The sequence below is a fragment of the Phoenix dactylifera genome, unplaced genomic scaffold, assembly GCF_009389715.1.
Source record: "Phoenix dactylifera cultivar Barhee BC4 unplaced genomic scaffold, palm_55x_up_171113_PBpolish2nd_filt_p 000405F, whole genome shotgun sequence".
NCBI lineage: Eukaryota > Viridiplantae > Streptophyta > Magnoliopsida > Arecales > Arecaceae > Phoenix > Phoenix dactylifera.
Window position 1 is genome coordinate 149646 of NW_024067847.1, and position 144179 is coordinate 293824.

The 144179-nt window shown below is 41.5% G+C and overlaps 5 protein-coding genes, 5 long non-coding RNA genes and 1 pseudogene across 10 annotated transcripts; 8 read left to right on the plus strand and 3 right to left on the minus strand.

The window, feature by feature from the left end:
* Nucleotides 1-7640: 7640 nt before the first annotated feature.
* On the plus strand, nt 7641-9640 carry LOC120105950. Its single transcript, XR_005508199.1, has 3 exons — nt 7641-7818; nt 7999-8203; nt 9600-9640. It is a non-coding gene; the product is annotated as an uncharacterized LOC120105950 (long non-coding RNA).
* A 1607-nt stretch (nt 9641-11247) lies between these two features.
* Nucleotides 11248-13339, plus strand: LOC120105955. Its single transcript, XR_005508209.1, has 3 exons — nt 11248-11288; nt 11395-11476; nt 12316-13339. It is a non-coding gene; the product is annotated as an uncharacterized LOC120105955 (long non-coding RNA).
* Nucleotides 13340-19884: 6545 nt separating this feature from the next.
* LOC120105956 (cytokinin dehydrogenase 4-like) lies at nt 19885-22875 on the plus strand. The gene is made up of 5 exons (XM_039118751.1): nt 19885-20896; nt 20981-21108; nt 21209-21469; nt 21579-21841; nt 22131-22875. The coding sequence occupies exons 1-5, from the start codon at nt 20284-20286 to the stop codon at nt 22471-22473; spliced, it is 1608 nt and encodes a 535-aa protein (XP_038974679.1). The 5' UTR covers nt 19885-20283; the 3' UTR covers nt 22474-22875.
* Nucleotides 22876-57867: 34992 nt separating this feature from the next.
* On the minus strand, nt 57868-60034 carry LOC120105957. The gene is made up of 3 exons (XR_005508210.1): nt 59759-60034; nt 58781-58830; nt 57868-58021 (listed from the first exon to the last, which is right to left on the minus strand). It is a non-coding gene; the product is annotated as an uncharacterized LOC120105957 (long non-coding RNA).
* LOC120105958 lies at nt 59188-61281 on the plus strand. Its single transcript, XR_005508211.1, has 4 exons — nt 59188-59500; nt 60503-60802; nt 60891-60960; nt 61074-61281. It is a non-coding gene; the product is annotated as an uncharacterized LOC120105958 (long non-coding RNA).
* A 63-nt stretch (nt 61282-61344) lies between these two features.
* On the plus strand, nt 61345-62086 carry LOC120105959. Its single transcript, XR_005508212.1, has 3 exons — nt 61345-61679; nt 61797-61973; nt 62051-62086. It is a non-coding gene; the product is annotated as an uncharacterized LOC120105959 (long non-coding RNA).
* Nucleotides 62087-70092: 8006 nt separating this feature from the next.
* On the plus strand, nt 70093-86343 carry LOC103722835 (chromatin-remodeling ATPase INO80-like). The gene is made up of 22 exons (XM_008813529.4): nt 70093-70570; nt 71192-71279; nt 71520-72388; nt 72484-72684; nt 72827-72937; nt 76077-76507; nt 76685-76793; nt 76932-77012; nt 77189-77361; nt 77475-77600; nt 77697-77858; nt 77946-78003; nt 78517-78747; nt 78950-79096; nt 79213-79773; nt 79999-80253; nt 80499-80606; nt 81835-81929; nt 82064-82220; nt 84433-84630; nt 84792-84917; nt 85380-86343. The coding sequence occupies exons 1-22, from the start codon at nt 70502-70504 to the stop codon at nt 85698-85700; spliced, it is 4677 nt and encodes a 1558-aa protein (XP_008811751.2). The 5' UTR covers nt 70093-70501; the 3' UTR covers nt 85701-86343.
* On the minus strand, nt 86139-93667 carry LOC103722844 (putative glucan endo-1,3-beta-glucosidase GVI). Its single transcript, XM_039118757.1, has 3 exons — nt 93646-93667; nt 87676-88712; nt 86139-86207 (listed from the first exon to the last, which is right to left on the minus strand). Exons 1-3 carry the CDS (start codon nt 93665-93667, stop codon nt 86139-86141), a joined length of 1128 nt encoding a protein of 375 aa, XP_038974685.1.
* A 19701-nt stretch (nt 93668-113368) lies between these two features.
* Nucleotides 113369-115292, plus strand: LOC103722836 (glucan endo-1,3-beta-glucosidase-like). Its single transcript, XM_008813531.4, has 2 exons — nt 113369-113499; nt 114168-115292. The coding sequence occupies exons 1-2, from the start codon at nt 113427-113429 to the stop codon at nt 115109-115111; spliced, it is 1017 nt and encodes a 338-aa protein (XP_008811753.2). The 5' UTR covers nt 113369-113426; the 3' UTR covers nt 115112-115292.
* Nucleotides 115293-116072: 780 nt separating this feature from the next.
* LOC120105960 (glucan endo-1,3-beta-glucosidase-like) lies at nt 116073-117492 on the plus strand. The gene is made up of 2 exons (XM_039118752.1): nt 116073-116246; nt 116357-117492. The coding sequence occupies exons 1-2, from the start codon at nt 116174-116176 to the stop codon at nt 117304-117306; spliced, it is 1023 nt and encodes a 340-aa protein (XP_038974680.1). The 5' UTR covers nt 116073-116173; the 3' UTR covers nt 117307-117492.
* A 15049-nt stretch (nt 117493-132541) lies between these two features.
* Nucleotides 132542-133290, minus strand: LOC120105951 (annotated as a pseudogene).
* Nucleotides 133291-144179: the final 10889 nt, after the last annotated feature.

The window sequence follows — 144179 nt, forward strand, 5'->3', positions numbered from 1 at the left end:
GAGAAAAAGTTAGACTCTATTACAGCCAAAACAAAAGACAATAATATGATTAAAGTATTTATCCTAAGGATCAACCGGGCTTAGACTAATATTGATTAGAGTCTACTTGGATAACAAATCTTGCAAGGGGTAAATTGGACCCAACAAGAGTATCGAGCAACCTTTAATCCTCATCTAATAATCCTAGAATCCGATTCAATGATCTCCAAGGTTCCCCCCAAAAGGTGTTGAAACACTATGGCTACTCAGAGATGAAGAAAAATCTTCTCTTCTACCCATGAACAGAGGAAGAGGTTTCTCAGATTTACCGATAGCCTTTCTGAGAAGAAAAATACCACCAATTCCTCTCTCAAAGATTCCTCTTTAGAGTGAAGTACGCTTGAAAGAGGGTAACAGTGGGAAGACGTCAAGGAGGAGGAAAAGAATAAAAAAACCAATGATGACCTACCAGGAATTAGGGACTAGATAGGTCGGGACCAAGTACTAGTACATTATCAACTAGATGATGAAAAAATGAAGTGAAAGCCTCAACCCGACCTTAAGAGTTTCCTCATATAGGTTGTGTCGAGAAGGAGGAGAAGAAGTAGCTTGGTCTTCAGGACCTGATAGCTCAAGTTTAAGGAGGGATAAAATATTAAATTCGAAGTTTGTTTAGATCTTCTTGGATGATGATGGAATCTTTGTTCTTAAGTCCAAAGAAAGCTTCGAACCCGACCTTCAGACTACCAATAGGAGAACGATGAACCCGAGAAGGAGGAGGGTCAATCGATCAACTCCCAGTAGATATCTCACTCTCATTCATGGAGGAAAGGAAGGAAAAATAAGAAAAAGGAAAGAAGAAAAATAGTACCTAATCTAAAAGATTTGAAGAGAAATGAGGAAAAAAAAATACTTCAAGCAACAGTAGACGATGCCACAACCGAAAATGGAGTCACCGGAGGCACTAGAGATGGTGGCACAATTGGAAACGAAAAGATTTTTTGCAATAGTCTACTGGAAATGTCGGAGAGGAAAATGCCGCCCACATCGAAAAAGATAAAGAAGAATATGACTAGCAATGGAGATGGAATCCACTATTACAAACTACTCACAAAGTTTTAAAGATTGCAACGGACACCTTTTATAGTTGGGCGGACGACTCAAATCATCACGCCCCTACAGCTACTCGAGCTAATTGTGCCATGTGTCAACTCAGGATATGCTACTAATGACTCACTCGAATCACCAATTTAAATCTTGCTAAAGAGTCCAATTGCCGCTCTAAAAATTGTGTCAAAATTACGATGCTTCGAAGAACTCAATCGACACCACACTGCATTAAATGTTGCTTCTAGAACCTTCTATATAGACCCAGAGGCATCAAATCTTGACCTTGATTAGTTCAGTAGTGCTACTTCCTTCATCCAAGCTAAAATAATCTCGGTCTTGAAAGTGGAGGATAAGTTATATGGTGTGTATTCATTGACTTGACCTTAATCTTTGCCAAGGTACATGACCTTGGTTGTTATCGAGGTACCTGACCTTGGTCTTGGCCAAAAGTATTTGACCTTGGGATTAGCCGAAGCACCATTCTAGTTGAATTGATTAGAAGAGGAGTCACATGTCCACAACCCAAGCCTAATCGATGACAGTTAATGCACAGTAAAGATGTGAGCACGATCTAGCTCATTTAGGTGTACTTACAACCCATTATGGCTATTCAGCCATTACTACATGATCAGGGCAGTTAATTCTTACCCGCGTGTGTAATCTGGTGACCATTATTGAGTACTTAAGACATGTTTTGCTAATCTCAATAATAGACACCGACCCTTTTCCATATTAGGGGGCCAATAGGGGACGTTGAGGTATGTTTTTTTCTCTACTTTCTTCCCAAAAACTCTGCCTCTCGCTCAAACTCTATATCTTTGATCCAGAAGAATCTCTAGACCTGATGTAGACCACTTTAGCCACTATGAGTAGGGCTAGATAGGGTCTAGAAATAAAATCCACCATATCAAAAAGTTGAATTGTAGGCCAAACTTCTAGATGTCATAACTTGGTCATACAATACTCAATTAAGTTGATTTTCTTTTTTAAAATTAGGTAGCTTTTCAATATTTACAACTTTGGGCCAATCCTTTAGGAGGTTGAATTGGTATGAAATTCTATTATTTGGGCCCTAAAAAGAGTTGATCAAACCAAAACTTTTTTTTCAGGAAAGACTTTGATCGGGCGATATCTCACAATCCATGAAGATTAGATGGAGTGACAAAGCCAAAAGTTAATATAAAAGTTGAGATCTACATCATGTAGAATTTTATTTTTTTATTTATTTTTATTAGTCATATTTATTTTTGGAGGTGTGGAGTGATTGATTATAATCCTATTTGATTTTGATGAGCTCAAAGCATTTGAGTATATCTTATGTTATACTAATAAATTAAATCTAATGTTTCAGCCAAATATTTGTGAATTTATATTTAATTGTCTCTAGCCTTGGTTCAATACATTTTGGCTAAGTATGGAACTCAGTTTGAACCAAAGTCTGGAACGCGAGTCGACTCCGGAAGATTTCGAGTCGACTCCGGAAGATTTCGAGTCGACTCCAAGTGTTTCAGACGTTCTGACACAGACTCGAGTCGACTCTGGCACATTACAAGTCGACTCCGACTGAGAACAAACAGCAGGACAGAAAGATGAATCTCAGACCCTGTCACCAAGTCGACTCCTGAAGAATTCGAGTCGACTCCGATGCTTGCCGAGTCGACCCCCGATAGTTCCGAGTCGACTCCAAGGAGTAACAGACAGTAAGACAGAGAAGTTGTTTTGGACTCTGAGAACCGAGTCGACTCTAGAAGAACTCGAGTCGACTCCAACGGTTGGCGAGTCGACTCCAAAGAAAGCAAGAATCGACTCTCAGAGGAATGCAAGACTAAAAGTCAGAGAGCCAACTTCAGTCTCTGAGAGCCGAGTCGACTCCCGCAAAGTCCGAGTCGACTCCGAGGCAGTTCAACTTCAACAACAGAAGAGCAGTTTTTCGGTCTCTGAGAGCCGAGTCGACTCCCGCAAAGTCCGAGTCGACTCCAAGGCAGTTCAACTCAAAACACAGAGAAACAGTTTTCGGATCCTGAGAGCCGAGCCGACTCCAAGTACTCCCGAGTCGACTCCCAAGTCAGCCGAGTCGACCCCAACAAAATCCGAGTCGACTCAGAGGCAGTTCAACTCCAAACACAGAGGATCAGTTTTCGGGCTCTGAGAGCCGAGTCGACTCCAAAATGATCCGAGTCGACTCGAGAAAGAAATACAGAAAAACAGATCTCTGGAACCCTGAGAACGAGTCGTCTCCGGAGGGCCGAGTCATCTCCAGACATTGGCGAGTCGACTCCAGGGTTGGCCGAGTCGACTCCAGAACGGGACAGGACTTTAATTCAAATCCTGAACAGTGGGCGAGTCGTCTCCAGTAAAGCATGAGTCGACTCCAGCAACAGCCGAGTCGACTCCAGATCGAGCGAGTCGACTCCGATCCCAACGGACACTGTGTCAGGAGTTGCAGATTGTGCAGAACGGCCCTAAAAGTGAGTCTAACGGCTAGTTTTCTATGGGGATTGCTTAAATAGCCAGATTGAACAGTAATAGACACCAAGTAAGAGACTCCATTCAAAGAAAAAGGGATTTCCACCTACCAAAGCCTCTCTAGAGTAAATACAAGAGAAAGAAGGAAGAAGTGCATTGAAGTCCATCCTCCAAACGTCTTCCTCGCATTCAAGGCTCCTCTTCTGACAGCAAATCTTCAGCACATTCAAGAGGAGTTGCAGAGTTTGAGAAGCCCCTTTCTCCACATCCAAAAATCTGTTTGAGGGCTTCTAACTCTTCTTTGTTCATATTGTTTATATACGCTTTTCAAGAAGCTATCCTTGTACTCTTTTCAAACTGTTTTTCTTACTTGATTCAATTAGGAAATTGAATCAAGGGTGTTAAGGTTGGTTGGTGAGCCGAGGGTAAAACCAACGTGTAAGGGTTCGATTGTGATCCCGGAAAAACAATCGGGTGGTTCTAGTCGGTGAGCCTGTGAAAACCGACCGAGTTCGTTGTGATCTCGTAAAACAACAAGTTGGATTGTGAGCTTGTAAAACAACCGGCTGTAATCCGAGAAATTATAGTGAACTCCCAAGTGAAGCTTGGGGAGTGGACGTAGGAGCAAGGGTTAGCTCCGAACCACTATAAAATCTCTTGTGTTTGTGATTGTTTCATTGTCTCTTCCATTTCCCTCATTCATTGCATATAGAAAACTAATTAATCCACTTGCAATAAGTTTTAATTAGTTACTCACAAAGTTTTTTAATTGCAATAATTACTTAAAACCCAATTCACCCCCCCCCCCTCTTGGGTTGTCTTTTTGGGCAACAGGAGGTCTAGTCCAATTAAAAATAGGAGACAAATTCAATCCAAATTGTGAAAAAAAGATCTCACTAGTATTATAAATAGGCACTATGTACCTTAGTTTAGGAGGTTCAAATCATCAATAAAAAAAAGGACTTAAGCTCTACTTCCGTAATTCTTCTATCTTCTTCTAATTTTCTTTTGAGAGATTCGAGTTGAGTGGGTTGAAGAAAATCTTTCTTCTCTCTAATCGGATCAAAATGGTATAAGAGCATTGACCCTTTGCATCTATGGGGGCCTTAGTTTATAGTCTAGATGTGTGAGCAATATAAGAAATTAAGAGAAGGATATGTACATCAAAAGACAGGTGAGTATGGTTGCTAGTTCTTCCTCAATGAATGAAAAGATAAAAGAACGTCTCACACAACTAGAAAAAAAGATTATCCAACTCACTGAGATTATCTCTTGATTAGAGTTACCTTTAGTACAAGCACCAACAACTCTTGTTACAAAACTCTCCTATGTCGAGAGATAAAGATCCACCATCCAACGAAAAGGATGAGAAACCACAATTACACAAAATATCTCTCTTCAACCTTTTAAAGTTAAAGCTCGAGTTGGGATCCTAATATATGACGGGACTGTCAATGCAAAAAAACTAGATAACTGGCTAGATTAGTTAGAGACCTATTTTATCATCTATGGATACTCCAGTATCCAGAAGAGATCTTTTGCTCAAGCTTTCTATTCATGCTTTTACTTGGTGGAATTCGTACATGAGGAACAACGATGTTTCCAATCTGATATGGAGCAAATTCAAAAGCCTGATCAAGAAGTAGTTCTACCCAATCAGCACAAGAGGGATTGGTGGATCAAATGGCAGTACTTATGCTAAAAATATGATCAGTCTGTCCAAGATAGCACCACTAAGTTCTGTAGCAAGTAATCTCACTTGGAATCTCCATAATGAGCATGTAGTTTTCATAAAATACATCAGAGGTCTCCAAAGAGGTCATCCAAAAAGAACTGAAACTCTTCAAAGTTGAAGATGTTAGTGAAGCTAGTGTGAAGGCCATGGACATTAAGGAGAAGAATATCGTCCAAGGGCAGGCAAAAAGGATGACAAGTTCAAGAAAAAATGTAGAAATCTAGGTCAGGAGAGGAAGAAGTGCAAGAAGCATGCTAATACGACTCAAAAAATACTGCAACCACTATAACCTTTGTGGACACACTAAGGAGAAGCATTAGAAATTTCACCCCAAGTTGCATCCAAAGATGAAGAATCAGAAGGATGATGATTCCAAGAAGAGAGAAAAGGTGGTTCTTGATGCTGTAAAGGTTGATGAGCTGCCCAAGCTTGAGCAAGCAGACTCCAAATTAAGCTTGATGGCAAGAATACTCAAGACAACAACTAAGGCAAATCTAAAGATGCAAGAGGAACTCTTCTACTTGAATATCCAAGTGAAGTAGAGCATCAATGAGGCTATTATAGATCCTAAAAATTAGAAAAACATCATCTCTAAAAAATTGGTTCAAAAGCTAGGGTTGCAAACCTAGCCTTATCCACATCTTTACCTTCTTGGTTGGATTTGGAAAGACATTGAGTTGAAGATTAACAAGCAGTGTACCTTCAAATTCGCTATAATTAGGAGGTATATTAATGAGATAACTTGTAAAGTAGTTCTTTTGGATTTTTGCTAGGTTATCCTTGGGAGCCTATACCTTTGGGATTGAGATGCAGCCTTCTGCAAGATAGTGAAAGTATTCTAGTAAAGAATGGAAAGGAATTCATGATCAATGCCTTTATAACACAAAGTAACATTGACCTTACAGCTACTACCCAGCTGAAGCAACGTGTTAATGCCTACAACAAGTTTGTGACGATAGTATGAGAACTCAATACCACTTATGAGAGACCAAGCTCTTATCCATTGGTTTTACCGACCGATCTACCGAGATTGAGATTGAGGAGGAATTGTTGTAGTCATCATCGACAAGGATGGCATGGAGCATCCCTGCCATGAGTCCAGATGTGGCAGCAAAGAAAGCAGTTCATTAAGGCCTGAAAGCAAAGAAGAGTAAGGTTAGAAACCATCTCCGAGCAAAGCTAGGTGGTCCAACCGTGAGACGGAAAAACAAGCATTTCTCCACCTTCAATTCTGATTTTGCGAGAGTAATAATCTAGGAGAATCCTCAGACTTAATGTATACCACTTTAACTACTACGAGTAAGGCTGGATAGAGTCTAGAAGTGAGATCGGCTACATTGAAAAGCCAAGTCATAGGCCAAACTTTTAGAGGCTATAACTTAGTTAATGATGTCCGATTGAGATAATCTTTTTTTAAAAAAATTGAATAGTTTTTCGAGATCTATAACTTTGGGCCAACCCCTTAGGAAGTTAAGTTAGGATGAAATTCCACGGTTTGGGTCCTAAAACAGATTGGTCAAACTGAAATTTTTTTTTCCGAAAGAGATTTTAACTGATGTTATCTTTCAATTTGTGAAGAAATAGGTGAAGCAATAAAAGCTAAAGTTCTTATAGAAGTCGAGATCTACCTCCTATAAAATTTTATTTTTATAATTATTTCTATTAATTGTATTTATTTTTGGAGATCTAGTCTTATTCAAAGTAGAAGAGGAATCCAATCCAAATTGCGAAAAGGATAACCTTACTAGTATTTAAAAGTGAGGCTATGCACTTCAATTTAGAAGATGTGGATTATCAATGAAAGAAAAGGAGAGTTAAGTCCTACTTCTGCTATACTTCTATCTTCTTTTAATTTTCTTCTGAAAGATTCTAGTTAAGCAAGCAGATTGAAGAAAATTATCCTTTTTCCCCAATCGGATTAGTTTTCTAAGAATTTGGCTAACTTAAGCATCGAAGGGTCCCTCAACAGACAAACTCTAGCAAGAAGACTTCCTTCTCCTATTTTCAAGTCGGCCAGGTGCATGTCATGGTGTAGTTTGCTCATGGATAACTATAGTAAGAGCTTGCAGAAAAAGTGAAGTCAAAAGTGCGTACGCGTGGAAGGATAAACACCTAGTACACTACAACAAATATGAGCTTTGCCGACTCTTTTATCCCAACGCTAGGGGAAAGCGTCGGAAAAGGGTGGCTCAGCTCCAGCCTTTGCCGACGCTTTGTTCTAGCGTCGGGAAAGGTTTACATACAACGACGCTTTAAAGCGTCGGGAAAAGATTAAAAGACGACGACGCATAAAAGCGTCGTTAGAAAACATCAAACCCTCCAACCCTTCGCCCAGCCCCCTCGCCTCCATCGAGAGCCGACTTCCCACCTCCATCGAGAGCCGGTGCTTCCCCGCTGCTGTCTTCCTCCTTCCGTTCGCCTAGCCCCCTCTAAAATTCGGTCGATGCCCTACTTGTGCGCGCGCCGACTTCCCACCTCCATCGCGAGCCGGTGCTTCCCCGCTGCCGTCTTCCTCCTTCTCCTCTGAGGTAAGCCTCCTCCTCCTCCTCCTCCTCCTCCTGCTGCTGCTCGTCCTCCTCCTCCTCCTCCTGCTGCTGCTGCTCGTCCTCCTCCTCCTGCTGCTGCTCGTCCTCCTCCTCCTCCTCCTCCTGCTGCCCATCCTCTCTCGGTCGATGCCCTAGCTGCGCGCCGTTTTGTTTTCCGAACAGTGGAACAGGGGGCGAATCCCGTGTTCGTCCCGATCGGACGCCGCGTCCCAGCGTCTCGCCCCACAAGCACACAATCCTCTCTTGTGGACTCCCCCAAGCCCTTGTTCCTTTGGATAAACAGAGCAGCGCCCTGTTTCTCTCGATCCTGACTGCGCGACCGCGGCCCCAGCTGCCCTCGCCGCCGCCGGTACTCGTCCGAGATAGGGTCGGTTCCCGGGTGGGCTTCTCCTTGGTTATTTTATTTGCATTTTCTTATATATATATATATATATATATAAAATTCATTGTTTTCTTGTGTAGCTGAGTAGTTTTAATGCTTCATTTAAGCTCTGCATTCGATCTTTAGCCCTTGATTCGCTAGATTTGGGCCATCATCGGTTGCTCGAGTCGCTTGGATTGGAGCGCTTGAGGGTTTCTTGATGTTTCTTGGCTAATTTGTTGGATTTTGAGTTATCGTCAGTTGATACAGAGTAATGTTGGATTCTTGACGAATTCGTCAATTGTTTACCTTCTACAAGGATTTCTGTTCAACCTTTGGTGGTTGATTCGTTGGATTTTGGTTAATTTTTGGCTGGTGCAGTTGACTTGAAGTCATTGGGATTTCTTGATGAATTTGTTCTTCACTTTTCAGAATCTGGGAATTATTTGGTCTTCTTTGAGGGTTTCCATTCGATCTTTTGTAGTTAATTCGCTGGATCTGGGTTATCTTCGGTTGATTCACTTGATTTGGAGGGAATATGATTTGTGAATAATCACCTCACGCTTCTTAAAATTTGAAATTAATTTTACTTTCCTTTAGTTGGAAAACATCTCATGGCATGCAAGAAGACAGAGACCACATGAAAAGCTTCACGTTGTTTAAGTTCACTTCAGTAGTATTTTTTAAGGACTTCGTAGATGGAAATTGCATGCTTCGAGCAGCCATGTAACTCTAGGCTTCCTCAGAAGTACTAAATGTTTAAATAATTTATTTGTTCACGAGTCATCAGATCATAAATATGAGATATGATTGTCTCACCTTTTTGGCCTTGGCACGCACTTCACCTGCAAAGTTTGAAGGGGGATAAAAAGATCAGAATGGAGTCAACATTAGGTAATTATAATAAAGCAGTGCTGGGCATATTAATCATGAAAGAACCTTTTTCGTTCCATATGTCATGGACTGTGGTAGCTGAATCCTCGCCCTGAAGATATCAAGAACAGATAATAAATATAAAAGATAATTTCCAGACCTAAAACTTCTCTAACAGATTGCATACCTTTGAAGCATTTTGTGTTTCAGTGTTTTCTTTCAGAATTTCTTTCTTTTTCTTTTTTGACTTTTTCAATGTTGAAGATGGTACAGGTTGCACAAAGGGATTGCTCTGAAGCAAGCTCATAGAAACGAGTTAGGTGCAATGAAGCTTCTAGGATCGCTTCTACAATAGAAACTAGCAGTGTACCATTAGGCATCTCTCATCTACAATAGATATTACATCAAGCACGACTCATAATCCTGTACAAACACAGAGAATGCATGTGCCAAACAAGTTGGCAATGGAACTTTATTTAGTATAAATTTATCATTTAACCAAATATTGATTCTTTTTTGTGCATACCAGGTAACAATATGCCCCGAGGGAGACGATTTAGAGATGTGGAGTTCCAGCATTCTCAGGTGGGATCTACTTCTGATCAGTCCCAGCAGCCATGTGAGCATCAGCAGCACGAGTCAGGATCTCAGCGCGAGCCTCCTGCTGATTGCCCGGAGGATGAGCTCCGGATCCAGGGTAATTCAATAAAATATTTCATATTTTATGTTCATATTTGTCTTCAACTTTTTAAGACATATTTTATTTAATTTTAATAGATGGACAAGGGACGGTGAGGACGAGACGGGGACCCACTCAAGTAAAGGATGTGTGGAAGCTTCCTCCGGGTGAGAAGATCATCATCCGATGCAACGAATTGGGGCAGCCCATCAATAGAGCTGGAAGTCTACTATCAAGCTTTTTAGGATCGGTTGCACGCAAGGGTCAGCTGTGTCCGCTCAACTATACGAAGTGGAATGACATGCTTCCTTCGTATAAGGTTGAGCTTCTTAAACTTATAGAGGTAATGAATTGAATTTATTCTTTTTAATTCGACACCTTCTGTATGTTAATTTGCTTTGTACCATAATTTTATTTTAGAGGTTTAATATTATTATAACATTCTGTACCTTGTTGTAGGGTAAGTTTGTACTCCCTCCAGAGAGCCATGATTGGGTGCTAAAGTCCCTCAACCGCAAATGGAAAGAATATAAAGCAAAATTGAAGACGGACTTCAAGCGCGAGGGTATGACAGAGGAGGAGGTTGCTCGTGTGACTCCTCCTGATGTATACCCTCAGCAGTGGAGGGAGCTTGTTCACTACTGGTTTTCTGAAAGAGGACAGGTCATGTATATTGTTTCAATATCTTCTATTATCTTTATTACTAATATAGATTGCAAATATATACATTGAATCATATTATACTGTGTGCTTTTATTTTGGCAGACATATTCTAATATTAGTAGAGCTGCCCGAGCATCTCAAGCAGTTCCTCATACTTCAGGCTCGAAGAGTTATGCGAGACGTAGAAATGAATTCGTAAGTTCTTTTGAAACTATTTGAAACTCTACTAACATATAGCACGTATCATGATATATAGTTTTGCCCATATACTTTCCGTATGTGTAGATAGTAGAGCATGGAAGGGAGCCTGGTGAGGTAGAGTTTTATAAGATGACCCACACTCACCGAGATGGCACCTTTGTCCGGGACGAGTCGAGAGATATAGTTGTATGTATTCATTTTTTATTTGATCATAATTATTTTATTAATTTTACTTCCTTTAAATTATTAATGTGACTGTTTATTTTTTTGAGAGAGATATAGGAAAGAGCTACAAATCTCATTTCAGAGCGCGTCGGGGAGTCATCATCATCCGACGCGGCCAGTCGCGTCGAGGCTCAGGTCTATGCAGAATTGATGGGCCCAGAACGTTATGGTCGCGTGAGGGGTTACGGTATCGGAGTTACCCCCACTCAGCTGTCTGCAGTGAGCCGATATACCCAAGATGCCAGACAAGGTACTAGCACTGCAGAGGTTTGTAGTTTGAAGACAGAGATGGCACAGATAAAGCAGTCATATGAGACAAGGATAGAGGAGATGAGGCAGAGTCATATGACTGATATGGCGGAGTTGAAGCAAAGCCAAGAGTTGAAGATACAATCTTTGCAGGACCAGCTTGACCATATTTCATCCTTTTTGCAGAGATTTGCTCCTCCGGTACATAACTAAATCTATTTGAATATTTTATGTAATTATAATGTATTCTTGTATGAGCGTGATGACTTTCGTATTTTTAGTTTCTAAAATATTTTTTTTCTTGTAGGTTGATGATACTTCATCTACTCGTAGAGATGATGATGCCGACCCTTGATACATATCTTGCCGAAACTTCCTTTTGTAAAGATGTCAGTCATTATAAACTTCCTTGCTTCTCTAGTATGTTGGTAATCTTTGTTTTAGCAATTCTCTTGTTGATTCACTATAGTTTGTTTTATATTCCAAGTCAGAGAGTTGATAATAGTCGGAGTAAGTTGTAGGTTTCGATATAAAGATTCATATTTAAGTTATTGTTAACTGCTTGTGCTCCTGTAACACAACATTCATCTGAAACCATCTGACTTTGTCCTTGCTTTTCCGAAGTCATCACCATGAAGACAAACCTTTTCAAAAGTGAAATGTCTGTCAGATGTCTGTTGGTATGGTGATAGCATAGACATTTTTCACTCGTATTAATCCCTGCTTGTCCTATCTTGGATATGTTCTATTGCTACTTTCAAGGTCAACATTATTTCAATCATATACTTTTGTTATTGTTGCTTAGCATCTACTTTATTTTATGGTTCTGTGAAGTTTACATTGGAGAAGAGGACGGTCACTCTTATGTGGATCTTTTCTAACTAAGATGTTGTGCACGCTAGATGACTTCTTTCCTTGTTTCTTTCACTCTTTAAACATTAAGGGTTCTGCTTCACTACAACTGCACTTGCTCTCAGTTCAGGCTAGTTAGCTTTCAAGGCATTTTGTATTTTGAGCTACAAGTTTATCATGGTTCCAACTGAAGGCTTAATTTTAAAGGGTAGCCATTGGTTGGTCCTTAAATCATGTGTCTTCTTTAAAGTGCGCAACACAAGTTTGTTTCATGTTTGACTGTTTATATATATGAGCTCAGGGGAGATCATGCACCTGGATATCTGATATCTGGTCATTACGCTATTGATTAACTTCAAATCAATTTTTCCTGCAGGTACTAGGGCCTAACATCTTTTGTTGGTTATGCCCTGTATCAAAGTTCAAAGGCTCTGGTCTCCGATTTCCCACTGCATTTGACCTTCCAATATCTACAACACTAACTTGACGTATCAGGTGGCAAAGATAAGAGTAATTTGTCTATAGAAGATGGAAACCATGTAAATTTTTGTGGTTGAGCCTCGCTTGGGAGTGGCTGATTGTAACAATCTTTTCCCATTGCAAAGACTGCAACGCTGATGAGCGTTATTAATAGGAACTGGCAATTGACAGGTTACTGGTTTGACCGGGGGAAAATACATGGTAGATTGTGTACTTAGGAATTTGACTTGTATGTTTTTAGAATGTTTTTGAAGTACAATGTAATCAAATATTATAATATGAATGTAATCAAAGTTCTTGTTTGTGACGTGTATTTTGTTATATATGTGATTTAGTGTATTTGTTTTGTTAGAATTTAATGTGTACAGGGTATTAAAAATTACTTTTATATATTTTTTTTAAAAAAAAATTCATTTGCCGACGCTTTTAAGCGTCGGCAAAAGCAAGTTTGCCGACGCTTATAAGCGTCGGCTAACGCCAAACCTTAGCCGACGCTTTTAAGCGTCGCAAAAAGCGCGGCACAACACTTGGAAAACTGGGAAGTTGGCACGCCTTTGAAGTTTGCCGACGCTTATAAGCGTCGGCTTACGGCAAACCTACGCCGACGCTTTTAAGCGTCGGAAAAAGCGCGGCACAACACTGGGAAAACTGGCACGCCTTTGAAGTTTGCCGACGCTTGGAAGCGTCGTCTAACGCCATAGCTAACGACGCTTAAACGCGTCGGCATAGGCCACCTTCGCCGACGCTTAAAAGCGTCGGAATAGACCGCCGACGCTTTCTTCACGCGTCGGCCTAAACCGGCCCCACGCCCACCTGCCCGACGTCGGAGCCACGCTTTGGGGAGGGTGGGTGAGAACTTCGCCGACGCTTAAAAGCGTCGGTATAGACCAAATATAGCGTCGGGAGATATCAGTTATTTTGTAGTGGTAACTTGGTGGTAATGAAAGGTCTGGTAGGACTGTCAACCATGTGCATGGTGAGAAATGAACAGGCTGTGGGAAGTGGTTTAACAGATTTTTTAACGGACAAATAAAAAGAAGGCTAGGATAAACCGATCGAATAGCCTGCAAATAAGCTAGATAATTAAGAATTCAAGTAGTATTAATAGAGGGACGTTTAAGGGTTTCATCTCTCTAAGAAGATAAGAAAAAGAATGAGGAGAAGAAATCCTCGTAATCAATTCAAGCTCTGGAATGCACTAAACTTTGGTCACTCGCATGTATATCACTTACCACTATACCGGCTCCCATAAGAAATAAGTTTCATATATATATCTTCAGACTTACACAAAAAAATTTAAAAGCATAGGGGGATCAAATACTTATCATGTGCATCAAACATGTCAGACATATTAAGACATATTCAAACTCATTACAAATTCCTCTAAATATGAAATGTTCACATGCTAATTTAGACCGGAAATAGTTAATTCTAATCGATGCTAATTAACCACAAGAATTTTGTTTCTTTAGAGGAGCACGTGTGAGATAAATAATAACGTAGCAAGATTCATGAAAAGAACAAAAAGAAATTTGTTACTGGTTAAAATGATACAAGTTGAGCCTAGATTTCCTTTTATTAGCCATCCATATGCAACAATTGGGGACTTGGATGTAGTTGGATTGGACCAGCTTAATATAATCTTTAGGTAATAAAAGTAATCAAGACATGTCAAACATATTCTTTAAACAACATATTTAGACTGCCTGGATCTTAATTGTACAAATGCTAGTCCAATCCAGCCGGTTTGCATCCTTGGCAGTGACAAAAGAAGCCGTGAAGTGAGAATAATGTCCTCATCTCTAAATCTCTTTTCTTTTAAGATGGGGTCATAAGACCCAATGCTATCATCGATGTTGTTTTTGGTGGGAAAAGGTGACCTCAGGCTGGTCCTTGCCGACATGCTGTCTCCACGTGGTGGACATTAGGGCCACTCAACCACCATTTTAGATTCTACCGGCCAAGCCGTAGCAATCCAACGTGGCACCACGTCATTAGCCATGCATCCAATAAAGTGGGTCCCGGTTCCAATGCAACTAGCTGAGGAGAAGCCAAGCTCTCATCAATGACCGGCCACAACTTTATTATGATGAGAGGCACTCCAAAATCAGTGTCACCACAACGCATTGAGCTTTGTAGTGACCTACAGTAGTATTTGTCCAAAAAGAGTTGCTTTATGGACCACTCCATGAGATAAGTTTAATTTACGGGACAGGTCATGTGACATAACTTTCGTATGATTATATTTATTTATTAGTTTTAAACTTCTGATGATGATAATAAAAGGATAATGTCATGTTAGTTGTCCTGTAAAGATGCTACATAGTATGGACCATATGAAAGAGCTTCTCACCAAGGAGAATGAGGAGACTTTTGATGAAGGATGAGGTTTTGGATCTGCTATGAAGTGGAAGTTCAATTCTGACCAACCTCATAATTATTTATTGGTGCACAATTTGAATAAATGATGGTGGTTGTGAAGATTTAAGCTTGTTATGCAGTGCAAGCAAATTCGAAGGAAAAACCGAAATATGTATTTCATAGCAGATCTGGATCTTATTCTTCGACAATAAATATTTTTTATTGGATGCATTGAATCTAGCCATGGATTTCTCTATTTTAAACGTTCCATTATATTGCTTACCCTTCTTTGGGTATGGCATAAATGCGACCTCTAAGGCTGGAGATGACTTTTTATAATATGTTTGTTGGTTGGTCTATGTAAGGTGATAGCTCGGTGGTTGTAACCTTCCATTTTATTAGAGGAGGTTCTAGGTTTGAATCTTAGTGGTGTTGTTTTTTTAGTATTTGACTCATAGAATGCTAACTCTAATTGTTATTTTCTATAGTCATATGAGATTTGATTACAAACTTTTGGCAACATGGTATATCTCATATAGCCTGAAGGACATATGTATTAAGTTAACTAGGTTTAACTTGTCAATTCATAAAACTAAATGAAAGAAAGCAACAAAATTGCTTCCCATGAGAGAAAAAAAATGTCATATGCATGTATATAAGGAAACAAATTTTACTCTTAAATAATATACCTCAAAAATAATGATTCATGAAATCCAAAAATAAGGCTATTTGCATATGTATATTATCTAATCAAGCACTTTATTGTAGAAGACGAAAAATTATAGGTTGTGCATTTGATTGATATGTATTGGATAAATCTTTCATACATCTCTAGATTTGTATACAATACAGGCAAGCAAGCTAGGTAGATTGAAATGAAGAAGGGTATAGAGTATTATTTTTAGTCTGTTGTTAATTAGAATCTTCAATGCCAACAAACAACAAATAGATTGTTTGAGGAGGTTATGTTGTCATTAAAGTTGACACCTGCAGAGAACTATTTGTAAGTGCATCCTAGTTAGGATATTATTCAAGAGGACGAGACATCAACGAAAATCTCATCTATTTCTGACATAGTCCCTTGATCCAAACCATTCTTATCCCTAGTATAAGGGGGAAACTTTATCTCCTATTTAAAGACAAATGCCAGAACTTATCAAGGGATTTATTCATTCTTTTCCAAATATCATACTTCTTATGTCTTTGCATGCATGCACATACATGCAAACTTGCGTGCACATGATCAAGCACCAAAGTTTGGATCCACTAAGAAGTAGAAACCTTATTTTTATTTCTTGAGTGATTGTTAGCTTATTTTAAAGGATGAGAATAAAAATAGAATGGCGATTGAAATCAAGGACAGGAATAAAATTTTTATACAACAAAGTCTAAAAATAAAATAGTGGTCAATGATCTTAACTTCTCCAAATACTTGAAGGGGTCAGCTAATTCCTATTCAAATTTCATATCTTGTATGGATTTATTTTTGTTAAATGGTCTTTTTTAGTGGAATGGCTTTCAGATAGCACTATATCATATAGCAAAGTTTATTTTTTATTATTTAGATTTTCGTATTCGAAGCATAATGCTAGTGCAGCAGCCCTCATATCATTGGTCAAGCATAAGATAGCGTGCATCCATGTATCCATTCTTTTTTTCCTTTCAGATGCAAAGCCTCTTAGAATGTTTATTTTTATATTCTGTACTAAATTAGATAGTGAAGTCAACCTTATGTCACAAAGAAATTTATGTTTAGAGCTCGATGCTAGTAAGATTCGCTCAAATAGTCAAATCATTGATTAAATGAACTAGGACGTGCATCCATCGCTTTGTTTGATTTTTTTTTCTTTTTCTTGGTTGAAGAGTCTATTACTGACCTTGGATTGAGTTATCTAATAAAATAAAGGAAACACAATATTTTTCTTGGTGCAAAGGTCAACCATTTAAGATTGTGATGCACATTATGTAGAATGATACGAAAAATCGGTCTATATTTTAAATTTGGTATGCTATTTCAAATAATTTATATTTGCACTAGTTATTGCATGATCACTTGTAAAGAATTCATCATTACAAGGTGTGCCAACATTGTTGAGAAATGTCTTTCATATTTATCAATTATATCACCCAAGAAAGTTGTGAAGGGCAGGGAGAATATGCAACCACAATGAATAGATGGTAGGGGTTATAGGAGATGACTTGGCAATGACAAAGAGGCAGGATGAATAGGGTGGGTTGTTTTGCTGAGAAAAGGCTGGAGAGAGAGGCAAGGAGACAAGATGTCAATTGAATGTGGTGAGTTGGAGGAGACATGAAATGATCCTCAAGTTTATTATCCCCTTACCCCATTGATCCTAGGTGGCCCTCCTGGTTTCTTAAACCACTCCGCAGAATGGATTATTTAGTCTCACATGGCATGATATTGTTAATGGTGGTGGAGTCGATGATTATGATGAGGCTGATGATGTGGCAATAGTAATGAGTAGTACATATAGGTTGCCATATCTTGCTGGACTTCTAAAAGATGTAGGACAAATAATACTCTACACCGCATGCACCAATATGATTTGTGCACCACACCAGAATCATCTCGTTTCTTTGCCATAAGCCAATCATGAAGACGAGCCCATAGAAAGAAGATGAGATGATTAGCATGGTGCACGGTTATATGATATGCAAGGAATAGGGTATAATTTCTCAAGATATAGTACCACATCTTAAGCCAATGGAGCAAAATAGAAGCACATAAAGGAAACACGTTTTTTTCTAACAAAAAGGTAGAGAAACACGGTTTTCTTTTCCTTTTATGCGGCTATCATCTCCTCTGGAATTGCTTCCTTCAAACACCTAAGACACGGCCTGCCAACCCTTCACCCAACCTGTTGAAAGCCCCACATTTTTTTATTTCTTGGTTGTGATAGCTCCGTAGGCAAGATGGGTGTCAGCCATGATCAAAGCATCGTTTTTTTTTTTTTTTTATGTCATGTTTCACATTTCTGTCAACGTGCTAAATGAGTTAGATTGGGTTAATTTAGCCTTGGACAAATTAAGCTTGGTCTTCATATTTTGCCATAATCTTTTATAATCACTAGTTATTTGTTTAGCTCAACTAGTTCTTATTCAATTGGATCAAGCATTTAAGTTTTCTTGATATGAATCGGAATTGATGTCTGCATGTGGGATTCCAAGCCCACCCCTAGCTACGCCAGATTCTAATTCTGGCTTCAAACATGATCAGACTTTATTCTTTCATCCCTTGGTGGATTGAAAGGTGCCAAAGGTTCGAACTAGTCTAATCAAATTGTCCTTCAGAATTTTCTTCTTGTAGGTACGCTGGAGCATCATGCATAAGTGGTCCAAAGTGGTTCACAAAGCAGAAGTTGGACTTATATCACATTATTTATTCCATGGAATTTGGGTTAGTTTATAATACTAAATCTAGCTTGATTAGAACTGATTTTTTATATCACTTAAACTTTTGCTTCAAAGAAAAGAAAACGCTAATATTTTTGTAGACATTTATCATGATTCGATATGCACAAGATATTTGCCAAAGGCAACATGTGCCTATGTGTTGCACAAGGATGGCCAATGTTGCATTAAGGCCTAACCCAACCCTAATTTTTGAACCACTACAAATCATATGCAATATTGGGGTTTGGTTACTCCATTTTTTCTCCATTTTCGCTCAAAAAAAGTCCACTTTTCCTCCATAAAGATGGGGACTAGGGTAGATCCATGGATCCAAATTGCGAGCGTAGGCCCGGTCAAAATTTGGTCGAGACAAGATCGCCTGCAATCTCCCCAACCCACTTTCAGCTTTGCCATTGACCTTTCATGAACTCAAGCTTGATGACTGCCAAAAGGAAACGCAAGTTTTTTTTAAATAGAGATGACTTCAAGTTTCTCTTTCTGCCCCACAAAAAAGGCTTAATAGCCCCATCGAGCTAGCATGAGAAAAATGTGACACATCTTTTTTGACCTTTCTGCAATCTGTGGGCTTCTTCCCTCTATCATTGGTGCAAAAAAAGAGACCCGGATACCGTATCCCACTATAAAATCCTCGTACGCTTGTTGTTAAGGAAGCATACACGAAGAAAGAGGCTGAAAAACTAATCAAAGGGAGGTTCTAAGCTTTGTTACTTGCACACAACTGGATGTTAGGCCACGGTTGGCTAAAACTAGTGTACAGGCATCAACTACTCCCTGATAAAGGATTGCCATTTGCATAGCTACATGATGGTATCATCGCATTGCTAAATAAAAAAAACAAAGCTTTAGCACTGCTTATACTTCATACTGAAGTAGAGCTAGTTAGCTAGGGTGCGAGTGGGTCAGCCGCCCGGCACCGATACCTAATTTTGACCTGAGCCAGCTTATCGGTCTATCCTAGGGTCCTATAGCTGGTCTCCAACGCAATTTAGCTTTAGTTTTAAAGCAGATGGGATAATTTGGTTGGACCTAATTAAATCTGAACGGAAATAGTTCAAAGAGAAAAAGATATATAGACCCATGTCTTTGCATTCAAATAAACAGGTCGAGTCCAGGTCAAGATTTAACAGCTCAAGAATGATGATTATGGTCCCATATGTCCCCGCATTAGGGTTAACAGCTAGTGGTTTAACCTTTGACTACTGTTGCATGCACACCCCACCACAACATGTCACACCATGGATGCATTGGAGTCGCTTGGCCCAATCATGAGACCTTCTTCAATGTGTTCCTATTGACTCCGGGGGAAGATGGTTTTGTTTATTGAGTCTTGTCCCTAGGCCGGGAAGTAAGGACCACAAGTTTCAGAAGAGCAACCATTTTTAATTCAACTGACCTCTCTCTTTTGAAAGGTATATCATCCCTGTGCCTCCACCCCCACCACCAGGATCTCGGAATCCCCCACTAGCTCCTGGTGGGGCCGATAAGGCCATGGTAAAAATTCTAGAACCTCTGGACCCTTGGGTGATTGCACTTGGACTTGAGAACGTGTGGGAGAAGCCCTTCTGTTTCCTTCTCTCTTTCTCTTTCTCTTCACACGCATACACACATACATATAAAAAATTATATCTTACACCACGGTATAACATATCCATCATAGATATTTTATTTCTTTGACTGCATCAAGATGAGCACTTGATAAATAAGATCCATAAAACTAGCACCATCATCTGGTATAGGATATAATTTCTCCTCGCACAAGCATCACTATCTCCTTTGCTTTAGCTAACATCTCTCTTCCTGAAAACAGAACACAAAAAGCGGAAAGCGGAGGTTTCAAAAAGAGATCTTCAACACTCCCCCATCCAAGTAGCCGGTCCTCTTACGGATTCTATCACACGCACAAGAAGAAGATTGGTTGACCATACCACTACCCAATAACCCAACCCCGCAAACACCCCTCCCCCCTTACCTCTCCCTTTAAAATACACCTTTCCCTTCGTTTCCTCTGCTCTTCCCACACCCCTCCCCCCATCCTCTTCCGACCCAATTGCCACCATCATTAGTAGTCATGAGACCATCACCCATGCATTGCCATAGACAACAGAACGTCGGCTTCCTTAAACTCTTCATGGTCTTAGTACTCAGCGGTATCGCCATGCATGTTTCTGACCCTGACGTGCCTTCCTCCCTCAGAACACTAGCTCTCGAGGGCCATCTCAGCTTCCATAATATCTCCCATGCCGCCAAAGACTTCGGCAACCGCTTCCAATTCTTACCATCAGCAGTCCTTTATCCTCGATCAGTTGCCGATATCTCAGCCACGGTAAAGCATGTCTTTCAAATGGGCCCGCGCTCCAAGCTCGCGGTTGCAGCTCGAGGCCATGGGCATTCGCTGCAAGGCCAGGCTCAAGCGCCTGGGGGTGTTGTCGTCCACATGAAGTATCTTCGAGCAACCGAGACCCAGGTGCATGCCGGAGATTTCCCATATGTCGATGCCTCCGGAGGTGAACTGTGGATCCATGTTCTACTGGAGAGCCTTAAGCATGGCCTCGCACCGAAATCCTGGACTGACTACCTCCACCTTACCGTCGGGGGCACGCTGTCGAATGCTGGGATCAGTGGGCAGGCCTTCCGGCATGGGCCGCAGATCAGCAACGTCCACCAGCTGCAAGTTGTAACAGGTTTCATCTCATGAGCAGTAGTACAAGTTGTTCAATGTAACAGCATTAGATCTTTCCATTTGATTCTCTTAGTATTGAGTGCAGGAACAGGAGAAATAACGAACTGCTCTACCAAGGAGAATGCTGACCTCTTCTTTGGTGTTCTTGGAGGTTTAGGTCAGTTTGGAATCATCACCAGGGCCAGAATTGCACTTGAACCAGCCCCAAAGATGGTAATATAAAGGATATATTTCCAGTTTCGATAGTATAATGATAGCAGCAACCAGAGCAATGGCAACCATTCCTAACGAGGCTACCATGAATTTCTCACAGGTGAAGTGGATAAGAGTTTTATACTCGGATTTCACCAGCTTTACTGAGGACCAGGAAATGCTAATATCAGAAGAGAAGACTTTCGACTACATCGAAGGCTTTGTAATAATAAACAGGACAGGACTTCTGAACAATTGGAGATCTTCGTTCAACCCGAAGGACCCTGTTCAAGCCGGCCAATTCAACTCCGACGGGAGGATCCTGTTCTGCCTTGAGATGACTAAAAACTTCAATCCCGACGAAACTGAGATGATGAACCAGGTGACCCTCTCCAACCAACATCATCTCCATGATTGCTGAAGCATGAGAGTGCAGAAGAAAAAAAATGAAAGAATGGTTTCTAAGATCAAATTGTCCTCTTTGATTGCAGGAAGTTGAAACACTTCTGTCTAAACTTCGGTACATACCATCCACCTTGTTCCAGTCAGAGGTGTCGTACATGGAGTTCTTGGACAGAGTACATGTCTCTGAAGTGAAGTTGAGGTCCCAAGGCTTGTGGGAAGTTCCACACCCATGGTTAAATCTTCTCATACCAAGAACCAGAATCCATGACTTCGCTAAAGAAGTCCTAGGCAAAATTCTTACTGATAGCAGCAATGGTCCCATACTCCTGTATCCACTTAACAGATCCAAGTAATTTAATTTGCCTGCCCACTGTCATCCCCTAACATGTTATAATCACCGCTTATCCCAAAAGCTTAAGCTGATAGGATGAGATAGATTTATTTATATATTTTATATTTTCTTATACTTCCCCTCACATGTGGGCCGGACTTCTCTTTAATGGGTGAGCCCAACATGTGAAATTTTTAATAATGGGGTTAAAGAGTGCAGAGACAGGGTTCGAACTCAAGACCTCTGTTGTCATACCATGTTAAAATCACCAGTTGCCAATGGTTTAAACTGTATGTTTTGGCTGCAGGTGGGACAATAGAACATCAGCGGTCATTCCAGATGAGGAAGTCTTCTACCTGGTGGCATTCCTTTCCTCGGCACCGTCTTTATCAGATCATGACAGTTTAGAGCATGCACTGAAACAGAACGATAAGATTTTAGACTTCTGTAAGAAAGCAGGTATCAGAATGAAGCAATACTTGCCGCACTACACCACGAAGGAAGAGTGGAAAGCCCACTTTGGGGCCAGCTGGGAGATATTTGCCCGAAGGAAAGCTATTTATGATCCCCTGTCCATTCTAGCTCCAGGACACAGAATTTTTCAGAAGAAAGCAGTAACTTTCACAGAGAATTCACAGCAGATGATGTAAAAAGCCATCGTAAATATAGTAGTTTATGCATACAAGGCCTTCACAGATTGAGAAAGCAAGAATAGTTAATGCTACAAAAAGACTAGGAGGGAGGATTACAAATCCCTTTTAGAGCAAATGACAACACTAGCAATAACAAAAGATCTATAAAAAGAATCTGGCCGCTTGAAATCATTTTCAATATGATGTTAGACAACCACATATGTTACAAGAGATCAGCACCAGATCAGATAGAAAATAAGTTGGCATGTATATAACTACATTTAGCCATATCTCAGATAATTTATAATTTATACGTTTCTTGCTTCTTCTTCTTTTTTTGAGTAATGGTGGAGGAAGTAAAGGACTTCTAGTCAATTGTATTACAACTCATAATTATGCACAATCTCACTTATTACAGTATATAGGATATTGGATATCATAACTGCCACATATTGTATGCACAATCTTGATATATCAGCTTAGATCAATCTCCAAAAATCATAGGATCTAATTGTTATATTCAAATTTAGTATTTATATCAAATTATAGAATTTTGCTATTGTATTATATTGTATCTAGTCCCTAGTATCTTTTTCATAATTATAAAATTTTGTTGTTGTATTCTACTATCTGAGAGCTCAACTTGTATATAAAGCACATCAGTACTATGAACAACATAAACAATTCAAATCATATTTCTAATATAAATTTCTCAAATTGCAGTGCCCCGGAGCTCTGAACCCTCTGTTAAAAATAAAATAAGATTCTTGTTTGAACATTAAGGCAATGAAATAGGAGAAATTGAGAACAAGTAATTGATCAACATTAAATTGCAAAACGTAACTTCTAAAGAATAAAATAACTCTACAAAACCTGAGAGTTTATACAAGACGCCATCAAGGAGATTTTTTTTTAAGGATTTGAAGGAGATTCAGCGAACATACCCTACATTCAAGCAGGAGTGGAAACATTAATTTCAAATAACCTAGTCCGCAGAAGTCATGTTTGGAGATACAACAGTAATATCCCAAATCAGCCAGTTTTATGAAATGACAGTATTAGACACCCATAGGTCCACTTCAGACAGGACCCAGCTAAATACTTTTTTGCCGAAGGTCCTTCAAAACTCCCTCGCGTCCCAAAGCGAAGAGGAAAAATAGCAACAGCAAGAAAGCTGCTTATATCATCCGTTGCTGCAAAACTTCCAACTGTGCAATGTTTGTTCACTATTTTGACAGCTAACATACTCACTTGCAGCATCCTCCATTCCTTAAAAGATGCAATTAATATTTGATAGCGCCATGTTAAAGTATGTAACCTTTAGGCAACTTGAACCATGGCTTAGGAGGCCTATCTCCATCTCTTGCTACTTTGTTTTCATTGTTTGAAGCCATTCTAACACTAAGCAGACACAAGGTGTAACGGCCTGAAATAGAGGAGGGCTGGCTTTCCTCCCCTGAATCCATTCCCTTTTCTCTCCCAACCAGCTTGCCATCTTATGCAGCCAGCTTGCCTTTTTTTTCCGTTCTTGTTTGGCCTAACAGGGAAGGGCTTTGGCAACAGAGGCAAAGCCGGAAGCTCTGATACGAGACATACGTAGATTGGTGCGGGAGTTCATCTCCTTCTAGATAGCTCATATGTATCAGAAGGCGAACAGTGCAGCAGACTAAGTCACCTCCTATATAGTCTGGCACTCCAAAAAGATTATTTGGACGAGCTTGGCATGCATTCCACACTCTTTGTATTATTTACTTTCACTTGATCCGGCAGATTATACTCACGCTAGAATTATTTGAAATGAAATGCCATTTGACCAAAAAAAAAAAAGGAGATTTCTTCCTTTCCTTATTTGCTGGAGCCAGCCAAGGAGGGGCAGATCGCGCCCTTCTCCTTACTTTCTTCTCCTCAACATGCGGGCGAGATTGACATCCATGATAACCTTAAAATAAAGCCCTTTTGCCTCTGTTTTTCAACCCAATGTATCACCCCTGTTCTTTTTGTTCTTCCTTGAAGCAGAGGTAAGAACATTGTCTCTGTGCACACCGAGGAAGCCATGCATACCGCTGAGCCCTCCATCACCCTCTCTTTTCTTCCCAGATCGAGTCCCTATCCTTCTATTTTCAGTTGACTTGAGACCCTTCCCCCCTTCTTATCTTCCCTTATTTTGTCCATCTCTGCCGGCCGCCACTATCGCCGGCTGCTGCCTGTCGAGCGCCGCTCCACGCCTCTGGCAAGCCTTCCGTCATTGCCACAACCAGGTCGCCAGCATCCCTTGCCTCACGTCCTCTCTCTTTCTCTCTCATTATCTATCTCTCATTATTATCTTTCTTTCTCTCTTTCCTCCACTTTTTTATTTTTCTCTTTCTAAATAGGATTACAGATCCAGCAGAGCGTAGACACCAGATCTTGAAAGCATATCGAGTTCTGAAGACCGATCCCACCATCCAGGTCTATTCCCACTAGGTTAGTGTCACGCCCCCGCCTCTGCGAGGCACGTGAGGCACCTAGTGCCCACGTGGGGGCCATATGAGGGGGGAACACGGGGCTCCCTTGCTAGATATTGTCCGGTTCTAAGGCTTCACGCAAGCATCCTTCACCTCTCTCCGATTTTGTTTTTCACCCAAAACGCGTCTGCAGGATTAGGAGACACCCGCCTCATATGTCCAGGCTCTAGAACGAGTCTTTCCGATGTGGGACTATTAGGCCTCACACCGATACTATATGTGAGGACCCGTGCAGGCGTGTATTTAGTCCCACATCGGTTATTCACTGGGTAGATCTTGAGTATTTATACAGGATAAGGAACCCAAATAGTAACTTCCGGCTAGCCATTTTGGGTGAGATCCCGGGTTGTTATAAATGGTATCAGAGCGGACCTGGCCCATAACCTATGTGGACTAGGGGACACTGCGGCACGGATCCATTGGGGCTAACCATGAGCCGATCATGGTGTTTGTGATTATATTTGAATGGATTTGAACCGTTAGACTGACGAAGACGTCAGGGCTTGAACGGGGAAAGTATGTGAGGACTCGTGCGGGCGTGTGTTGTCACGCCCCGAATTCGGATCATGACACGACCGTGCTATTGCAAACCTTTGCCCGCAATAACACGCAGCCACTTTAAAACTTCAAATGTTTCATCAATAAAAGATTGATTACAAAGCATCTAAAAATAGCAACATTTAATGTGTCATTTTCTTTTCCCCATAACCCTGAAGCATGTCACGCTCCTCGTTCCTAGCATCTCCTATTCATCTGTAAGAACATAAATAAATGGGTATGAGCTATAAAGCTCAGTAAGTAACAATGCATAATCTTATCGGATCAAGCATAATATTTTTCATACTAGTGCATTATTTTAAGAAACTAACGGTTGTAATAAAGAAAGCATTTTTTATAATCAAACCAGATGTAAACCTTTTGTCTTTATTCACTGCTTTGAAATCCGTACTTATCATTATTCTTGCTTTGAAATCCGTACTCATCATTAATCATGCTTTGAAATCTGTGTTTTTAATAAAGTAAATATTTCAAATAATCCAACCAGTCATAAAACTATGCATGTCCATTTATGCAACTTCATAAATATGATTATGCATCATAAAACTTTTGCATTTATGCATCATAAAACTTTTGCCATTTATGCATCATAAAACTTTTGCCATTATTCCATACTTTAAAATTCATACTCTCAGATGATAGTGTAGCTATGGCCGCTCTTATTCCCACGGCAAGGCCTTTAACACTGCAGGGTCATCTTTCAGTTACTATTACCCACTGGCGGGGGTCGTAAAGCCAAGTTACTTTTACCCACTGGCGGGGGTCATATGCCTAGTTACTGTTACCCACTGGCGGGGGTCGTGCATAGCGATCTGAGAGTCTTTAAAACATATCATGTTTTTCATAAATATTTTCTCATAGATACATTGGAAAGTGAATAATGGCATCATGCTAAATCAAACTCATGATCATGCTGAAAACTTTATTTTTCTATGCATCTTTCTACATCATCATAATCATGTGTACATAATATAATAATAATAATAATGATGGATGCTATGTATCCATGTAATCATTTGCTAACACATGCTTGATCCTAATTTTGTGAAAACATAAATAATCATATACAATTTCATAATCGAGTAATCACAAGTATTTGATAAAACATAAGATTATATCAGGTACTTTTTCCATAATTCTTATACATAATTCTAATTGCATAAATAATATTTTTTCATCTTATAAAACGTGATACATGATCCATAATAAGATTAAGACAGGTTACTTACTTTAATTTGCTCACCAAATGCCAATTCTCCAATACCTGGCAAGATCATTAAATTACATGTCACTTGCATATTTAATTTCTATTTATTTATAATCTTAAAGTCATTTACCACCCATCCATAGGACTCAATTTTATTTCGGGTCCATAGACCAATTTAATTTCTAGTTCAGGCCCAGGGCCCAATTCAATTTCTGGTTCTGGTCTAATCTACTTCCTGGTTCGGATTTGATTAAATTCCTGGTTCAGGTCTGGTTCACCTTCTGGTTCGGGTTTGACCCAATTGCTCTCTGGTTCAGGTCAGGGCCCATTTGCATTCAGGCCCAAAGTTTAATTGGGTTCTCGATCAGGCTCTTGGCCTGATTCAATTACTGGGCCCATTTGTATTCAGGCCCAGAAACACAATTAGTTAATTTATAATTAAACCTTATCATTTCTAATTAATTTGAAGGGAACCTAGCCTCAAAATATATTCAATTTAGTCCCTATATTAAAATTTGAGCTCTTCAAGCCCAGTTAGTTTTGGTTTTAAAAACACTAGGCTTGAATCAGGGCCCAGCCCGGCTTCAGGCTTCTAAAGCCAAGTTTATTTGAAGCCCACTTCGGAATCAGACCCATTTCGGCCCACAGCCATTTTTTATTTATTTTTCTTTCTTCTTTTCTTTTCCTTCTTTCCTTCTTTTCTTTTCTTTTCTTTTCTTTTCTTTTTTCTTTTCTTTTTCTTTTTCTTTCTTTTTCTTCTCTTCTCCGTTCCCGAAGCTTCCTCCCTCTTCTTTCTTTTCTTCTTCTCTTCTCCTTTCTTCTTCCCTTCCCGATCTCCTCCTCCTCTTCTCCTCTTCTCACATGAAGCGAGGAAGCTCGTGGGAGTGCTTGGGAGGGAAACAGGTTCGAGGTCGGGGAAATCGGCGGCCAGCCAACATCGCCCGCGGCTCGGCCTGTAGCAGCCGATCCCCCCTTCTTCTTCTTCCATCTTCTCTTCAGAAGGGAGGAGGGCGACTCCCCCTCATGGAAGAGGTCGGTCGCGACCGGCGGCGCCCACGGCCGAACCCGTGGCCGCGCCCGCAGCAGCCGGCCCCCTCTCCATTCTTTGGTGCAAATGTGGGTCGGAACCACCCCCTTGAGAAGAAGGGGCCTCCGTCCCACCGCAGCTCCGACCGAAGCCCGCAGAGTCTGCGGTCGGAGCCGGCGGCTCCTCCTTCGTCCCCACTGCGGGTGGGGGAGAGACCCACCCCCACGGAAGCCGCGACCAAGAAAAACCCGCGGCTGAGTTCACTGCACCGGATCCACATCTGGGGACCCTAGGTAGGCTCTTCCCCTTCTTTTCCTCTTCTTCTTCTTATTCTTATTCTTCCTATTCTTTTTCTTTTGTTTTCATTCTTTCCCTTTTTCCTGTTTTTGATCTCTTATATTTCGTTCTCTATATCTTGTTGTTTCATGATTAAGCTAGATCTACTTGCATATTACAATGGAAGAAGAAGTCAGGGACTTACCTAGTTCCGGGACAACCCTGTGATGTTCCCTCCGGCGGCTCATATCCCTACTCTTCAGTTCCTTGTAGCAGGAGAAAAAGGGAGTGAGGGGCAGTGAGGTGAGGAATGAAACATCCGTGAGAAGAGCCCCTGGTTCTTATAGCATTCGGTGGGGAGGAAGAAGAGTGGTGGTGATCGTGGCTGTCAGGCGGTTGTAACCGCCGAACAGCTGGCGATTACCGCCTCCATCTTCTTCCCGAAAGGCTACTTGGATTTTCAGATGGGCCAGCCACATTGGGCTTGGCCCATTAGTCCACTATGTGTGGGCTGGTCCTCACATGTGTTTAGTCCCACATTGGTTATTCGCTGGGTAGATCTTGGGTATTTATACAGGATCAAGGAACCCAAATAGTAACTTCTGGCTAGCAATTTTGGGTGAAATTCTGGGTTGTTATATACCCTTATAGGGCTAACCAAGCGGGAGTGCCCGACACCTCGGTTGGTATAATCAAGGCAAAACTCATCTGATCATGTTCAAACTAGGTACAAATGGTTCAATATAGATTGGAGGTGACCAAATCTAACAGTATTTTGTTAGAACCAGGGTGGGGGCAGCTACGCTGCCTGACGACTCTAGGTCAGGATCCTTCACCTAGGTCGATCCAAAAATCACTAAGAGTCGTACTTATGGAGTCCAATCACCTCTAGAGAGAAAGTTTGGCAGGAAGAGAGAAGAAAGAAAGAAGAGAGAGAAAGTCTAGATAGAGAGAGAAAGTCCAATAAAGAGAAAAGAAATAAAGAAAGAGAAAGAGAAGAGAGAGAAAGAAGAGAGAGACTTTCTTCTTCCTCCAAATAGGGGAGAGTATTTCTATCCCTTTTCTCTTCGGGCGAAAGGAGTGGCGGCCCATGGTGGCTTAGCCCTGGGCGATGGTGGCCACGACAGCTCTCAGTCGTAGTCATCGTCAACAACGGTGGCTGGTGGTGGCGAAATCTAGAAGAAAAAGGGGCCGAAATAGGGTACCCTATTTTGGATGGTTTTTCGGTGATTTGCTGGCCTGATCATCTAAAATGGCAAGAGAGAGAGGAAGGAAGAAGAATAAGACCTACCTTGGTCCGACGAGGTGGTCTGGTGACTCCTTTTGGCGATAAATCGAGGAAGAAGATCGAAGGAGGAGCTTGTGATCGGTGGCTCGATTTTGAGTGAACTTGAAAGACAAGGAAGGGGATCCTTAAATAGGAAATCCTGGCCTTATCCGACCAATCTTTGGGTGGCAATGGGACTCCTGGCTGGAGTCTTCCTCCTGATCCGTCCACACGTGCGTCCTACGTGAAGCCAAAGGCTAAACTATGGCTAGGCCAATTAAGTAGACCAAGCCCAGTCCACGTTTCATATTCTTCCCCCGTTAAAAAAATTTCGTCTATGAAATTTTTGTAGCTATAGTTCAAAGAGTAGAGGATACTCCTTCCAAATCAAGTCATAACACTTCTCAAATCAAAGTCTATCTTGTATGACCAGTGTCAAAATAATTCAATTTACCATGATTTAACTACGCAACTTTGATTTAAACCACAACATACCCATGTTAAGTCTAGGTTTTCTAAATTTTCCTATTTATTAGTACATGCATTGCTATATCTTAATCCTTGTGAACACTTCCAAAATTTAAAAGTTCATATTCTTCTTTAGATAGTTAATCAAAGAATGTTATACAGACACTTAATCTTTTTTTAGCAACACAGTAAGTCATCTAACAAAAGCAACAGGTATCAAACAATATATAGAAATAAATACTAAAATGCATTGCCCTGATACTATTTATAACAACCTAGGTCCTTACCCAAAATGACTAGCCGGAAGGTATAATTAGGATTCCTTGATTATGTTTAAATATCTAAGAACTACCCAGCGAATGACTAATGTGGGACTAAACACACGCCCGCATGGGTCCTTACAGGTATCCAATTTAATTTTGAGAGCTTACCTTCACATAAAAGAAGACCCATATATTTTAGAAGAAGAGGAATAATAGAGCAATTGAACCAAATTGCACAAGGTCCCACGATAGAGCTTTGTCCAGTAGATGAGATAGAACTCTTCAGCTAATTTATCGAGAGTCCTGAGACTAATTCAAAGCTATACAATACAATCTTCAAGGTGGCTATATCTTTGTTTTTTGCCCAAACAAAAACAAGAGTATATCATCAGCGTATCGAAGTATTTTCATTCCCCAACAAATCCAAGGACTCTCTAGTCCCTCAAAAATATTCTTGGCTATGGCTACATTATTTAGTAATCTACACAAGAGTTCAACAACAATAATAAATAGGAGGGAAGGGGATCACCTTGCCTCAAACCATGTCTACACAAGATCTAGTCCCCGAACTTAGAATTAACATTTACGGCTAATTTGCAAGAAAGAAGAATGTTCTCTAGCCACTGAATCCACCTATTAGGAAAGTTTCTACGTGTGCGGAGAAGATACAGAGATATCTAAGGATGACTCTGTCAAAAGCTTTTAAGAAATCCAACCTACATATGACCCCTTCAAGATCATCCTTCCTTGACTGAAACAAAATTTCATTAGCACAAAAAATATTATCCATAATAGACCTTTCTTTAATATAAGCAGTCAGGGCTGGGTATATAAGATCATTATTGAAGGGTTGAAGCAGTTTAGTGAGAACTTTCATGATGATCTTGATGCAACTGTGGATGAGACTAATGGGCTTAAAGTTCGATGAAGATTTTGTCGCCTCCTCCTTGAGAATAAGAGTGAGCGTGGCATGATTAAGCCGAGCTAGATCAATTTTACCAGCATAGAACTAGTTGAATAATAAGAAGAGACCATCTAGGCCTGAGCTTTTATCCACGTTGAAACTAAACACTGCCTCTCTAATTTCCTCAAGAGTGAACAGCTACCAGGTGATTTAGATCTAGGTGAGGTGAAAGATAACTACAGTTCCATTGAAGATCAAAAGATGAAAAGGAAGGTGAGTCCAAGATACTCTTATGAAAGTTTTTTTTAATTTCCCCCATTTTAGAGATTTTTATACCATTCCATTCAATGCCAGAAATATGAGGACCCGTGCGGGCGTGTGTTTAGTCCCACATCGGTTATTTGCTGGGTAGATCTTGGGTACTTATACAGGATCAAGGAATCCAAACAATACCTTCCGGCTAGCCATTTTGGGTGAGGTCCTGGATTGTTACAAATGGTATCAGAAAGAACGTGGCCCATAACTTATGTGGACTAGGGAACACTGCAGCACTGATCCATTGGGGTTGACCATGGACTGATCGTGGTGTTTGTGATCAGATTTGAATGGATTTGAATCCTTAGCCCGACGAGAACGTCAGGGCTTGAACGGGGGGAGTATGTGAGGACCCGTGCGGGTGTGCGTTTAGTCCCACATCGGTTATTCGCTGGGTAGATCTTGGGTACTTATACAGGATCAAGGAACCCAAACAATAACTTCCGGCCATTTTGGGTGAGGTCCTAAGTTGTTACAAGAAATCCAACTTATCTTTCTATGAAAATTGGCAATTTTATGAAAGAAAGCAGTGTTATTGTCACCTTCCAATGGCCATTTGATTTTTGCCCTCTACTTCCAATAAACCTCATAGATTTGGTGAATCTTTTTTCCATAGGAGTCCCTAAACTTTCCTTCATCAAGTGATAGATGACCTCGTTCGTCTTTCTGATCCAAAGATTGTATTTCGCCAAGCCAAGTAACCTTTCTTTTTGCTCTCTTTCTGCAGCTTTTTTTTTTTGTTGACCAGCTTCACAATGCACTTTTGGCAGCTCTCAATTTTAGTACTAAATTAACTGTTGCATCATCATGCAACAACAAACTTTTGTCAAATCTGAAGAGATTCTTAGACTTTTGAGGGGCAACCAAAACAGAGTTTAACTGGAGCATGGTCCGAACATTGATTCGACTATACATATTGGAATGAGTGCGGAAGAAAGTCATCCCATTATGCAGAAATTAGGAAACTGCCCAGCTTAGCCATAATAGGACACTGTGATTACTCTAAGTCCTGTCCTTGCAGTGGAGGATCAATTAAAGAGAAAATTTGGTGACAAAAAGAAAGGCTTCGGAAATTTTTCTCAAAATTCTGGATAGTATAGCATTCTCCCATATGCTGCTACAGTGAGCAACAGAGTATCATGGCACGCCTGTGGCAAATTGAAATTACCCACAAGTTGGCAACGGCTACTCTTTTTTGAAATCCTTCTGTTTAGCTGTTTCGATTCTTTGTCAGGATTAGTTATTTGATTCCTATTCCCTTTTTGATACGGCTGTAAACCTATATATATGAGAGTATATCCATTGTAAAGATATAACAAGGAGAATCATTCATTCTTTAATCTGAAGATTCATCCTTCCTAGGTCTCCTTCTTCCTCATTTTCTCACATGGTATCAGAGCAGTAAGATGGCTGCAGCTTCCCATATCTCTTCCGCTTCAGCAACTTCACCAAATCACGTCTTCACTCCTTCCGAAGATCCAAATAGCCCATTCTTCCTTCATCACACTGATAACACCCAGACTATGATCGTCACCCCTCCATTAGTTGGTTCAAACTATCTGTCATGGAGCCGATCATTTTCTCTAGCTATTTCCATTAAGAACAAACTCGGGTTTCTTGATGGAAGCATCTCCACTCCAGAAGTCACAGATCCCTTATATATTCCTCGGTTACTATGCAACAATCTCATTCTTGCCTGGTTACTAAACTCGATTTCAAAGGAGATTGCATCGAATGTCCTCTTCATCAAATCAGCAAAGGAGGTATGGAACAAACTGAAATCTCGCTTTGCACAACCAGACAATGTCAGGATCTATCAACTAAAACAGCAACTCAGTTCAATAACTCAAGGGTCTATTTCTGTAAGTGAATATTTCACTCAATTAAATGTTATATGGGAAGAATTACGAAACTAAAGACCTCTGCCATACTGTTCTTGTGGCCATTGCATATGTGATGCACTCAAAGGAGTAGGAGAAGATCTGGAACTCGATCATATCTTTCAATTTTTAATGGGACTTAATGATACTTTTGACACTGTTAGAGGTCAGATTATACTCATGAGTCCTCTACCAAGTTTGGACAAAACTTTTTCCTTAGTATTACAAGAAGAAAGACAAAGACAAGCTCGGGCTATAATTAATCTTCCCTGCACCAGAATCATCTGCACTTGCAGCTGTTCTTAACAAATCAAAGAACAGGGCAGAGATCACTTGCTATCACTGTGGAAAGTCTGGACATACAAAGGAAAAGTGCTATAGGCTTATTGGGTTCCCCCCTAATTTCAAGTTTACTAAAACTAAGTTCCCTTCCGTTAATAATAAATCTGTGGCACCTCATTCAGCAAACCAGGTCATCTCTTCAACTCAAGGGAAAGGCCTTTCGGCACCTCAATTGTCTCTCAGCCAAGCTCAAATTCAGCAGCTCCTTGCCCTTGTCAACTCGGGAATCCCACAGATGAGCCTTAACTCTGCGTCAACACAGCAAGAGCCGATTCTTCCCATGGTGAGGTCAACCACAGAAACTGGCAGCAATTCAGCCCCTTCTTCAAATATGGCTGGTATAGATCTTTGCCTTTCCAACATCACACATCTCCCAGATTCTTCTTCAACTAAGCATCATTCACATCTTGCATACATTATGGATCATAGGCCACATAAAATTCATGAAGTACCTTGGATCGTTGACACTGGTGCAACAGACCATATGGTCTATTCTACAAAATTCCTTACCTCTATAAATCATGAAGTGAAAGCAATGGTCCAACTACCTAATGGTTCACAAGCCGATGTTACACACATAGGCTCAGTCAAAATCTCAGAATCACTGACTCTTGAGCATGTTCTTTGTGTTCCTTCTTTCACCTTCAACTTGTTATCCGTTAGTAAACTTACTCAACATTCATCTCTCTGTCTTGTCTTCTTGGATAACCTCTGTTTCATTCAGGTCCAATCTCCTTGGAAGACGATTGGTCTAGCTAAGATGCATGGAGGACTATACTACTTGACTCATACCTTTTCGGAAAACAGGTTCACCTCCAAAGCATACACAACCAAAGCAACAGAACTTTTTGATCTTTGGCACTGCAGGTTGGGGCACTTGTCTGATCAAAGGCTGAACTTACTTCAGTCCTGTATTCCTCTTAGAAAAAGCATTAGACAAAATCATTGTACCACTTGTCATTTGGCAAAACAGAAAAGGCAGCCATTTCCTTTAAGCTCAATTTCTACTTCTTGTCCATTTGAACCCGTGGCCATCATGCGTGCGTACACCCGCGCACGCCCTGGCGCCTGGCCCGGCTGTGCTCCTCCTTCGCACAGCCCGTGCACAGGCCAGCGCCGGCCTTTGGCCACTCGCGTGTGCTCCGCTGCACACTTCCTCGCTCTGCCCGACCGTGCGCCCAGTGCCACGGCCTGCGCATGGCAGAGCCTGCGCACGCCCCGCGCGCGCCATAGCCAGGGGTGTGACAATCCTCCCTCGGCGGAAGAAGTCGACGCCCTCGTCGACGGCTCCCCTCAAGGCAACCCGGATGGTGGACCTCCGCCTCACGTTGTCTCGCCTGTCCGCGGCCTTTGCCCACACCTTCGGGTACTGTGATATATGGGGTCCCTATTCTCATCCTTCTACTCAAGGATTCCATTATTTTTTAACTATTGTGGATGATTATAGCCGTATAACTTGGGTTTACCTTATGAAATTGAAGTCGGAAGTAAGATCTATCTTACATACTTTCATACACATGGTGCAAACCCAATTCAAGGCCAATATCAAACAAATTCGGACAGACAATGGCATAGAATTTAACATGATGGATTTCTACAATTCTATGGGAATTCTTCATCAAAAAACTTGTGTTTACACCCCTCAACAAAATGGAGTGGCTGAGAGGAAGCAACAACATCTTCTCTCAGTTGCTAGGGCCTTGCTCTTTCAAGCTTCTCTTCCTATCCATTTTTGGAGAGATGCAGTCCTCACAGCCACATATATCATCAACAGAACTCCAACTCCAATACTGGACAATAAATCACCATACGAAATTCTGTTTTCAACAATTCCATCCTATAATCACTTAAAGGTGTTTGGCTGCCTCTGTTTTGCCTCTACCATACAACACAATAGGTCCAAGTTTCATCCCCGAGCCAGAAAATGTATCTTCATTGGGTATCCTACTGGTGTTAAAGGGTATAAGCTATATTACTTGGAAAATCAAAGTACATTTATCTCTAGAGATGTTATCTTTCATGAGACTACTTTTCCTTTTCATACCCCCAATTCTGTCACACATATACAATCCTCCATCCCTAATGATCTAGTTATTCCAGCTCCCTTTCATGATACCGAATTGGCCTATAATTCCACCATACACTCTACTTCTTTGCCCGGGTCAGGAAATGCTCATGAGTTAGGACCTGAAGAATCTATGACTGAGAACATCCCTCTTGTTAATGACCATATAAACTCTTTCGTTCTACTTAGAAGATCAAGCAGAATTAGAAAAAACCCCACCTATCTTCATGACTATCACTGTCAGGTTGCTACTTCAAATACCAAAGTCTTCTCCTCTCAGCATTCTACTAGTCACCCTTTGGTCAACTCCTTATCCTATAAACATTTATCCCCACTTCATAAAGCTTTCACCCTTTCACTTTCCCTTACAAAGGAACCACGTTCATATGAAGAAGCTGTGGCACATAAACATTGGCGTGATGCTATGAAAATAGAGCTGAATGCATTGGAAGAAAATGGCACTTGGACTGTCACTAAATTACCACCAGGAAAGAAAGCAGTGGGATGCAAATATGTTTACAAAGTTAAACTCACTTCCACTGGTGCCATTGATAGATATAAAGCACGCTTAGTTGCAAAAGGATATACTCAAAGGGAGGGGCTAGAATATCAAGAAACTTTCAGCCCGGTTGCCAAAATCAGCACAGTCCGGGTCTTCCTTGCTTTAGCAGCCATTCATGGATGGTCTCTGTATCAAATGGATGTGCACAATGCTTTTCTTCATGGGAATTTGAATGAAGAAATTTATATGGAATTGCCGCCAGGTTATCAGCTGAAGGGGGAGTCTCAACCAAGTACCAAGATGGTTTGCAAACTACACAAATCTTTGTATGGACTCAAACAGGCTTCACGGCAATGGTATTCCAAATTCTCATCCTCCCTTACTGCTTTTGGTTTCCAACAATCTACATCAGATTACTCTCTTTTTACCAAACATGATTGAAATAATTTTATTGCACTCTTGGTCTATGTGGATGACATTATCGTGGGAGGTAACAGTATAGCTTCCATTGATTCCGTTAAGATGTACTTACAATCTCAGTTCAAAATGAAGGATCTTGGACCTCTGAAATATTTTTTGGGACTTGAGATTGCAAGAACATCTAATGGAATTCATTTATGCCAAAGGAAGTACACACTTGAAATATTGGAGGATGCAGGAATGCTCGGTTGTAAGGCTGTTCATACACCCATAGAACTGAATCACAAATTATGTCATACATCTCAAGATATGTTACAAAATGCTATGAGTTACAGAAGATTAATTGGAAGATTAATCTATCTTACGATCAGTAGGCCGGACATTACCTATACGGTTAATGTATTGAGCCAGTTCATGGATCAGCCATCACAGACACATCTAAAGGCAGCTCATCAGGTCCTAAGATATCTCAAAGGTACCATAGGCCAAGGAATATTCTTCTCCTCCAAATCAGATTTACACTTGAAGGCTTACAGTGATTCGGATTGGGCAGCTTGTCCTGAAACCAGACGATCCATCACAGGTTATTGCATTTTCATTGGCGATTCCTTAATAAGTTGGAGATCTAAGAAGCAACCCACGGTATCTAGATCGTCAGCAGAAGCTGAATATCAAGCCTTAGCCAACACAAGTTGTGAGATAATTTGGTTGAAGAAACTGTTAAAGGATTTCAACGAGATGCACACTCGATCAGCTCTTCTGTTCTGCGATAATCAGTCGGCAATTCACCTCACCAAGAATCCCATCTTTCATGAAAGAACAAAACATATTGAATTGGATTGCCACTTTGTTAGAGAAAGGGTGCTAAAAGGGATGATTTTTCCACTACATGTCTCCACAAAGATTCAGCTGGCTGATATATTTACAAAGGCTCTACCGGCTGACAGACTGAATTTCTTGTTGTCCAAGATGGGTACTATGAACATCTATGCCCATCTTGAGGGGGAGTCTCAAAATTCTGGATAGTATAGCATTCTCCCATATGCTGCTACAGTGAGCAACAGAGTATCATGGCACGCCTGTGGCAAACTTGAAATTACCCACAAGTTGGCAATGGCTACTCTTTTCTGAAATCCTTCTATTTAGCTGTTTCGATTCTTTATCAGGATTAGTTATTTGATTCCTATTCCCTTTTTGATACGGCTGTAAACCTATATATATGAGAGTATATCCATTGTAAAGATATAACAAGGAGAATCATTCATTCTTTAATCTGAAGATTCATCCTTCCCAGGTCTCCTTCTTCCTCATTTTCTCACAATTTTCTTAGCTTGCAGGGGGCCACTTCTGTCTTACATCATGTATGTTGCATGGAAATCTCCTCCCGCTATCATGGACCATGAAAAGCACTTCTAATATCGTTCAGGTCTCACCAAAAACAGAGTTTTTTGATCATGCTCTGTTGGCCCATAGAACACTTTAAATGTCCAACTAGCTCCAAGAACCCAATCCATCCATTGAACAGTAATCAAAAACCTTTTTTTTTTGGATAATAAATATAGCCACATTCCAACTGATCAAAATTCCACCGGCTGAACCAAGTGCATCACAAGAAATCCAGGATTTGATTTGGCTACCCGATAAAGATCTGAAAGTCAAGAGAGATGGATTTTCTAATTCAGATTCTTGTAGCACAACAATCATTATAGGCTAGAAAGTCTCGCACTATCCTTCTTTTTGTCAGATAGGAGACATATATACCAATCAAATGAGACAACCATAGAAAAGCAAAAATGATCAAATAAAATGAAATTAGATACCCTGGAGCTGTTGAATCTTTATGTCTTTCAACAAAAGAGATCTCAGGTTGGGTGCTACCCGAAACTATTAATCTTCTACTGCATTGTTCTTTCGCTAAACAAATCTGGGAAACCATCAGAAACTGGGCAATGATTAGGGAAGCTCCTCCACTCTTCGATCTATGTGGACATAAATCATAATGGAGGATTAAGAGAATACTTTCGAAGCTCAGGAAAGCAAGGGATCAGGTTGCAATGGCTGTATGTCAGGAAATCTAGCGTGAAAGGAACTACAGTGATTTCCTGCGCAAGAAAAACACCATAGCAGCTGTGCTTCACACTGCCATAAGACAATCCAGAAGCCGGGGACCTCTTTGTAGCACTAAACAGCTAGGGAGACATAACTTGTTATGCTTGATTTTTAATATCTTGTAACCTTTTTAGCTGTTCTTTCTCTTCTTTCTAATTCTATTCTTCTTTCTTATTAATAAATTGGTGGGGGATCAAGCACCCCTCCCTGTTTTCCCTAAAAAAAAAAATTGGCAGATCACTCTTGTTTCACAAAGTTAAAATTGGGTTTAATTTCTAATCTCACGTTAAACTTGATCATCTAGATGTAACTTTGAACGTAAAGGACAAGAATGCTACACAATATTAAACCTGTATCCAAAGTGGCTCAGATTTTCTTTTTTTTCAGATTACAGCACTATCTTTTGCAATTCTGAGCTTTTTGGCAACCTGATAGTGACTCATTTTATGCCACTTGCCTTCTCACCATCTTTGTATGACCTTCTTACTCCACTTGTGCCTTCATTATGGTTAGATGCTCATCTTCGAATATAACCTCAAGATGGTCAGTGTCATTCTCCATCCACTAGCACGAGCGAGCACATGACAGACCGCTGCATGGTAGGAGTTTTAACCTAAAAAAAAAAAAGGTTAAAAAATAAATAAACCAGCCTTATCACCTAAATTTTAGATGGTTTAAAAACTTTAAAATTCATATCCTTTTCTTCAGATGCTTCTTTCAAAAGTGTTGCAACTCTTCTGAAAAAAATGTTAGTTTCGGTTTCCATAGGGACGAGATGTTTCTCAAACATTGCATCTTTGGAAATGCAGCACCGTATCAGTCACTGGATAGAGTCTATAATAGGCTCTGGGTCTAGTGTATTGGATCACTCAATCCATTCCACTCACACATTTGATTCCCTGCTCCCTGAGAGAAATAGAAAATACAATTCTTATTCTTTTCTTTCGTTTTTTCTCTATTCTTTCTTTTGTATTCTTTTCTGGACATTTGAAGGAGTTGATCGAGTCAAACCTTCCTAACGATTGTGCTCGTTAGAGAAGGATCAGGCTGAGCCGGATTATTGTACCTTAAGGAGGAGATCGCCACAGACATACACGTAGATGGCGAATTATATTTTTAGGGCAAGATATATTATACGTTTGGATCCAAGTAAGCTCTTTTGAATCTTCCGATTTTATTCTAATAGATTATTCCTTTATAATACTTTTATAAAATAATGATATAACAGTTTTTAGGCAAAATATTTTCAACAAACTAAGAACGTGATTCTTGATTGTACTAGAAATTCCTATATATAAATATTTGTTTATCAAAATTTAATTTGATAGCATAGAATTAGATTTAGCTTAATTATATAGCAATTTAAAAGCCTTATCTTCATTCAGAAGGTTGTTTTCTTTACAAAAAAAGTCTTTTAAGAAAGTCATATTGCTCTGAAATTGGTGCAAACAAAATCTGCAACTTTTAAAAAATGTACAGAAAATTTTCTGCATATTTAAAATATTTGCAAAATTTTCTACATCTTCGAAAATAGTGCAGAAATTTTCTGTAGATTAAAAATCTGTGTAGAAAATTACTATAGCTTTAAAATATGTGCAAATTTTCTATAGCTTTAAATTCGGTGCAAACTGTTTTCTACATCTTTAAAATCTATGGAGAGAACTCTTGCATCTTTCAAAACTGTGCATATTATTGGTTGGTTTCAAAATAGCTATTGCTGCTGCTTTGAAAAAGCGTGCATAAATTATGAAGTCACTTGTTATATTTCTTAGTATAGTAATTTAATTTTATTATTATTATATCTCTTTATTGCATTTATTTCAAAATCTAGAAGTATATTATTCAAAGCCATTAATTAACTATGTAAACATATAGGGCTAATTCTCTTGAAACTTATGTTTATAGAACAAACTAAGCAAACAAAAACTTCATAAATAGCTTCTTTTGATGATCATAGTTCAATCAAACCTGAAAAATTTAGTAAATCTTCTTTTAGAAGGTGGCAAAGCCAAGTAAAATATTGTCTTACCACATTAGGGTTATCTCTATCATAGAATTTCTTGATCCTAGACCATCATCTTGATCAACCTCTCAATCCTCTTCTAGTCCTCAATATTCTAGATCATCTAGCTCTCACCCTAAAATCCTAAAGAAATTGATTTCCATTGCTACCTAAGACCCTTAGTTCCCTTGCTGACTCTCGATATCATGAGTACCTTCCCACCAAAATAGCTAAGGAGCTTTAGGATGCTCTTGAAGTGGAATATGGATTAGATGATGCCGGACTTGATCGGTTCGCCATATCCAAGTTTCGTAAATATGCCATGGTGGATTCCAAATTTATCAGTGTCCAAATCTATGAATTTCAAGATTTTAGAAAGGCAGAATTGATAGATTGCAATTTTTTTGAAAATTATAGAGTCCAAGCCTTGGTTGATTCTCTCCCTCCATCTTGGTCAACTTTTTCTCGTGAGTTAAGTCATAAGCAAGGTGACTTAACCCTATCAGAGATTATAAACTTTATCAGGATTGAAAAAGAGCATCGACTTAAACATAAGCCTAAATCTGATTTTGGACACAAGATAAATTTGACCAAATCAAGTCAGACTTATTTCAAACCCCGTAGATTTTTTTTTAAAAAAAAACCCTAAAATCTTTCAAACTTTGTCGCTTCCTCCAAACCTCCTAGAAGCCATAACCGTCCAGATCAGAAGCCAAAAAGGAAGGAGACCTTCTGCTTCGTGTGTAGGTGGTCAAATCATATGGTGAAAGACTGTTACTATAAAAAGACTAACCTTGGAAGAAAGGATCACCTAAACCTCAAATGAATATGGTTGAAGATGGTTCTGGATCTTCCTTCAAGTCAAAAAGTCAAAACCCTTTGGTTTTCTTTGTCCATTCTTCTTGTGATTGGTGGCCAGATTTTGAAGCTAATATTCATATATGTTTTGATCACTTCTGGTTCTCCACCTTTCAGAAATCAAGTGGAGGAGGTATAATGCTTGGAAACGACTCCTTAACACAAGTGTTAAAAAAAGGACAAGTGGACCTAAAGATGACATCTAGAAAAACTCTAATTCTTCATGAAGCATTGTTCGTCCCCAACATTAAGAGAAATCTCATCAATGGATCTCTTCTTGTATCTAGAGGCTATAAGATTGTATTAGAATCTAATAAGCTAGTAATAACTTGTAATAACGAGTTTGTTGAAAAAGGCTTTATATCTGAAGGCCTATTCAATATGAGTGTAATTCCTAAAGATTCTAATAAAGTTCATCCTTTTATTTTAAATCTTGAATCTTCTAATTTGGTATGGTAGGCTTAGTCATGTGAATTTTGATCGGATCCATTACATGACTAACTTGAATATGATCCCTAAGATCCATCTAGATAAAAAGGTCAAATGTAAATTTGTGCTCAAGCCAAAAGTACTTGACTAACTATTAATAGAAGTTCTAACCTTCTTGACCTAATTCATAGTGATGTGTGTGACTCTACCAAAATTCCAACTTGAAGAGAAATTATTACTTTTAACATTCATTGATGATTTCTTTTAGTATTGTTGTTGATGATTTCTACCGGTATTGTTACACATATCTAATCAAATCTAAAAATGAAGTCTTAGATAAGTTTAAAATCTATAAGGCTGAAGATGAAACCCAAACCAAGAAAACCTTTAAAAGACTATGGTCTGATCGAGGTAGTGAAATGCCCCTATTCTATCAAGAACATAGGATCATTCATGTGGTTACTCTTTCTAAATCCCCACAATTGAATGGTGTAGTGACATAAAAGAACCGTACCCTTATGGACATGGTTAATTCAATGTTAATCAGTTTAGGAGCACCTGAGAACTTATGGGGGGAAGCTCTTTTAACAACCTATTACATCCTAAATAGAATACCTTGTAAGGATAGTAATAAGACACTTTTTGAACTCTAGAAGGGTAGAACTCCTAAATTAGATTACCTTAAAGTTGTGGGGGTGCCTAGCTAAAGCAGGTATACCTAAATCTAAGAAGAAAAAAAATGGCCTTAAAACTATAGATGCAATATTTGTAGGGTATTCCTTAGATGGTAGCACAAATAGATTCCTTATAGTTAATTCTAAAATAAGTGATATATCTAATAGCACTCTCTTCGAGGCTAGAGATGCAACTTATTTTGAAAATATTTTTTCTTTTAGAAACCAAATGACAAATCAAATTCAATCTGATCTATCATCTAACCCTAGCCTTGTTGAATCAGAGGTTCCCTGTGATTTAAGAAAGGAGAAGAGGTCTAACCCTGATAATGGACTTTTTGAATTTAGAAGAAGCACAAGGACTAGAAAGGAAAAGGACCTTGTGAAGGTTTTTTTACTTTTCTAGTTGAAAGTGAACCTTTCACATTTGTAGAGAAAATGTATTCACCTAATGCCCCTTGCTGGAAGGAAGCCATCAACTCTGAATTCAACTAAATTATCCAAAATCAGACCTGGGTCCTAATTGATCTTTCATTAGGTAGTAAACTATTAGGGTGTAAGTAGGTATTCCATAGGAAGCTTAGACCTGATGGATCAATAGAAAAGTATATAGCTAGATTAGTGGGTGTCTTAAAAGTATTGATCAGCTAGATCCTGTGGGTGTCTAATGTTGTCATTTCATAAAAATGGTTGATTTGGGATATTATTGTTGTTTCTCCAAACATGACTACTGCAGACTAGGTTATTTGAAATTAATGTTTCCACTCCTACTTGAATGTAGGGTATGTTCACTAAATCTCCTTCAAATCCTTAAAAAACAATCTCCTTGATGATGTATTGAATAAACTCTCAGATTTTGTAGAGTTATTTTATTCTCTAGAACTTACGTTTTGCAATTTAATGTTGATCAATTACTTGTTCTTAATTTCTCCTATTTCATTTTCTTAATGTTCAATCAAGAATTTTATTTTATTTTATTTTAGTTTTAACAATGGGTTCATAGCTTAGTGGTAGTGCAATTTGAGAAATTTGTATTAAGGCAGTGTATATTATACGTCTCGATCCAGATAAGCTCTTTTCAATATTCTAATTTTATTCTAGTAGATTATTTCTTTATAATACTTTTATAAAATAAATATATAATAGTTCTTAGGCAAAATATTTCCAACATGCAAACTCTATAGGGTTTGACCCGTAGGACATGCAAGGCCTAAGGAAAAAAATTTACTTAATATCATTGCAAATAAACTATGATACTTAAAACTTTTTAAAATGATAAACAAGTCCAACATTATTTTCAAACTTGATTCATGTTAGCTACATAATTTTTATTTCAATAAAGATCACTTCTAGGTCCTAGTTCTTTCGCTCACAACCCATAATCCCATCCACACTAAATGTTGGCGTCGAAACAAAAGCAAATAAAACTAAAAGCCCAGAAAGCCACCTCTACCTCCAATTCGATTAAGCATAATCACAAAACTCAATGATCATAATATAAGAGTTTCGATTTATAATTAAAGGCATGCTGAAGATTTTAAAACATATATATTTCAAAATGAATAATGCATCTGGTTAAAAGATAAAATTTCCAATCATTATATTCAATCTTTCACACTAACCTTTACGACTATGGTCACAATCGGTTCGTGGTTAGCCTCAAAAGAGTCTAGATCCTGACTACATGTCATCCATCAGTAAATGTTAATGATCGCCCCACTTGAGGCTCAAAAAGAACTAGCTCTAAAATCACATGGCAAATATGCCTGCGGTAGCATGTATCAGTAATCGCCTTACTGGTGTGGCCCAAAAGAGAACTAGCTTCTGAATACAACATGTTGTCAACCAGCATGCATTAATGATTATCCTACTGGAGGGCCAAAAGGAGACTAGATAGTAAACCATATGATCATAGTCAAACTAGAGAGGATACATCACAACCCATAAAATCAATAATATTCTAATGCAGTAAAACTGTAGTTCATGACCCTAACATTTATTTCATGCTTAATCCAGTAATTCAAGATTTACATGTACAAAGCATACATAACATCAATTATAAATTTGTATAAATATTATCTATTATTAAATTTTAATACTTGGATTAATATTTATAGGTCAAGTTATTCATAATAAAATAGTTCTCCTGCATGGCCAAATACTAGGATAGAGGAACTTGCTGTTAGCTTCTAAAATATAAAAAATTCTCCAAGATGCTATGTGTGATCTAGACAAATACAATCAATCATTATGTTTTCCTCTAAGTCAAGCACATATTAATGTTTAAAATTTTGGGCATATGAAAGGTTTCTAGGTCTGTGGGGCCTACGTGAAGTTCCATCTCTTAAAAGAACCTTCATTGTGGATGGGACCCAAGATCTACCGACTAGTGGCCAAGATCTAGGTGCACATCTCGAACCTAACTGTAAAGGCCCACATTTTATTGGGCTTGGGATACAATCTGACCCATGAGAAGGTGGAGGGAGACTCCCGATCGGGTCTTCTCCCTCCCCTATTTCAAACCCATCTTCCTCCTCCCGAATCCACCAGAAAAAAAAAAAAAACAGAGGGAAAAGGGGGATTAAATCTTACCTAAATTGAACCAAACTCCATCTATAAAAGATCCCTTTCTCCTCATCCTAGGGCATCAACCGAGTGCCGTTCAAAAGAAAAAAAAGGGGGATCCGTGAGATTGGGTTGTTCGCTGCCGATCTCGCCGGAGGAACTCGCCGGAGTCAAGGTAAGCACCGTCTCCTCCTTCTCCTTTGTCTTTGGGCCACCGTCGCCTTGGAATCCGGCCGGCAAGCCTCCGGATTGATGGAAAAAACCGAGCCTCTGTTCGGCCTTCTCCTCCTCCATTCCGGCTGGCCGTTGCCAGGCGTGGCACCGCCAGTACCGCCACAGGCCGACGACTAGAGGGCGTCGCCGGCCGTGGGCCACCTGCTGCCGAACCCCCTTCTCCCCTTTCCGTTCGGGAAGAAGGAAAAAGAGAGAAAGAGAGAGGGTCTTTCCACTCCCTTTCTCTTATTATATTTTCCTCTTATTATATTATTTGTTGTTGGGTTCTCTCCTTACACTTGGATCTGGGGAGATCATGGCTTTGAGGACTCTAGATAGTCTTGGGATGCTAGATTTTAGAGGACCCTTTAGAGGATTAAACAGGGATCCTAGATCATCATATATCTTTGATAAATTTTAATGATGACTTGGTTCTGTAGGGGAACAATCTATTGGACGAGAGGACGCTGAGCAGAGTCCTGCGCATTCCGGTTCATAGATCGCCGTGAGGGCGGATGATTAGTTGTTTGAGTTTTCAACAAAGAGTAAGAATCCTTGTACACCAATCCTGCATGATATAAATATTTTTACACCATATATGTTTGATATGCTATGATCCAGACAAAGCAAAAATAGTTTTATATTAAATTATATTTTGATCGTATTGGCTTATGATTGGTTCTATGGTGGATACATGTATGCGCATAACCTACACATGCATAATTGGATTTATAAATATGGTTCCTATGATATGATGGTATTAAATCAAGTTTTGGTTATATTTGTTTGTAATTGATAGTATGATGGATACAATCCTGAGAATAAATTACATTTACATAATTAGACTAATGGATATGGTGGATAGACTAACCATATTATATTGATTGCCCTGTCACGAGCTGGAAACGTGACCTTGGTTAGTCTAGGCCGGATATAAGATGGAAAAGGGAATTGATGTGTGTGTGTAAATTGATTAAATGAACAGGGACTTTGGACTTATCTCGTTATTATTGATTGTCCCATTATAGGCTAAAAATGTGATACTATCGATTGCCCCGTCACAGGCTGAAAATGTAATACTATCGATTGCCCTGTCACAGGATGGAAATGTGATACTATCGATTGCCCCGTCACGGGCTGGAAACGTGACCGGGATGTAGCCCAAAGTTGAAAAGATAATTGATCCGGATCAAGTTAATAGAGAATGGAAAGAAAAAGCATTGAAAACATTAATTGAAGATTTTGAGATATCGTATGACGTATCACACTTAAGTGGCTGGATTTTTGTTGACATTTGACTTGCATATTTATACTGATTATTCGAGCTTTTGATAGTCGGTATATGATTTTATGATATGTGCATTGATTTGTCGTGAATTTCAAATTCATATTATTATTGTGTTGGTGTGGATGTGTAGGGGTTCTTATTGGGCTGTAAAGCTCACCCCCCTTCTTTTTTTTTCTTTACCAGAGTTGCAGGATGCATAGATTTGGATGGGATGGGCGCAGAATGCAAGTACCAGAGTCATTAGTTAGTTAGTTAGTTTATTCTTCTTTGATGTTGATGAACATTTGAAGATCTTGTAATTGAACTAATTTGTTTATTTGGACATGTCGGATTTGTCTATTTGAATTATCAATTTCTTGTGGATTTATTGGAATTTTTGTTAATCATAGGCCTTGCATGATCTTTAGGGCACTGCTCTAGGGCTCATGCGGCCGGTCGCATACCGGACCCGGGTGCTGGGTTCGGGGCGTGACAGAGTGGTATCAGAGCCTAAGGTTAAGGTATCCTAGGGTTTAGGTTCAGGTGAGTGTGAGTGAGAAATTATGATAGGAAAACTATCAGAGCCTTGGTTTATAATAACTTGAGATTGTAACAGGAATGATATTGTAATCTAAAGTTTAAGACTACTAGGGACTGTGGCCTTAGTGGCATTAGAGTTTGAGGTTTAAGGTCATTGGGGATAGTGACAAAATTGAAATCCGAGCATATGTTTAAGATCACTAGGGATTGTGATAGAAATATATCATAGCTTAAGGTTATGATCACTTGGGACATGACAATTAAATTCAGTGCTTACGGTGTAAGATCACTGGGCATTGTCATAAAATGTATGCATCAGGTTTGGTTTTCGATGAGTGTGAAAGGAAAGTATAAATTATCTTTGATCATGATAAGAGAGGTTTGACCTAAGATAACTGTAGGAAGGTCAACAATGGCATATCGGTTATACTATGTTCAGATATTATTTAAATGACCTGGAAGTTCAAACTTGACATAGGTTTTGGTATGATTGTACTTTTGGTTTTGCTGCTAATTATTAGAGTGGGATTTGTACGTAGATCTTCTATAGTATTGGAGTGAGCTAAGGAGACTTCATAATATTGAAAGAAATGTTCTTCAAAGTTGAAAATGTATGTGGATTATATCTGGTATTGGCATGTTGGATATTGCAAATAGGTCTATTTTCTATTAATGTATTTGATTATTTTGAGGCCATAGAGTATGCATATTGATGGAGGAATTCTAATTATTTGAATTTTCATGTTTGGATTGGGCTACTGGATTTTACTTATAATCGTATAAGACTATTTGATGTGTTAATTTAAAACTCAAGCCTAGGTTTAAGATTTGAGCAGGGATTTTTTTTTTGTCATTATTGGTGAAGCCACTAATAAATGTCATATTGAGGAGAGACCTTGGATATGAGATGTTTATATGAATTATCATATATAGCATTGCTGATGAATGTTAAGGATCTTGGTGAAGAAAGATCTGGAGATCGATAGAGTTAATTTCTAATCATAGTGTATTGGCTAAATGACTTCTAACCCATTAAATTTAAAGTAAATCTTTTTGGAAAGAAGATCAATGTAGATTGTCTAATCGAATTGCTGAGAAAATCCAAGGTTAACTTATTTTAAATTAAACCTAGATATTTTGGATTCTAAAACGGTTGTGAAGATCATGTAGTGACATTAAACTTGATTAATGTCTTGAGTGTTAGTTATGCTTAGTATACTCTACATAAATTGAGGACAGAGAGATCTGAAGGTTTCTGCTCAATTAAAGTTCTAAAATTTGGATTTTTCTTACTCCTAGTGCAAAGTGATATTTCGATCATAAATCATTTAGAAACTTTAGAGTATTTAATGAATTAAATCAGAGTGCGCAGCGAAAGTGTGGTGGTTTGAGTTATTTTGAAACTGGTTAAGGACATTAATATTTGATCTAAAAGGTATTATGATGGAACACTTGAGTTAGTTTCTAATAGAGGAGAATGTTGTTGATTCTATGGATGATCTAAAGGTAGCTATGTTGATTCTATGGATGATCTAGAGGTAGCTATGTAATTTTCACCAGTGGGTTCTTCTATTGTTGACAACTTTTGGGAGAATCTTGGGCATCTTAAATTTAGCGTTAACGGTTGATGATTCCTTGATTGGTCTTAGACTTGGAATATTTTAACATGTATCTCTTATTTGTTGGGATGATATGGACGAGAGAAAATTTTTAAGCCCAGAGATAGTGCAATAGACCATAGATAAGGTGCAAGTGACTAGAGAACGACTTCGTACAGCTCAGAGTCGTCAAAAGAGTTATGTTGATAATAGGAGAGAACTAAAATTTTAAATTGGGGATCATGTTTTCTTGAGAGTGTCACCCACTAAAGGAGTGATGAGATTTGGGGTTTGTGGTAAATTGAGCTCTAAGTATGTTGGTCCATTTGAGATTTTGGATAAGGTTAGAGATGTGGCATATCAACTGGCTTTACCACCGGCTTTATCCAGTGTGCACAATATTTTTCATGTGTCAATGTTGAAGAAATACATCGCAAACCCGAGTCATGTGGTAGCATATGAGCCATTACATCTTCATGAGGATTTGACCTATGAAGAGTTCCCAACACGAAATCCTGGACTGAAAAGATCAGGTACTACGGCATCGAACCATTCCTTTTATGAAGGTACAATGGAACAATCATTTGGAAAGAGAGGCTACTTGGGAGCTAGAAGAGGAGATGAAGGTCAAGCATCCGCAACTATTTGAAACCTCAAGTATGCTAATTTCGAGGACAAAATTTTTTTTTAGAGAGGGAGAATGTAAACGCCCACATTTTATTGGGCTTGGGATACAATCCGACCCATGAGAAGGTGGAGGGAGACTCCCGATCGGGTCTTCTCCCTCCCCTGTTTCAAACCCATCTTCCTCCTCCCGAATCCACCAGAAAAAAAAAAAATAGAGGGAAAAGGGGGATTAAATCTTACCTAAATTGAACCAAACTCCATCTATAAAAGATCCCTTTCTCCTCATCCTAGGGCATCAACCGAGTGCCGTTCAAAAGAAAAAGGAAAGAAAAAAAAGGGGGATCCGTGAGATTGGGTTGTTCGCTGCCGATCTCGCCGGAGTCAAGGTAAGCACCGTCTCCTCCTTCTCCTTTGTCTTTGGGCCACCGTCGCCTTGGAATCCGGCCGGCAAGCCACCAGATTGATGGGAAAAATCGAGCCTCTATTCGGCCTTCTCCTCTTCCGTTCCGGCCGGCCGTTGCCGGGCGTGGCACCGTCGGTACCGCCACAGGCCGACGACTAAGGGGCGTCGCCGGCCGTGGGCCACCTGCTGCCGAACCCCCTTCTCCCCTTTTCGTTCGGGAAGAAGGAAGAAGAGAGAAAGAGAGAGGGTCTTTCCACTCCCTTTCTCTTATTATATTTTCCTTTTATTATATTATTTGTTGTTGGGTTCTCTCCTTACACTTGGATCTGGGGAGATCATGGCTTTGAGGACTCTAGATAGTCTTAGGATGCTAGATTTTAGAGGACCCTTTAGAGGATTAAACAGGGGTCCTAGATCATCATATATCTTTGATAAATTTTAATGATGACTTGGTTCTGTAGGAAAACAATCTATTGGACGAAAGGACGTTGAGCAGAGTCCTGCGCATTCCGGTTCATAGATTGCCGTGAGGGCGGATGATTAGTTGTTTGAGTTTTCAACAAAGAGTAAGAATCCTTGTACGCCAATCCTGCATGATATAAATATTTTTACACCATATATGTTTGATATGCTATGATCCAGACAAAGCAAAAATAGTTTTATATTAAATTATATTTTGATCGTGCTGGCTTATGATTGGTTCTATGGTGGATGCATGTATGCGCATAACCTACACCTGCATAATTGGATTTATAAATATGGTTCCTATGATATGATGGTATTAAATCATGTTTTGGTTATATTTGTTTGTAATTAATAGTATGATGGATACAATCCTGAGCATAAATTACATTTACATAATTAGACTAATGGATATGGTGGATAGACTAACCATGTGATATTGATTGCCCTGTCACGGGTCGGAAACGTGACCTTGGTTAGTCTAGGCCGGATATAAGATGGAAAAGGAAATTGATGTGTGTGTGAATTGATTAAATGAACAGAAACTTTGAGCTTATCTCGTTATTATTGATTGCCCCATCACAGGCTGGAAATATGATATTATCGATTGCCCCATCACAGGCTGGAAATGTGATACTGTCGATTGCCCCATCACAAGCTGAAAATACGATACTATCGATTGCCCTGTCACAGGCTGGAAATGTGATACTATCGATTGCCCCATCACGGACCGGAAACGTGACCGGGATGTAGCCCAAAGTCGGAAAGATAATTGATCCGGATCAAGTTAATAGAGAATGGAAAGAAAAAGCATTGAAAATATTAATTGAAGATTTTGAGATATCATATGACATATCACACTTAAGTGGCTGGATTTTTGTTGACATTTGACTTGCATATTTATACTGATTATTCGAGCTTTTGATAGTCGGTATATGATTTTATGATATGTTCATTGATTTATCGTGGTTTTCAAATTTATATTATTATTGTGTTGGTGTGGATGTGTAGGGGTTCTTACTGGGCTGTAAAGCTCACCCTCCTTCTTTTTTTTCTTTATCAGAGTTGCAGGATGCATAGATTTGGATGGGATGGGCGCAGAGTGCAAGTACCAGAGTCATTAGTTAGTTAGTTTGTTTATCCTTCTTTGATGTTGATGAACATTTGAAGATCTTGTAATTGAACTAATTTGTTTATTTGGATATGTCGGATTTGTCTATTTGAATTATCAATTTCTTGTGAATTTATTGGAATTTTTGTTAATCATAGGCCTTGCATGATCTTTAGGGCACTGCTCTAGGGCTCATGCGGCCGATCGCGTACCGAACTCGGGTGCTGGGTTCGGGGCATGATAGGGTATTAAAATTAGGGTTTCTATTTTTTGGAATGATCATGATAAATTTTGATAATTTTAAAATTCCAGTATCTTAGCAGAATTTTTGAAACTGATTGGATTGATACTATGGATTCACTCGCAAGGTAAGTAACGTAACTCATTTTTCTACATCTAATAGCAAATTATATATTTTCTTAAATGAATCAGTCTTGATTTATGAAGTTGATGCATAGTATTTTATTATTATATATGCCTCTTTCTAAAATATTGTATGATTCTTAATTGAACGTATTAATTTCGATATAAATTATGTTCGATCGATTTCAAGGTCGTATGAATTTATGTATCTTATGTATGAATTTATGAATTTATGGAACACTGAATATGAGAAAATAATTTTTTGCTTCAAAACGGATTTAGACTTGTAGCCATACTATATATATTGATCCATTGCCAATGGAGATTATTTGCTGGTATATCGATATTCTGCTAGTGAGGGTTATATGTTGGCATATCGACGCCCTACTAGTGGGGATTACTAGTGGGGATTATACGCTGGTATATTAAAGCACTTTAAAAATACCTCTTCTAGAGAAGGATCTTTTGTGGAGGAAGGGAGGACTTCTTGAGGGACGTCAGAGTTTGAATCGAACTCCAAGAACTTGCCTATTTAATCCCCACCTCCTCCTTAGATTACCTCCACCAAAATCATTGAGAATTGCAACCAATTCCCCAGCTCTTCCTCCGAGTTCTCCTCTTCGATTCATCGTCGTAAATAGCCGCCAAAACCTTGCCGGACTGTGGTAATTGCCTACGCGCCTCCTCCTTCTTTTCCTCATTTTAGAGCTGCTACCCTATTGGATTAAGCCGGCAAATCGCCGGAATTTCATCCAAAAATAGAGTGCCCTATTTCAGTTTGATCTTCTCAGTTTCGCCGCCACTGGCCACCAAGATTCTGCCAATTTCCTCCACTATCTAGGACCCCGAAGAAATGCGGCCGTTGCTTTATGGAATCGGCCATGATCTAGGCCGAGATTGATCACGTTCTTTGTTGATCTCTCATCTTCCTTGCGTTGGCCGACCATCGTCGCCGGTGATATCTTGGCAGAGAGACCACCCTGGGTTGCCGCCACCAGAGCCGATCACCTTTGGCCGCACCACCCCTGGTCCGAGAAGAGGGAAAGGAGAAGAATGGCTCTCCCCTATTTTAGAAAAGAAGAAGAGAGATCTCTCTCTCCTCTCTCTTTCTCTCTCTCCTCTCTCTTTCTCTCTCTCCTCTCTCATGGTTTCTCTCTCCGAGTGGATGAACCTTAGAGAAAATATTTGCAATCTAGTCAGTGGAGGAAATAGAGCAAAGCTATACAGTATCATGGTGAATATGTTGGAGAATAAATTGACAGTCAATTTTAATATGTTTAGTATGCTCATAAAAAATATTATTATAAGCAATCTGAAAGGTACTTTGATTATCACAATAAAGAGTAGTAGGACCATGATGAGTGACTTCCATATCCTCTAACAACCATCTGATCCAGAGAAGTTCATTAGTAGCATCAACAACGGCCCTATATCAGCCTTACTATTTGACTTGGAGACAATACTCTGCTTCTTACCATATCAAGAGATAGGAGAGTCACCCAAAAGAAAATAATAGCTTGTAGTAAAGCATCGATGAGTAAGATCACCGGCCCAACCAATATTAGAGTAGCCACATAGGTGCAAGGAAGAATTTGTAGTATAATGCAAGCCATGAAACAGAGTATCCTTGATATAATGTAAAATATGCAAAACAACACCATATATAATAAGTGGTCGAGGAGCTGTCATAAACTAATTGATGATATGAACAACATAAGCTATATTAGGATGATTAACTACGAGATATACAAGACCACTAACTATGTATATGTAATAAATAACAACCAAAAGAGGAGTTCCATTGGTGGGTATTAATTTGGCATAAGTCTCAAGAAGTGTAGAAGTAATCTTGTTGTTTGCTAATCTGGATCTAGAAATGAGGTTAGATGCATACTTGGCACGTGATAAATGATACATATTAGAGCTATATGTAACCTCAAGGCCCAAGAAGTAACTTAGTGCTTCAAAGTCTTTCATTCCAAATTCTTGACTAAGGTACTATTTGAGATCACGAATGCAATAAGATTATTTCTGGTTGTAATCATGTCATTTGCATGGAGTAATAATAAAGTGATGCCCTTAGAAGTTTTATGGATGGAAAGAGTAAAAAAAATAAGAACTACGAGTGAAACAAAATTGAGAGACAGTGGCACTAAATTTTGCAAACCAGGTACGAGGAGCTTGCTTAAGACTATATAACTCATGACGAAACAAGAATACCTTATTAGTGGATGAGGATAAGCTGGTGCTGGTTGTATGTAGACTTCTTTTAAAATATTACCATTAAGGAAGGCATTCTTGACATCCAATTGACAAGATGGCAATTGCCTAGAAACAACAACAATAATAAAGCTCCTAATCAACGTTAGTTGAGCAACTAGAGTAAATTTTTCCGCATAGTCAATGCCATACTTCTATGTAAAAACTTTTATCAAGAAGATGTGCTTTATAACACTCAACTAATCCATCTGAATGGGTTTTAATTTTATAAACCCATTTGCATTGCATCAAAGATTTGTTAGGAGGTAAATTAACCAGATTTCAAGTGTTAGATTTCTCCAAAACCTATAGTTCTTCTACCATTGCTTATTGCCAAAGAGGATCAGAATTTGCCTCATGAAAGGTGCAAGGTTCATGAAGAGAATTAATAATAGAGAAACAATGATGGTCATGAAGATGAAAAAGAAGTGCTTTTAGCCTAGTAAAATGATGTACACTATAGTAAAAGAGGAAAAAGCTGACGCTTAACTGCCGACACTAGGAAAAAGCGTCAGCAAATTCTGCTCCCGCGCCCAATTTTTCCGATGCTTTTTAGGAGCATCGGTAATTTGAAGCAATGAACGATGCTTAAAAGCGTCGTCGTGGACCTAAGATTAAACGACGCTTTAACGCGTCGTTCTTTTGTCCTAAGATGACGCGTATAAGTGTGGTTAATTGAAACGCTAATACGACACTTAAAAGCGTTGCCAAAGCCCGCTTAAAATCCAGCGGCCGACCCCAAGCCCGCATACTTACCCTAGCTACTCCCGAGCACCCTCATCTTCCTCATCTCCGGCGCTGCCTTAGCCCCCATCTTCCTCGTCTCCGGCGCTGCCTTAGCCCCCATCTTCCTCCTCTCCGGCGCAGACCGTCCGACTCCTACCTCCTCTCCTCCTCCCTCCTCTCCGGCGCCGACTGACCGATCCCAACCTGCTCCGCCCGAGGTAGTTTTCTCCTCCTCCCTCCTCTCCCACCATCTCACTTGTTCTCCTCCTTCTCCTCCTCTTCTTCGGGTGTTCGTGGGTTTTTTTTCCTTCTTTAATTTGTTCTCTTGCCCTTAAGCCTTGATCGAGCTTCGCCTCCGCCCGAGGATCTTCTCCTCCTCCCTCCTCTCCGGCGTCGACCGACCGGCCCTAAGTCCCGATCGATTCAGGCCCGCCTCCGTCCGAGGATTTTTGCCTGCAACATATTATATTCCAGGTTTATAGATATTTCTAATTTTACTGTAGATGCCTCTGATTTCAACTTCCAGCTTCCATTATTGATTTATTATTGATTATATATTGTTTGTGCTCTTTGGAAGGAAAGTGGCTTATTGCACGGGACAAAAGTTATGAAAACGAGTGCAAGTTGGAACATGTGCAAATTTCTGTGGATATTCATCTTGTTTCATTGCTATTGATGTTCTGTTCATTATTCATACTTTGGCATAATAGCAGATTATGCCCTGATAAAGTTGTGGTTTATATTGCATATGATTGTTTCCAGCATATGTAGCTTCAAGAAGTAGTATGTGTTCATGAATATTTACAAATTGGTGTTCTAGATATCCATTCAGCTGGACTTGCAATGTTGAAGGACATGATGTTCTTCCTATGCATGTGACTTGATGGTGGCATGTAGTAGTTGTTCAATCATACATAATATTAGGTGATGGAAATGCTTAGTTGCAAGGGTTATCTATGTAAGTTGTGTGCCTTTTTCCTTGGAGTCTGAAAAAGAGGAAATATGGTTCTTTGTAATGAGAATCAACCTTCAATTGGTCCACTTAGAGAGGAAACCAGCCTCCCATTTAGAGTTCTTTGTCGATGTTGTTGGCTATGAAGAAGCTTAGAGCTTGAAAAAACTGTCTTCTTCTTCTTCTTCTAGAAGATATAAAGGAGTCTGATTTCCCCCCCTGAAATGGGCCAATTGGAGGTTGGTTCCCATTGACAATGGAGGCTGGTTCCTGCTTGAAGTGGACTAACTGGAGGTTCTTTGCCCTTTTTTTGTGTGTGATAAGTGGGAAAGGGCATATTTTAATACAGCTCATTTTAACAATGACGAACTTGATGCATTATTGTTAGTGAATTCATGATATTCTATTATTCTTAAACTTTAGACTTATGCTCTATAGTAAATCTCATATTTGATATGTAAGGCTTTGATGATGATGGTGGTGCTGCTGATGATGATTTTTGTAATGGTTTGTGACCACTGCCCACATTTTAGTTACTGTATCCTATTCCTTGTTTTAGTGGCTTATTATTATTTATAGAAGTTTGAGTGGTTATCCAAGACTATTTGAAGACTCATTCAATGCTATACTGTTTTTTAGACTATTTGAAGACTTGTTGCAGGAGTGCTATTTCTTTTTTCGATATGGTGGTTTCCACATTTTTCCTTTTCCATTTTATGGACAACAACCCAGGACATCAATAGCAATCTGCTTTCCTCCCCTCCCTCCTTCCATCCATCCTCTGCTTAATGCCCTCATCTAGGTTGCGAGAACAGTCACAGTAAGCAGTAGTAGAGGCTATCTTAAAGAATGAATTGAAAGGTCATGAAATATTTGAACATAATTTTACTTCTATAAGGATCAATAAAGGTTCAATTGAACAGAAGTTTCTTTCATAAGAATTGATATAGGTTCAAGTTTCCACCCTTCTTTTTTTGACCTCTGTTCCTGCTTAAGGGTTTAGACTTGGAATGTCATGTTGTTTGATGCCACATTCCTTAGGGAGCTAATGGAGCGTGCATTTATTGGTGTGGCTCTACAGGTTACAGAAGGATGTAATGTATGAGACTACGTGGTATAGGATCTTTTTGAGAAAAAAAGGACGTCAAATTTATTTCAGCAACTTAGAGCAGCCCCTATGAGGCTTAACTGATCTCTTTTTTATTTTCTAGTTCCTGGCTCTTAAACATACCAAAGTTTCTTCAGTTGCAGAACGAAACAATCCTTTTGAACCAACCAAAACAAATGTAGCATGCGGTTTGGAAACTACCTTATTCAAGAACTAGGATTTTATATCCAAGAACATAAACCTTAAAAAGGTTGAGAGTAAATCCAATTCCATGATTTTGTTACCTTGAATCACCCAGATACTTGCACGCAGAACTGTAACATCATGTACTCAATCTTGGAACATTCATTTATCTTGCAGAGTTGGTAAATCCAATTCCACCCTATGTGTTTGTTAAGTATATTTTTTTTCCATTCCCTTCATGTAAACCAAATTCCAATATGAACCGCCTAATTTTGTTTATCTTTTTTATATGAACTGCAGTTCAATCGGTATTCTAATAGAATGGACAAAAGTTGGATAAATAAGTTGAGATCCAGTGCCGAATATTTGGATGGAGTTCAGAATTTCATTAAGTTTGCTTTTGAGAAATTTAATATGAACGGGAAGATTTTATGTCCATGTCAAAAATGTGTAAACGGTTCTGCTCTTGATCCAAAAATTGTTGAAGAACATTTGGTATGGAATGGTTTTCTAAAGGATCATACTGAATGGGTACTCCATGGAGAGTTCACACCTTCATGTAACCAACCCTCCTATCTAGAAGGATCTTTTTCTAACAGTTCTGAAAAATATGAAGGTTCCTGATGGGTACTCATCGAATATTTCGCGTAAATCTCAAAGAGCATAAACTTTCAAATCTTAAAAGTCACGATTGTCACATTTTGATGCAAGATATCTTTCCATTGGCTTTAAGATCGTCAACACCGAAACAAGTTTTCACAATTGTTTCTCAATTGTCATCATTCTTTAAGGCATTATGTTCCAAAGTTCTTGATCCTAAGAAGCTTGATCAATTGGAGTCTAATGTTACACTCACACTATGCCATATGGAAAAGATCTTTTGTCACGCCCCAAATCCGGATCATGACACGGCCGTGCTATTGCTATCTTATGCACACAATAACACGAAGCCACATAAAATTTCATAATAAAAATAAATAGTTTCTTTTACTAATGTCATAACATTAGTCATGAAGTTGGAACAGTACAGAGCTTCTAAAATCTGATTATTACATAACATTTTCAATTACCCCAACCCTGAATAACATCAAGCTCCCTGCTCCTAGTGGTCTTTATCATCTGTAGGAAAAAAATAGATAAAAAGGTATGAGCTACACAGCTCAGTAAGTAACCAGGTACTATCTTATTGGATCAAGTACAATTATGCCAATGCAGTGATTAAAAAGCCAACAGTTAATGTAAAATAAAACATTTTATAGATGATATACACAAATCAGGTCATAAAGCAATGCATGTTCTATCCATAAAAGTTCATAATCATGATAATGCAAGTCATATAAAAATATTGCCATTTATCCATACTTTATAAAACATACTCTCAGACGGATGTGCTGCTATGGTCACTATAATCCCGTGACAGGGCCTGTTAATCTTAGTCGACTAATTCTGTTATTCGTTACCAACTTTAACCCGTTGGCAGAGGGCCTGTTATTCTTTGGATGCTAGATCCAGGGTGTCGACTGGCCTCTATTTCTAGAGGTGGTCATAGCTATCTGAGAGTTCATAAATCATATTCTTTTTCTTTCATAAATCATAATCATCATAAATAGGTTTGAAAATGATAAATGGCATTATATAATTTAAAATGCATAAACATGCCTCAAATATCATTTTTCATGCAGTCTAACATAATCATAATTTCATAACTCATACATCATCAAATATTCATGAAGGATGCTCTTTAATCAAATTCATGTATCACATGCAATCATATACTTGATCCTAATTTTGAGGAAAATATATCGTAAACAATACATTTTCATAATAATGAATAAATAGTAATTTAAAAACTTTAAGATCAGTGCCAAGGTTACTTACTGCAATATGCTTTCCAATTTCTTACGTCCGGGTGACAAATCTTTAATCACCTAAATAAATCACATAGGGGTCACATTATTCTCTATTTATTTCATAATTTTCTAATTTATCATAACATGAATTTACTTGCTTGGATCTCAAGTCCAATTTATTTAATTTAGAGCCCTTGGCCTCGATTTGGTCAAATTTGGCTAAACCCATTTTTCTTTTCTTTTATTTGGGCCTAACAGGTTCGAACCCGTACTCGGATCAGACCCGTTAGGTCGGACCCGTTAAGGGTCTCTCTATTTTTTTTTCTTTTCTTTCCTTTTCTTTTCTTTTTCTTTTCTTTTTCTTCTTTTCTTCTTTTTTTCTTTTCTTCCTTCTTCCTTCCCGAAGCTTCTTCTCCCATTTTTTTTTTCTTCTTTCTTTTTCTTCTCCTCCTCTTCTCTTCTCCCGATTTCTCCTTCCCCCTTTCTTCCCATTTCTTCTCCCATGGAGGGAGAAGGGCGAGCTCGGGAGAAACGGCAACGGCCGACGGCGCCCGGCGGCCGGCTTGCGGTGCCCACGGTCGCGCCCGCGGCCGTGCCTGCGGTCGTGCCCGTGGCCATGCCCAAGGCCGCTTCGGCGGCCCGCGGCCGTGTCTGCGTCCCGCTGCCGGCGACCCGCGTCCCACGGCCGACAACCCGCGGCCCGTGGCCGAGGCCGGCGCCCGCGGTTACGGCTGCGGATCACCCACTGGTAAGTCTCTTTCTTTTTTTTTCTTTTTTTTTATATCTGCTCCCCCTTCCTTCTCCCGTGAAGGGGGATCGGCTCGGGAGAGGGCCGGCTTGAGGCCGGCGGCACCAGCTGCGCCTATGGCAGTCTCGGTAGCCGCGGTCTGCCTCCCCTTCTTCATCTCTCTTTCTTCCCTCTTCTTCCCTTCCCGTTTTAATTTTTATTTTGTTCTAAATCTACTCTACAAAGCATAATTTGTAGAGAACAAGAATTAGAGCTTACCTGATCTGAAAGTGGTCGTCCGCCTCCTACTCCGGCGATGCGGCCTTCTGCTCCGGCGGCGCGGTTTCAACACCAGGTCCTGCCAACCGGAGAGGGTTGTGAGAGAGGGAGACAAACAGTGGAGGAGGAGGATGAACTGGTGGTGAAATGGTAGCCGATCGGGGCTTCTTGTAGCCTCGATCACTGGGGAAGGCGGACGGTTGTAACCGCCCACCATCAGGCGTTACGAACGCCTGCACGATGGTGTATTGCCCCCCCTCCGTTTTATTTGGTATCAGAGCCGAGGACGGCTCTTGTCCGATGGTGGGAAGGGTGTGAGGCCCAATAGTCCCACATCGGAAAGACTCGTTCCAGAGCCTGGGCATATGAGGCGGGTGTCTCCAAATCCTGCAGACGCGTTTTGGGTGGAAAACAAAACCGGGGAGGGGTGAAGGACGCTTGCGTGAAGCCCCAGAACCGGACAATATCTGGCAGGGGAGCCCCGTGTTTCCCCCTCATGTGGCCTCCACGTGGGCACTAGGTGCCTCACGTGCCTCGCAGAGGCGGGGGCGTGACATCTTTCCTCCTGGGTTTTTTACTATTATGGTTCATCTACTCATTCACTTAGCGGCGGAAGCTAAACTTGGTGGACCGGTTCACTACCGATGGATGTATCCTATTGAGAGGTGATTTTAATAAACTCTAATGGCCATATTTAATAATCAGTTTGATTTTGATATTTATTTTAAAAATTTATTGTTGCAGATTTCTTGTGCGCTTAAAAGATTATGTACGCAATCGAGCCTATCCTAAGAGATCGATTGCTGAAGGATATATTGCTGAGGAGTGTTTGACATTTTGTTCGAGATATCTTGAAGGTGTTGAAATGGTTTTCAATCGACCTCAAAAGAATTGTGATTTCATAGAGAATGCAGATGTTTACAAGTTCTCATCTGGTGGAAGAGTTTTGGAAAAAGTTGAAAGTGTTGTTCTTGAGCAGAAATCGTTGGCACTGGCACATCGCTATATCTTACTTCATAGTGATATAATATCTAAGTCTCGCAGGTTAGTACGGTTAATGAAAATCTAAATTTACTATCATGTCAGGAGAATGTAATATTGGTACTTAATTAAAGATTTTCTGATCGTGCAGAAAAATTTTTAATAGCTCAGCGAAGTCTCAACCATAACATTCGTCCTACACCAAGGATTGAGCAACGATGGTTGGTTGAGTTATTTTCAGAATGGCTTTTCAAATAGGTTAGATGTCTAATATATTAGTTTTTTTTAATTTTTATAGAGAGAAATTAATCATTCCTTCTATAATTCTTTTTAGGTACCAATGATGATGGAGAGAAATTGTTCCAAGGAGTTAATAGTCATTACTCGAGGTCCGAATAATATTGTCAACAGATATGGTGGGTTCATTATAAATGGTTTTAAATTTCATATTAAAGAGCGTGAGAAATTTAGAAAAATCCAAAATAGTGGGGTTATGGTTGAGACGGATGGAAAAAATTATTACGGTGCTCTAACAGATATTTATGAGCTGGATTATTATGGAAAGTTTAAGGTAGTATTATTTCGATGTGATTGGGTGGATAAAACTCACCTAGAGGTTTGAGACAAGACATAAATGGATTCACACTTGTAAATTTTTCAAGGTTGATGCATACTGGTGTGTTATTGAAAGATGATCCATTTATTTTTTCATCTCAAGCTCGACACGTGTTTTTTGTGCAAGACTCAAAAGATAAAAATTGGTCTCTTGTTATTAAGACGAAACCTATGGACTTGTATGATATGGAAAAAAGGTTGGAAGAGGAGGACGATGATACTTATACTCAGTGTATGCCTTATAATGTTGTGCCAACTGATGAAAGTAAATGCGCCAACGAGTTTGATTAGGATGGATGTTGAATGAGAATGTAGTTTCATAATGGTAAGTAAAATTTATGAAGCATACGTTGAATAAGTTATTATATTATCTTTTATTAGCCTTTTATTTAGTATAAATTTATCATTTAACCAAATATTGATTCTTTTTTGTGCATACCAGGTAACAATATGCCCCGAGGAAGATGATTTAGAGATGTGGAGTTCCAGCATTCTCAGGTGGGATCTACTTCTGAGTAGTCCCTGCAGTCCCAGCAGCCATGTGAGCACCAGCAGCAAGAGTCAGAATCTCAGCGCGAGCCTCCTGCTGATTGTCCGGAGGATGAGCTCCGGATCCAGGGTAATTCGATTTAAAGTTCATATTTTATATTCATATTTGTCTTCAACTTTTTAAGACATTTTATTTAATTTGAATAGATGGACAAGGGACAGTGAGGACGAGACGGGGACCCACTCAAGCAAAGGATGTGTGGAAGCTTCCTCCGGGTGAGAAGATCATCATCCGATGCAACGAATTGGGGCAGCCCATCAATAGAGCTGGAAGTCTTCTATCAAGCCTTTTAGGATCGGTTGCACGCAAGGATCAGCTGTGTCCGCTCAACTATACGAAGTGGAATGACATGCTTCCTTCGTATAAGGTTGAGCTTCTTAGACTCATACAGGTAATGAATTAAATTTGTTCTTTTTAATTTTACTTTTGAGGTTTAATATTATTATAACATTCTGTATCTTGTTGTAGGGTAAGTTTGTACTCCCTCCAGAGAGCCATGATTGGGTGCTAAAGTCCCTCAACCGCAAATGAAAAGAATATAAAACAAAATTGAAAACGGACTTCAAGCGCGAGGGTATGACAGAGGAAGAGATTGCTCGTGTGACTCCTCCTGATGTATACCCTCAGTAGTGGAGGGAGCTTGTTCACTACTGATTTTCTTAAAAAGGACAGATCACGTATATTGTTTCAATATCTTATATTATCTTTATTATTAATATAGATTGCAAATATATACATTGAATCATATTATACTATGTGCTTTTATTTTGGCAGACATATTCTAATATTGGTAGAGCTGCACGAGCATCTCAAACAGTTCCTCATACTTCATGCTCGAAGAGTTATGTGAGATGTAGAAATGAATTCATAAGTTCTTTTGAAACTATTTGAAACTCTACTAACATATAGCACGTATCATGATATATAGTTTGCCAATATACTTTCCATATGTGTAGATAGTAGAGCATGGAAGGGAGCCTGGTGAGGTAGAGTTTTATAAGATGACCCATACTCATCGAGATGGCAGCTTTGTCCAGGATGAGTCGAGAGATATAGTTGTATATATTCATTTTTTATTTGATCATAATTTTTTTATTAATTTTACTTCTTTTAAAATATTAATGTGACTGTTTTTTTTTAGAAAGAGATATAGGAAAGAGCTACAAATCTTATTTCAGAGTGCGTCGGGGAGTCATCATCATCCGACGCGGCCAGTCGTGTCGAGGCTCAGGTCTATGCCGAATTGATGGGCCCAGAACGTTATGGTCGCGTGAGGGGTTACGGTGTCGGAGTTACCCCCACTCAGCTATCTATAGTGAGCCGATATACCCAAGATGCCAGACAATGTACTAGCACTGCAGAGGTTTATAGTTTGAAGATAGAGATGACACAGATAAAGCAGTCATATGAGACAAGGATAGAGGAGATGAGGCAGAGTCATATGACTGATATTACGGAGTTGAAGCAAAGCCAAGAGTTGAAGATACAATCTTTACAGGATCAGCTTGACCATATTTCATCCTTTTTGCAGAGATTTGCTCCTCCGGTACATAACTAAATCTATTTGAATATTTTATGTAATTATAATGTATTCTTGTATGAGCGTGATGACTTTCGTATTTTTAGTTTCTAAAATATTTTTTTTTTCTTGTAGGTTGATGATACTTCATCTACTCGTAGAGATGATGATGACATCGACCCTTGATACATATCGTAAATTGTGTATATAGGAATTTGAGATGTATGTTTTTAGAATGTTTTTGAAGTACAATGTAATCAAATATGATAATATGAATGTAATCAAAGTTCTTGTTTGTGATGTGTATTTTGTTATATATGTGATTTAGTGTATTTATTTTGTTAGAATTTAATGTATACAGAGTATTAAAAATTACTTTTACGAAAAAAATTTAAAAAAAAATGTTATTGCTGACGCTTTTAAGCGTCGGAAAAAGCAAATGGCATGAAAACTGGCACGCCTTTAATGACGCTTTATTGCGTCGGCCTAGTCCGACAATAACCAACGTCGGTCCAAGTTCACCGATGCTTTTAAGCGTCGGTTACGTTGATGATGAACGACGCTTAAAAGCATCGGCATAGATCGACGCTGCTTTCATGACGCGTCGGCCTAAACTGAGCCCACGCTCACCTGCCCGACGACTTACCCATGCTTTGGGGGGCATGGGCAGGAAATCTACCGACGCTTAAAAGCATCGGTAAAGACCAAACAAAGCGCCGGGAGATATCCTTTCTTTTGTAGTGGTAATATGTCGATATCAAAGAAAATCGGAAGCGTAGGATCTACAGATGGAGTAGTCCTATCAAAAGAGGATGCATCAAGAGAGGCCCGAGTGAACTCACTAGAGGGCACTACATCAGAATCTTGAAAAATAACTCAACAAAAGAATCAATAAAGAATGAAGAAGAAGAAAAAATAAAGAACGATGATATAGAAGAAAGCATTTTATATTCCTAGAAGACAACATGATAGGAAATATGAAGTTGTTTGGAAATAGGGTCCCAACAACTATAACCCTTATGCTCGATTTTAATTTGGTACACTCATGAGATTGTAATTGCACAAAACAAGCATCCAAAAATCTTGAGTAAATTATAGTTGGGAGTAATGACAAAAGAAAGTCATAGGAAAATTGATTACCAATGACTGGAGAAGGGATGCAGTTAATAGTATAAACAACAGCAAAAGTAGCTTCTCCCTAGAAACATGCGGGTTAGGAGGTAGAAATAAGCAAGGCACGTGTTGCTTTCAATATATGCTTATACTTACACTCCACTCTCCCATTTTGTGAGATGTGCTTGGACAAGAATGTTGAAGAATAAAACCATTTTACTTCAGAAAGGTGATAGATTTGCTCTTCATATTCCATGGCATTGTCTTTGTGCAAAGGATTTTAATTTTTTAAGAAAATTTATATTTTGGCAAAGATGGAGTAAATATCAGGTAGTTCAGATTTGTTGTATATAAGATAGATTTAAGTAAAACTAGTGAAATGATCTACAAATATAATAAAATAGCTTGAACCACCCATAGTAACAATAGGAGATAGATCCTAATATCAGAATGTACTAAATCAAATGGTTCATAGAAGATAGAATTACTATTAGAAAAAGGTAATTCTATTTATTGTGCAAGTTGACAAGACTGACAATCAACATATTCATCTTTGACAATGTCTAATTTGTCACTACAAATCAAAGAACATAAGCGACCAAAAGAAATATGACCTAAATGAGAGTGCTAGAGACTTGGGAAGGAAGAGGATGATATAAGAGAAGCTATGGTGTAAGGAGAGGGGGGAACCTGAAGTGAAGTGAGCTTATAAGTGTCAAACTTAAACCCTGTTCTAATAATCTACTTTGGCCGTTGATCCTCCAGAATACAACTATTATGAGGAAAAATATAAGTCAAGACCCATATCACATAGCTGACTAACAAATAAAAGGCTTATGGTTACTTTAGAAACAGGTTAAGTATCAGGAAGAGATGAGTGAGAGGTCGAAACATGACCTATGTGACTAACAGGCATAATAAATCCATCAACAGTATAAATACTGGGCAACTGTAATGCGGAGATTTTGGAGGAAAATGTAGTAGGATCAGAAGTCATATGGTTACACAAGCGGTATCAAAACCAAGTAGGGGTACCTAGGGTGATAGAAGGGGAATGTTTACCAAAGTTGGATGAGTATTGAGTTAAAAAGGCTTGTGAATCACTTGAAAGAGAAATGATGCTCACTAGGAGAAGAATCCTTAGTGGCAGTATCAATAACAGCAGCAGTGGTGTGTGAAGGATGAGGAGTGTTTCTGAACTAATGAGACTGCACCCGAGTACATCTAGGAGCTTTAGTATTCTTATAAGCCAGTTTACGACACATTGAAATGTGATGCCCGGTAATTTTTAATAGCAATATTCCTATTGTGTGGAATAGTTGGTAGAGGTTGAAGAACTAGAAGCTGCAGCAATATTAATGATAGGACTAGAAGTAGGAATAACAGGAGCCATAGATGAATACGCTAGGGAAATAGACATCACAACATCTGTATGCTGAGATATGAGGGAGCCAAGAACAGTTTCCTATGAAACCGAGCAATAGCCTGACCAAGTGTAGTAATGGAACCATATAGAGTAATGATGCACGGATACGCTCAAACTCATCTTTGAGTACCATCAATAACTAAAACAATTGATCCTTGTTCATATAGGCGGGAAACTTCTGTGCATCAGTAATAGTGTCCCATTTTGGTTCTAAAAGAGCTAACTGATCCCAAAGAAAGCACATCTAAGCATAAAAATCTCGAACAGATTGGCGAAGCTCATGATGCAAACAATGTGAAGAATCACCCCTGAAGCTGATATCTTTGAGCAAGATCAGTAGTAATATACCACCTCTGCAATATATCCCAATCTCTCTAGCAAACTCATAATCGCTAAATTTCTTATAGATAGTAGGAAGAGAGGTATTTCTGAACCATGTGATTGTTTGAGGCTTCAAGTCAATCAGAATATTTAGCATCATCCTTATCATCTAGCTTGGGTGGCTGTTTAACATCCTTAGTAACAAGTTGCTACAACTGCTTGCTCTTGAAGCTATGCATAGCTTGAGACCAAGCAATATAGTTGGACCATTCAAGACTATTTCAAAAGGTCTAGAAATCTCAGAATGAGTCTCACTGGTAGACATAATTATTGCCAACATAGAAGCCGAAGGAAAAACGACAAGGAGTAGGAAACTTATCCGGCGAGCAACTAAAGCAGAATACGGGCAACTGCAGAGAATACCGTAGCAGATTTCCTTCTCTCTCTCTCTTTACTTGATTTCGTCAACAATTCCCTAAATCCCCGCTTCTTTCCCATCTGGTTTGATTATTTAATGGATCAAGGGATGAAGGAAGACATGGGTAGACGGTGATGGAGTGGAGGCTGGTATGGGAGATAGGCTGGTGTTTGATGGTTAGCGGTCAGGCAAGAGGAGAGGAGAGTGAAGGCCGTGAAGCAAGGATTGGGAGATGGGAAGCTTTTGATGGAGCACGGGCTGGTGTTCGGTGGCGGCGGTGGTGCTGATGAAGTTAGCATCATCTTAGGCATACATGATGGCGTAGAAGGCCCCTGGTGTAGAATGGTCTGTAGTTGGCGAGGTCCAGTGGTCCAAAAATGAAGGCTTGATGGAGGAAATGGTGATGGACGGTGCTTGGTGCTCCGCACGGTGGAGGAGACTAAGAAGATGGAGATGAAGTCCAGGCACAAACATGGACTCATGCGCCTGGTGCTCTTTGCGGTGGAGGAGGGCGACAGGGTGGAGATGAAGGTCGTGCTCGCCTTTGTGACGAAATCGATCTGCGTGGCGACCATCGAAGGGGCGCTGGTATCCTGAGCCGATCCTGGTGGTGGTAGTGGTGGTGGTGGAGGAGGAGGAGATTCTCCTTAGCAATGGCGATGCACTGATACTACGAGGAGAGAAACAGAGAAAGTTAGGAAATTGTATATTTGCATTGTATGTACATCTATGTACAGGGTATATTGTAAGGCCCAGCCTTTTGGCCCAGCCCATCACTAAAATAGGCCCTAACAAAACAAAAATGCAGTGGGAGAGGAGGACTCCTGATGGGAGTTCACCTCTTCTTCCCGAGCGCGCGACGGAAGAAGAAGTTTCCCTGACACCTGACTTCGGCGAGACTTTGAAAATCGATCTATAAAATCCACTTCTCTCTTTCCTCTCATGATCCCACTTCTGATTCTTGATCAATCACCGGTGACAAGCATGAAGTTTTCCATCAAAATTTCTGAACAAACCACTGTAGATTTGCCTCATTGACACAAGGTAACTAACCCCGTCTCTCTTCTGTATTTATCCTAGAATTCCTCGGCTGTTATCAATGACTTCATCGACTCGATTTTTGCTGGCGAGTTGCTAGATTTGGATGAAGACCCAATGCTCTGTTTTTGTCTCTCCTGTTTTGTTTTTTTCTCCGTCTTCTGCACCATGATTTGAGGATGAGGTCCTTGCTGGAGCTTCGATCAAGCTTCTAACGAGCTCTACTACCATAGCCAAGACTCAGTCGTCGGCCGATGAACTGGAATACCAACTCTCTCTATATTGGGACAACCTAACATCGGCTTTTCTCTTCTTATTCTCTACTGCCGGCCATTGTGGTCGTTGTTGTCGTCCTGATCTTCGCCGGAGGGTGGATATCGAGCCATGCCACCGTTGCCGATTGCCGCATGAGGTTGTTTTCGGTAGTATTTAATTTTTGACTTTGCATGGCTCCTAAAATGATGATGAAATTAGTAATATTTTAATGATATAAAAATATGTGCCTTTGATTTGTCTAACTGAAGTGAAATTTTTGAAGTGAGAAGAAGTAAATAACCTAATATTTCAAAGTATGTTTTTCAAATTCTTGATAAAAATAATAATTAGTTTATTTAATTTAATTATGACATGTGTTTTACACTTGATCAAATGGGTCAGGCATGTTATTGCTATGATTGTAGTTATTTTAAATTATGTTATATATTATGTTATGAAATTTGAAAAATATGCGTGAAAAAATTATAAAATTTATTTTATATGTATCAATTCTCGGCACGACTATGATCTGGCCTTACCAATGAAGATTATTTGTTGGCCCTATTGACTTGTAATTTAAGAAACTGATTTCGATACCGTACCACCGATTATTAGAATATTAGTAGTTGGACGTTGTACTACCGGTGGTTAATAATAGTGGTGTTTGGCACTTTGTGCTGACCCATGCCACTGAGTTATATGGCCATAACCTATTGTTGGATTTTTGGTATTTCTGTATGAAAACAAAGTATACCTAAAAAAGAGATATATGGATTACTCAAGAATTGATTTATTTTTCAATCAATATTTTGCTCTTTAATTTATTATTTGACATGCTTAGACCCCACTTTGGAGTGTTATGTTGCTTACCGGACTAGTGTAGCTCATTATTATATTTTTTCTATTTTTCAGATTCGGATGCATGATTGCTCGAAGCTTGGGAAGTGCGCTAATTCTTTTGAAGACATTTTTAGTTATTGAAGTTTTAGTTAAACTATTAGAATATTTTATTTGATTTATATTAATCGTTAGCAAACATTGACTTATGTCACTTTGGAACTATTGTTAGAACCATTTGAATAAATTTTTGATTAGATTAAATTTTGAGAAATTATTATTGCTTTGATATGATCTATAGCTTTGCATTCTTGTATGGTTTGCTATACATGTATGCAGCATTTGTTCCGCTCTAAGTTCGAGGCGTGATATATATAGAGCCTAACTATGACAAATTTTTGGTTATGATAACAACACTTCGTTATGATGACAACTTTGTTAGTATTATATTAGCCAACTCGGTTAATATTATGGTGCCCATAATAATTGGAGTTCATCAAGGTTTGAAGAGTAGAAATATGGTCTAGGTTTTGACTGGTGCAAATGCCATCCTGTTGGGTTGTCCATTGTCAAGGTGGTGGAGACAATCATCTCAGATCCATATTGGTGAGATTTCTAGGTCCATAAAATGTAGGATTCGGAGTCATCTTAAGGTGGCCTCGGGCCTTCATTTAGTTAACCTGGCGAGTTTCCATTCCTTGACCTTCATCTTGGCTTTTGAACTCATCTCTTCTTCTTACTCCATGGACGGGTGGATGAAGGCCTAGGTCCTAGAGGCCTTCGGCAGCTGGGATGAGATTGGAAAACGTCACCGGTGATTGAAGGGAGAGAAAGGGAGGATCATTCTCAATGAGAGCTAGTTTGATCAAGGCTTTCTTTGTCGAACAAGATCTTTTATTTATTTATTTATTTAATAAAGCGAGTTAGCTTTAGGTTTTGAGTTTAAACTATATTTATTTTTAAACAAGGTTTCATATCTCCAAAAATTGCTATTAGGTGCTTACGGTTGATCTTCCCTCTTCTGTCATAAATAACAAATATACGAAGGTCATCATATTTACAACATAATCAATCATTCCTTTCAAGGTTTCCACTAAAACATAATATGAGCACTCACGCTTCTCAAACCATTTCTCCTCCTCGCTTCCTCCCACGTGGCCACTAGAAGGTTGCCAGCTCGCGCAGTCTTGAAACCATAAAACGTATGTACACTCCCAGATTGGAGGGTATTTATGTAATTTCATACCCTTCTCTCTCCCGTAGCCCAGGAGACGAAGAATCCCTCCCACTGGAAACCCAATTTCCAAACCCTAGCTACAAACCGCACGATTACGAACTATTAACACTGCCGGCGCACGTTAGTCCTTTCCTCTCGCTTTCCTGCTTACCGTCTCTCTCTAATCCCCTCTTCGTCTCTTCTTTACCATCACACGCTCGCCATGCCCTTTCCCACGTCTCCCTCCCCTCTCCCCCTCGAAGTCTCCCCCTTTCTCCTCTCTCCCCTACTCTCCCCCCCTCTCACGTGCCTCCCGCACGTGCGAACTCGCCCCCGCGCTCCCGGCTCCTTCCCCGCTTTATACCCGGCCCCCCTTGGACCGCCCTAGGACTTGGCTCCCACGTCCCCTTCGCGCCCGGGCGACGACGGCCTGACATCCTAGCCGCCCGCCCCCATGGACCCGTGGCGCCACCACAAGAACCCCGGCAATGGCCTATCCTACTCCAAACTCTTCGATCTCGAGGTAATTATTCCGGCTTTTCGCCCCGATTCTGCTTTGCTTCTGCGATTTCGCTGTGGTTTTGGGCTCAAAGATCCAATCATTTTTGGGAAAAATCGAAGCTTTCGGCTGGGGGATTCGGGAGGCAATGCTCGGGATCTGCTTTTGGGTTCGGCTTGAGGTTTTCTTGATGTCTGATCGAAGTAGGTAATGTAGGGTTTCATTCAAAGTTAGGGTTTTTGCAATTTCTTGAGTACATATTTCGGTATGCTGGTCGTCGTTCTTTTGGTCATAAATCCAGTTATTTTGTTTTCTTATCGTCTTTCTTTATATCTCTGTTTTTCAGTGTGCTGGTGGTTGTGTTTTTGGTCATAAATCCAGTTAGTTCTTGTCTTGTTGTCTTTCTTTATACTCCGTTTGTTGATGGATTAGGGGGATGGCTTCCCACAGATTGCACTGCTTTAACTGTTTTTTGTTTGCGCTTGTGGGTTTTATTGCGATTGTTTTCATTATTGGAGCTGGTTTATGGGCTTAAATTTGGTTTTATTTGTTAACCTTTACTGCTAATTTATTATATATATATTCTTTTATTTTTGAGAGAAATTTATTGTGTATATTGTTGTTCTTCATGGTTTTCATTTGTAGTCTTTGATGAACTTTCAAGTCCCCCAGCCAGAGGATGATTTTGATAATTACGGCAATAGTAGTCCGGATGAGAGCAGAAGTAGTGAAGGTAACCCATTGCCTTTATCTTTGTTATCAGTTTGTTTTCATTCATCATTCTGTTATTCATTATTTAGTGGAACCTGTAGCTACACTTGGAATTCTAGTTTCAATTATGATTTAATTATATATTTTCTCATAAATTAATGCTGTTTTACTATGACTGTTAGGTATGAGAATTTTGCTAGCTTCCCTTTAGTGTCATTATATGTAATGTGTAGATTTTTTTGTTCGGTCGATTGATAATCAGGTCAAGGAGCCATGCTGGACTGTTGTAATGGAGCCATCACCAATAGGTCTTCAGACTTGAGTAGGAGGCGGAAGAGGCGTTTAGTTGAGACTGAGGCTGCTTTGAACTCGTCCATGCCAAAAGATGCTGATAGCAATGATGAGGATGATGAGCTGTATGAATCACGTATCACTGAGGATCAGTACCGTGCAATGCTCGGTGAGCATATGCAAAAGTATAGGAGAGTGAGGTTTAGAGATTCCTCATCAGGGTTGGCTTCTGCTCGGATGGCAATGCAAGGTCTGAAACACAGTCATAGTACAAAGGTGGGGAAGTTCAGTAGTGAGCCTATACTTTCTGCTAAGGAAGAGGTAGCACTGCATGAGATTGAAAGGTCACTGGAGCATTATGAAGCAGATTTTGATTTGGATTATAGTGGGGTTAGCAGGTTTGCTTCGTCTCTTGATTCTGCTTATCTAGATATCGGGGAGGGTATCACTTATAGGATACCTCCAACTTATGATAAACTTGTGACTACCCTAAATCTGCCAAGTTTTTCGGACATTTGGGTAGAGGAGCATTTCCTAAAGGGTACATTGGATTTACGATCTCTGGCAGCTATGGTTGGCACAGATCGAAGGTTTGAGGCTCGGAATCGAAGTTGGTTGGCTGAGCCTCAACCACAGTATGAATCACTTCAGGCCAGGTTAAATGCACTTTCATCTGGAAATTCGAATCAGAAGTTCACTCTCCAAGTATGTGATGTTGGCCTGGATCCCTTTTCAGTTCCAGAAGGAGCAGCTGGGAGGATACGACGGTCGATTATGTCTGAATCTGGTACCGTACAGGTTTATTATGTTAAAGTCTTGGAAAAGGGAGATACATACGAGGTCACTTCTCATCACTAAAAATTGCATTCAGAAGGTATTATTTTTTAGTATTATAACAAGCATTCTTCAATTTATTTTCTTATATTTGAGTACAGATTATTGAGCGCAGCTTGCCTAAGAAGCAAATAGTGAAGAAAGATCCTTCAGTAATTGAGAAAGAGGAGCTGGAGAAGATTGGGAAAGTGTGGGTTAATATTGCGAGAAGAGACATTCCAAAGCATCACAGGTTATTTACTAATTTTCATAAGAAACAGCTTGCTGATGCCAAGCGCTTTTCAGAGACCTGCCAAAGAGAGGTACTCATTTTTTGTGTCGAATTTGCAGTTTTACATGTTAATGAGAACTTTTCTGATATTCCCTGCTCTCCTAGTGAATTTTACATTTATTTGAATCTTTAATCATCTTTTGCTTTAACAAGTTTCATGATACAATATCCAGGTAAAATTGAAGGTGAGCAGGTCACTCAAATTGATGAGAGGTGCTGCAATCCGTACTAGAAAGCTTGCTAGGGACATGCTGATATTCTGGAAAAGAGTAGATAAGGAGCAGGTATATATCTTTTTTCTTTTCTAAGTAAACATTTTTATTATTTTAAAATTTGATTGCAGTCCCATAGCGGTGTTTATGAGGACTCAAGTTATAGAGTGTATGTAGATATATGTTATATGTATAATCAATAACATAATGAAAACCAATTTATTATTCTATGTATTTTTTTTCCAGAATCACATAATGGTAGTCAAGGGATACACCTCTCTTTTTAGTCGAAGTCTTTCCTTGTGTGCAATGATCATGGCTATGTTTGATGTCTATAAGCTATCTAGCTCATGTCTTTGGGATGGTCGAAGCAAGCCTTGTAGTGTACAAGGTTAATACATTTGCTTAGTTTTTTTTTTTTAATTATGGCATTTATCCGTTTGTCTTGGTATTTGATTAGGTATAAGAATTGGCACATTAATCATATGTCAAGATGGTCAACCTTCAAAAAATTTCGATCCCTTAGTTTATGGTTTAATTTGTCATTTTGCAGATGTCTTGGGTTATAAAATGAAAGTTTAACCATTCCAAGCTATTTGGTGCTGATTATAAGAACACAATCATGTTTATAGTGGTATTATAAATTCCATCTATTTTTCTTTATATATATTTACATATAGAGTGCTGTGCACCCCAAGTCTGTAAGGGAAATAACTAAAATATGAGTTTCTGTGACGTGCAAACTGACCAGTAATGCAAGAGAGGGTAGAGGAATGTTAAAAAGTTAGAGTTGATGAGAGATGCCCTGAGTCATTCAATGGCTTGCTTGAATTTCTAGTTCTAACCCGAATTTTGAACAAAAATGAATTATTTACGTGGTGTTTCTAAATATAATAGCTAATGGATGACTATGATCTGATTAGTGTTTAGGCCTATGAATAATTAAAAAATAGTCATATTCTTAGGATTTGTTTTTAACTTCTAAGGGATTCAGGTCAACATCCATCGGATTAAATGGGTGTACTGAGTTATGTAAAGAAGGATGTGTTGACCTCATTGAAAGCATAAGATCATCGGTCCAACATTAAGATAATCTGACCATTCAGTAAACAAAAATGACAACAATTTTGTTAAAATTAGAGCTCATCAAATTAGTAAATCTAAGGGTGGTTGTCTTGTCATTATTTCATATTGGTTCAATTTCATGTCTTATGTTACTTTCTTTGAATGATTGCAATATCATCTATTAATTTCTCTTTATCATCATTAATAACTTTACGACTACCTTCTTTGGTGAAGTTTGTCCGCCAAAGAATTTCTCTATTAATTTCTCTTTATCATCATTAATAACTTTGTCCACCCTTGCAACAAGCAAACACTCATCTTCCCTCCTTTTAGACTTTGTACCTTCAACTAATAATTTCGAGGTCATTTTGCTTGGTATTAAATTTCTGCGGATGAAGTTTGTTACCCAAAAAGACTATATTTTAAGAACACAATTTATTATCATTATCATATTTTCTTGTGACTAAGGCATTAAAAACAACTCAGGATAGTGGGGGCAAAACCGGAAAATCATTGAGATATTCTTGCTGATTTCAGGCTTCTCTTAAATAGGAAAATCTATCCAATGAGCAAGCTTCCTAGGGTAGAGCATGTGTCTTTCCAATGAGGTTGGCTTGTTTACTCAAAAATGATTTGGAGATTTTACAATTTGGTATTAATTGTAAAATTGCTCAATCATATGTTTTGACTTACATGATAGCTTGGATATTTCTTTATTAGGAATAAACGGAAGGTATGCTGTGTTGTTCTTAAATAACTTGATACTCAACTAAGCTTTGATCCCGTACTAGTTAGGGTTGGTCGTATGAATCTTTTTCCTCCATTCTGCTCTAGGGCCATACTTTCATGAAAGATATGGCGATATCAATCCTTCCTTACTAGTTCACCCTATGTGAATGTGACTTTTGGTCTACCTCTACCCTTCTTTCCTCATGTATCAAATCACTTCCTTGTATCGGTGCATCTCTCGGTCTATGTTGTATATACACCTAAACTATCTAAATTGTCATCTCAATTAATTTTCAATTGGTGTTACCTCTATCTTTCTACGAATGACTTTATTTTTTATTCTATTATTTATTTTATTAGCATTCATACATCTCAATAGTCTCATTTCAGCCACACTTATTTTATTCTCATGTTATTTTCTAGCTACCCAATATTTTGTATCATAGAACATAGGTAGTCATATGATTGTACTATAAAATTTTTTCTTTAACTTGGAAAGTATCCTTTGATCACATAGTATCTAGTTGCACTTCTCTGTGTATCCAACTTGTTTTAGTTTTATTGGTAACATTCTCTTAAATTGCCTTCCTTATAATAATCGACCCTAAATACCGAAAATGATCGCTCTTAGGAACTTCATGATCCGCAATTTTCAATTTTTATCTCTATTTCTAAATTTAAAAAAATTACATTCCATTTAATTCGTCTTGGTCCTACTTAATCTAAAATCTTTTGGATTGTAATGTATCCCTCCATAATTATAACTTATGATTAACTCCTGCCTCTGTTTCATCCATTATGATTAAATTATCTGTAAATACCGTGCACTAAGAAATATCGTCCTGAATATATGTAGTATGCGTATCTGTAACTAGTTCAAATGCTAGAGCAGATCCTTGATATAAACCTATTGTGATTGGAAATTATCTAGTATTACCACCGGTAGTTCTCATTACTAATAACTGCTCCATTGGGCATGCTCTTAATCATATTAGTATATCTAATGGAAATTCCTTTCTTTTCTAACATCCACTGTGAGACTTTTGTAGGATCTTTATTATATGCATTCTCTAAATTAAGAAACGTCATATGAAGATCTTGTCTCGTTTCTATATATTTGTTGATTGACTTTCAAAGGAAAAGTTAGTTTGGCACAATTTTTTTTGTGTTTTTTTTTTCTGAAGCATCAAAATGGATCTAGATGTCATGCTAGGATTTTGAGGCACACACACACATATATATATATATATGCAAAGTATATATGTGTGTATGTATGTATGTATGTATGTATGTATGTATGTATGTATGTACACACACATATATATCGATACATATATACATATGTATGTATGGATGTATGCTAGATCTAATTCAGGAGAACTTATGTAACAAAATGCTTTGTTCTGTCCCTTGGCAGGCGGAACTGAGGAAGAAAGAAGAAAGGGATGCAGCTGAAGCGCTGAAGCGTGAGGAAGAGCTCCGTGAAGCAAGGAGACAGCAGCAGAGGCTCAACTTTCTGTTATCACAAACGGAACTGTATAGTCATTTTATGCAGAATAAGTCTACTGCACAACCTGCTGAAAACTTATCCCTTGCACAAGTTGAATCTAAAGGTCCAGAAGTGGGACCAATCCTTGGAGATGTCAAACCAGGAGAGGAAGAAGATCTTGAGGAAGCAGAATTAAAAAGAGAAGCTTTGAGGACAGCTCAACAAGCTGTCTCCCAGCAAAAGAAGATAACAAATGAATTTGATAATGAATGTTTGAAGCTGCGTCAAGCTGCTGAAGCTAATGTTCCAGCGGATGATTCATCCATTGCTGGGTCTAGTAACATAGACCTACTTAACCCGTAAGTTACACTCATACTCACTAATACCACGTCAACAAGCATACACAAGAGCCCCATGAAAGAAAAACAAGGAGAAAAAGGAGCAAGAGAAAATAGAATCCTGGATGCTTTTGTAGCAACCATAATGTCTCTTATTTATTAGTTGAATTAACTGGTCATGCTTGATTATATTTTCAGCTCGACAATGCCCATAAAATCGACTGTGCAGACACCAGAGTTGTTCAAGGGCACTCTTAAAGAATATCAGTTAAAGGGACTGCAGTGGCTAGTTAATTGTTATGAGCAGGTAATTATTGGAAGAATCACCATGTGAAACTTCTAGATTGATAATGGGTTTTATCTGATGTTTGTATAGGCCGCTATTGGGATTCCCCCCTCCCTCCCTCCCTTATTCACACATTAATCTTATTGTCTTTCCTTACAGGGTTTGAATGGTATCCTCGCTGACGAAATGGGCCTTGGAAAGACCATCCAAGCAATGGCGTTCTTGGCTCATTTAGCTGAGGTTGGCGAATCTGCTTCTTGGTTGTAGAAGTGATTGTTAGATTAATAATTCTTAACCATCCATGCAATGTCACCAATTTTGATTACAGTGCAAGATTTTAAAATATTTTTTTTAGTTGATTAAAGTTGCTTTTCTTACATGCTTTTCAAATTGCTGTAAATAATTGTTTTGAGCAGGAGAAGAATATATGGGGTCCTTTTCTGGTGGTTGCTCCATCATCTGTCTTGAACAATTGGGCTGATGAAATTAGTAGATTCTCTCCTGATCTGAAAACACTTCCATATTGGGGCGGGCTTCAAGAAAGAATGGTACTTAGAAAAAATATCAACCCTAAGCGACTATATCGAAGGTAAGCTGCCATAGCTCTGATTCCTTTTGATCACATTCAGATATTTTCTTAGGTGATCTTCCACCATATTCTCATTGTACCGATCAATAAGGACTTATTTTATTATTTTCTAGGGAGGCTGGATTTCACATACTAATTACTAGCTACCAGTTGCTTGTGACTGATGAAAAGTACCTACGGCGTGTGAAATGGCAATATATGGTGTTAGATGAAGCCCAGGCAATAAAGAGTTCAAACAGGCAATTTGCTTTTGCTTTTCCACTTGACCTGCAATCTGGCTTTAACTTTTTCTTACACATTTTCCCTTTTTTTTTTTTTATCTTTTTTTCCTGTAGTATTCGATGGAAGACATTACTCAGCTTTAACTGTAGAAATCGCTTGCTTCTGACTGGAACACCCATACAAAATAACATGGCTGAACTGTGGGCTCTTCTTCATTTCATTATGCCTACTTTATTTGACAGCCATGAGCAGTTCAATGAATGGTTTTCAAAAGGGTATTTCTTTATCAGTTGTACCTTTTCAGTCTTTGAACATTTTGATTTCATATTTCTCATGCTCATATATCCTGTTGTTTCTGTTAGAATTGAGAACCATGCAGAACATGGAGGCACTCTGAATGAGCATCAGCTTAATAGACTGGTAAGCAATACAGTAAGAAATATAAGATTTATAATTTAAACTGACAATCTTGTGTTTGAGTTAGAATCATTTTGTCGGCTTAACTACCTGAAAAATGGAAGTTTGCAAGCCTAAATACTTATCAGCAATTTCATACTAATTACTTATGACTAGACTTGATGGGCTTGCACAAAGTACCAATTTTCTTTATTCGGAATCAAATTGACTAATCATTTTAAATTAAAAAAAGGGAATGTACCAGCTACCAAGCTACAATGTTACTTGAGAAAGATTGGGAATCTAAACACAATTTAGATTGATCCATTTATTGTACCTTATTAATTTTAAGCACTATTTCTAGAGCTCTTGGCATATCTAGAAAACTTTCTTGTACATTTATTGCATTTCATTTCCATTAGTTGGGGTGGGGGCTTGATCTTGGGATCAATCTCTTTATTTTTAATTGCTAAAGCTTGATAGGAATTTTGGAGAGTACATAATTTGCTTCTTCTTCTTCTTCTTCTTTTATAACAGCATGCAGTTCTAAAGCCTTTTATGTTGCGTCGGGTTAAGAAAGATGTCATAACAGAGATGACTGGGAAGACAGAAGTCACAGTTCACTGTAAATTGAGTTCCCGGCAGCAGGCTTTTTATCGAGCTATAAAGAACAAGATATCCCTAGCTGAGCTGTTTGATGGTAGTCGTGGCCATCTAAATGAGAAGAAGATAGTTAATTTGATGAACATAGTTATTCAATTACGAAAGGTGATCTTTTTTATTTCATGCACACATTTTCTGAATTCTTGCAATTTGTATGGTTTAGTAGTGCATCCAAAATTAGGCAGGGTATAGATCAGTGCCATTGTGAAACAGTAATTGGAAAAGGCTTTCTATATTGGTGATTTGTTAGTCTCGAGTGGTTAGTTGTGTTGATACAGGGAATGTTTCTTTTGCTATCTAATGATAGGTATGCAACCATCCGGAGTTATTTGAGCGTAACGAGGGAAGTTCATATTTTTACTTTGCGGATATCCCAAATTCTCTTCTTCCTCCTCCATTTGGGGAACTGGAAGATATACACTATGCAGGAGATTGGAATCCTATAATTTATAAGGTTCTTTTCTATAATATCTTCTTTCATTTATCTATTATCTTCTGTGCTTTCTGGTATACATTTCTTCTTCTTTTCCCCTTTTCTACTATCCATTACTGGATTTTCCTTTTATTCAGGTGCCTAAGCTGGTCCATCAAGAGATCATCCAAAATGCTGAAATGCCTTCATCAGTTTTTGGGAATGGCATTCCGCATGAATCTTTCAGGAGACTCTTTAATATGTTTTCACCAGACATCATTTATCAGTCTACAGTGCCGCAATACAGATGCTCAAATGAGTCTTGCATGATTACTGGAGCTTTTGGATTTACTCGTTTGATAAATTTATCCCTGGCAGAAGTTTCATTTTTAGCTAATTGTTCTGTACTTGAAAGGTTGGTATTTTCTGTAATGAGGTGGGATAGACAGTTCATTGATGATCTGTTAGACCTATTCATGTATCCAGAAGGTGATGATCTTCAATACAATCAACTGGGTAAAGGAACAGTTAGGGCTGTCGCACGGATGTTGCTGCTGCCAACAAAATCTGAGGCAAGCTTACTGAGAAGAAGGCTTGCAACTGGTCCAGGTGATGACCCATATGAGGCATTAGTCACCTCTCATCAGGATAGGTTCATATCCAATATCAGGCTTCTGCATGCAGTATATACTTTCATTCCACGAGCCAGAGCTCCACCTGTAAGTTTCATTTGTTTCTTTCAGTTTCTTAAATACCCACATCATAAATTTTCTTTTTGCTGTAGAATAAGATGGCCACTTTATTGAATCTACAGCTTAGTCTGTTACTCATATGTTTTTTCGGGTCTTTAAGCATAAACTCCATTGTCTCAGTTTTTTCTTATATTCATGCGTATGACGTATGCTTCCTTTCTTTACTAATAGTTGTTTTCTTCTCCTTCACAGATTAATGCTCAGTGCCCTGACAGGAGCTTTGCCTACCAAATGGTTGAGGAATGGCACCATCCTTGGACAAAAAAACTGTTTGTTGGATTTGCTCGTACTTCCGAGTTTAATGGTCCCCGAATGCCTATCAATCCTCATCATTTAATAGAAGAGATGCCTTCAGAATCACATGTTCAGCCTCTTCTTGAGCTCCCATACAGCATATTTGGTTCCTCTCCACCGATGCGAAGCTTTGATCCTGCTAAAATGCTCACGGTATATAAGAGCTACCCTTTTGTTTTTAAGGTAGAAATTAAAATGACATATTAGGTCCAAATAATGTTCAAAATGTCCAAGAATTAAAATCCATATGGAACTCAAGCATTCATGTTGGTAATGGCCTCACTTTTCTAATTCTTCTACTGAATTGTTATATCTAGCCATTATTGTGGTAGTGATTTAGCATCATACCTATATTGTGAGTATTATTATTGGCTACTTATGTAAATTCTCTTACACAGGATTCTGGAAAGCTTCAGACACTGGATATATTATTGAAACGCCTTAGGGCAGAAAATCATCGTGTGCTTTTGTTTGCACAAATGACAAAAATGTTGAATATTCTTGAGGTATTTCTTATCCTTTATTTTATATGGATAATTCTGGTGTTGGCACTTTCATGGAATGTTCTGTCCTGCAAAAGTACCTATTGTCATGGATGTGTAAATTTTTAAAGTGAAAATATCTGGTTGATAACATTCAGCATGTCTGTTGTGGTTCAACAACTTGGATGTGAAAGGCTCAAAGATATTTTTGTATGAGGATGGAAATCAAAATGAGGAACTCAAAATATAATATTATCGGTATTTAGAAAAATTATTTAACATAGCAGATTGTCAGTTTAGTCATTTGCTTCTATACAGTAGAATACCAGCATTTTTCTCAAACCAGCTAGCAGAGAGTTAATTCCTTAATAGCTAGAATCTACTACCTAAGGTAATGCAACTACTTCGGGATCTCTCTGGCATCTCTAGCCTGCACCTGCCTCCTAAACACTTCCTTACTTAAAGTGTCTCTAGAATATCTGCTTCCTTGCACCCGCACTCATTTCCAATTTTTGCACCTGCATCTTCTTCTTCTTCTTCTTCTTCTTCTTCTTCTTCTTCTGCATCATCATCATCATTGGTCCATGTCATAGCTTGTGAGAAGTTCTTTTCAAGTGTTTGGCAAGACAAAAAAGGATAGTAAATTGCTTTTAAAAAACTATAGCCTCTTATCACCTTTTCTTTGATGAGTTGGTCAGCCACTTTTCTACTAATCATGGGAAACAAAATTATGAGTTTGTAAAACGAACATTGATTACATGCTGTAAACTTACTATCACATGATGAGTAGCTGTATCAAATTTGTTAGCTTCAGGTGAACTTGTATGTTTAACCTTATTTTTATCATGTTGATTATGCTTTTTAGTGTAGTTTTTCATGGATTTGAACATTAACTCTACTAAATAATTGAAATAGAAGTGCAAGATAGCCCCATGTCCCAGTCATCTAAATTGCTTTATGAAATTCGTGTCAAGGAAATGTTTGTTTTCAAGACTAGATTTTTTGCATGTATTTTTATATTGATGTCATCAACCACCAGATTAACAGCAGATATCTAGGCTTACATTTAGGAGTTTATTGATTTATCATGGTCCTATGATTATCGTAGGAGATCTTGATGGGATTCTACAATATCACACGTAACATGTATATTGTCGTTATCACCTGATTAAATGAATTACAAGCTGATGCTAACAATTAACATTCTTCCTGGTCTCTTTCTCTCTCAACACTTAATATATTCATTTTACAGGATTATATGAATTACAGAAAATACAAATATTTCAGACTTGATGGATCATCTGGTATCATGGATCGCCGTGACATGGTTAGAGACTTCCAGCGCCGGTAGGCATTTACTTTTTCACTATCACAACTTATGTTTATGTACGGTTGCTGATCAGCTTGTGTTCACAAGACTAGATGAAGCCATTGAACACTCTGAGTTAGACTTTGGCTCAAGTTTTTGTTTCCTTTTGCAGGAATGACATTTTTGTGTTCTTGCTGAGCACTAGAGCTGGAGGACTTGGAATCAATCTGACAGCTGCTGACACTGTAATCTTCTATGAAAGTGACTGGAATCCAACATTAGACCTGCAGGCAATGGATAGGGCACATCGGCTAGGTCAGACAAAGGAGGTCAGTGAAACTGATATCCTCCAATCTAGATTTTGACCAATACTGGAATTCTTGATTTTTGTCTTATCATGGGTTTTAATCAAATGGGCTATCTATCAAACTCTTGAAGAATGTGATTTGTTATACAGCAATTGTACCTTTGTTATATGCATGAGGCCTTTGCTTATGCTCAGCTTGTCTAGGACTGTCAATATGTGAGGCCAGTTTGATTGGTGGAGGCTCCAGCCTATAAAAAGTGAGCGCAGATTCAGATTTCATGCCCTTTAGCTTGCCCTGGGCCTGAAACCTTGAAGCCCGAGGAGCTGGGTCTGGACTTAGAGGTTTTAGTGAGTTAGGAATAGGCCGTAATTGAGGCTCAGCTTGATAAGAAACCCATAGGTTTAGGCCAGTCATCCTTGGGCTAGCTTTGGGCCAGGCTGCTCTCAGGCTTGGGCCAAACCTGGTTTGTTTTTGGCCCATTGACATGTCTAAGTATGTTAGTGTAAAATTGCTGGTTCATCTCACAATATGTGCATCATCTGTTTTAAGCACTGGTTGTTTGGCGTGCACATATCTTTTATTTTCCAATTAAAAACTCGATTGTTTCATCATGTCACATACTTACCATCGAAACAATCTTGAGTCCCATCCTTTGCATTAATTGCTAATTTAGAGTAAATAGAGGGAAGTGCAACACATCATGTAGTTAGTTTTGATTTTCAGATGACCATTTTGTGCTATAAATCCCTGAGCCCAGGATTCTTCCCACACCTTTTCTGATATCTAATTACTCATATAAAGTATGTGGTATATGTATAAATTAAATATATGACATAAATATTGCTAGACTTGCAAAATTAGTTCAGATAGAAAAACATGAGAGAAAGAGGTTGTCCATGTCTCATTACTGTTTTCAGTTCCCATATTGTGTAATCATTCTTAGCTATAGAGCTTTTACATGTAAGTAAACGCAAGAGATGGGCAAGTCAAGACTTGTGTAATACAAATGATAAAACAACTGAGGCCGCATCTGAGGTGGTTTCTCTACGCCACAAGTGTGTTTTGGTCTTTAACCTAAAGAGGTTGCATGTGGGTTGTTGGGCTATGAAAGATACGGGGCAATTGATGAAATGCTATAGTTATGGACCAGAATGGCTCTTGACTTTGAAGTGTGTAGAAATCAACTAGATAATCAAGTTTGTTTGTATGAAAGGATGAAGTGCTACTTTTCTGGAGTCATGGGCCAGCATGACCTTCTTCTACATGGTAAATTTCTACTTTTAATCTGGCTTATAAATGATGTTAATTAGGTATTCATCTTCATCATCCAATGCTTTTTTCTTCAAAATGAGGTATTAACAATGCTAGATTCTTGTATATTGGACTATAAATCTGGTGCTTATACCTTGCTTTACTGGGATGTAACACATGGCATGCTCTCTGTCGGACATTAACTGTAGTGATGCAGAGTTCTGAAGGAATAAAGCAATTACATGGAGAGATCTATGGCATGGGCAACATCAATGAATTCCAGAATCCTGAAAGTTTGAACATCAAGTGAACCATATTTTCAGTGTTTTCTTTTATCCAGAAATTTTAGGATTAATTTATTTGAAGACTCCCCATCTTCCTGTGATTACTCCTTAAATTAAGCATCATTAGTCAGCAACTCTAGTTCTCATTAGAGATCATGCACAGGATAAAGCTTCCTGGTATCCAAATAGGCTCAAAATCATTCTAGCTTAACTGTCTTCAAGAAAAGAAAGTTATGGACTGAAAAATCAGAGTCTTACATTTGTAAGCATGTCATGATTGGCCTTCATGTGTTTGTAGTTCTGTATCTATTATTTCCTCTTCGTTCCCTGAGTTGGATGGATATGACATGTAGATCAGAAGTTCAATGAGTTCATTTAGTTTTTAAATTTGTAGGGGTGATTTTGTTATTATAATGTGTAGGTATCGCTTATGCTTGCATGTGTTGCATATGCAAATTTTTTAATGTTGCACCTGTTCTGAATTTAGCTCACAGTAATTTGACTAGAGATGAAAAGCAACTCGGAAAATGAAAATTATTGCTCGATGATTCTCTGATAGCTTGTCATTCTTTAGGCATATAGTGCATACATCTTTAAAGCTCGACTCTGCTATATGGAGTTTGTTTCTTTAGCTTATGCAATTGTAATACTGTAATTAAAAGCCTGCATTTGATGCGGTTTCTTGATTGTTTGTTTAGGTTACTGTATATAGACTAATATGCAAAGAGACAGTTGAAGAAAAGATTTTGCAAAGAGCAAGCCAGAAGAATACTGTACAACAGCTGGTCATGACAGGTGGCCATGTGCAGGGTGAAATTTTGAAGCCTGAGGATGTTGTTTCTCTACTTCTTGATGATGCGCAGTTAGAGCAGAAACTAAGAGAAATACCCCTGCAGGTGGGTATTTGTTTGTGTTGATTTTCTTTGTCGAGAAGGTCCATATTAGTTCCTCTCTGTTGGGTTTCATATTATTGATCCCATGCATCAAGATACCTGTTAATGCATAAGAGTATAGTTTGGGTACTGCATAATGACTGATGCTACTTATCCTTTATCAGGCCAAGGACAGGCAGAAGAAAAAACGAGTAACAAAAGGTATACGTGTAGATGCAGAAGGCGATGTGTCTTTGGAAGACTTCACACAGGATGCAGAATATGAACCAGAGAATGCAACTAACAAAAAGGTATTTTTCTTATAGTATTACTCATAAAGTATTTTGTTTTTTTTCATATTTTCTGATCTTCAACTGGGATCTGCAAGGGGTAATTGGGTAATTATGGCCCTTGAGTTTCTAAATTCTGAAATCATTACAATGAAAACTGTTGAGAATTCTTTAGAGATGTTTCTGTTGTTCATATATGGGTCCATCACATCTCCATAGCTGGGGATTCCAACACCTGGATGGTGTTCATGCTTTTCACTTGTCGATCTTTTGTCCAACTGCTGATTAAGAATCAATGTCTTAATCTGATTTGGACAAACTATGCTCGATTCTTTCTTACCATTGAAGCTAATCTTTCTTACTATGAATGCTAACACAGAACAAAATAATGCTAGCACACATACACAATAATGATCTTATCCTAAGTTTTAAATCTTCCTGCAAATGTTTGGTTTAGTGAACCTTTTTGTGACTTTTGCTCAGAGGAAATCAGATTCTCAAAAGAAAACTCCAAAGCCACAGAATCCTCAGAAAACTGCCAAGCATGTGGATCTGCCTGCGGAGATGGATGAACCAAGCGCAAGTGGATACGAGGGTCAGGTCATGCAACAGAGGCCAAAAAGACTGAAGAGGCCTACAAAGAGTGTCAATGAGAACCTTGAACCTGCCTTCAACTCCACTGCCAGCACACTCACGATAAACTCTTCTGAGTATCGGACATCATCATATGAATTTAGCCCTGGTGACTATAGGGCTGGTATACAGGAAGGAATGCCGCTTCATGCTCATTCTCCAACTGCATAGAAGTTTCTGATGGAGGATCGAAAGCATCGAGCCTGTCTTAGGGTAGCCCTAACGATAATTGGCGTGGAGATACACGAGTAATCATGTATTCCTAGCTGGGTGGTTGGGCCTCAGGCTCTATAGGCGAGTATTGCATGCTTTCCAGAGAATAAGCATTATAAGCTTTGGAGTTTTAGGAGGTTGCCTATGGTCATATGGAATCAGGAAACAATCAGCCTGCGGTTGGCATTGGCACAGTAAATGGTTATGCACAGGTTGGAGTCTTCAGAGTTAGTGCATGATCAGATGAGATATCTAGTGTATTTTGTGTATTGTTTGTTAAGCACAGTAAATGGTTATGCACAGGTTGGAGTCTTCAGAGTTAGTGGATGATCAGATGAGATATCTAGTGTATTTTGTGTATTGTTTGTTATATTTAATATTTTTTGGTGATAATGTTCAAAGTTTTGGTTTTTTGCACCGAAGGCCATCAATATTGCCAGATGGTAGAAATGGCATGTGGGGCTGCTGTGTAAACAAGCAGCACAAAGTGATAAGTGCTGACTAATGATTGGAATGCTTGGTAGTTCTATTCTGTATATCTGATTCTTGTGCTATATTTTCTTGTATTAGTATTTGTGTAAAATGGTCGTGTTTCTAAATATATTGATATTAACAGAGTCTGGCATAATGATTGATGAATTCAACAACTTGTAATCAGTTGGCCGTATGGACCAAAAGACTATATCACAACTGTTGTCTTTCAACAATATTCAGTTGGCGAAGAAAACAGATTCTTTTGTTTGATTCCAGGAATAACCCCATACCATTTTTTGGCACAAATAAATCTGATTAATATCCCAAAAATGGAACCATGAACAGTTTGTTACAGTTTGGAATAATATTTTGATGTAGGTTCCTTTTCTCGGCTTCTGCCTTGGAAGGACAATCTTTTCTAGTAGTCTTTTCCCGTACCTGTTCATGCATTTATTTATTGTTGGCCAAAGTCTGCTCAGCCTCTAGAGTTACAAAAGACCAGCCTTTGGCTTATTTGAATGCCTGCTGAGTTGAGTCGCTTGCTTATCCTCCATAGTATCTGCTGCATTATGTAGATATGTAATATTGTTGTGTTGCATGGATGCTCATGAGATTGGTCAGGTTGTCAATCAATGATTCTAATTGGTGGTCTTGCTAGATATGTAATATTTTTAGAATTTCATCGCTAGTTAGTTCGGCTTTTGCTCAACGGGGGTAAAGCGAGAAAAAAACACACGGTCCAAAACTGGGAACTTTTTTATCGTAAAAATCATGGTATGTTTCCTTTGACATGGTCATGTTCATTAATGCATCATGTATAGCATTGCACATGCCCATGACTTGCAGATTGCATAACTCATAGCTTGTAGATGGATTTTGAAGATCCCTTGGTTCTTTGGTTGTGTTCCTCATGCTCTAGGTACCAGACTGATTAAAGAGGAAGAAGTGATTCATGGTTCTAAACAACCACTAAATCTCACTTGTCCTTCATTGGTGTACCTCTCTCGTTTCTCTCCAGCTTCGAAGAAAATTATGCTTTATTTATAAGATCATGATCAAGATGAAACTAATAAAAAGCACATTTTGTAACAACTAAATCAAGTAAGAATAATTATTTTATTAGTTCATTCATAATAATTAAATCCAATTATAGCCCCTTTTTACTGCACATTCACCAGCCCCTTATCCAATCCACTATCAAATGCAGGACGAAGGTAGGGAAGGAGAGACAGAGGGGAAGAGGAGAAGAAGAGGGGGGAAGGAGAAGAGAAAGGAGGAGGAGGAGGAAGAAAGGAGGCTAATTTTCATTCATCGTTCATTAACCCTAAACAAATGTATGGCCTCATATATATATATAGGGCCACAAAATAACAAATAGGTCGCTACAAAGAAAACAATACAAAAAGGGTCCTCAAATGACAATATGCAAAAAAGCCCAACCAAAATTAAATAAAATAACATAAATCAATGCAGCCACAGCGAAAGTGGCTGGACCGTCCTCTTGCGACGACCGTAACTCCGCAAAACATTCAGTTTGGTGTTCGCAGCAGTTGACTTGGTATACTTTAGTCATATTCGGGTAATACAACCCAAAGTTTTGCTCGACTCCAACAGGCTTCAAGTCCTCATTAAACATAGCAAAAATATATGTCTCTATCACATTCCCAGGCCTTTTAGGTGTCCCCGTGTTGCTGGTCACATGCGCTACCACATTGTTATTATATGTCATAGCATTCTCCATCGTCGCTCCGGTTGCATCACCAGCAGATGGCCACCCAGTCTCCGACACCACAACGTTGACATCCGGATGACCGGCCTTCTCCAATGCAGAGTACATGGCATCAACCACCGCATCGAAAAGGTTAGTGTAGCCCAACGCACCATCGACGACCACCGTGCTAGGTGCCGTGAAGAGCGCGTAGTCGAGCCGCACATTCTCCGGCTGGCTTGCATACGCAAAGTATGGGTACACGTTGACAAGGAGTGGTGTTTTCTTCGATGCCAAGAATCCTAAAATGCTGGTCATTACAGCGGACGATGCATCAGAGAATGTACCTTGGGAAGGTGGGTATGATATGCTGAGGACACTGGTAGCGATGGCGGTGGAGACCGGGATGTTGAGGTTGGCAGCGGTGAGTGCGGCGTCGAGGTTTTGCATGGCATGGAGGACGTAACTAGCAAGGTCGCCAGGGATGACCTCATTGCCAGCGGTAATGTAGCGGAAACTGGTGCCGGCCTGGACGTGCGGAATTACGTTGTTTTGGACCCAAGTGTTTGCGAAGGCTGGGTCATTGGCAAGTGTCTGGAGGTCGTTGTTGAGGGTGCCGAGTACGACCGCAATGCCGGAGTTGTGGAGGGCAGCAAGGACGGTAGGGTTGGGGTCAAAGAGGCGGACCAACTTGATGTTCTGGGAGTTTAAGAGACCAACCACTTGGTTCGGTGGGGGGAGGTTGTCTCCTAACAAGCCGTAGTTTATGCCAATGCTTTGAGCTCCTACACCGTTCAACAATCTTTCACAGAATCTAAACTTGAAAATCTTATCGGCGCAGTCTATAGGTATCTCAGCATTTATTATCTTGGTTGATATAATATAATATATTATAATTTATATTATTATAACGTGACAAATATCATTTATAGGTGTCTCCTATAAATGATATCTTATCGGCGCAGTCTATAGGTGTCTCCTAACAGCCGCAAGCATATTATTACAACGTGACAAATATCATTTTTTTATAACATTGTTAGGAGCAAACAAAGTGCTAAATAGGGATTATACCATCAATCTACCTAGATAGTTATATAACAATGTTCACAGGGTTCAGTAAAATACCAGCAAGAATAACGAAGCTTGAGATGAGAAGACTGAAAGCAGCAACAAGAAGGAATAACACATTCTCCATGAATGCCACGTGCTCCTATCACCCGTTATCTCTCGCTGTTTTGTTAGTTGCTGGCCACTAGTTCTGCCCATCAACAATTTAGAAACATTATTGTAGCTCCTTCCAGTAACTTTCTAGTCAATTTGAAGCATGGAACATATGTGCAACTAAGACAAAATAAAAAATATGAGCTTGTTTAGGTCTGTGTAATACCATAAAAATAAAGGAGCAGGGAGGGGGGGAAGGAGGGATAGAGAGAGAGAGAATCCAAGCTTACCAAAGCCTTTGCAAACCAAATAACTAAGAGGGCTGACCGAGAGAACTGAGGAAGAAATTTACTTGGTGGTTTGTTTAGAAGTGAAACTATGGCCCCGTTTTTATAAGATACCCAGGATTCAATATATGTCGAGTGTTCGTAGTTGGTAACAACGTATTCAGAGACCTTATCCGAATGCTTGATCCTGTCTTTATACATCTCTCTATGTTGGTAAATTTGTCACAATATATATCAGATAAGAGATGACATATTTGATAGATATGATGACTGGGCTCGTCGCATCATGTTTATATATGCAAGCATAATGTGAATAGAGCTACTTGGAAGGATTTTAGGTCAAATCTCATGAGGAGAACTATTTCAAATAGGGAATTTCGTACCTTTTCCTTTCTTCTTATCAGTAAAATTTCTGGGTGCATGGCTTAATCTTTAGAAAGAATATTAGGGGCGAGACCTAGATCATACCCGCCTCTGTCCCTTCTTTACTTTGGCTAGCTATGTGAAGGCTGAACCTACTTCTCCGCCATTTTTAGCGTTGTCTGGTTACGGAAGGTTATTAGAAGCCATATCCTTCCTTCCTCAGCCTCTACTAGCAGAAGAAGGATTGCCTTCCTTATTCTTTGGAGCCAGTGAAGGATGGAGGAATTAGGAAATGAGCCTAAATATAAAGTTGATATAGGAATTGAAATCTATCCCCAGGATAGGTATATTTCTTACTATTTTATGATTTTTTTTTTTTTAATTAGGGTAAGAATTCAATCTAGGTTTAGGCATTTGAATCTCATTGCTATAAATATGAGCTCTCATATCAGTTCTGGAATCAATTAGGAAAACGAACGAGAGTCCAGAGCCCTGCTTTGGTAATCTTATTTTATTATTTTACCTTTTGTGAAAATTTTGATCAAGTTCAGTGGATTGAAGGAATTTGTTTCCTTTCTCTTCAATCGGAATATAAGGGATTCCGAGTATATCTCTTAATTGCAAAGTGATTTGTTTTGACCCAGTAGATTGATTTTGATGATTACAAAACAACTGAGTTGCTACTAATGCTGGTATTCTTTTGGAGTAGTTTAATTTATTTTGTTGAACAACTGGAGAAGCATGGAGAAGCTTAAAATGTCAAATATAAATGTTGTAGAGAAGTTCGAAGTTGTTTGGAGGCATTTACAGCATAGGAGCGGACTCAAGTATCATAAGAGTCGGCCCTGGATGCTCACTGGTCAAAATAGAGGGTTTTAAATTTTTTGGGCATCAAGGTTCAGCCTTAGGTATATAGGAGTCGACCCCTATATTCTATGATCAACTCTAGCACTTGGTAACTGATTGGCACAGGCCAGGAGTTGACCCCAGGTTGGCAGGAGTCGACCCCTAGAAGCCAAATGTTAGAAATAGAATGAGAGTGGATGATGCATCAGAGAATGCACCTTGGGAAGGTGGGTATGATATGCTGAAGACACTGGGAGCGATGGCGGTGGAGACCGGGATGTTGAGGTTGGCAGCGGTGAGTGCGGTGTCGAGGTTTTGCATGGCACGGAGGACGTAACCAGCAAGGTCGCCGGGGATGAGCTCATTTCCAGCGGTGATGTAGCGGAAGCTGGTGCCGACCTGAACGTGCGGAATTACATTGTTTTGGACCTAAGTGTTCGCGAAGGTTGGGTCATTGGGAAGTGTCTGGAGGTCGTTGTTGAGGGTGCCGAGTATGACCGCATTGTCGGAGTTGTGGAGGGCGGTAAGGACGGTAGGGTTGGGGTCAAAGAGGCGGACCAATTTGATGTTCTGGGAGTTTAAGAGACCAACCACTTCGTTCGGTGGGGGGAGGTTGTCTCCTAACAAGCTGTAGTTTATGCCAATGCCTTGAGCTCCTGCACCGTTCAACAATCTTTAATACAATCTAATCTTGAAAATCTTATAGGCGTAGTTTATAGGTATCTCAGCATTTATTATCTTGGTTGATATAATATAATATATTATAATTTATATTATACAACATTATAGCTGCAAGAATATTAATACAACAGTGACAAATAGCATTTTTATAACATTGTTAGTAGCAAACAAAGTGCTAAATAGGGATTATACCATCAATCTACCTAGATAGTTATATAACAATGTTCGCAAGGTTCAGTAAAATACCAACAAGAATAACAAAGCTTGAGATGAGAAGACTGAAAGCAGCAACAAAAAGGAATAACACATTCTCCATGGATGCCATGTGCTCCTATCACCCGTTATCTCTCGCTGTTTTGTTAGTTACTGGCCACTAGTTCTGGCCATCAACACTTTAGAAACATTATTGTAACTCCTTCTAGTAACTTCTGCAGAAAATGATGAACAAAGGAGTTCGAAGAACAGGGGAGAACGGAAGAAAGACTTTTGATTACTATTCACTTCTTGAATGAATACTCTTACACGATCCTAGTTACACATATATATAACCACGTTCTGTTATAACTGAATAACAGAATTATTAACCAACGAACTGTGATGAATAGTATTAACGGAAACAAGGAAACTATTTAGCTCTCAGGCGAAGCTCAGCTCAACAGAGTCTTGAGCTTAACTGATCTTTGAATCTTGAGTCACAATACTCCCCCTCAAGATGGAGCGTACAAATTATGGACACCCATCTTGCGAATCAGGTTGTAAAATTTGATAGCTCCAAGCAGCTTTGTAAGTAGATCAGCAAGTTGAACGGTACCGGATACATGAAGAGTTTGAACTATTCCTACTTGAAGCTTATCCCTTACAATGTAGTCGTCAATCTCAATGTGTTTCGTCCTTTCGTGAAACACTGGATTGGTAGTTATATGGATCGCTACTCGATTATCACAGAACAACAATGCCGGCTTTGTATGTTCCACATCCAAGTCTTTGAGAAGATTCAACAACCATGTAAGTTCACAGCAAGTAGAGGCCATAGAGCGATACTCTGCTTCGGCTGAAGATCTTGAAACTGTGTGTTGCTTCTTTGATCTCCATGAAATGAGCGATTCACCAGGGAAGACGCAGAAGCCTGTGACCGACCTACGTGTATCCGAGTAGGCTGCCCAATCTGCATCGCAAAATGCCTTTAGATGAAGTTTAGATTTCGATGGGAAGAACAACCCCTGTCCCGGTGTGGCCTTTAAATATCTCAATACATGATAAACAGCTTCTAAGTGTGGCTGTTTAGGCGAATCTAGGAATTGGCTCAACACTTGCACAGAGTAATTCAAATTCGGCCTTGTTATGGTGAGATATAACAATCGTCCTATCAATCTTCTATAAACAGCAGCGTCTTCAATCGGTTCCCCTTCAAACCGGCTCAACTTCAAGTTTTGCATCATTGGTCATTTTGCCGGATTCAAACCGAGGTATCCTGCATCTTCAAGAACTTCCAATGCATACTTCCGTTGACAAATGGATATTCCATGTGAGCTTCTAGCAATCTTGAGTCAAAGGAAGAACTTTAAAGTCCCCAGGTCTTTGAGTTTGAACTGTGCATCAAGGACCTGCTTAAGATGATTTATATATACAATGTCATTACCAGCTTATGTCATCCACATACACAAGTATAGCAGTGTATGAGCAGCCATTTCTCTTTATAAACAAGGAGTAATCGGCTTTAGACTGAGTAAAACCATGAAAAGTGATGAATAAAGATAGTTTTGCTAACCATTGTCTTGAAGCCTGCCTTAACCCGTATATGGACTTGTTTAGTCGACAAACCATCCGCTTCCCTTTCTCCCCCTGCTACTTATAACGAGGTGGCAGATTCATGTATACCTCCTCATTCAAGTCACTATATAGAAAGGCATTGTTAACATCAAGTTGGTATAAATGCCAATCCTTAACTGCTACAATTGCTAAAAGTGTTTTTGCAGTGACCAACTTGGCAACCTAGAAAAATGTGTCATGATAATTAATTCCAGCTTGTTGAGTATATCCCTTTGCAACTAATCTTCCTTTCTTCAGTTCCATCCGCTTTGAATTTTCGTTTGTAAACCCATTTACAATCAACCGGCTCTTTTCCCTCTGGTAGTTCAGTAATAGTCCAAGTGTTATTTGCAATGAGGGCCTTTAATTTAGCATCCATGGCTTCACACCACTCAGGAAACATGGAGGCTTCAGCATAACCTTTTGGAGGCTTCAGCATAACCTCTTGGAATACAAAGTACATCCTTTAGAGTGAGGAATCTAGAAATTCTGACTAATCCTATATGAGTCATAGGCACTCTCTCACCGGTGGGAAGTCTAACAGTGGCACTTACATTGGATTCGATGGTAGAAAAGAAGGAGGTTGAACATACCATGTGGTTCGTGGCTCCAGTGTCAATGATCCAAGGGATATATGCTTGATTTTGAGCAAAAGTGCCTATTGAACAAGTAAGGTTACCTGAAAAGCCAGGCACTAGCGACTTGATTTGTAAACTCCCGACCTGATTCACCGATGGCTATGATAGCCTTTGTACAATAGTGCTTGTCTTATGGGACTACAATTGAGGCTACAAGATTGTGAGGATCTTGTGACACTGATCCGAGGTGATGGTACTGACCTTGGAGAGGTCAGGTAAGGATTCTGGTGTTGAAGTATAGAAAATCTAGTTTGCAACAGTAGAAGAGGTCCCTCCTTTCCCTTTTGTAAAACTGAAACCGGGTGGAAATCCATGGAGTCTATAGCATTTTTCTTTTGTATGACCCGATTTTCCGCAGTGACTACACATGGGTCTTTCCTTTCTACGGATTTGGTTCTTTTGAATGGACTTCGAGCCAGAGGTAGGAAATTGACATTGGTTGTGAACTGAATCACCACAAGATTTTGATGGGGACATCAGAGCCCTTCATCCAGATGATCCTGAGCCTCCGGATTGAGCCAGACGCATTTATTTGCATTTAGGGATTTATTTGTGGTTTATTTTATTTCTGAGTTTATTTGCATTTTAGGGCTTATTTGTGGTTTATTTGTGTTATTTGTGGGCTTATTAGGATTTATTGTTGTGTAAGGGGGTTTATGCAAGTTGTGTATTTGGGCCCTATATATAGGGAACTATTTTCATGATTAGGGTTTAATGAATGATTAAGAATTTCTTTTCCCCAGATCTTATTCTTCCTCCTCCTCCTCCCCTTCTCTTCTTCCTGTGTCTCTAGAACCTCTTCTTCCTTCTTCCTCTCTTGTTCTTCCTTCTTCTTCTCTTCCCCCGCACTGGTGCTGCATCAACTTGGTATCAGAGCCGTCGGCTTTGCCCCTGCTGCCAAAGCCACGACCTAGGTTATCTGCCAAAGCCCTGAGGTCTAGCTTCTCTCTCCCGGCTACTTCTTCCGAACCGAGAGCCAAAAAAAAAAAAAAAGAGAAAAAGAAATCCTTTCTTCCCTCTCTCGGTTCTCACACAAGGAACAGGGGAAGATCCCGTCGCCAGGTCCACCCCACCCGTCGTCACACCCACGCCCACCGCCGCCACCAGCAGCGCCGAGCCACCGTCGGACGTTCTCGCCGCCGCCGCTGCCCAGTGAAGGCCCGAGCCCGCCGTCGGAGGAGCCATTTCCCCACAGAAACGTCGCCGCCCGGGTTCCCGTGCCTGTTGACGCCGCCCGTGGCTGCCGTGGTCAGCCGCCTCTTGCCGCCGCAAGCTCCGCCGCCGCAGCCGCGACCTCCACCCCATCCCGCCAGCCGCCAAGCCTGCGGCCACCACTCCCACGCTTCACCGCCGCTGCATCGCGCCACAAAAAGGCGCCACCGGCCGGATCCCGTGATCGGCCACCGCCCATCGCCGTAGATCCTAGAGCCCCGGCCACCGCCATCGCCGTGAAGATCGGAGCCCTCTCCCGAAACCATCGGGAAGTTGAAGAAAGGATTAACGGGTAAGTCACAAAACCCGTTAACCCGAATCCGGTAACCCGGGTCCCCAAAACAGCTCCGCACGTGACCGCACGTGCGTGCAAAAAAAAAAGAGAAAAAAAAAGAGAAAAGGAAAAAGGAAAAAAAAAAAAGAAAAAAAAAGAAAAAAAAAGAAAAGAGAAAAAAAAAAAAATTACCTCTGTAACTGTTCATCTTCAACCTCCGCCCACGCTGTGAACCGCGCCGCCGTCGTTGCCGAGTCGCGTCATCACCAAGCCGCAGCTGCCCAATCGCCGCCCACCGGACGAGCAGCGCCGCCGCACCGGCCAGTCGTCCCCGCTGCCCCTCCGTCGCCGCAGCGCCGCCAAGCCGTGCGCCTCCTTCTCCGTGGCCGACCGCAGTGCCGCTCCACCGCTTTAGCGCCGCCTCCGCCGGGCCCTCCGCCGAGCTTTCCCTCCGAACGCCGCCTTCCCCAAGCAGACCGCCCGCAGCGCTTCTTCGTGCCCTCCGAGCACGCCGCCATCGAACCACCGAGCCGCCCCACCTCTGTGCTTCTTTCTCGGCGCCGAGATCCATCCCCCTGCCTCTGCTCCGCTGCCTCGCCGCTTCTCGCCGCTTCCGCTCTCGCCCCAACCCGCGTCCGGCTCCCTTTGTCCCTCTCCTCCGCCACTTCCGCCGCCCCCGCCCCGCTCCCCTTTCCCCTCCCTTCTCCGATCAAAACCCCTCTTCCCTTCAAACTCCCACGGGCCGACTCCACGGGGGTTTCATCAGGCCCCACACCCACACACTCGCCCGCCCCTTCCTTAGCCTTCGGGCCAACAAGTGTCAGGTCCGCGCCACCACCGTAAGCATAATCCACCCCACCCCCTCCCCACCCTTCATTCCATCAGACCCAGCCTGAAAACCACCCTTTTCTTCGCAATCGGGCCACTGTCGCCAGGCACGCCACTCCTTTTCAGAGCCGCTGAGTATAGGCCTACTAGTTAGAATTATTCAAGTCTGCAAATTGCTGAAGTCAAATTCGGTCCGCCAATTGAAGAGCCTACCAGCTGCATTCGTGCCCCTGATCGTCGCCCCAGTCCACAAGCACACGATTTTGGTCGACTACTTCACGACAGGTGATAGGTTTCTACTTTTTCTGGCTTGTTCATTTAATTATGTTCTAGTTCTCTTGCATGATAGCCATATTCTTGAAAATTTATATTGTTGTCAAAATTCAGAACATTAAACCTTTCACTTCCGAACCCGTCCTATTACCCTTTAAATCTTAACATTAAATTAGCACACCCTAGTAACAGGACGTTTCTCAACATTCTTCGATCAGATTACTTTAGGATCAGAACAACTGTACTACTTGATTGCAATCTAATTTCTTAAATTGAATAATCTTAATCCTTAATTCTGAATAACCGAAGTAAAAATCAGCAACATTTAAATTTTAAGTTATTTTGTGAAAACTTGCTGATTTCTGAAATCATAATAGATTGCATTAGTAGGTTGTCCTGCATCAAATCTGGTCCTGCATCATACTTATAAGGGTTTCATTAGTGACACTACATTTCACATCATCACCCAGTGTCATCAGTGCAAGCCAACCTGTAGTGATATGGAGCACTATCTCAATCAACCTAAAATCCCTGTAGCTACCATGAATTCCGACATTTTGAGGTCTCTCTTAGAACAGATCGTTGCCATGCGGGCTGGAAACAAGGAATTCCAACAAGAGATCCGTGAGCTCATGCAAAATTCTAGGACCCCTAAATCGCCAACCCCTGTTACAGCCCAAACTAAAATCGGTTTGGTCGCACCACCTGTAGTCCTTCCCCACTCTCCTAGGCACCAAACCCAATACTCTAGGTGTCAACAATTCGGCCATATAGCGCCCCAATGTTCCACTAAGACCTACCCGATTACTGAACCAGAAGTTAGGAACCAAGAGGCCGAATATGTCGAAGAAGTCTATGAACCAAATATAGAAGACTATGAAGAAGACTTTGAAGACGAACCTACAGAATTAGACTTTGTCCAAAATGATTCCCAAAGGGAGACTATTGATCTAAGTACAACCAAGCCACTTCACATCACTATTGTGGAAGAGGTAGTGACAGATATTGAGAGCAAGTCACCTGAATTGGCACTTGTAGCTAAAGATACCCATGCAGAGTCCAACCTTGAACATTCCCCAGTAGTAGTTTCTCTTCTAGAGGAGTTTCATGATGCACTCCCTGATGATCTTCCGGATGCACTTTCTCCAATGCGTGATATCCAACGCGCAATCGATCTAGTTCCCGGAGCATCCCTGTCCAACCTTCCACATCATAGGCTCATACCGAATGCATATGCTAGGACCTGGAATTTAATGTTACCAACAGTTGAGTTTGCATATAATAGTTCGGTTCATAAGTCCATAGGCATGAATCCATTCGAAGTGGTGCTTGATTACAAACCTAAGCAACCCATAGACCTGTTTTTCATGTCTTATCAGTATAGAGTCGTTGAGTCTGCACAATTAATTGCATCACATCCACATTCATTGCATCAAGAAATCAGCAACTGTAGTCACTTTAATAACTTAAAATATAAATCCCTTGCTGATTTAACTAGACGTTATAATGAGTTAAGTGAAAGAGATTACGTCATGATAAGAATTAGGTTTGAACGACTTTCTTCGGAAACGTTTAAGAAATTGCAAATTTGTAGTGCAGAACAGTTCAAAATCTTAAAGAAAACCAGTTCGAATGCATATGTTGTGGATCTTCCTGATGACTATGGGATTAGTGCGACATTTCATATTGAAGATTTAATCCCATACAAAAAGTTAATATTCATGCCTTCTGACCCCTTTATTGATATACCTACCCATGTTGGACACCCTGACCTCTTACCTGCTGTTGAGCCACCACCTTCCAAATCTCATGCACGCAGAGAACAAATAGAACATATATTGGATGAGCAGGTTATTTCAACCAGGAATGGTAGTTACCAACGTTACCTTGTTTGGTGGAAAGGTCGACCAAAGTCTGATGTGACGTGGATTTCCAGAGCACAGTTGCAGCGCCTTGACCCCGATCTTCTGGAGCAGTACGATAGCCGGCCAGACTTGTACTCGACGGGGTCGAGTTTTTCTCACCCGGGAGGAGTTGATGGGGACATCAGAGCCCTTCATCCAGATGATCCTGAGCCTCCGGATTGAGCCAGACGCATTTATTTGCATTTAGGGATTTATTTGTGGTTTATTTTATTTCTGAGTTTATTTGCATTTTAGGGCTTATTTGTGGTTTATTTGTGTTATTTGTGGGCTTATTAGGATTTATTGTTGTGTAAGGGGGTTTATGCAAGTTGTGTATTTGGGCCCTATATATAGGGAACTATTTTCATGATTAGGGTTTAATGAATGATTAAGAATTTCTTTTTTCCAGATCTTATTCTTCCTCCTCCTCCTCCCCTTCTCTTCTTCCTGTGTCTCTAGAACCTCTTCTTCCTTCTTCCTCTCTTGTTCTTCCTTCTTCTTCTCTTCCCCCGCACTGGTGCTGCATCAGATTTACTAATGAAAGCAGAGGCTTCAGAACTTTGGGTCATAGCTGCAGTTACCTCATGTTGTCTCTCTTTTTGAAGAACGAGAGCAAACACCTTGTTGACGGGTGTAAGGGATCCATCAGCAGGATCTGTCCACGAACACTTGAATAGGAATCATCCAATCCCATCAAGAATTGGATGACTTGTTCTTCAGATTGATACTCGCTTGGGTGCCGAGGTTTGAGGTTGGCCAATTCTTCCCACAGTCCTTTCAAACGGGTAAAGTAAGAGATCACACTGCCATGATTCTGGGAAAGAGATGAAATCGCCTTCTGTAGTTGGTAGATTCTTGGGCCATTGCTCTGGCTGAATCTCTCTTTCAGATCAAGCCAAATTTCTTGTGTTGTTTTCATATAGATGACGTTGGTGCTCATCTCCTTCGGTATGGAATTCAAGATCCATGCAGATACCATCATATTACATCTCCTCCAAACCGCATGGTATGGATCATTCAGTGGAGGTTGGGGAATACTTCCATCGATGAAACCTTCCTTGTTCTTGATACTCAAGGCCATGATCATCGATCTGCTCCAGGTTGAGTAGTTTTCCTCATTCAAGATCAAGAAAACAAGCTGCAAACCTGTGTTCCCCGCGATGCAGGAAGTATGGACTCATTGGATCTTCCGCTATACTCTGAACAGGTGAAGGGATTGAGTTGGCACTACTATTTGCAGAGGTAGCTACGGTGGGGAGCTTTCGAAGCTCTGATACCATGTAGAAAATGATGAACGAAGGAGTTCGAAGAACATGGGAGAACGGAAGAAAGACTTCCGATTACTAGTCACTTCTTGAATGAATACTCTTACACGATCCCAGTTACACATATATATAACCACGTTATGTTATAACTGAATAACGGAATTATTAACCAACTGTGATGAACAGTATTAACGAAAACAAGGAAACTATTTAACTCTCAGCCGAAGCTTAGCTCAGCAGAGTCTTAAGCTTAACTGGTCTTTGAATCTTGAGTCACAACTACTTTCTAGTCAATTTGAAGCATGGAACATATGTGCAACTAAGACGAAATCAAAAATATGAGCTTGTTTAGGTCTGTATAATACCATAAAAATAGAGGAGCAGGGAGGGGGGGAAGGAGGGATAGAGAGAGAGAGAGAATCCAAGCTTACCTGTGAGGCCCAATAGTCTCACATCGGAAAGACTCGTTCTAGAGCTTGGGCATATGAGGCGGGTGTCTCCTAATCCTGCAGACGCATTTTGGAAGGAAAACAAAATCGGGGAGGGGTGAAGGACGCTTGCGTGAAGCCCCGAAATCGGACAATATCTAGCAGGGGAGCCCCGCGGTCCCTCCTCATGTGGCCCCCACGTGGGCAATGGGTGCCTCACGTGCCTCGAGGAGGCGGAGGCGTGACATTTGGTATCAGAGCCGAGGACGGCTCTTATCCGATGGTGGAAAGGGTGTGAGGCCTAATAGTCCCACATCGGAAAGACTCATTCTAGAGCCTGGGTATATGAGGCGGGTGTCTCCTAATCCTACAGACGCGTTTTGGGAGGAAAACAAAATCGGGGAGGGATGAAGGACGCATGCGTGAAGCCCTGAAATCAGACAATATCTGGTAGGGGAGCCCTGCTGTCCCTCCTCATGTGGCCCCCACGTGGGCAATGCGTGCCTCACGTGCCCCGAGGAGGCGAGGGCGTGACATTAATGTGAGAACCCAGGAGAAAAAAAAAAGGGTTGACGGGCCGGCCTGAAAAGACCGGGCCCATCTACCTTTTATGATCGTGCCCTAGGCACGATCGTGGAAGAGGGAGCGCAAGGGGGGGGATAACCGTCGGAGAGGGGATTGATCATGAGGGGAGGCGACGGTTTCCGCGGCCGGCCGTGGAGGGAGCCTTAAAGCCTCTTCCCTTCGGTGAAGACCCTCCACAAATCGGGTGAAGAAGCTTGGGATCCGAGGATTTTGATCCGAGCTCGCTCAAGATTCCTCCTCCGATTCCTCGCCGGAAAGGTCGCCGGAACACCCCGTCGGACCGAGGTAAGTGTGGCTCCTTTCCTTATGCTTCATTTGCTAGGTTTAGGGCCGCGTCGGTTGGGGTTTGGCCGGTGAGATCGTCGGAGAAGAGTCCGAAACAGGGTACCCCTGTTTCGGCTTTTCTCTTCTGGATCTTACCGTCGCTGGCCGCCGGGATTGGCCGGGATCCATGGCATTTGGGCGTTGATCAGGTTTGTGTGGAGATTGGTGAGGGATTTCTAGGATTTTGTTGGGGATGGGGATTGGTGGACCGAGGTCTTCTCCTCGTGGTTCCATCTTCCTCTCCTCTTCCTCTCGTCGGTTGGCCACCGGCGGCGACGACGGCGGTCGTGGGCCACCGTGGCTGCCGTCGAGTGGGGGGAGCCGAGCCACCATCAGGGTGGTCTTCTGTTGATGATGGAGGAGGGGGAAGGGAGGAAAGAGGTCATGTCGGTTCTTGGGAGAAGAAGAGGAAGGGACCACCTCTTCCTCCCTCTCTTGGCCGGCCACCATCGCCGGCGACTGTAACAGTGGCGGCTGGCGACGGTTCGGCCAGTGGTGGCCGAGTTGTTGGGTTGGGGAAGGAAGAGGGCACAGCCACCATGGCTGCTTCCCTAGGACCAAGGAAAAACACCTGTGAAGAGAGAAGGGTCTTCCTCCCTTCTCTCTCATCCACTCCCTCCTTTTGGTCTTTTCACCGAGACCGGCCACCGTCGCCGGCATGGCGGCAGCCATGGCTGGCGACGACGTAGACCGGTGGTACAAGGTGGGGGGTCGGGCCACCCCGACTATCCCGAGATCTGGAGGGATTGAGATGTTTGGAGACTTAGTGATGGACCCCATAGCAAATGTGAATTATAGTTTAGAATATTTAAATATTAAATGATTTAGTTTGTGATTTGTAATTGATGTTGTAGGGGAGGAGTTAGCGGTGCCAGGAGGTTTTGATCAGGGGACTCAGCACCCCAGCTCGTAGGGTATGATTTGGATATGTATTTGAGTCAGTCTACAAATTTCTGTAAGAATTTCTACATCTGAATACCTCTATGCATATATTTGATTTATCGTTGGGTTTATTTTATAGTTATGTTGTTATTTGTTTTATGAGCTGATATGACAGCATTTGGTTTATTATGAAAGTATTGGAATAATTACATTGGGAAGAAATAATATATTTTTGAGAATTTATGAAAATATGTGATGTGATTGAAATTTGATTAAACATGTTAAACTAGACATGTAAAATGGGTTGGACTAACCTTGTCATGAGATAGCTTCTACGAGCTTATGCGTAGGATAGCTGCCATGAGCTGATGCGTGGGATTGCCTCCACGGGCTTACACGTGGGATAGCCTCTACGAGCTTATGCGTAGGATAGCCTCCACGGGCTTACGCGTGGGATAGCTGCCACGAGCTTATGCGTGGGATTTGTGCAGTCTTGGACTGGGTTATGATCTTGGTTAGTCCAAAGCCAGAAGTGAAAAATTTTAAAATTTGGAAATCAGAGTAATACGAAAGTGGATCACATAACGTGTAAAAAGGATTTATGTATATGTACTGGTTATATATAATTGTTGTTTGTTGAGCTTTTTGAATGATGAAATAATATTTATTTGTTGCTTTGATTATTTTATTATTATTACTATGTGTGGCTGTTGGAATTCTTACTGGGCTGGAAAAGCTCATACTATACTTACTTTTTTTTTCAGAGGCACTGGATTTGTAGAGTCCATCGGGTGGAACGAGAAATGAGATCGATATGAAGTCTGACTGCTAGATAGTTAGAAGTTAATTTATCTTTTGCTTATAGACATTTGAATTTATGTAATCAATCAATACATTTTAGTTGGATTTGATTTAATTACATTAATCATTAATTTTGGCACTTATGTGAATATTGTACCTTTTTAGGCCTTACATGATCTCTAGGGTTTTACTTTAGGGATTATGTGGCCGTGTCACGTGGTCGGCCCGAGTGATGGGTTTGGGGCGTGACATTACCAAAGCTTATGCAAACCAAATAACTAAGAGGGCTGACCGAGAGAACTGAGGAAGAAATTCACTTGGTGGTTTGTTTAGAAGTGAAACTATGGCCCCGTTTTTATAAAATATCCAGGATTCAATATATGCCGAGTGTTCGTAGTTGGTAACAACGTATTCAGAGACCTTATCCGAATGCTTGATCCTGTCTTTATACATCTCTCTATGTGGTAAATATGTCACAATATATATCAGATAAGAGATGACATATTTGATAGATATGATGACTGGGCTCATCGCATCATGTTTATATATGCAAGCATAATGTGAATAGAGCTACTTGGAAGGATTTTAGGCCAAATCTCATGAGGAGAACTATTTCAAATAGGGAATTTCGTACCTCTTCCTTTCTTCTTATCAGTAAAATTTCTGGGTGCATGGCTTAATCTTTAGAAAGAATATTAGGGGCGAGACCTAGATCATACCCGCCTCTGTCCCTTCTTTACTTTGGCTAGCTATGTGAAGGCTGAACCTACTTCTCCGCCATTTTTAGCATTGTCTGGTTACGGAAGGTTATTAGAAGCCATATCCTTCCTTCCTCCTTAGCCTCTACTAGCAGAAGAAGGATTGCCTTCCTTATTCTTTGGAGCCAGTGAAGGATGGAGGAATTAGGAAATGAGCCTAAATATAAAGTTGATATAGGAATTGAAATCTATCCCCAGGACAGATAAATTTCTTACTATTTTAGAATTTTTTTTTTTAAATTAGGGTAAGAATTCAATCTAGGTTTAGGCATTTGAACCTCATTGCTATAAATATGAGCTCTCATATCAGTTCTGGGATCAATTATTAAAACGAACGAGAGTCCGGAGCCCTGCTTTGGTAATCTTATTTTATTATTATACCTTTTGTGAAAATTTTGATCAAGTTCAGTGGATTGAAGGAATTTGTTTCCTTTCTCTTCAATCGGAATATAAGGGATTCCGAGTATATCTCTTAATTGCAAAGTGATTTGTTTTGACCTAGTAGATTGATTTTGATGATTATAAAACAACTGAGTTGTTACTAATGCTGGTATTCTTTTGGAGTAGTTTAATTTATTTTGTTGAGCAACTGGAGAAGCATGGAGAAGCTTAAAATATCAAAATTTAAATGTTGGAGAGAAATTTGAAGTTGTTCGGAGGCATCTATAGCATAGGAGCAGACTCAAGTATCATAAGAGTCGGCCCTTGGATGCCCACAAATCAAAATAGAGGGTTTTAAATTTTTTGGGATCATGAGTCGGCCCTAGGTATATAGGAGTTGGCCCCTATACTCTATGATCAACTCTAGCACTTGGTAGCTGATTGGCACAGGCCAGGAGTTGACCCCAGATTGGCAGGAGTCGACCCCTGGAAGCCAAAGGTTAGAAATGGAATGATAAAATATTTTGTTCTTTCAGGAGGTGCACCCTTGAAGACAAGGCCGGCCCAACTTTTAGGCGACTAAGACGGTTGCCTAAGGCCCCGGCCCAAAAAAGACCCACAGCAGGAAAGGCCTCAAAGACAAAGTGGAAAGAAAAAATGCCTCTCTGTGAGTTCGCCTTAAGCCGATATACTGTAGGGAAGGCCTCAAAGACAAAATGGCCATAGGCCCCCAATTATATTGGGCCGCTCCTGCCTGAAGATCAGGAGTCGACCTTTGAATTGCAGCAGTCGACCCCTAGAAAGCCGAAGGTAGGAAATATATCATTGCATTTTCAAGCCCTTTTAGGACCCGACCTTTGAAGACCTAGGGCCAACCCTCAAGGACATGGGTCGACCCCTCTATCGCTGGATTTTCAAGCCCTTTTAGGACCCGACCCCTGAAGACCCAGGGCCAACCCATGAGGACAAAGGGCCGACCCCTTTATTCAGAAAACTCTATAATAGATAGTTTTTCAACATGTACAGACCTTATTAAATGCTTCCTACCCATTCTTTAGTAGTCTTCCACAATTAAAAACTATTCTCCAATACCTCTCCTTGATGTAAATGGCTTCCAAATTAATTGTAGGAAAAAAATTAGGGGTCATTTGTCAGTGAGGAATCGGCGATGGTTGTTATCATTATTGAACAATTAGTGGTTTGGAATTTCTAAGAAGGGAGTCTTAGGGAGTATGTGATGCTTTTAACACCAAACCACTATAAATTTCTTGTGTTTGTAATGCTCTAACCTTTCTTTTGTTGATTTTATTCTCTTGATTCTTTGTTACATAAACTTGTCTTAAGAACACCACATACACTTTCAAAATTTAATTTTAGGATGCACATATTCAATAAATTTTTTTGAAAAATCTAATTCACACTCCCTCTTGGATTACTTCTCTAGTCAACAATAGACATCTAAAGATATTGCCAACTTTTTCAACAACTTAATATCTATAGATTGACTATTACACTATTGGTATGGTTGGTTTAGTATGGAAATAATACATCACATGAATATATAGATAGGAAGTAGAGCTATGCCATGTGACTCAATGATATTAGAAATGGTAAAACTTCTCTACATACAACTAGACTGATTCATAGGCTGGAAGGCCAGCTCGGCTCGCTCAAGCCTCAAGCTTTTTGGGTGGGGTCGGGCTAAAAATTTAGTCCATCTAGGTCAGGAGGGCCTAGAAAGTTTTCCTATCTAATAAACAGGCTAAGCTGTGTTTTTGAGTTTAAAGCCTGGCATGAGCTTGATTTTTTATTTTATTTATTTTATTTATTCATGTTTGATGTATTTGTAGGAGTAATTGATAATTATTATTGATGTGTAAGCAAAATAGAATAATAGACATGTTGTAAGTAATTGACAATATTTATTATCCTGATTTTGAATTTTAAAAAATATTTTAATGTACTATTTAGTATTTTTAGAAAAAATTAAAAATAGTCATAAAGTCCAAGGCCTAGTCTGAAGTTCGAATCCTAAATAAGAGCAAAGCACGAGCCTAAAAGCCAGGCAGCTTGGTTTACTAGTTTAGCAGGTATAGGCTCTTACGAAAATCATGCAAGACCTACAAAGGCTGGTTGCCCATTGAACCCTTCAATGGGCTAGCAAGATTTGTTTTGGCATTGAATGAGCAAGGCGATGCAGCAAAATGAGATTCGTCTAGATCACTGACTACATAGAAGCTAGGAGATGCCAAAATTCTCCGAGGCATCCTAGTTGGGAGTCTCAAGCTAACTCGAAGAGTTAGGACGAGCAGACTAGGAGCATCCAACCTGTAGATCCAAGGTATCTCAGCTCAATTAGATGTCTAGTCTGCCCAACGAGTGGCCCAAGCCTAGTAGAATCCCCATGGCAAAGGTGGTCCGACCTTTTCGTCGAATGTATGCTGAGTTCCAGCAGTTCCACCATATGCGAGATGGCTGCAACACGTCCTTGCATTACTGCGCCATGTTAGTAGATTGTTGCAGCACGACCTTGAGTCTGTTGAAATATAATTTGTTGAAGATGCATGATCCCAGCTGTTGACACTAAATGGTTGTTTTTGATGATTTAAAATAATTAAGTAAAAAGATGACTAATCTATTGTTTTGAGTTTAATGGATTTGTTTTAGAAAGCCTTCAATAACTCTTCCTGAAGATCATATATTTAAAACTCTATATTAAGAAGTATAACTCCAGAAAGTCCATGATTACAATTCTTGAAAGCTAACACAAAGATACAAAAAATTTTATCCTGAACTTCCTTAAGAGTCGACCCCAACATTGCAACGAGTCGACCACAACACTCTATCGCTGACTGATATACCTTTATGAGCCGACTCCAGCAGATACCTAGTCGACTTCAGAATAGTCTCAGAAGATAGGCAGAAAGCTATGGAATTCAACATATTTGAGAGTCGACCGATGAAGTGCAAGAGTTGACCCTGGTCTAACAAGAGTCGACCTTAGAAAATAATACGTCAACCCCAAAACGGCCACAGTGGAAGGATGAAGAGTAGTAAAACTAGTCCGTTGAAGTATCGACCCCTAAAAACAGCAAGTCGACTCTTGTCACCAGACGACTCGAACCCTGAACTAAGGAGCAGACTACACATTGTACACAAAAGAAAGACAGGGCACAATAGAAATAGAAGCAAGCTCGATTCAACCCCTGAAGATTATGAGTCGACTTCTAAAGATCACAAGTTGACCCCTAAAGATGTTAAATCAAGTCCTCTATGCCTGACAACAGTAACAACTAGTTTTTCTATAAGTCAGATTGGCTATTTTTCATCCCACAATGGCTCTATTACCTATCTAATGGCTAGGAGTATGTTCCAACCTCTTTCAAAGTGTATAAATCCATAAGAACACCAAAGGAAGAAGAGGCTCAAATAGTACAAAGAAAAGCCTATGAGAGAAAGAAAGAAAAAGAAAAAGAAATTGGGCTTCAAAGAGAATAATCCAAGAGCATTCATAGTGAGTTGAACAATCATGTCTTCTTCAACTGAGATTTGGTGAAGTACATTCAAGATCATTCAAAGCCAACCAACAGAGTTAAGCTTCATTTATTAATTTTATATTTATTATGTAGGAGTTGTACTTTATTATGCTTGCACTTAAATATTTCTATGCTTTCCTGTAACAAATTTTAGGGAGAAAGACTAGGTATCTTGGTCGAGACTTTCAAGCCGATTAGAAGAGTTGGGACAAGCAGACTTGGAGCACCCAGCTTGCAGAGCCAGGGTACCTTGGCTCGACTAAATGACAAGTCGGCTTGGCAATTTGCTTGAGCGGAGTAGAGCCCTCACACGACAATGGAGGTCCAATCCTTCCACTCAAATATGTGTGGAATCTCAGCAATTCCCCCTTGTGTTGGGTGGTTAATCAAATCTACTACAGTTCTCATTGCTTCACCCCAAAAATATTTAGAAAATATAGCATGAGAGAGCATACTCCGTATTCTTTTACAAATAGTACGATTCATTCTCTTAGCAACTCAATTATATTGAGGTATTTTAGGAACAATTTTCTCAAGTTTGATGCTATGATCTCGACAATATTTCTCAAATGAACCTATGTATTCACTACCATTATCTACTCGAATACACTTCAATTATCTTCCCATTTTTCTTTCAATACTAGCATGAAAATGCTTGAATAGATCGAGCACCTTGTCATTAAATTTTAAACCAAATTAGGCCCATATTTTTCTGGAATGATCATCAATAAAAGTAACAAAATACAAAGCACCACCAAGAGTTCTAACATCCATAGTGCAAACATCAGTGTGAACTAAATCCAAAACATATGATTTTCTATATGGAGGGGATTTATGAAATGCAACTCTATGTTGTTTGCCGGTTAAACAATGAGTACAAGTCTTTAGAGACGTACCTTTTATAGAAATGAGTTTCTTTTGGGCTAGAATATTAAGTCTCTTCTGACTCATGTGTCTAAGCCGCTTATGCCATAATTTAATGGAGGAGTCTTCAACTGTATTCAGCTCCCCATTGTGTAATTTTGCTTGTATCATTTAAGTGCGCTTGATTTATTTCTTCTTGATACCACTAGAGAACCTTTGGTAAGCTTTCATTTTTCTTCACTGAATGGTTGTGGTAACTTTCATCACATTTCAGCAATAGTTGATACCTAATGCCAGTTTCCAAGCAAACGTATCTTATGCACATGATCTTAGTTACTCCTCATTTTCCATCCTGACACTGCCAAAATTACCACTAGTATAGGATATGAAGAAGTTCCGTCGAGAATTAACATGCAAAGAGGTACCTCAGTCAACAATCCAAGTACAATCTTGGCATGTAAAGTTTATACAAGCCTCATCATAAATAATACCAACATCCCCATAAGATGCAAAAGTTGTTGTATCATTTCCTTCTTTTCTTCACCACTTTTCCTTAATTGCTCTCTTGTAAATTTTCTGCACTCTATATCATGTACTCTGGCTTGTCATAATAAAAACATTTGATCTCTTTTCTGAATTTGGACATTTTTCTTGACTTATCATGATTATTAAAATTTTAAAAAATTCTAGTTTTACTCTTCCCCTGCCTTTTTGTAACCAATGCCTCTAACTGTGTAGTCACATCATGTTCTATTCTTTTGGTCTCGTCATTAAGTATACTATCTTTTATCATTCCTAATATTACCACACCATTAGGAGCTAAATTATTGAGTGATACAACTAGAGTTTTTCGACTATCAAGCAGGGAGCTGAGCAACAATAATGCTTGCAAGTCATTATCTAACATCATTTTTGTAGTGTTTAGCTGATTTACCACATCCTGAAATCTACTAAAATGCTCGGCCACTGAACTTCTCTCCTTATACTTCATATTCACAAGCTTTCTGATCATGAATGTTGTGTTCTGTGCAGTCTTCCACTCATAGAGACTCTCTAATTTCTTCCGTAAACTATAGGCATTAGTCTCTATAGCAACATGATGAAAAACATTATTATCTATCCACAGCCTGATTAATCCAACCATCTTCCTATTCATTTTTTTCCACTCTTGCCGAGTTTTGCCACTAATTGGTTTGGCACTATGTCCTTCAATAGGATCATACAAGTCTTTGTAAAATAGTAAATCTTCTATTCGTAGCTTCCAAATTAAATAATTAAAAGATGTGAGTTTAACCATACTTCCATCTGAATGCTCTTCCATTTAATCAACAAAAAAAAAAAATCAGCCACTAGTAACCTGCTCTGATACCACTTTGTTGAAAAAAATGCAATCAAGATATAATGATACTGTTCGTCCTTTCTTGTCTAACTAAAAATATGCTAGACAGATCGTTGTTAGAACCGACGAACAAAGTTTAAATTTAAATTTTACTCTTACCTTTCCTACTCGAAGAATAGCGGTTGTAAGAGGTCGATCCACAGGGAGGCGATTGGAGTTGCATAAAAATTAGAACGTTCACTCGGATTTGAAATCGATTTTTGAATGATAAAAGGAAAACATTATTTCGGAGATGTTGATGGATTCTCTAGTCTACCGGATTATGATTTTTAATTGAAATTAACTAGAAGACATGTACTTAGATTCAAAAAGCATTTTTAATGAAAAATAAAGCTCTGGCATAAAATTAAAATGGATGAAACTAAGGGGATTGAAGCAAACATAAATTTCATAAAAGAAGATTTAATGTATTGCATAAAAGAAATTAAAATTTCAGCATAAATACAATCTTAAAAGTAAAACACTCCACCAAAATAAAATTCTCTAAAGTTAAAACTTAAAACATTGTTCTCAAGTAAAACTCAAACTCAAAACACATTGCTCTCAATAAAACTAAACATAAAGCATTGCTCTTTAAAAATAAAACTAAGCATGAAACATTGCTCTTAAAAATAAAACTAAACATGAAAAGAAAAAGAAAAAGAATAAAAAAAAAACAAAACAAAGGAATGTGCTCTGTTTGAAAACAGAGCATCAACACTCCTCTCTGTTTCTTCTTCCCCGAACCAGCCGATGGCCTCTTTCCTTCTTCTTCTTTGGACCCGATCCCAGCCGTGCTCCTCCTTTGGTTCCCACCCCAACCGAGCACACCCTGCCTTTCTTCTTCCCCCCTTCTTATACACTAGGACGAGGAGGAGAACGCGGAGGATGCGCAAGAGGCGGCCGGGCGCTTGGATGCGGAGGAGAAGATCACGGAAGAGCTGGGAGCGTGATCTTCGGGAGGAGCCGATCATGGACGCGGTGGAGGGTTGCTGAAAATCCGTTGCTGTGGCTGCTGATTTGGGAGGCTCGGGATGCGGTTGGGATGCTTGAAAATGGTTTGAGATACGGATGGGCTGCTGTGAGGCGTTGGGAGAAGGCTGGATCGCTGACTGTGAACGCGTTGATGGGTTGGAGTTTCCTTCATGGACGTGGGATCTGGGATCACGGACTGAATCATGGGATTCGGAAGAGCTGGCACGGGAGAGCTTGGATGTGGAGGGATGAGCTGGGAGCGTGATCGTCGGGATGCTGTGGTGCTGGCATTCGAAAGAGAGGATCGCGGGGAAGACGTGGATCCACGGGAGAGGGCTGAGATGCTGGGAATTCGGAATAGGATCTGGACGCCGTGCGGGATCGCCGGATGAAACGCGGACGGGCGCTTGGATCACGGAGGGGGGCGCGGACGCGGTGGCTTGGATTTTCCTTTCCCTCGTAAGATGGGAGCTGGGAGACACCAAGTTCTGTCCAATTAGTCATATAAATAAAAAAAATAGTATGATATGAAATTTGGCTTGTAGACGGGTCATCTATCCTAGCTGGGGGTCAAGTGCAATTCTTTCAAGTCATGGGTCACCCAGCACCTTATAGTTATGATATAGCCAATTTAGATTTGCCCAAAATTATTTTCAAAAAGCACAAAAGAAATGGACCCGATTCGGACCCAAACCCGACTCGGACCCGACCCGATCTTCAATTGGGTCAGATCTGGGAAGGGATCCTTTTTTAGTCAAATTTGTACTTAATGTACATTTTATCTCTAATTTATGAAAATCTGTGCCAAACCCAAATATAATATTAATCCAGTGAATTTATCATTATCGGTTAGCAATAATACTAATTTAGGTGACATGTAGGTCGCACTTTTGTGCTCTCATCAGATACCGCAAACTTCTTTTTTCTCTTTGTGTAATTAAATAAAATATCAACATCAAGCAACAATAATATCTACAATCTACTCAAGCAATTAAGAGGCAAAATAATCAAACAATCCAGAAACAAGAGACAACACAATTTTTAACGTAAAAAATTCTTCTATATAAAGAAAAAAGCTACGAAGCCTAGTCTAGCTAAAAACTTCCACTATTTAAAATAATAAAATTATAATAGATCCTCTCTAGATCAACTAGAACAGTGTTGATATTCAAAATAATCAATAGAGATGGCTTTTCAACGATCCAATCCGTTCGATCTGTAGCTCTCAATGCCGAAAACAACATACTGAAATTTTAGCGAAATCTGAATACAATTAACTATCCGATCATCTGACAAAGCAGCACCCTTTATTTCTTTCCCCCCCCCCCCCCCCCCCTCTCTCTCTCTCTCTCTCTCTCTGTTTTTTCCTCCTCTTTCCCTGGCCCACGCCCCAAGGTTTCTTTTCCATTCTCTCCGAGGCCGCAGTTTCATTCTTATCCTTTTTTTTTTCGTTTTATATTTTAAATCAAATGAGGTGGGTCCCACGTGAGGAGGGACCACACCAACACTCTACATGCTAGTTTACACCTAACTATGCTTGTCCTTGGCTCAAAACTTTTATATGAAGGAGACCTTAGACTTGTGCCAATATCCTAAAAATGTGACATTTATGAAAGACTATATTTTGGCTAAAAATTCAATTAAGTAGAGTTCAGCTATATTCTAGCTTGCTAAAGCTTGCCTTGTGTCCATCTCTTACATATCTTGTTTGTGTCAGGAACTAGAGGAGCTTCTTTGCATTGTCAACCATTGCTGAGTACATGGATGGTTATAGATGGATTACCGGGTTGAAGCATGGAAAGCTTTTCCAATGAGAATTACAAGGTGTAACTTTGAAGTCATATGTAGTATGGCCGAAAAAGCTATTAGCGAGCAGACTTCCAATTTCCGAAGTCGACAATACCTTCAACCTTGAATGCGACTTGACATCCCCTACGTCCAGTCCAGGCTGTATGGATAGTCCTTTGCATATACGTTAGTTTTCAGGTCCAGCATGCCTGCAAGAAATTCCAATGCAATGCCTGCCAGAAACATTTGATGTACCACCAACCACATCCTGAGCCGACGCAAGTACTTCCAAATTCTGGCAAGTCTTCGGAGACTTTACCTCCTCCTTCCTCTTCTTGTTCTTCTTCATGCATGCCCGTGGGAAAACATGGAAGGACTACAAGCTGACTCGGGCAAACTTTGTATGGTAGAACAGGAGACCACGCTTAATAATACTGTTATCCATCCACTTCCAAAATTTATTATTGAATGGTAGATTAGTATTTTTGAATAAGATATGGATCACATTCCTTGGAAAGAATAGTATATGGAATACCATGATGCTAATATACATATATACCGTATACATGCTGCACGAACAACGCTTAAGGATGGTACTGTAAATGCAATATATTTTTTACTTAGCTGGCATGTTAATAATTTTCAGTTGCACATATGTATATATGTGGCATTCCTCTAATCAAGATGATGGAATTTTATACTTGCTAAGTGGTTGTTCAAGTTTCATGACATGATGTCTCACTTTTGTCTTGATATATATATATATATATATATATATATATATATATATATATATATATGGGATTTTTCAGTCAATGAAAGTGTGCTCGGAACCATGGAGCATGCGTAGGATGAATAACAATGTTTGGTAGGGAACAAAAACCATGCGAGGAAGTCATCATACAAAACAATTCCCAATTGGAAAATTTTCGAAGAAACAAGAAAATATGTGTAGATACAAAGAGAAGCAGTGCTATTCCACACGACATAGGCCTTCTACTGCAATCAGATATTTAGAGTTCCACAGAACCAGCCTTGATAGATGGAAAGACTGGTGGTTGGACGTCTGACTCTTCCATTATATCATACATGCAGGCCATCTTTACGCCGGTCCAATCATGGAACCAAAATTTCTACAGAAAAATTGACCAAAGACATGGAGCTGGCTCCGAAGCCTCTATATAAAGATGAGCGAACTTGTACATGTATGCCCCGTCCAAGGTACTCCCAAGATAATTAAATCTCAATTCGAGCTTCAAACATGGCAAGCCAGAGTTCTGTTTACATGGCTGCCATTACATTACTCCTTGGAGTCCTCGTAGTATTCCCAACAAGTACTCTCTCTCTCTATCTCTCCCTATCTCTCTGTGTGTGTGTCAAGCTAACCTTCGGTCTGTTAATTAGGTTTAGCTTGGCCATCTAATGAAGGTGCTCTAGTTAACCTTAATCGCCAATTTTAGAACCTGACCCGGCCCCATGAGTCCTCCAAAATGGGTTGGGTCGGTTCTAAGAGGGTCAGGTCGATCTGTGATCCGACTTGACCCATTTACAGCCTTAGATAAACACATCCTATTGTGAGCCAAAAGGACCAATAAGTAAAAGAGAAAAACAGCAATAATAACTACCAATTCTTATGCAAGTCTGTTAGGGTTGGAGTCAGATTTCGGCTTGACTTCAGCATGCATCTGACTTGGACCATCCCTAATCTTGAAACTGTCCAAGTCGTTTGCAGGGCTAATTTTTGAAAGGCTGTTTTAACTTATGCAACTTGTGCATATTTTAAGGAACATGCAACTTGCATATATCATATGCTAGTTGAACATACAATATTCCGAGAGGTGACTTTCTAAGATCTCTTCATTCTTGCAATAAAATTGAGCGATTATACCTCCTTTCCAATTAAAAGCTTATGTAATTTGTTTTGAAATTTATATGGAGATCATTTGAAATTTTGTTGCAAATATTAATAACTAGTAGCACTAATTAACTTGCTTTCTTTCAGGTGTGCAATCGATTGGTGTCTGTTATGGAAGGCTCGGAAACAACCTACCCCAACCTAGTGATGTGGTGGCTCTCTACAAATCTAACAACATTGGACAAATGAGGATCTATGATCCATACTCACCAACTCTGCAAGCCCTTCAAGGAACCAACATTCAACTCATTGTAGACGTCCCAAATGATGGTCTCCAAAATCTAGCCTCCGATGCTTCAGCAGCTAATGATTGGGTCCAAAACAACATTCAAGCAAATTCAGATGTCTCATTTAGATATATCGCAGTAGGCAATGAAGTTATCCCTGGAGATTCAGCTCAGTATGTGCTCCCTGCCATGAAGAACATTTACTCAGCTCTATCTACTGCAGGTCTACAAAACCAAATCAAAGTCTCAACTTCAGTTGCTACAGTGGTCCTTGGGGTTTCATATCCTCCCTCACATGGTGCATTCTCTTCTGATGCACTGAACACCTTAGGGCCAATCATTCAATTCTTGAATGAAAATGGAGCCCCACTCCTAGTAAATGTGTATCCCTACTTCAGTTACGTTGATAACCAAGGCTCGATCGACATCAATTATGCTTTGTTCACTTCCTCAGGAACTGTCGTCCAAGACGGGCAATATAGTTACCAGAATCTCTTTGATGCCATGGTCGATGCAGTTTACGCAGCATTAGAGAATGTGGGAGGGTCTAATGTGGCGATCGTGGTATCGGAGAGCGGTTGGCCATCGGCAGGTGATACTGTAGCAACCATCAGCAATGCACAGACATATAATCAGAATTTAATCAATCATGTTGGTCAAGGAACTCCAAGGAGATCTGGAAAGGCTTTAGAGACTTACATATTTTCCATGTTCAATGAGAACGGAAAGTCAGCAGGGATAGAGCAAAACTGGGGGTTGTTCTACCCAAATGAGCAACCTGTCTACCCAATCAACTTCAGTTAAAAGATGAGAGAGGATTACAGCATAAGTAGTTATAAATTAAAAAATATCATCTGGAATAAGCCATTAGAAGGAATGGATAATTTCCTGTTTACTTGAATAAAGGTTTGATAAATAAAATTTCCTCATGTAACCTGATGATGGAAATAATATTGCCAAAGATAACTTTTTACTCTCTTTTAAATGTTTGTTTTAGTTTCTTGGCATGCTTTCTTGTTACTGATATTGACTCTAGAGGGTTGATGACTCTCTCTCTTTCCCTCTCTCTCTCTCTCTCTCTCTTTGTGTATGAGACATAGAGTCACATCACAGAAATTCATTGGAAAATAAAAAAATACAGCAAAGATCAGGACAAGCTAATATATATGATTGTTTAGGCAAAGACTGCCATCGCTTTGCGTATGAACGACATCCAGCTTAAATTCTAGATCTGAGTAAATTGAATGAGGGCCAAAGTAAGATTTGTTGCTTGTACATGTCCTGCAAGAAGGTAACATGGCAATTATAAATTTTTAACTTACTACATAGGTTCAAATATTTAACTCAGCACTAACTTATTAAATAGTTAGTTAATTATAACGTTTCAACCTACTACTGTGGTCTGTGGGCTGGCCAGGTCCAGGACTACATAGGAGGGAAAACAAGAAAACAAGAAGACAGGGGTTTGATCCAACCCAGCCCCTATCAAACAACAACATCTATAAATAAGGAGGTAAGAATGCCCACGGAACAAAAGTCATTCAACTTGGTCACAAACGAACGCGACTTCATTTTTTATTACCTTCAAGATAACAAGTAAAATTATGGAGTGCAAAGGAAAATTGGGCTATTCCACCCATTCTGAACTGGAAAAGGACTAGTCTTGATGCATGGACTGATAAATTAAGGGTTGGACGTTGACCCAACGGTCCTATGCCCGTCCTTTCAGGGAACTCAAAATGTGTGGATAAAAAAATAGAGCAAAAGACTTGGAGCTAGACCCCGGAGACTCCATATGAGGAGGTGAAAGCTCCCTCAAGCATTTCATATCTAAGGTATTCCAGTGGTAAGTCCCTGTTAGGAGCCATGGCAAACCTGAGCATGGTTTCCAAGTTTGCGACTGCATTACTCCTCGGAATCGTTATAACAATCCCAACAGGTTCTCTCTCTCTCTCTCTCTGTGTGTGTGTGTGTGTGTGTGTGTTTCTAGTTGCATGATATTTGTGTCAAACATATGTGACTAAAAGGCACTAACTGGCTTTGTTTCAGGTGTGCAATCCATTGGCGTTTGTTATGGAATGGTTGGGAACAACCTACCCCAACCTAGTGAGGTAGTGGAACTCTACAAATCTAAGAGAATTGGACAAATGAGGATTTATGGTCCTAATGCAGATGTACTCAAAGCCCTTAAGGGATCCAACATTGAACTCATCCTAGATGTCCCAAAAGAAGATCTCCAAAGATTAGCCTCTGACACTTCAGCAGCACGTAATTGGATCCAAAACAACGTGAAGTCCTATTTACCAGATGTTTCATTTCGATATATTGCAGTAGGCAATGAAGTGATCCCCGGAAATTTTGCTCAGTATGTGCTGCCTGCCATGAATAACATCCATGCTGCTCTATCTGCTAGTGGTTTACAGAACCAAATTAAAGTCTCGACTTCAGTTTCTCAAGGGGTCCTTGGGAAATCATATCCTCCTTCTAGTGGTACATTCTCTTCTGATGCATCAAGGTACATAGGACCAATTGTTAAATTTTTGGCTAGCAATGGATCCCCACTCCTAGTGAATGTGTATCCCTACTTCAGTTATATTGGTGACATGAAAGATATCAAGATAGAATATGCGTTGTTTACATCACGGGGAACAGTCGTATCCGATCCGCCATATGGCTATCAGAACCTCTTCGATGCATTAGTTGATGCAATTTACTCGGCACTGGAGAAGATGGAAGGATCTAATATCCCGGTCGTAGTGTCAGAGAGCGGTTGGCCATCGGCTGGAGGTACTGCAGCAACAATGGATAATGCAAAGACATATAATCAGAATTTGATAAATCATGTCAGGCAAGGGACACCAAAAAGGCCTGGAAAAGCTATCGAGGCATACATATTTGCCATGTTCAATGAGAATCAGAAGAAGCCACCAGGGATTGAGAATAACTTTGGGCTATTCAACCCCAACAAGGCTCCGGTCTACCCAATCAACTTTGGTTAAAGATGAGAGAGGTTGACCGTTATAAGAATTATATATATATATATATATATATATATAATATCAAATAAACCATCAGAGGTGATGGATGATGTACTATTTTCACTTTGGAAATGTGTAGTCGAGAGTCTCTATGTTGTAACATTGCTCAAGTTGCTTGAGGGAAAAAATGAGGTTCTCTACACAAAATCACAAAATTTCCTTGGGTAATCTAATGGTTGCATTGATATCGCCACGAAATTTTCGGCATTTAGAGTGGTTTTTTTGACGTTGAATTTGCTACAAAAATGAAATATTAGAGGAGATGCTCGACAAATCCATTTACAAATCCTGATACAAACTCAAATTACAATTATTTTTTTTACTTTGTCTTTATGTACTTCCATTTTCTTGATGAACCTGTTTTCGAAGGTAGTCCCTTTTTTTTCTGGTATATTAGTTGGCCTGTTATTGGGCATCTAATCTTAATTTGTGTAGTAAAAGTCCATTTTGGATGTTTGATGGTTCGAATCAGAGTCGAAATTAAACTTCGAAATGGCAGATAAAGAAAATTTTGCTCGAAATAACTTTGGCCTAGGAGGAGCTGAGGCCACTTCAGCAAAGGAGACTCCTATTCAGAGCACTTACACAAACTACAATTGCCCTAACTACTGCTCGATCTCATCTATTTATTAGCTGTACTTGGATACCAGCGAGCACAAACTGCTTATGAATAGCTAGCTTAATTGCAGCACTAAAGAACCTTTTGTACAAAGCTAATATATGTTAGTTTACCTAACTTATTAGTTTACTTTGTTTAACTATTGTTGCTGGAAATTGGACCCGGAGGGCGGCCGTCGGCTGAGGAGGAGAAGCTCCGGCGCTTCGGACGTGAGGGGGGGGGGGGGGGGGGGGAGCGGCGGTTTGTCGGCGGTCAGCGTCCTTCGGGAGACCTGCAAGAAGCCGGTGGCCGGGGTTTCCGGCGCCGGCCCACCGATGCTTAAGTCAGAGGGGGCTAATATGTGAGAGGAGAGGGGAGATGTTTTTCTTGGGTTTTTCCAGTGTCCAACCCCCCCAAGGTGGAGGGGTTCCCCTTTTATAGAGGAGTATCGTATTACTGTGAAGTGACGGGGCAGATCACCCTTTTTGTCATAATTGAACACGATCATGTGCATTAATGGTGTCGTGGGAGATCAAACCGGAGTCAGTAAGTCGTCGTGGCTGATCAGACGTGGTGGAGTGGTTCAACTGCCTGCCGTGGAGGTGTTGAGGTCCGTAGATGACATGAGCATTGATTGTTTGAGTGAACCGGAGATCAGTAGAGGCCATACGCTTTAATTGTTAAGTGAACCGGAGATCAGTAGAAGCCATACGCTTTAATTATTGAGTGAACCGGAGATCAGCAGGGGCCATACGCTTTAATGGTTGAGTGTGCCGGGGGTCAGAACAGGTCATGCGCATTAATTGTAGGCGGCGAAGTAGGGTATAGCCCTGACCGAGTTACGAAGAGACGTGATGATAGTAGGCGAGTGGAGAGATCGGGTTTTAAGAGTTGGACTCCCGAAGGATATTTGGTTGAGATCGGCTGCTCTGGTGGGGCGTCTCGAAAATTGGTGTCTGGTCGGACGCCGAGCCGGGCTGACTGCCTTTAGGCCGGGCGCCTTTGGGTTAAGCATTCACTGGTCGGGCGCCTTCTGGTCGGGCGCCCGCTGGTCGGACGCCGAGCCGGGCGAGTTGCCTTTAGGCCGGGTGCCCGCTGGTCGGGCGCCTTCTGGTCGGATGCCTTCTGGTCAGGCGCTCGCTGGTCGGACGCTGAGCCGGGCGAGTTGCCTTTAGGCCGGGCGCCCGCTGGTCGGGCGTCTTCTGGTCGGGCGCCCGCTGTTTGGGCGCCTGTTAGTTGGGCGCCTTCGGGTTGTCTGGGGTAACTTGGTTTTTCCCCTAACACTATCCCCCGACTTCCTAGTTCGAGCCGCTTGCGAGCTCGGATGTGGGAAGTAGTGATTTAACGGTGCTTCATGTCATTTAATGCTGTATTGGTGGGGGCCAGAAAATTTTGAATTTTTAAGGCACTCCGCACGTTTCTAGGTGTCATTAATAAGAGAAGGTGGGACGACGCCTTTTCACCATCTGAAACGTCCTCGTGTTGTGGGCTAATGATGGGGCTCCACGATCCGATGGGTCGCCGCATTGATTTGGTATTCAAAGCGTCGATCCGAATGGGATACGCCGCTTTGAACTTCTGGGGCTGACGCGTGGCATAATCTAGACGGGAGGCGGGATTCTGCCTCACGGATCGGGGCCGTTGGAGGGGTCTATATAAACCTTTGACTAGGTTTTGAAGGCTTCTATTTGGCGACCTTTGTTTCTTGCTCCTGCGCTTCCCACTTTTTTCTTTCTCTCGGCGGTCTTCCGGAGCTATCCAGTTCCTCCTCTTGATTAGCTACGTTTCCGGCGAAGTTCCTAGTAGGTGTTCCCCCTTGTCTGCTCAGAGAGCTTTCGTTTTCGTTCCTTTTCTCTTTTTCCTTCCTCTTTCTTTTAGGATGAGTCGTGGTCCCAACGAGGTTGGGTCCACCATTAGCAGTGAGGAGGTGGAGATGGCTGAGGAATGGTTCTTTCCTCAGCGCGGGTTCCGTTTGGAACCCGCAGGATCGGGGAGTCGAGTAACGAGGCCCCCTCCGGGCCGGATCGGAGTGTACTTGGAATCACTCTGGGCCGGCCTGCGATTCTCCCTCCACGGGTTTGTGAATGAGCTGCTCGCGGCGTATCAAATCGTCCCGGCGTAGCTCGTTCTGAACGCGTGGAGGACTATTGTCGGTTTCTTATCCTTGTGCTTGTTGCACGGGATGCCGTCCTCAGTTAATGTTTTCCGGTGATGCTTCTTATTGAAGTCCAATCCGGAAGATGGAGAGTGGCTCTATCTTGCCTTTCGGGGTGGTCGGCCACTCTTCCGGGATGCTCCTACATCTATTCACAGATGGAAGGAGAAGTTTTTCTTTTTATCTTCTGAGCGGACGTGGGGGTTCGATCCTTGATGGGGGCAAGCTCGACTCAAAACCGCCAACAAGCTCCCAGGCTTGTCCAAGGGCGAGCAGAAGATCCTCGACGCTCTTAGCGGCCTCGAGGGGGACATTCTGTTGAGCAACCTTGTGCGCGAGGACGCTCTGGTCAATATTGGCCTAAGTTCGGTGCGCCCTCAGGGTAAGGGTAGTTTTTATCGCTTTGGTTTGTTGTCTTTTCTTCCCCGATATTTGACTCCTATTTTTTGCTTTCAGACGTTCCGAAGATGGTGACAAAGAATGCGGCCCTTTACGCCCGATTTCAGAAGAGGGCCGCTGAGACTAGTGGGGTCCCACCCGAGCCCCGAAAGAAGGCTCGGACATCTGGGACGAGCGTCGGGGCAGCCCTAGCTAGATCTTTTGGGGCTGCTCAGAAGGAGGTTCCGAGCTCCGACCACAGGGGCCCAAGCCCCGCGGGGGTATCCGCGGCACTCGCGTGCCCGGTGCCCATTTCACAGCGTCCAGGTTGGCCGCCAGTCCGACCTCAGGATCCCGCGCCCGAGACGAGCAGCCAGGATGGTGCGGGACCGCATTCGCCGAGCCCAACAAGGCCTAGCCTCCCTGGGCCCTCGGAAGTCGGGTCCCGGCCTGAGAGGAGGCCATATCTTCCTTCTTGGGAGATCTATGAAGGGGACTCAGCCCTTGATGACCCCACAGTCGCGCGGCAAGTGTTTCGGGGCGCGCTCCTCCCGGCCGACCAGACCAAGATCCGGTCGACCAACTACAACAAATTTCTGGATGGAGTATATTGCTCCGGGGTCCGGGTAAGCATAACTTTCAACTCTCATTTTTGTTTTCCAATTTTCAGTCTTTAACTTATTTTGTTTGCTGTTTTAACAGCATCTCCATGAGATGGAGACCTTGATGCATATTGCCTCTGACTATCGGGAACGGGCCCGAAGATGTCAGCAAGGGCAAGAGGAGGCCGATCTGAAGCGCGTCGAAGCCGAGGTCGAGCAGAAGGTGCTCCTCGCAAGAGTGGAGGCCGCCGAGGACGAGCTTTGGGCTCTGACCGCGGCGCTCGAGGAGGAAAAGGGGGCGCATGCACTGGTCAGATCGGAATTGCGCGCTATCGAGGCGCGTCTGGCCGAGGCCTGCTCGGCGCTGGCCGTTCGTGAGCAGGAGGTGAGGTACGCTCACCTCAAGGCGCAAGAGCTCGAGGCCCGTGAGAGGAGGGCTCGGGAGGAGGCCCAGCACGCGGTCCAGCTCTTCCGAGAATCGGAAGAGTTTCTGGACTTGCTGGAGGAGGAAGCCATGGACGGGCTCATCCGCAGCTTCGATGACTTCCGCAACCAGCTAAGGCGGTTATGCCCCGAATTTGATCTCAATATGCTCCAACCCGGGGCAGGGGTCGAGGAGCTTGAGGCGCCTGGAGAGCCGGCCGAGGCCGAGGCTCAGGCGGCCGAAGAGGGTGAGATTCCCGCTGAGGGGGATCTAGGAGCTTCGGATGCTGTCCTTCAAACTGCTCAGGCCAAGGCGACGGCTGCGGATGATCACGGAGCGGTGCCCGCTTCTTAGGATTTTGTCTTTGCTTTTTGGTCTTTACTTTTTCTTTGTAAGCAAGGTCGGCCTTCACAGTTGTATGGCCGAACTTTGATTTTGTACTTAGCCCTCGGGCTTTTATTAATGAATCCCTCTTTTCCTAAGCTTGTGTTTGTTCTGAATTTGTTCTAAGTCTGCGTCTGTTTTGTTTTCCTTCTATGTAAGTTTTCGATCAATTGTACTAGTCTCCTTCGACAAGTTTTTCCTGGCTCGGCTGAGCCCCGTTCGCACTTGTTGTGCATAGGCCACCTGAGGGATGTTCCGGTGTTTTTGAGCTCGGCTTTGAATCTTGCCGATCCCTTGAGCTCGAAGTCGAATACTGTCGAGCACTCGGACTTGGATCCATTTTTCAAAAGTTTCGGCCGAGTCTTCGAGCTCGGCTTTTCGGATATAGATTCGTAAGAACTTCGGAGTCGGACCCCGACGGGATCGTGAGTCAGAATTCTGCTATCATTAATGCTTTCATGGTGACTAACCCCGAATTCGGCTGGTATACCGACCGAAACATAACTACTTGGCGCTACTAGGTTTGGCTAGAATATCTAGGCTTGAGGTTGTCGTCGCGAGCATGCATCGGCCTAGGCCGACATTTAAAGTCGGCCGAGTCTTTATTCAAGGATCTGCATAGATCAACCTGTAAACTGTCGGTGAAAGCATGCCCGAGGTCGGAAGACCTCGACTTATGGTTGGCTCAAATGAGCATTTCGATCTTGGTCGGAAAGTCTTCCGAGCTCAGTCAGGACTTTGTCGAACATTATGGTGTCAGCAAATAAGTACAGTAACATAGGTGCTGGGTGAGGAGTACCTTTCACACTACTGGGAATCTGCTCTGAGGTCAGCCGACTTCAAGTAGGGGTAGCCGATTCCGCTCTGTGGTCTGCTCTCAGAGGTGCTTTGGCCTGGGGTCGATGCTTCCGCGAGTAATGTTCATCCGTGGGAGAACGAGGCGGCGCTTTGGTCGGAGCTTTGCGCCATGGCGTAGCTCGATCCATCCCCGTTCCTTGGCCTGTGCTCGGCTCGGTAGGATACCTGACCTTGGTTGGGAAGATCCTGAGCTCGGCCGAGATTTTGTCGACCGTCCTGGTGCATAAAGTAAATGCAGTAATGTAGGTGCTAGGTGAGATGTACCTTTTGCACCATCGGAGTCGGGCACTTGAGGTTGAGAGCCGATTCCGTTCTATGATCGGGTTCAAGAGGCATTCTTTGGCCTATAACCCGCTTCCGCAGGTGATGTCCTCTGCAGGTTGGAAGGCCCGCGAAGGTCCCAGCTTTTGTCTTTCCGCAGTTGGGGAAAATTGTTGTCAGCATATGTAGTCCCGGCTTTTGCCGAGGAATGTATGAGATTGAAGGTGCTCGGGTTTGTTGTTGACCTGGTGACGCTTTCCGAGGTCGAGGGAGTTTGAGACTACTGTCGACTCGAGGCATCCTGAACTTTGTCGAGGTATCGTGCGCAAGGTCGAGGGGTCTGGAAATGCGCTATCGACCTGCGACGCTTCCCGAGATCGAGAAAGTTTGGAACTCTATTATCGACTCACGGGGCGTCCCAAACTTTGTCGAGGCATCGTGCGCAAGGTTGAGGGGTCTGGAAATGCACTGTCGACCTGCGATGCTTTCCGAGGTCGAGGAAGTTTGGGACTCTACTATCGACTCACGGGGCATCCCGAACTTTGTCGAGGTGTCGTGCGTAAGGTCGAGGGGTCTGGAAACGCACGGTCGACCTGCGATGCTTTTCGAGATCGAGGGAGTTTGGGACTCTACTATCGACTCACGGGGCATCCCGAACTTTGTCGAGGTATCGTGCGCAAGGTCGAGAAGTCTGGAAACGCACTGTCGACCTGCGACACTTTCCAAGGTCGAGAGAGTTTGGGACTCTACTATCAACTCACGGGGCATCCTGAACTTTGTCGAGGTATCGTGCGCAAGGTCGAGGGGTCTGGGAATGTACTGTCGACCTGCGACGCTTCCCGAGGTCGAGAAAGTTTGGGACTCTACTATCGACTCACGGGGCATCCCGAACTTTATCGATGTATCGTGCGCAAGGTCGAGGGGTCTGAGAACGCACGGTCGACCTGCGACGCTTTCCAAGGTCGAGAAAGTTTGGGACTCTACTATCGACTCACGAGGCATCCCGAACTTTGTCGAGGTGTCGTACACAAGGTCGAGGGGTCTGAGAACGCACGGTCGACCTGCGATGCTTTCCGAGGTCGAGGGAGTTTGGGAATCTACTATCGACTCACGGGGCATCCCGAACTTCATCGAGGTATCGTGCGCAAGATCGAGGGGTCTGGAAACGCACTGTCGACCTGCGACGCTTCCGAGGTCGAGGGAGTTTGGGACTCTACTATCGACTCACGGAGCATCCCAAACTTGGTCGAGGTATTTGAGGAAGATCGAGACCGAGCTCGATAGCAGCATAGCGGGGTACTTCAGGCTTGATTGCAGCATTTGAGCTTTGCCGAGTGGTCGAGTGTCCGAGCTTTGTCGAGCAGTCGAGCTTGGCCGGGCATCCGAGCTTGGTCGGGAATCTCTGGGATTTATGAGCGTCCCAGTGTCAGGAGCATGAAATAATTAATGGAGAACCGTAAAGAAATCATAAATGGAAAGAGAATTGCATTCCTGTTTGTCGACGATCTCCGAAGGGTTTATTGGTAGTACATCCGAAGGTTCTTGGAGTTCCAGCTTCGAGGGATAGAGGTCCCCTCAAGAGTCTCCAATTTGTAAGCCCCGGGCCGCTGGACTCGCGCGACTCGGTAAGGTCCTTCCCAGTTCGGGGCTAGTTTCTCCTGCTCGGTGGGCTGAGAGGCCTCAGCCCTCCTGAGGACGAGATCTCCCACTTTGAAGAGCTTGGCTCTTACTCTGGAGTTGTAATATTGCGCTGTTTTCCGTTGATACCTCGCCATACGAACTCGGGCCGCCTCCCTGGTCTCCTCGATGAGGTCCAGGTTCCCTCTAAGCTGGAGGAGTTGGAGGCTGCGTTGTAGTGTTCAACCCTTGGCGAGGGGAGCCCAATTTCCAGGCGAATGATGGCTTCTGTTCCGTATGCCAAGTTAAAGGGGGTTTCACCGGTGGGAAGCCGAAATGTTGTTCTGTAGGCCCAAAGGACATTGTAGAGGTCTTCAACCCATTGCCCCTTGGACCGGTCTAGCTTGGTTTTGAGTCCTTGAAGGATGGTGCGATTCGTCACCTCGGTTTCTCCATTTGTCTGAGGATGTGCAACCGAGGTAAAGCGGTGGTCGATGCTGAGCTCAGAGTAGAACTCTCTGAAATGGATGTTGTCAAACTGACGACCGTTATCAGATATAAGGATGCGGAGGAGTCCAAATCTACAAATGATCGACTTCCAGACAAAGTTTCGCATTTTTTGCTCGATGATCCGGACCACTGGTTCGGCTTCGACCCACTTAGTGAAGTAGTCGATGGAGACGACCAGAAATTTTCTCTGTCCGGTCGCCGGTGGAATGGCCCCAGGATGTCGATGCCCCACTGGGCGAACGGCCAAGGTGCACTGATCGAAGTCAGCGAGGCCGAAGGTCGGCGCTGAATGTTGGCATTTCGCTGGCATCGGTCGCACCTTCGGACAAAGTCCGTTGCATCCTTCTGGAGGGTGGGCCAAAAGTATCCCTGGCGCAAGATTTTATGGGCCAGTGCTCGGCCTCCCAGATGGTTCCCGCATATCCCTTCATGAACCTCTCGCATAGCATAGTCCGCTTCTGACGAGCGGAGGCACCTGAGGAGAGAAGAGGTGAAAGATTTTCGGTAGAGCTTGCCTTCATATAGTATGAACCAGGAAGCTTGGCGCCTGATCCGGCGAGCTTCGAGCTCGTCGTTGGGGAGGACTTCACTCTGCAGGTAGTTGACGAGCTCATCTACCCTGCTCGGCTCGGTGCCTATGCACATGGCTGGCTCAGGCTCTTCTGTGCTGGGTGTTTGGAGATATTCAAGCACCGTTGCTTTGGGGAGCTCGCTCATGCGGGAGGTCGCCAATTTCGATAGTTGGTCGGCCCTGAGATTCTCCGTTCTGGGGATATGGTGAATGTTGAAGGAGCTCATAGTCAAGGTAAGGTCTCGCACCTTTTGGAGATACTTCTGCATCGATGGCTCTTTCGCTTCAAAATCCTCCAGAACCTAGCTCACAACCAGTTGTGAATCACTGAAGACCTTCAGGTCTTCTGCCCCCCACTCTTTTGTCAACTTGAGCCCGACAATAAGCGCATCGTATTCTGCCTCATTGTTTGAGGTTGGAAATTCGACGCGTAGGGCCTGCTCGGCGACAACTCCGTCCGGGCTAGTGAGGATAAGACCCGCTCCACTATCCCCCAAGGTCGATGAGCCGTCTACGTATAGAACCCATGGCTGCCCCGGGGTCTCTTTTGCTGGCATAAGTGGGTGCTCGGGGTCATCTGGCAAAGTGCACTCCACAATAAAATCAGCTAGCGCCTGAGCCTTAATTGCCGGCCTCGGACGGTAGTCGAGGTCGAGCTCCCCGAGCTCGACTACCCACTTGGCAATCCTTCCGGCACGGTCCGACCGCTGTAGGATCTGCTTCATTGGTTGGTCGGTTAATATAGCCACTATGTGGGCTTGGAAGTAGGGTCGGAGCCTCTGAGCTGAGATGATCAGGACGAAAATTGTCTTCTTCAGTTTAGAATATCGGATCTCAGCATCTCTGAGGACTCGACTGGTATAGTAGACAGGCTTTTGAAGCTTGTCCTCCTCTCGAACTAAGACTGAGCTTACTGCGACCGGGAAAACAGCTAAGTACAGGTACAGGAGCTCGCCCTGCTGGGGTTTGGTGAGCAGCAGTGGAGAGGCGAGAAGGCACCTGAGCTCTTCAAAAGCTTACTGACATTCCTCCGACCACAGGAAGTCCTTCGGTCGTTTGAGGATCTTGAAGAATGGGAGGCACCGCCCGGCCGACCTGGAGATGAATCTCCCTAGAGCCGCGATTTGCCCTGTGAGCCGCTGCACCTCCTTGACTGTCTTCGGTGGTACCATCTCCTGCAGCACCCGGATCTTCTCGGGGTTAGCTTTGACTCCATGCTGGGTCACTATGAAGCCCAGGAACTTGTCCGAGGTGACTCCGAACGCACATTTCGCCGGGTTGAGCTTCATTTGGTACTTTGAGCTTGGAGAACGTTTCAGTGAGGTCAGCCACATGGTGTTCGGCTGTCCGGCTTTTTACTAGCATGTCATCCACATAGACCTCCATGTTTCGGACTATCTGGGCCTTGAATATCTGGCTGACCAGCCTTTGGTATGTGGCTCCTACATTCTTCAACCCGAACGGCATCACTTTGTAGCAATAAGTGCCCTTGTCGGTGATGAAAGCTGTCTTCTCCTCATCTTCTGGCACCATTCGGATTTGATTGTATCCCGAGAAGGCGTCCATGAAGGTTAACAGTTGATGTCCTGAAGTGGAATCCACGAGCTGGTCGATGTTGGGGAGGGAGAAGCTATCCTTCGGGCAGGCTTTGTTCAGGTCAGTGTAGTCCACGCACATACGCCACTTTCCATTGGCTTTCTTCACGAGGACCACATTGGCGAGCCAGTCCGGATAGGATACCTCCCGGATGAAGCCGGCCTCGAGGAGTATGTCTACTTCCTCGGCCGCTGTTCATTGTCGTTCCGGGGCGGAGCCCCGTTTCTTTTGCCTCACGGGTCTGCTGGTTGATTTCACCTGGAGCCGGTGGACCATGACCTTGGGGTCAATTCCGGGCATGTCGGCGGACGACCAGGCAAAGATATCCTTGTTGGCCCGGAGGAATCCGATCAGCTGCTCCTTCTCGAGTGAACTCAGGCCGGAGCCGACCTGCACGGTTAGCTCTGGGCAATTTTCTTATATAGGAACCTGAGTAAGAAGCTCACCAAGTTCCACCTGCTTCTTCCAAGGGTGGTCCCGCACCTCCAAGGTTTCGATGGGAAACGTGCAGTCCCTTGCTTGAGCTGGCACCTTGGCCGGTAGATCCTGTTGGCCTGATGCTTCGGTCGGCCGCTTCGCTTTATAGGCCGCCATATAGCATTGCTTGGCTATCAGCTGGTTCCCGCGAACTTCGCCTACTCCTTGGTCGGTAGGGAATCGCACGAGCAAGTGGTAAGTTGAAACCACTGCTCAGAGGGCATTCAGCCCTGGTCGTCCAAGAATGGCATTGTAGGCTGAAGGCAAGCGGACCACAAGGAAGTCCGTCCTCACAATACTTTCTCGGGGGGCGAGTCCGACCATGACCAGGAGGCTAACTTCGCCCTCCACCAGGACCGAATCTCGGGTAAATCTGACCAGCGGAGCATTCATTCTCCGAAGCTGGTTCTCTGCCATCCCCATCTTTTGATAGGCATCATAATACAAAATGTTTGCCGAGCTTCCATTATCAACCAGGACGCGTTTTACATCAAACTTATTTACAATCATAGAGATTACCACCGCGTCATCATAGGGGGTTTCGACCCCTTTCAAGTTCTTGTCCGAGAACGAGATGGCTTCAAAAATGCGCAGGCGCTTCGGGGGGCCCCTCTTCTCGGCTAGCCCTCCGACTGAGGTCCTCCGATGGTGTTTATGGTGCCTACGATAGGTCTATGGACATTTGAAGCTCCGGGCTGCTCGGCATTTTCTGCTGGCCTCCTTTACTCGCGCCGGTTTTGTACAAACTGGCTCAGTACTCCGTGACGGATGAGTGCCTCAATCTCATCCCAGAGCTGGAAGCAATCCTCCGTGTTGTGGCCGTGGTCTCGGTGGAAGCGGCAATACTTGCTAGGATTGCGGTAGGCTCCGGGGTCCCTTATCGGCGGTGGAGGCCGAAAATAATCTCGGCCCTCAATCTCCATGAGGATCTCCGTTCGGGGAGCGTTGAGGGGAGTGTAATTTTCATACCTCCCCGGCGAAACCCGTGGCCGTGTTGGAGACCTCGGTCGGGGTGGGGACCTTGGTCTGCACTGTCCCTGCTGCCGAGGTGGACTCCTTAGCCATTGCAGAATTTTGTTTCGGCGGGGAGATGGGCTTCACTGACGGCCGCACTCCTCGCGGCGTTTCTTTTGCTTCTTTGAAGCCGGCTCGGTCGCACCCCGCCTGGAGGCGATGGCCTCTTCGGCCTTTGCATACTTCCGAGCTCGGGCCAGCATTTTGGTGAAGTCAGCAGGAAAGCTCTTCTCGATAGAGAAGAGGAATCTGTAGGAGCGAGCTCCAGTCTTCAGCGCCGACATGGCTATCGACTGGTCGAGCTCGCGAACCTCCCAGGTCGCAGCGGTGAAGCGGTCGAGGTACTCCCTAAGAGATTCACCTTCCCGCTGCTTGACATCCAGGAGGGAGTCCGACGTTCGCCGCTGGCGCCTGCTGGCAGCAAAGTTGGTGGCGAACTGCCTGCCAAGCTGCTCAAAGGAGGAGATTGTGCTCGGCTTTAGCTCCAAAAATTAGAGTCGAGCAGTTCCTCTAAGAGTTGCTGGAAAGGCCTTGCAGAGCACAGCCTCTGAAGACCCTTGCAATGCCATAAGGGCTCGGTAGCTCTCCAAATAATCGAGGGGGTCAGCGGTCCCATTGTAAGGCTCTACTTGGGCATCTTGAACCTGGGTGGGACCGGCTCGTCCTCGATCTGGCGGGAGAAGGGGGACTTCGTAGTGAATTCGAAGTCACCCTCACGCCTTGCCCTTCTGCTGCGGAGCGCCTCAATCTGGCGCTCAAGATTCTCGACCTTTCTGTCGAGTTTCCCAACCTGGAAAATTGCCACAGTAGTCTGCTCCGGTTCATGGCGGTCCGGGGCTGACTCAGCTTCCGAAAACTGTGGCCTCCTGTCTGTGCTCCTCCCCGGCAATTCACTCCGGGGAGACACTCGTTCTTCATTGTTAGCCCTGGAGGAACCGTGAAGATTCTGGCCCTGGGAGATTGGACCATTCGGAGGAAGCCTTGGCTAGACCTGGGCCTGCGAGCGTAGCATTGGTGGGGCTTCCTCATGCTGCAGGCCTTGGATGGCGGCAGCTAATGCCTGGACTTGTTGCACCAGGGCATTGAACTGTTCCGGCTGGATTTGGGGAGTCGAATTAGCCAGGGGTGGTGAATTCCAGACAGAGTGTCCGGAACTTTGTGGGAGACGCCGGAAAACATTGGAGGCTCTTTTACTTCTCAACTTCATGGCCACGACTCGGCCCCTTCCTCTAGCGCCAACTGTTGCTGGAAATTGGACCCGGGGGGCAGCCATCGGCTGAGGAGGAGAAGCTCTGGCACTTCGGATGGGGGGGAGCGGCGGTTTGTCGGCGGTCAGCGTCCTTCGGGAGACCTGCAAGAAACCGGTGGCCGGGGTTTTCGGCGCCGGCCCTCCGATGCTTAGGTTAGAGGGGGCTAACATGTGAGAGGAGAGGGGAGATGTTTTTCTTGGGTTTTTCCGGTGTCCAACCCCCACCAAGGTGGAGGGGTTCCCCTTTTATAGAGGAGTATCGTATTACTGTGAAGTGACGGGGCAGATCACCCTTTTTGTCATAATTGAACACGATCATGTGCATTAATGGTGTCATGGAAGATCAAACCGAAGTCAGTGAGTCGTCGTGGCTGATCAGACGTGGTGGAGTGGTTCAACTGCCTACCGTGGAGGCGTTGAGGTTCGTAGATGACACGAGCATTGATTGTTTGAGTGAATCGGAGATCAGTAGAGGCCATACGCTTTAATTGTTGAGTGAACCGGAGATCAGTAGAGGCCATACGCTTTGATTGTTGAGTGAACAGGAGATCAGCAGGGGCCATACGCTTTAATGGTTGAGTGTGCCGGGGGTTAGAACAGGTTATGCGCATTAATTGTAGGCGGTGAAGTAGGGTATGGCTCTGACCGAGTTACGGAGAGACATGATGATAGTAGGCGAGTGGAGAGATCGGGTTTTAAGAGTTGGACTCCCGAAGGATATTTGGTTGAGATCGGCTGCTCTGGTGGGGCGTCTCGAAAACTGGTGTCTGGTCGGACGCCGAGCCGGGTTGGCTGCCTTTAGGCCGGGCGCCTTTGGGTTAAGCGTTCACTGGTCGGGCGCCTTCTGGTTGGGCGTCCACTGGTCGGACGCCGAGCCGGGCGAGTTGCCTTTAGGCCGGGCGCCCGCTGGTCGGGCGCCTTCTGGTCGGATGCCTTCTGGTCAGGCGCTCGCTGGTCGGACGCCGAGCCGGACGAGTTGCCTTTAGGCCGGGTGCCCGCTGGTCGGGCGTCTTCTGGTCGGGCGCCCGCTGGTTGGGCGCCTGTTAGTTGGGCACCTTCGGGTTGTCTGGGGTAACTTGGTTTTTCCCCTAACAACTATAATTGCTAAAGTTCACAGTTTATGAGCACTCCTGTCACCTTGGATGGTTCAGCTTTTTATATATGTGTGATGAATTTCGTTAAAAAAGATTGTGCCAATAAAAATGAGACAAGAATTTAGGTAACCATTTTTCCTTATTTTTCTTTAGCAACTCAACCCTTTTTCCAATTTCTTGGTAGATTCTCATAAATATCATAACTATTCTTGCTTGCAACCATTGCACTCGTAGCTGGTTATTTGTCACAGTCTTCAAGTGTTGGATACCAGTGAGTTGGGTTCGATCCCATCTTCATCCTGATTTCTGCTGGACTTCCTAACATCATAGTTATCAAAATAAAATATGAACAATCAGATGCCGTCAACTTCTATGATAGCTGTAAGACTGTAACCAACCTGATTTTATCCAGAAAGCAATCATTGTGTCAAACATGCATGTAGAAATCAACCAATTTGGATTAATATTGGTAGTTGATCATGTCAAAATCCTATATAAGCTAATACAAGTAGGTGTAGCTATCTCCCTGTAATTATAAGCATTACGATCGATCCATAGTCAGCTCTAATGGATCCATGCTGCAATATCCCTTGATATACATAGACCTTCGGCCCAGTCTACTCTGATACGATTTCTAGTAACCCAAGATCCACTACAAAAGAAGTAATTTTTCCCGGCGCTTTGCAGAGCTTTTACCGACGCTTATACGCGTCGGAAATTTTCCTCCCCACGCGTCCAAAAGCGTGACGAAATCGTCGGGCAGGTGGGCGTGGACGATTTTCGTTCCGACGCGTTTCGTCAGCGTCGGCAGATAACCCGACGCTTTTAAACGCGTCGGCAAAGGCAATTTTTCCAACGCTTTTATGCGTCGGTCTATTACCGACGCTTTTAAGCGTCGGTAGTTCTTGTATTACCGATGCTTTTGTGCTTCGGTATACCTGTGCCGGGAGAGTTATTGCCGACGCTTTTAAGCGTCGGCAATAGCATTTTTTTTTTTAACAAATTCGTAGAAACAAATATTAAACCTGTATACAAATTTATAAAACAAATTTTTCCAGCAAAGCAAACACACAACCTATTATCACATCACAAACAAAATTTTTTTATTAATTACTAATCATATTATCATATTTGATTACATTATATTTTAAAAATATTAAAAACATACATATCAAACTCCTAAATAAACAGTCTACGAGGTCTCAAGATCGACGGCATTATCATCTCCTCTGATTGAAACAGAGTATACTAAGTGAGGAACGAAGGCACAACAAAAATTCTCCAAGAGGGACAAAACCGGCCATAAAAACTTGACAAGAACATCTAGGCTGGATGTTAGCTTTCATGGCGTCACATATATTATTAAACAATGTCATATTTGGTTCTTTTCATTATATCAAGTCATGAGGCCATGGCAAAGAAATTATGACAGTACTGATAATGGTTTCTTACATTCCAAAGAGATTACCCCACTCCATCATGTAGTTACTAAAATTATACTCTGGTATGTACATGAGGTCAGCTTCTCCATCCACCCCAAATTCTCCAACTAGAGGATGGTAAGTAACTGTTGAGAAGGACGAGGTAGGGCTGCCCTCACCCTCGCCGCCGCCGCCGTTGTAGCCAGAATCTCCATTCACTGCTTGGGAGAGCTTCCTCATGGACACTTCGGCCTCTGCAAGTTTCTCCTTTAGTTTCATAAGCTGCATGCCAAACAAAATACTTGGTTATCTTCTCCGATGAGCCTCAATAACTATGGAGCATCTTTATATGATGCAGTTCTTGAATACTAAACCACATCTATAGTAACTTGGAAGAGAGAAGCAGACCTCATTCTCAAGGTGGCATTTCTCGACGACGACGGTGTCGTGGACCGACTTAAGCTTGAGATACTCCTCCTCCAGATGCTTGTTCTTGTACCTCGCCCTTCGGTTCTGGAACCAAACCGCAACCTGCTTCGGGTCTAGGCCGAGCTAGCCGGCGAGGTGCACCTTCCTCCCTGACTCCAATTTTTTCTCCTTCACGAAGCTCATCTCCAAGAATTTGACTTGCTGATCACTGAGCCTCCTCTTCTTTGCCTCTCCCCCTGCACCATCCACCTTTGCCTTGTCTCCCCTGCACATAGCAAGAAATAAAATGTTTAGCTCAAGAAAAGCCAGCCCAACAAATTACCCAGCCAGCTCAAAACTCTTAAGTCAGAAATATAAATAGCAATTACCAGAACAACAGGATCTATCTCTACAGGAAAACAACTCAAAAAAGAAAAAAAAAGACAATCCTATAACATCATCAAGGACCTCAGCCAGCAGCCTCCAAGCATAGTCCTCTGATGCCTTCATAATCTTTCTTTTGCTTCAGCACCATGTGCCCGCTGATCTCCCATACAGCAGGGTTCACTTGAGTATCCAAGAGCTCCTGGCTCACTTCACCAAGAGCCTGTTTTTCAGCATAGCACTGAGCAATTTGGGCACAGGAAAGAAAATCAGCAAGGCTTGTTTCTACTACACCATGGAAAATTCATGATACAATTATGGATTTAGCCCACCTTCGTAAGTTATGATCATATTTAGAAAGAAAAATTAGAATACCGAGAGATCACCCTCTTCCACATACAGGTAATGGCAATAAATGTTTGATAAACAATTCCTAGCCATCCTTAAAAAAAATTAACCCATCAACTTATGACTACTATGTTAGAAAAAAAAGAAGGAAGCTGGAAACAGGGGAGAAGGAGAATACTAATTTCATTCACTTTTCTTCACCTTTCATAGTACAGATTGGTGATATTTATACACATTGAGCTGGATTAAAGTGTAACTAATCTAGCTATTTAAGCAATGCAAATTGTAACTGAATGTAACTAATCTAAAATTCAAAAAGATGAAGTTTCTAGATCATGGAGTTCAGAGTCCTGTTTCAACTGGTTTCTGTTTCTCCGTCTCAACAGTTACTGTTCACGAAACGTTTAAACCGTTTGAGACGTTATGAAAGTTTGAACTGAAAGAGAGCCGTTGGGGTTCTCATGGGAAGAGCCTGTATTACTGGGAAGAGAGGTTCCGGTGTCTGGATGGGAAGAACCTGTGTTACTGGGAAGAAAATCTTGAGACTCCCCCTCAAGATGGGCATGGATGTTCATCGTGCCCATCTTGGATAGCAAGAAATGAAAGGAGGTAGCAGGCAGAGCTTTTGTGAAAATATCTGCCAGTTGAAATTTTGAGCTGATATGAACCGGATTAATAACTCCTGCTATAACTTTTTCCCTGACAAAGTGGCAATCCAGTTCTATGTGTTTGGTCCTTTCATGGAAGATTGGGTTTTTGGTGATGTGAAGAGCCGCTTGATTATCACAATATACAAGTGCCGGCTGTGCATGCTGTATCTTGAACTCTTTTAGCAGGGCAAGTAACCAGACAACTTCGCAACTGGTGTAAGCTAAGGCCCGGTACTCTGCTTCTGCAGAGGATCTTGATACAATAGCTTGTTTCTTGGTCTTCCAGCTGACCAATGAATCTCCGATGAAGATGCAGAAACCAGTGACAAACCTCCTTGTTTCGGGACATGCTGCCCAATCTGAATCACTATAAGCTTTAAGATGAAGGGGAGATTGTGAGGAAAATAATATACCTTGGCCTATAGAGCTTTTCAAGTATCTCAAAATTCTGTGAGCTGCATGTAGATGGATTTGTGCTGGTTTATCCATGAATTGGCTGAGAACATTCACAGCATACGTTATATCTGGTCTTGTAATTGTTAGGTAAATAAGTCTACCAACCAATCTTCTGAAACTTGTGACATCAACCAAGGAATCTTTGGAGGAGTGTGATAATTTGTGATTGATTTCCATTGGAGTTGTGATTGATTTACTGCCAAGAAACCCAGTGTCTTCTAGAATTTCAAGAGTATACTTTCTTTGACATAGGTGAATGCCAGCAGCTGATCTTGCAATTTCCAATCCCAAGAAAAATTTCAAAGTTCCCAAGTCTTTTATCTTGAATTGAGTATGTAGATATGCTTTGATTGAATCAATTGCTGTCATACTATTGCTGCCCACAATAATATCATCCACATAAACTATAAGAGCTACAAAACCATGCTCATCATCTCTTGTGAATAGAGAGTAATCAGATTTTGATTGCCGAAAACCAATAGTGGTAAGAGAAGAGGAGAATTTTGAGTACCACTGCCTAGAAGCCTGTTTTAGACCATAGATGGACTTGTGTAATTTGCACACCAAATTCATGTTAGATGACTCCCCCTTAATCTGATGACCCGGAGATAATTCCATATATAATTCTTCATCCAACTCCCCATGAAGGAATGCATTATGAACATCTAATTGTCCCAAATGCCAACCATGGATTGCTGCTAAGGCAAGAAATACCCTTATGGTTGTGAGTTTTGCTACCGGACTAAAAGTCTCTTGGTAATCAAATCCTTCTCTTTGTGTGTAGCCCTTAGCCACCAATCTAGCTTTGTATCTTTCAATTGTTCCATCTGATTTAAGCTTGGTCTTGTAAACAAACTTGCATCCTACAGCTTTCTTCCCGGGAGGTAGAGAAGTAATGGTCCAAGTTTTGTTTTCTTCCAGAGCTTTTATTTCAGCTCGCATTGCATCTTTCCAATGCTGAGAAGTCATGGCTTCAGTATATGTCTTAGGTTCTTTGATCAAGGAGAGGGCGACTGTATATGCTTTGTGGGATGATGAAAGATTGTCATAAGATAGATGCTTGCACAGAGGGTGGAAGGTAGAACATAACTTTGGGTGTTCGGCAGTTACATTTGTGGCTAACTGGCAATGGTAGTCCTTCAAATAGCTTGGTGGAACTCTGTTTCTATTGGATCTTCTGAGGAGAATATCAGTATTGTGATGTTCATCTTGTGACAGTGACTCATTTGGCATGTTAATGTCAACAGAACTGGATGCTGGAGAGTTGGAAAGATGACTCATTTCCGGTTGACATGGTAAATAAATGTCTGGTAAGGCCGGTGGTAATGAAATTGATGAAGTTTCAAGTTCTTTGGTACTAGGACTTTGGAAAGGAAAAGTAGATTCATAAAGACAACGTTTCTGGAAATGATACATGATTGAGCTTCTAAGTCATAGACTTTGTATCCCTTAATCCCTGCTGGGTATCCAAGGAAAATACATTTGCTAGCTCTGGGACTGAGTTTAGTTCTGTTGTGTTTAAGTGTGGAAACAAAACACAGACAACCAAATACTCTTAAATGGGTATAAGAAGGAACAGAGCCAAAAAAAGTTTCATATGGAGATTTGTTCTTAAGGGTAGGAGTGGGTATACGATTGATTAGATAAGTGGCTGTGAGAACTGCATCTCCCCAGAATTTTATTGGAAGTGAAGCTTGAAAGAGAAGAGCTCTAGAAACAGTGAGAAGATGTTGGTGTTTCCTTTCCACTATGCCATTTTGTTGTGGAGTGTAGACACAGGTTTTTTGATGTATAATTCCCTTGGAACTATAGAACTCAGGCATATGAAACTCCATGCCATTATCAGTTCTGATTTTCTTCACCTTGGCATTGAACTGGGTTTGAACTAAATGAATGAAGGTTTGCATAAGGTTTCTAGCTTTAGATTTGAACTTCATGAGATATACCCAGGTTATTCGGCTATAATCATCAACTATGGTTAGGAAATAGTGATGACCTTGAATGGATGCTTGAGAATAAGGGCCCCATATGTCGCAATGTATTAAATCAAAAGGAGAAGAAGAAACAGAATTGCTTACAGGAAACGGTTGGTTTTTTTGTTTGGCTAAATGACAAACAGTACATTGCATTGGCTCATTTCCTTTTACATCAGAGACATGAGATTGAATTAAATTCAATCGAAGGTTGGATAAGTGTCCCAGTCTAAAATGCCAAAGATCAAAAGAATGTTCGACTTTAGCATGAAGAGCTTGACTTTTGAAAAATGAAGTATACTTGGGAAGAGTGATTTGGTTGTCTGCAGAACTTGGAAGGAAGAAGTAGAGACCATTATGAACCTTTGCAAACCCAATCGTCATCCATGAAGAGGGGTCTGTTGTCGGCGCCCCGCACCGGAACCCACTCACACCAGCGCCGCCACCGACGTCGGACAAGCAAGAGAGATACAAACGGATAAGCACTCTCTCGCTCCCTCGACTCCGGACTCAAGGATCACCTCTTCGCTCCGCCTACGAAGGGCAAAAGATTACCCCGTGGTATCAGTAGGATAAAACACTTGAGCACCGCAACGGATTATCAAAGATCAAAGGAAGAAGAAGGAAGAAAATAGCAAAGCAAACACAAAAATGTAACGAGGTTCGGCTACAAATAGCCTACGTCCTCCACCGCTCCAAATCTCAATAAGGATGAACTGATTACAGAGATAGCACACACCCGAACGATCACAAGCGATCGATCTACAAGAGATTCACACAGAATTCCCTTTGCACAAGAAGTAGGATCCCAATCCTCTTTTTCTCTAGAACCCTAGCCTCACAAACAAGAGTCTCTCTCAAATATACGGCCAATAACCCTACCCTAGGGCTCTCATGAGTCCTATATATAGTCTCAAGACCTTCAGATGATCATAGCCGTCGAAACGCCACCAAAAACACCAAAAGAAAATCGTCCGTACGATTTTTCGCGAGCCCGAGTCGACTCGGCTGAAGTCCGAGTCGACTCTGGCACGTCTGAACAACTTCCAGTTTAACTGGCACGATCTCGAGTCGACTCCACTGTATCTCGAGTCGACTCGACGATGCTCCGAGTCGACTCGACTGTAGTTCGAGTCGACTCTGACAGTCCAGACAGAAACATGGTTTTTGCGGCTTTCTCCTCTCGGGTCGACTCGACAGACCTCGAGTCGACTCGACTGTTCCCGAGTCGACTCGACTGAAGCTCGAGTCGACTCCGACAGTCCGCCAGACAGAAAACTATGCAGAATTGATTTTCCTTCAATTCTCTTCATCACCAAAGGTCTCCACATACCCCAACAATCTCCCACTTGGAGACCTTGGGTATATCCTCTTGTTACTTGGCTCTCCTCTGTGCTCCCACTGAAACTAAATCATCCTAGTGAAATAGGTACGATGCCTCCTCAACGTCTTCAAGCATGAAGACCAGCAGAAGCTGAACAACTCCTCAGCTTCTCCACCGTGACGACCTTCGTCAACATATCTGCAGAATTCTGACTTGTATGAATCTTCTCCAACTTGACGAGTCCCTGCTCGAGCAATGACCTCACGAAGTGGTACCGTATGTCAATATGCTTCGTCCTTGAATGGAAAGCTGAATTCTTTGCCAGATGAATTGCACTTTGACTATCTGAATATAACATGCAATCCTTCTGTTCCTTCCCAAGCTCCTTCATCAAGACTTGAAGCCATATTAGTTCCTTGCACGCCTCTGTGGCTGCCACATACTCCGCCTCCGTAGTCGACAATGCAACAACTGGTTGCAACCTGGAAATCCAACTGACGGCTCCACTGCCCAAGGTGAACAAGTACCCTGTCGTGCTTCTCCTGCCGTCCAAGTCCCCTGCCATGTCTGAGTCCACATAGCCCTGTAACCGGATCTCAGAACCTCCATAGCACAATGACATGTGCTCAGTGCCTTTCAGATACCTCAGTATCCATTTGACTGCGCGCCAATGCTCCAAGCCTGGGCAGCTCATGAAGCGACTCACAACTCCCACTGCTTGAGCAATGTCTGGTCTCGTACACACCATAGCGTACATCAAGCTCCCCACTGCCGATGCATACGGGATTTTTGACATATTGAGCTCCTCCACCCGCGTCTTCGGACTTTGCCCTTTTGAGAGCTTAAAATGGGCACCCAGCGGTGTGCCAACAGGTTTGGCACCCTCCATGCAGAATCTCCTGAGTACTCGGCTGATGTACTCCGCCTGAGATAGTCTGAGGATATGTTTAGACCTATCTCTACTGATCCGCATCCCAAGGATCTGTTTTGCTGCTCCTAGATCCTTCATTGCAAATTTTCTTGACAGCTTCAGCTTCAATTTTGCAATCTCATGCATGCTAGCTCCTGCAACTAACATGTCATCAACATACAATAGCAAGATAATGTAAGATGTACCGAAGTCCCGGAAGTAGCAACAGTGATCCTCCTGACATCTCCTGTATCCTATCTCAAGCATGTAACTGTCGAACTTGAGATACCATTGTCTGGGTGCCTGTTTCAAACCATAGAGGCTTTTCTTTAGTTTGCAGACTAAGTCACCCGTGCCAGCTGCAATGTATCCCTCCGGCTGCTGCATATATATCTCCTCATCGAGATCTCCGTGGAGAAAGGCCGTCTTCACATCAAGCTGCTCTAAGTGAAGATCCTCTACTGCCACTATGCTCAGCACCGCTCGAATAGTACTCATCTTGACTACAGGAGAAAAGATCTCTGTGAAGTCGATACCTGCTCTCTGCTGAAATCCTTTTACAACCAGCCTGGCCTTGTATCGCTTCTTCCCGCCTTGCTCTTCCTTCAGTCTGTAAACCCATTTGTTTGACAGTGCTTTCTTCCCCTTGCGCAGATCCACCAAATCCCACGTTTGATTCTGCTCCAATGACTTCATCTCATCATCCATGGCCAACTCCCACTCCTTCCTGGTATCAACCTCCAATGCCTCCGTGAAGCATTCAGGTTCACCATTATCTGTGAGCAGCAAATAACTAAGAGTCCCATCATACCTTTGAGGAGGCTTCCCATGAGTACTACGAGTGGACCTTCTTAGTTGTGGAGGGGGTGCCAATGCTTCAAGTTCTTGCTCTGACTGAGTCTTCTGACCAGAATTTGTAGACTCCTCTTCAGGATCCACAAAACACGGCTCAACAGGTTTTGTTTCTGATTCAGTGCTCTGCTGCATTTTCTCATTGAATACCACATCATTACTACGAATGATCTTCTTGTGTTCGGGATCCCAAAGCCGGTACCCAAACTGTTGACCTCCGTATCCAACGAAAATACACTTCTTTGATTTGGCGTCTAGTTTGCTTCTTTGACTGGAATCAACATGGACATAACTGGTACAACCGAATACTCGTAAGTGCGCCAAATCAATCTTCTTCGCTGTCCATGCTTCCTCAGGAATCCCAAATTCAAGTTTCTTTGATGGCCCTCTGTTGATCAAGTAGGCAGCAGTGTTAACTGCTTCCGCCCAAAACTGCTGTGGTAATCCAGCATGTATCCTCATACTCCTGGCACGCTCATTAATTGTTCTGTTCATCCTTTCAGCAACTCCATTTTGTTGTGGTGTTCCTGGAACTGTCCTTTGCCTGACGATCCCAGCATCTGCACAGTAGTCCTCAAACTCCCTGCTACAATACTCACCACCGTTGTCCGATCTCAGGCATTTCAACCTCTTTCCTGTCTCGAGTTCTACCATCACCTGCCATCTCCTGAAGACCCCAAATACCTCTGACTTGTGCTTCAAGAAGAACACCCAAAGCTTCCTGGTAGCATCATCAATAAAAGTAACATAGTACTGAGATCCACCAATGGAAGAAACTGGTGCAGGCCCCCACACGTCCGTGTGCACGAGATCTAGCTTTTCTTGCTTCCGAGGTTTACCTTCTTTGTTGAATGAAACACGCTTCTGCTTTCCGAGAACACAATCCTCACAGAAGTCCATCTCAACACTCCTGAGACCCTGCAGCTTTCCCAACTGGTGCATCACCTCCAGTCCCTGATAACTCATGTGCCCAAGTCTACAATGCCATAACTTGGTGTCCACATCTGCTGCAACAACTCCAATAGAGTTCTCCGTGCCGTTGGTGACATAAAGTGTCCCAACCTTCTTGCCACTAGCCACCGTCAACGAACCTCTGGATATCTTCCACTGATCAGCTGTGAAAGTAGCCTTGTACCCCTGGCTCGCCAACTGTCCAACAGAAATCAGATTCCTCTGCAGTTGAGGTACGTGCCGTACGTCCTCAAGCTCAAGTGAAGATCCAGAAACCAACTTCACTTCCGCGCTTCCCCTTCCTTGTATGGTGCAAGGCTCTCCATCCCCTAGGTAGACTTTGCCAAAGTCTCCCTTCTCATATCCTTCAAGAAGCTTCCGTTGGGATGTAGCATGGAAAGACGCGCCCGAGTCTATCACCCAAGACTCGTCACAGGTAGACAAAGATAGAACGAGGGCATCCATATCACCGTCTTCAGCAAGATTTGCCAGATCCTTGCTGACTCCTTCGGTGTGGTCGCCTTGCTTCCCTTTAGGAGATTTGCAATCCCTCCTAAAGTGCCCCGTCTTCCCGCAGTTCCAGCACTTCGCTCCCTTGTTCTGAGGTGCTCGAGACCTGCTGGATCTCGACTTCGAGTCGCTTCGAAATCGACCGTCCTTCTTTTGTCTTCCCCGGTTAGAGGTGTTTAGTGCACTTCCAGACGACTCCGTAGCTCCAGAAGATTTCCTTCTTGCTTCTTCACTCAGAAGCACTTCCACAACGTCATCAAAAATCAACTTCTCCGTTGCCGAAGAGTTGCTCACCGCCATCACCAGGCCCTCCCAGCTATCAGGCAATCCGGAGAGGATTAGCAATGCCCGAATCTCATCGTCAAAACTAATCTCCACTGACTCCAACTGGGCTGTGAGTCCATTGAACTCGTTGAGGTATTCTGCTATGCTGCCGCCATTTTTCATACGAAGATTAAACAACCTCTTCATGAGAAATACCTTGTTTGATGCTGAGGGTTTCTCGTACATCCGCGACAATGTTGCCATCAACTCCATCGTCGTCTTCTCGTTTTTGATGTTGAATGCCACTTGGGATGCAAGTGACAATCTGATGGTGCCGAGCGTCTTCCGATCGAGGACCTCCCAGTCTTCATCGGACATCTTCTCTGGTTTCTTTGCTCTACCTCCAAGAGGTAAATAGAGATCCTTCTGGTAAAGGTAATCTTCTATTTGCATCTTCCAAAATCCGAAGTTCGTGCCATTGAACTTCTCAATTCGCAACTTCCCTTCATCCGCCATTGCAGAATAACCAATAGCTCTGATACCAATTGTTGTCGGCGCCCCGCACCGGAACCCACTCACACCAGCGCCGCCACCGACGTCGGACAAGCAAGAGAGATACAAACGGATAAGCACTCTCTCGCTCCCTCGACTCCGGACTCAAGGATCACCTCTTCGCTCCGCCTACGAAGGGCAAAAGATTACTCCGTGGTATCAGTAGGATAAAACACTTGAGCACCGCAACGGATTATCAAAGATCAAAGGAAGAAGAAGGAAGAAAATAGCAAAGCAAATACAAAAATGTAACGAGGTTCGGCTACAAATAGCCTACGTCCTCCACCGCTCCAAATCTCAATAAGGATGAACTGATTACAGAGATAGCACACACCCGAACGATCACAAGCGATCGATCTACAAGAGATTCACACAGAATTCCCTTTGCACAAGAAGTAGGATCCCAATCCTCTTCTTCTCTAGAACCCTAGCCTCACAAACAAGAGTCTCTCTCAAATATACGGCCAATAACCCTACCCTAGGGCTCTCATGAGTCCTATATATAGTCTCAAGACCTTCAGATGATCATAGCCGTCGAAACGCCACCAAAAATACCAAAAAAAAATCGTCCGTACGATTTTTCGCGAGCCCGAGTCGACTCGGCTGAAGTCCGAGTCGACTCTGGCACGTCTGAACAACTTCCAGTTTAACTGGCACGATCTCGAGTCGACTCCACTGTATCTCGAGTCGACTCGACGATGCTCCGAGTCGACTCGACTGTAGTTCGAGTCGACTCTGACAGTCCAGACAGAAACATGGTTTTTGCGGCTTTCTCCTCTCGGGTCGACTCGACAGACCTCGAGTCGACTCGACTGTTCCCGAGTCAACTCGACTGAAGCTCGAGTCGACTCCGACAGTCCGCCAGACAGAAAACTATGCAGAATTGATTTTCCTTCAATTCTCTTCATCACCAAAGGTCTCCACATACCCCAATAGGGTCCTGTATAAAACATAGTTTGTCCAAGAAGATAAGACATAGAGAAGCATCATGGGTGAGTTTACTGACCGAGAGAAGATTAAAGGTAAAGGAAGGCACACACAAAACATTTGTGAGAGTTAGATGATCTGATAACTTCACATTTCCAATATGAGTCACCCTTGCCTTAGTTCCATTTGGCATCTGAACATATGCATGTACTTCAGAAATTATGGAAGTAAGAACGGAAACTGAGCAAACTATGTGATCAGTGGCTCCTGTGTCAAGTATCCATGGAGTTCCTTGTTCCTTGACTAGTTTAGAATTCTGTTTGATGACAGAAAGTGCTGAAGAAGTAAAGATGGAAGTACCTTCCATGTTAGCATAGGAGTGAGTGTTTGATGATTCCGTGGATGTCTTGGTCATCAGGGAAGATGAGTCATTTGACTTAGGTTGATGAAGCATCTGAGCATTGAAATGATCAATGAGTTGCTGCATTTGAGCTTGAGTGAGCACTGTCTGAGATGATATTGATTCCTTTCCTTGGCTCTGAATAATTGCTTGATTTGCTGAATATTTGTTTGAAGGAACACCATTGAGATTTCCGGATTTGTTTTTGGTAAACTTGAAGTTGGGCGGAAATCCTATCAGCCTATAGCATTTGTCTTTAGTATGTCCAATTTTCCCACAATGATAACACACTAATTCTGACTTTTCCCTTCTCTTTGTATTTGTTACAGAAAATGCAGAAGATTCAGAAGTAGGAAGCGTTAATGTACGTGCTTCCCTTTGCCTTTCCTCTTGTAAAACTAATGAGAAAGTTTTATCTAAGGAGGGCATAGGACTCATAAGAATTACCTGTCCTCTTATACTGTCATATGAATCATTCAATCCCATTAAGAATTTGAACACATAATCCTTCTGTTGAGCTTCATTGATAGTTCCCACTGCATTACATGTACAATGTCCACAAGTACATGAAGGCAGTGGTCTATAGTTGTGTAATTCTTCCCAAATGGCATTGAGTTGAGTGAAATAATCACTTACTGATTGGGTTCCCTGCATCACCGAGCTAAGTTGTTGTTGAAGTTGATAGATCCTCACATTATCCGGTTGTGCAAACCGGA

Bases quoted from the DNA above. Each gene is read 5' to 3' on its own strand.
- LOC120105956 (XM_039118751.1), top strand. From the start codon at position 20,284: ATGAGACCATCACCCATGCATTGCCATAGACAACAGAACGTCGGCTTC. The intron at 20,897-20,980 runs GTTTCATCTCAT...TATTGAGTGCAG, and splicing joins CCAGCTGCAAGTTGTAACAG to GAACAGGAGAAATAACGAAC. The intron at 21,109-21,208 runs GTAATATAAAGG...AATTTCTCACAG, and splicing joins TTGAACCAGCCCCAAAGATG to GTGAAGTGGATAAGAGTTTT.
- LOC103722835 (XM_008813529.4), top strand. From the start codon at position 70,502: ATGGACCCGTGGCGCCACCACAAGAACCCCGGCAATGGCCTATCCTAC. The intron at 72,938-76,076 runs GTATATATCTTT...GTCCCTTGGCAG, and splicing joins AAAGAGTAGATAAGGAGCAG to GCGGAACTGAGGAAGAAAGA. The intron at 80,607-81,834 runs GTATTTCTTATC...TTCATTTTACAG, and splicing joins AAATGTTGAATATTCTTGAG to GATTATATGAATTACAGAAA.
- LOC103722844 (XM_039118757.1), bottom strand. From the start codon at position 93,667: ATGGTATGTTCAACCTCCTTCT. The intron at 88,713-93,645 runs TTTCTACCATCG...TGTTGAACGGTG, and splicing joins GGTATGTTCAACCTCCTTCT to TAGGAGCTCAAAGCATTGGC. The intron at 86,208-87,675 runs GTTATTTTATTT...TTGTTTACACAG, and splicing joins CTGTGGCTGCATTGATTTAT to CAGCCCCACATGCCATTTCT.
- LOC103722836 (XM_008813531.4), top strand. From the start codon at position 113,427: ATGGCAAGCCAGAGTTCTGTTTACATGGCTGCCATTACATTACTCCTT. The intron at 113,500-114,167 runs GTACTCTCTCTC...GCTTTCTTTCAG, and splicing joins CCTCGTAGTATTCCCAACAA to GTGTGCAATCGATTGGTGTC.
- LOC120105960 (XM_039118752.1), top strand. From the start codon at position 116,174: ATGGCAAACCTGAGCATGGTTTCCAAGTTTGCGACTGCATTACTCCTC. The intron at 116,247-116,356 runs GTTCTCTCTCTC...GCTTTGTTTCAG, and splicing joins CGTTATAACAATCCCAACAG to GTGTGCAATCCATTGGCGTT.